Here is a 144,179-nt window from a genome sequence, read left to right on the forward strand (position 1 = left end):
CGAAGTTTTTTTGTGAGATTGTTATGCCAAGGTTGCCTATTGGTTCTTCGCACTGTGCCATGCATGAGAGGGACGACTGAGTCTATGGCTGATGTGAGGGTGGAGTTATAAAAAGCATTGGCGCTGTCCGTGTCATGGAGTGAAGATATGGAGGACAGAGATAGAAGAGAGTCTGAGAGTCTGTGAATGTCTAGATGTGCGAGGTTTCTGCGAGGATGTGGTAATGGCTGGACATGGGGGGCAGGTGAGGAGGACAAGGATGAGAAGGTGAGTAGATGGTGGTCAGATAGGGGGAAGGGAGAGGTTGTGAGGTTAGATAAGGAACAGAGGCGGGTGAAGATGAGGTCTAGTGTATATCCGTCTGTGTGGGTGGCTGTGGAGGACCACTGAGTGAGTCCAAAGGATGAAGTAAGGGCCAGTAGCTTGGAGGCTGCTGGCTGGAGGGTGTCAGTAGGGATATTAAAGTCACCCATGATGATGGTGGGGATGTCAGCAGAGAGAAAGTGAAGGAGCCAGGTGGAGAATTGATCGATGAAGGCAGTGGCTGAGCCTGGTGGTCGGTATATGACAGCCATCTGGAGATTGGAGGGAGCGTAGATACGGACAGAGTGAACCTCGAAAGAAGGGAGAATAAGGGAGGGTGGGGGTTGGATAGGGTTGAAGGAACAGTTTTTAGAAAGAAGGACACCCACTCCTCCACCATGTCTGTTGCCAGAGCGAGGAGTGTGGGTAAATTGGAGGCCACCGTAACTCAGTGCTGCAGGCGAGGCCGTGTCAGGGGGCGTCAGCCAGGTCTCAGTGAGGGCCAGAAAGGAAAGGTTGCGGGAAGTGAAGAGATCATGGATCACGTGGAGCTTGTTGCAGACAGAGCGGGCATTCCAAAGTGCCCCAGAGAGAGGAAGCAGGGGGGTGGGGGTCAGTGGCACAGATTTTAAGTGTGAGGGGTTGCGACAGTTTCTCATAGTGTGAGAAGGATAGGGGTGAGGATTAGTGATGAATGAGGCGGGGGGGGGGGGGCAGGATTGGGGGGGATGTGTCGCCAGCAGTGAGAATAAGCAGAGAAAGAGAAGCAGGTGGGTGAAGGAGAGTGATTGGCTTATATTATATTTTGGTAGGAGAGGTCTGAGGTTGTAGAGCAGGTCTGCAGGTGAAGCGAGGTGGGGGGTAAGAGAGAGGGGAAGATAGTTATGTGGTTTGAGGGTGCAGGGGTAAGGGGTTAGTGGAGGAGAGAGGATTAGTGGAGCAAAAACGGTGGGGGAAATGTGAGCATGGTTAAAGAGCAGGGGAGAAAAAAAAAGGCAAGTAACTTTAGAAGACAGTGATTAGTCTTACCGTCTGGCCGATTTCTGGACTATTTCTGATGATACACTTAAAATATGTCACTTGAAAGTATGTCACATCTGACTAAAGTCAAATCTGACCCGCTCCATGCAACTTATACCATTCTAATGACCAAGAAATGAAGCCAGGTGAGACAGGGAGGGGAGGAAGGAGGTGGAGGAAAGTCCACAGCAGGGGACAATTAGCAGATTGCAGTTAATACAACATTTGACTACCAAAGATGAAGACAGAGGCAGGATAAGATCAAAAGATGGGGCTAGGTGTGAGGAGCACAGACATGTCATTATGCAGACAGAAAATTTTCAGAATGATACAGGAATTAAAAGTCAGGGAAAAAGAAGCAAAGTACCACATAGAACAGAGGGAGAGAAGTACATGGGATTCAGGGGTGCAGTGGCTATTCCAGAGAAGGAGATTGTTCAGAAGTACCAGCAGTTAGGAAAGTGGGAGAGAAGTACATGAGATTCAGGGGTGCAGTGGCTATTCCAGAGAAGGAGATTGTTCAGACGTACCAGCAGTTAGGAAAGTGGGAGAGAAGTACATGAGATTCAGGGGTGCAGTGGCTATTCCAGAGAAGGAGATTGTTCAGAAGTACCAGCAGTTAGGAAAGTGGGAGAGAAGTACATGAGATTCAGGGGTGCAGTGGCTATTCCAGAGAAGGAGATTGTTCAGACGTACCAGCATATGAGCTTTTTTTTTTTAACCTTCCTTATACTATATATGCGGTCTTGATTCAGTACTCATTTGGACCTGGAGGAAGACATGTGGTGTCAAAACATGTTGTCCATAAGGGATTGAATGTATGCAATACTGTAATTGAAGAAATCTGTAACTTTTTAATGGATAAATATAAGGTATATTTTACCATTGGACTGATCGCCGAAGAAACAAAAAAATCCACTTACTTTCCCTTGCCAGGATTTTTTCGTGTAAGTTGCCCCCCCTAACGGGCTTAGACACTTTCTCTATTCCTTTGAAGGAAAAAGATTTTAGGTCCCCATTATGCTTATTGGCGAAATGTCGTGAAACTGCAGAAAAACCTGCCGGAAGCAAATTAACTGCATCGGAAAAATGTTTACGAATGCGTTTTTTCAGAGTTGATGGTACAACCCACATATTGAAGTTGACAAATATTCCACTGAATTAGGTAAATAACATTGTCCGTATTGCAATTTATATATTTAATATATGTGTGTGTGTCACTGACATATTTATCTATGTATTCTATATGTATATATCTCTTCTAACCAGTCACTGTGATTTTACTGTAAGCGGCACATGAATTGCTGGATTTTATCTTTTACCAAATGTTACTGACTTTTTCCGATTTTAAGAAAAATGCTTGTGTTACTGATCACGAATCCGAATGTACCATATTCGTGCCAAATCTATGTCTGGGGATCGTTTTCCGAACATATTTGCTCATCTCTACATAATAGTCTCATCTCATCTTCCCCGGCTCCATAGTGCAGCCCCTCAGTCCTTTCAGGATCCTTCACACCAGTCTCATCCCATCTCCTCTGGCTCCATAATGTGGTCCCTCATTCCTCTCAGGATCCCCAACACCAGTCTCATCTCATCTCCCCGGCTCCATAGTGCGGCCCCTCCATCCTCTCTTGGTTCCTCACACCAGTCTGATATCCCCTATCTCCATAGTGCAGCCCTCAGTCCTTTCAGGATCCTCCACACCAGTCTCATCCCATCTCCTCTGGCTCCATAATGTGGACCCTCATTCCTCTCAGGATCCCCCACACCAGTCTCATCTCCCCCGGCTCCATGGTGCAGCCCCTCACTCCTTTCAGAATACCCCACACAGCCTCATCTCATCTCCCCTAGCTCCATAGTGCGGCCCCTCCATCCTCTCTTGGTTCCTCACACCAGTCTGATATCCCCTAGCTCCATAGTGCAGCCCCTCAGTCCTTTCAGGATCCTCCACACCAGTCTCATCCCATCTCCCTCCGCTCCATAGTGCAGCCCCTCAGTCCTTTCAGGATCCTCCACACCAGTCTCATCCCATCTCCTCTGGCTCCATAGTGCGGTCCCTCACTCCTCTCAGAATTCCCCACACCAGTCTCATGTCATATCCTCGGCTCTATTGTGCGGCCAGTCAGTGCCAGAGTCAGTGCCCTAAGGATCCTCCACACAAGTCTCATCTCATCTCCCCCGGCTCCATAGTGCGGTCCCTCTGTTCTCTCATGATTCCTCACAGCAGTCTCATTTCCCCCAGCTCCATAGTGCAGCCCCTCAGGATCCCCCACACCAGTCTCATCTCATCTCCCTGGGCTCCATAGTGTAGTTCCTCAGTCCTCTCAGAATTCCCCACACCAGTCTCATGTCATATCCTAGACTCTATTGTGCAGCCCGTCAGTGCTCTAAGGATCCTCCACACAAGTCTCATCTCATCTCCCCGGCTCCATAGTGCAGTCCCTCTGTTCTCTCATGATTCCTCACAGCAGTCTCATTTCCCCCAGCTCCATAGTGCAGCCCCTCAGGATCCCCCACACCAGTCTCATCTCATCTCCCCCGGCTCCATAGTGCAGTCCCTCTGTTCTCTCATGATTCCTCACAGCAGTCTCATTTCCCCCGGCTCCATAGTGCAGCCCCTCAGGATCCCCAACACCAGTCTCATCTCATCTCCCCGGCTCCATAGTGCGGCCCCTCCATCCTCTCTTGGTTCCTCACACCAGTCTGATATCCCCTAGCTCCATAGTGCAGCCCCTCAGTCCTTTCAGGATCCTCCACACCAGTCTCATCCCATCTCCTCTGGCTCCATAGTGCGGTCCCTCACTCCTCTCAGAATTCCCCACACCAGTCTCATGTCATATCCTTGGCTCTATTGTGCGGCCAGTCAGTGCTCTAAGGATCCTCCACACAAGTCTCATCTCATCTCCCCCGGCTCCATAGTGCGGTCCCTCTGTTCTCTCATTTTTGGTTTTATTTTATATGTTTCAGGTTGCCCAATGACAGTCGGTGGCTGGATGGATTGGTCGGTTTTTGATCATGTTTGTTCTATAATGATAACAAATGGATATTTGTACATTCGATTCCCTTTTTATACGGGCCGACTGTCTTATGGTAATGTGATATTGCATATTTCTTAAGGTGGTGGATATGCTTCCAATACCCTAGAGTGCTTTTGCTTAGTTTGTTCTTTAACCCCCTCCCCCCCTTTTCCCCCCCCCCTCCCCCTCCCTTTTTCTTGGTTTGTGCAAGGGGCATTGATGCCTCTGACGGAGGGATGTAACCTCTGAGGTGCTGTGTTCGGGTTGCTACGCGCTTGCGCGGTTCGGTTTCCTAAATTCAGGGCTTTACGTGCAGGCACCTTAGCTTCCTTTACATTGATGGGAGAGACGTCCCAGGGTCCTTCGGCGTGACATGAGCGCCTGCGCGGATGGAGAGGGCGGGCTAGCACTGTGGTCGTACGATGCGGCTTCGGCCATGCGCTGTGCGCATGCGCTCTGTTCCGGCGCCCTGACAGGGGAGGTTCGGTGGTTGGCGCATGCGCACTTTGTCGGGGTCCGAGCGGCGTCTGCGATCACGTGGTGTGGGTTCGCCGTTTTCCTCCTGCGATGGCGCTCTGTTATGACGCTGTATGGGGAGTCCCAGGAGACCCGGTAGTATAATCCTCGTATGGTGTTCTGCATTTATGTGAGTGTCTCTGTGATTGGTACCGATTGGGGTGTTTGCAATATCGGATACAGTGATTGGTTGCTGGCTTTTTTGGCGCCATGAGTATACATTGGATGGCGTGGTATACTTGAGAATTGCTGGGGGACGGTCAGTCACCATGGGGATGGTGTAAACAGAATATGACAACTGACCGATCATGAACAAATATGGGAAGATCAATGCACAACTTTAATAGGGTTTGGTAAGTTTTACACACTATATGGGTATTTCTTGTGATGGATTATATATATGTACCACTGATGTCTGTTTTTTACATGTTATTTGTTAATTGTATAGTATGGGAGGTACTGAGTGGTGACTGGTGCACCATGTGGCACCTACACTACTTAAGACAGCCCTGTGTATTTTGGTGTATGCTTGATAAAGACCATGTAGTGGTCGAAACGTCGCTGTTTTACTATGGCTTAAATAAAGTTTGTATTGAAGACTTTTACACCTGGATGGAGCGCTGTTCAATATATACTTTTTGATTCCTCACAGCAGTCTCATTTCCCCCGGCTCCATAGTGCAGCCCCTCAGGATCCCCCACACCAGTCTCATCTCATCTCCCCCGGTTCCATAGTGCGGTCCCTCTGTTCTCTCATGATTCCTCACAGCAGTCTCATTTCCCCCGGCTCCATAGTGCAGCCCCTCAGGATCCCCCACACCAGTCTCATCTCATCTCCCCCGGCTCCATAGTGCGGTCCCTCTGTTCTCTCATGATTCCTCACAGCAGTCTCATTTCCCCCGGCTCCATAGTGCAGCCCCTCAGGATCCCCCACACCAGTCTCATCTCATCTCCCCCGGCTCCATAGTGCGGTCCCTCTGTTCTCTCATGATTCCTCACAGCAGTCTCATTTCCCCCGGCTCCATAGTGCAGCCCCTCAGGATTCCCCACACCAGTCCCATCTCCAGCAGCTGCAGCACAATGCTGTTTCCTGGTGACAGGTCTGCTCTGGAGTTCCCGCCTTTTCCTGTGACGTTATCACTCACAACAAGCAGTTGCTCCATTCTGCACATCACGCAGGGAGAAGCCACAGTCTTCTGTTTTATTCCAGGTCAGGAAAGATATGAGCGATGTATGTGGGGTGTGCGATATATGAGCTGCGATACGGTCTGTGCAATGCTGGGGGTGCAATTTGGGATATACAATGTGCGATGCCTGATGCATCTCTGCATAAGTCTACATTCACACAGCAGTATGTGGTCAGTATTTTTCATCACTATTGAGAAAAATATTTAGATTTTGAGAGTCCTCAGTGGTTGATACCGTTTAATGGCTAAGGCTAAGTTCACATTAGTATATCTGTGCGCAGCGTATCATCTGCATTCACATCCGCATCAGCTTATGCATGAAAACAGCTGCGTGTGAATGTGTTAGTATGCGTTTGCGTTGTTTATGCGCATGGGTTCAATATTTCCAAGAGGGCGTGTCTCAATCGGTTCTTGGACATGCGCAGTCCGAAGTATGCAAGCACATCGAACGCATGCGTACGCATGTCCTTGTGTACCAATGGATTCCCATAGACAGTAATGCGTTGTTTATATACACTCATCCGTAAGCGTATGCCTACGCATATATGACGCCTGCATGTTGCGTTCGCCAGACACCGTGAAATGACTCATGCATACACATCCACATGCGAACTGATGCCACCACATGTTCCTGCATACACAATGTTAAATATATGTACGCAAGACGCATGTGGATCGGTATGCAGGTATACGCTGCGCACACATACGCTAATGTGAACCCGGCCTCACTGAAAAGATGGTAATAAATTGCAAGCTTTCGAGACTACTCAGGTCTCTACATCAGGCATAGTCTAATACAAAATCTGAAGAATCACATTTATACACAACAGGACACAGAAATAATGCAATAGATAAGACAAGTGACGTGAAGCAGAACTATCATTATGGGAGAGGGATAAACAGTGTTGGCTGTAAATATTGGAGCAGTTCATAGAGTGAAAGTTTTATTGTCCTGTGATTGGAGTCTGGTTTGGTGTTGTGATGCCCACAAATGGTCAGAGGTGCAAATTCCATAGTTGATGTAGAAAGACATAAATCCATGCAACACATTCATTCCTGCACTGAGTGTGTCAAAGGTTGTCATGAGTTTAGACTCCCAGACCCTTCTGTCCCTATGAGATTTGAAGTTACCTTTTAAACACAAGTATTTTCATGTCCATGAGGTTGTAATCAGGGATACAAATTGTTTGGCCACAGGCAAATCTATTATTTCTTCTTTTATTGTGTGGCGTGAGAATTCATCCTATTTTTAAGCTTATGCCCTGTCTCCCCTACATACAGACCCCCAGTTGGATATTTGGTACAAATAATTAAGTACACCGCATTAGAAGTGATGCAACTAGTACCTGGGATCTTGTAGTCCTGATGTGAGCTGGGGATCTTTATCTTGTTCGTGGTCATTATAAATGGACAGGCTTTACATTTTTTTCTGGTTGCAGGGAAAGGTTCATGTAGCTGATGGAGAGGGCAGGGAGCTTCTGACAATGATGCTTCTGAGATTTGGGGGCGGCCTAAAACACAGTAGTAGGGGGTCTGGAAAAATGGATTTTAATCAAGCATCTTTGCAGTAAAGGTTGTGATTTCCATGCTGCTCCCCTTAGCACTTCCAGATTTGGATTGTTAGTGACTACAAAGCTAAAGAAGAAAATAACCGGGTGCCTCTAGTAATGTAGAAAGTGATTCCTTGATATTATGGTGGCTCTTGTAATCTGGTTTTCAGTTGTTCTTGGATGGTATCCCTGATTCAGAAAGGTCTTTCTGAGGCGACCAAAGTGTTTTTCTCGATCCATGGTGTTGGAACTTTTCCGACTGTATCTGATGGCTTGGCTGTAGACAATATAAAAAACCTGTTTTGGATGGAAACTGTCCCATTTAAGGTATGTTGGATGGTCGATTGGCTTCTGATACAGGGATGTCTATATTTCATTGTTTTGTAGCTTAATGATGGTGTCCAAAAAGTTAATTTCATTGCTGGAGTAGTTGAGTGTTAAGTTGATGGTGGTATTAAATTGATTAAACTGTCCATGGAACATCTGTATCTTTTGCTCAGACTCTGTCCATATGGTTAAAATATCATGAATGTAATGGTAGTAGGCCAGAGGCCTGATGGGACATGAGAACAAAAAGTCGCTTTCAAGCTTGGCCATGTAAAGATTTACATACTGTGGAGCCATACTTGTTATCAAATTCAAAGTAATTGTGGGTGAGGATGAATTTTGTAAGTTTCACCATGAATCAGTATTAATTCGTGTATTTTCCATGAAGACTTTGCAGGCATTTAATCCATCCTGGTGTGGGATATTAGAGTACAAAGATTCCACATCCATGGTGGTCAGGATGGTTCCTTCTGGTAGAGGACCTATTGCTGATAGTTTATTCAATAGGTCAGTTGTATCCTGAACGTAGCTGGGTGTATCTTTTACTAGTGGTTTAAGAATACCCTCTACCCATCCACATACCTGCTCAGTAAGGGTGCTCACACATGAAATAATTGGTCTTCCTGGATTTCCAGATTTGTGGATTTTGGGAAGCATGTAAAATGTCCCTATTCTTGGACTCTCTGGTGTCAGGTGATCGGCTCTTATGCGTTTGTCAGGCATGCAAGATACCGACTTGTTTACTTCCTTGTAATAGTCCTGTGTAGGGTCCGACTCCAATTTTTTGGAGCAGCGTGCCCATAAATTATCTGTTTGCTTCCTTCATGTAGTCTGACGTATTCATCATGACCATTCCACTTCCCTTGTCAGCAGGTTTAATGATGATTTCTTTGTTGGTTTTCAGAGACTGCATGGCCTTTCTCTCCTGGCACTGATGTTGGATGCTTGTCTCCTGTTAGTGTCTACAGTGGTGGATTTATTATTATTATTATTATTATAGTCTATATATTTATCCAAATGAGGGTTGCGTCCAGGTGGAGGTGTCCAGTCTGACCTCTTCTTGGTTGTCAGGATCCCTCTTCCTTCAGTCTGAGTGTTTTCTGAATCTTCTGTACCATTGGAATATTCCCTCCTGAAATAATATTCCACTGCAGAGTTCAGTTTTATCTAGGGCCTTAGTAGGACAAAATGAGATTCCTCTAGAAAGCCCGGCCAGCTCCACTTTGTTGGGTTTATAATATGAGAAATTGATGACACAGTTAGATGCTTTTGTGTCTGGAATGGAGTGGCTGTCCAAGTTGTCAGGTTTTGACTTTGTTTTGTAACTGTTTGAGTCCTGAATTGAGGCGCAATCTACTGTATGTAGCTTTTTTTCTTGTTATGTATCAGAAGGGTCTGTAGTTTGTTGTAGTATTGTTGTAATTTTTGCTTTGTGTTTTCTGTGTTTTCCTCAGTGTTTCAAATTGCCTTTGGACCTTACTCTTTATGCTGTAGAGTGTAAGGGGGACTACAGCACCGTGGGTACCTGCGTGCTGGGTCCGGAACTGAAAAGTTGCATCCCCTGTTCCCGGGGGAAAGTTTTAGTGAGGTGGACCTTCCACCTGACAAAGGGGGGCGGGGATATAAAAGGAGAAAGTGCATGCAGCAGAGCAGTTTGCCACCAACCAAGGGCAGCGCGCAGTCTGGCGAGTGGCACGCTTTGCTCCTCCACCCCACCGAGAACCGAGGCTGCGACAGGCCCCACCATTTGCAGAGGTACCACTGCACTGAGGGGAGCCGTGCGCTCAGCATCAGCTCAGAGAGAGATTTGGCGGGAACAGATAGTGCACAGCAGGGACCAGTGAGTGCTCCGGCCCCGGAGGATCGATTCAGCGCAGGCCCACGCCACAGTACCGCTACCAGAGACTGTGAGGAGAGACGTGCAGGGTGCCCGTTGTTCCACACCTCGCTCTGTGGTGACTGTTCTGGGCTAGTGAGTACTGTGTGCGTGCTGCCGGAGAGAGATCGGGTGCAGCACCCTGCCGGAGAAGCAGTACACCAGTGGTTGTCGGCGCTTCAGTCTTGGCAGGAGCAGGCAGCGCACAGCACAGAGAGTAGAGTGCAGCGTGCCTAGTAGCTGACAGAGATCAAGGTGCTGTGTGCTTCATGACCGTGAGTACAATGCACGTGCCGCAAACAGAGAGAACCGAGTACTGGATTGACTTTTGTGACCCACCTTACCAGCATATACATTCCTGCTCCTGGGGGGCCCTGCCTTTGCCAGTGTATATTTGCAGAGCCACATTGGGCTCGCACAGGACTGTGGCCCGTACCCTTGTCAGACACTGCAGCATATGGACTAGGGGTAGCGGAAGGTACCGGAAACCGACCATTGCCGTCAGAAGACGAGGCAATGTTCTTTACAAGATACTACTGGAAAAGACACCGCGCCTGCCGTTGTCAGCGCTATTGACTTCTTATTCTGCAGAGCTACTGATGTTCTAGCCAGAATTCAACAGAACTGCCATTACTCTGTTGCTCTTTATCCCTGAATATCAGGATCATGGGGTGCATTAAAAGAGGTCTGGATACACATGATGAGAGCATTATACTGCCTCTGTACAAATCCCTAGTTAGACCGCACATGGAGTACTGTGTCCAGTTTTGGGCACCGGTGCTCAGGAAGGATATAATGGAACTAGAGAGAGTACAAAGGAGGGCAACAAAGTTAATAAAGGGGATGGGAGAACTACAATACCCAGATAGATTAGCAAAATTAGGATTATTTAGTCTAGAAAAAAGACGACTGAGGGGTGATCTAATAACCATGTATAAGTATATAAGGGGACAATACAAATATCTCGCTGAGGATCTGTTTATACCAAGGAAGGTGACGGGCACAAGGGGGCATTCTTTGTGTCTGGAGGAGAGAAGGTTTTTCCACCAACATAGAAGAGGATTCTTTACTGTTAGGGCAGTGAGAATCTGGAATTGCTTGCCTGAGGAGGTGGTGATGGCGAACTCAGTCGAGGGGTTCAAGAGAGGCCTGGATGTCTTCCTGGAGCAGAACAATATTGTATCATACAATTATTAGGTTCTGTAGAAGGACGTAGATCTGGGGATTTATTATGATGGAATATAGGAATATAGGCTGAACTGGATGGACAAATGTCTTTTTTCGGCCTTAATAACTATGTTACTATGTTACTATGTTACTATTTACAAAGTGAACTGTTTAATCCCCTGTTTAATCCTTTACCTCCCTGCGTGGAGTATTCCCCTGTTATTAAACTAGTTAACCCTTGCTCTGCCTCCTGTCCGTCACTGCATCTCGCAATCTGCTTACAAGAGGACTCTCAAATCTAAAATATTTTTCTATCTACTCACTAACACGTACCGTGATATATTTTGTTTATGTATCATCACTATTTATAAACCCAAGCCAGTGCAATATTCAGATGAAAGTAAAATAGCAGCACGTCAGCACTTCTGTATTCATCACCCACCCCTGGTTACAAATACTGATGTTAAGTACTGACCAAATACTAAACGTGTGAATGTAGTCTATGGCGCACACTGGTCTCCACATGTATCTGCCTATGGCGCACACCAGTTACTACAAGTCTTTGCTTATGGCGCACACGGGTCTCCACACGTCTCTGCATAAGGGCTTGTTTCCATTTGCGAGAAACACGTCCGTGTCTCGCATGTGGAAACCAAGCTCTGGTGCCGGCACTTGGGAGCGGAGCGTGCGGCCGCATAGGAACACATGGAGCCGCACGCTCCGCTCTGGAGTGCCGGCTCCACAGCTTGGTTTCCACATGCGAGATACGGACGTGTGCCTCGCATGTGGAAATGAGCCCTATAGTGCACACCGGTCTCCAGACGTCTCTGCCTGTGGTGCACACCGGTCTCCAGACGTCTCTGCCTATGGCGCACACCGGTCTCCACACGTCTCTGCATATGGCACACAATGGTCTCCACAAGTCTTTGCATATAGTGCACACCGGTCTCCAGACGTCTCTGCCTATAGCGCACACCAGTCTCCACACGTCTCTGCCTATGGCGCACACCGGTCTCCACAAGTCTCTGCATATGGCACACAATGGTCTCCACAAGTCTCTGCATATAGTGCACACCGGTCTCCAGACGTCTCTGCCTGTGGTGCACACCGGCCTCCACTCGTCTCTGCCTATGGTGCACACTGGTCTTCACGCATCTCTGCGTATATCTCGCACACCGGTCTCCACACGTCTCTGCCTATGGCGCACACCAGACTCCACGCGTCTCTGCCTATGGCACACACCGGTTTCCATGCATCTTTGCGTATCTCGCACAACAGTCTCCACGCGTCTCTACATATGCCACACATCGGTCTCCACGCGTCTCTGCAAAGGACACACACCGATCTCCACACGTCTCTACATATCCTGCACACCAGCTGTGGAGACACGAGGGGGGGAGGTGGACTCCCCGATCTGCTAGCCGAAAACCACATGGACCAGGGATCATCCTGCCGAACACCCGCTCTCCCTTTAACATGAGTGTAATACTACTCAGACAACACAGGGTGAGGGTAAAACAATGTGGCAATGCTTTATTGAACCACAAAACAGGCAGATAACACGTAGAACAGTCACAGCAAAATACCCCAAGATGGTGCACATTAGAGTCTCACCCTTCCGCTCACTCACCGGGATAATGACAGCTGTTACTTCAGAGCTCTCAGGGTTGTCTGCCTCACCTATGGCATGCACACAGACAGGAGGTAACAACAAGTGTAGGGACATGACAGACCATTCATGTACAAGGCCAGGTGACTTGATTGTCCCAACCTGGATTCTCTAAACATGCTTGAGGGCTCAGTGATAGTCAATGAGGCAGCTTTGTATTTCTTCAGTTGGAGTGATGATGTCATGACTTCTGTAATGTAGACTCCCTGAACACAGGCGGCAGATCCTCCTTTTTATTGATCACAACTACTCATTCAGTCATTCCACCACAGGCTTGTGGGAAGGTGGTAAGAGGCCATATATCACTGCTGGACTGTTCAAAAAACATGCATAGATTGTCTTTCATATTGCAGCACCAATGGGTCATCAACATATTAACAAATATTCAAAAATTGTGCCTTTGTTTCCCAAAGATAGTAGAACAATACTAGTACAGATGCAATAGCTAATTAGCAGCCAGTCAACAAATGGCAGCCAGTGATCAATAATTCAGTGACAATAAGGGTCAACAGTCATTCTCACATGGACGCTAGCTCATGTCCCTGGGCCTACTAAAATAATATATCTGGATAATTCAGATTAAATGCGGTGTCACCTCACCAGTCTCCATGCTTGTCTGCATATCCGCACACTGGTCTCCACACGTCTCTGCCTATCCCGCACACTGGTCTCCACACGCCTCTGCGTATGTCGCACACCGGTCCTCACTAGTGATGAGCGAGCATGCTCACCACTGCTCGATCCTCAATCAAGCATCTGGGTAATCAAATATGCTCAATCGAGTATCGCAGGAGGTCGAATCCCCTCTCTGCATGTTTGTACCAGTAGACAGCCAGTGAACATGCGGGGATTGCCTGACATACGCAGTAATGCCACAGCTATATTGGTTGCTTGCATTACTGAGATTGGCCTGCCGAATTGCATCTTTCAGTTTTATATAAGACCCGGAGGCATTATGATCCACACACTGTTCAGGAAGCAGTTCAGGGAGAGTTGATATAGGAGAGAGTCAGGGTTTAAAGGGAATCCATCACTCCCCGAGACCTATATTACCTATTAATATGGGAATACAGGTAATAGTAATGTTAAACTAGTCCTGCCTATATGCCTCATATTAGTGGTCTTGTTTTTGAGAAATGTTACATTCTTTGCTTAGGCTAATGATTTCTTCCAGGTTCTGGGGCATACGGTGCTTGGAAGAAATCCCTGCCTCCTGTCTTCATTATAATATTATCGCCCTCACATACACATTAGTTCTGGTGCTGGAATCCCGCACCTGCACCCTGCAATCCCTTCACAATACGTACCTTTCCCTCCCTTCTATGGGAACTGTCCTGTCTCGTTCTGGTTATCGGGGCACTCTGCAGTCAGGGCGGTATATACACTTCTCAAAAAAATAAAGGGAACACTAAAATACCACATCCTAGATATCACTGAATGAAATGTTTCAGTTGCAAATTTTTATTCATTACATAGTGGAATGTGTTGAGAACAATAAAACATAAAAATGATCAATTTACATCAAAATTAATATCCCATGGAGATCTGGAGTTGGTATGATGCTCAAAATCAAAGTGGAAGATCAAATTACAGGCTGGTCCAACTTCAGTGGAAATGCCTCAAGACAAGGAAATTATGTTCTGTTGTGTGTGTGTGTGTGTGTGTGTGTGTGTGTGTGTGTGTGTGTGTGTGTGGCCTCCACGTGCCTGTATGACCTCCCTACAACGTCTGGGCATGCTCCTGATGAGGCAGCAGATGGACTCCTGAGGGATCTCCTCCCAGACCTGGACTAAAGCATCTGCCAACTCCTGGACATTCTGTGATGCAATATGATGCATGGCATGTGGTGGATGGAGCGAGACATGATGTCCCAGATGTGTTCAATCGGATTCAGGTCTGGCGAACGGGCTGGCCAGTCCATAGCTTCAATGCCTTCATCTTGCAGGAACTGCTGACGCACTCCAGCCACATGAGGTCTGACATTGTCCTGCATTAGGAGGAACCCAGGGCTAACCACATAAGCATATGGTCTCACAAGGGGTCTGAAGATCTCATCTCTGTACCTAATGACAGTCAGGCTACTTCACATGGAGGACTGTGCGACCCTCCAAAGAAATGCCACCCCTCACCATTACTGACCCACTGCCAAACCGGTCATGCTGAAGGATGTTGCAGGCAGCAGATCGCTCTCCACGGCATCTCCAGACTCTGTCACGTCTGTCACATGTGCTCAGTGTAAACCTGCTTTCATCTGTGAAGAGCACAGGGCGCCAGTGGTGAATTTGTCAATCCTGGTGTTCTGTGTCAAATGCCAAGCGCCCTGCACAGTGATGGCTGTGAGCACAACCCCCATCTGTGGATGTCGGGCACTCAGACCATCCTCATGGAGTCGGTTTCTAACTGTTTGTGCAGACACATGCACATTTGTGGCCTGCTGGAGGTCATTTTGCAGGGCTCTGGCAGTGCTCCTCCTGTTCCTCCTTGCACAAAGGCTGAGGTAGCAGTCCTGCTGCTGGGTTGTTGCCCTCCTACAGACCCCTCCACATCTCCTGGTGTACTGGCCTGTCTATTGGTAGCACCTCCAGCCTCTGGACACTATGCTGACAGACACAGCAAACCTTCTTGCCACAGCTCGCATTGATGTGCCATTCTGGATGAGCTGCACTACCTGAGCCACTTGTGTGCATTGTAGAGTCCGTCTCATGCTACCACGAGTGTGAAAGCACAACCAACATTCAAAAGTGACCAAAACATCAGCCAGAAAGCATTGTTACTGAGATGTGGTCTGTGGTCCCCACCTGCAGAACCACTCCTTTATTGAGTGTGTCTTGATAATTGCCAATAAGTTCCACCTGTTGTCTATTCCATTTGCACAACAGCATGTGAAATTGATTGTCAAACAGTGTTGCTTCCTAAGTGGACAGTTTGTTTTCACAGAAGTTTGATTTACTTGGAGTTATATTCTGTTTAAGTGTTCCTTTTATTTTTTTGAGCAGTGTATATCCCCAGTCCCAAGCAGGGAATATATATATAAACCTCCGATCCGTCACTGCCAGGATCCCCCAATAACACCAGAATAGTATGCTGCCACCAGTTCCTCGTTAGATACAAGCTCGGTCCATTAATAAGTTTATATCAGGTCAGAAACCAACCCCAGGTAGCGTATAAGTGCTAGCTTTACTCACAGTTGTGGGAAATCGGGTTTCGAGATAAAAGAGCAGCCCAAAAGTAATTGATATTTTAATTGCCGAAAGGCGCACTAGAATCTACAAATATATACAGAGAAATATACAGAATATACAGCCAGGGGTACAAATAAAAATTAGAGTTCGTGTTGGGATAGCAGTTAGCTGTATGCGTCAAGTTACTATGTCTTATAGCATGTGGGCCCCAGAGATGAGCTCGAGTCCACAGGTATTTCCTTAGTTTCTGGTCCATCTCCACCCGTGACGTGACTTCCATGGCACAATAAAGACGGGGCTGAAAGTGTGTAGCTAGCTTTTAACCCTTAGCGTGCCCCCTCCCATATTTGTCACTGCCCCTCTGGGTTGGGCTGAACTCTCCTCCCTTGACCTCCTAGCCGAAACAATTCCCAATATCTAGGATGGGTTATAACTTCCTAGCGGGATGTTCAAACTGGACCGATACAGAGAGTCCAAACTTGGGTCGGCTAAGTGGTTCTGTAGAGCCCGTCTCGATAGCTCGGTATCTGGGACTACTAGAGCAATGAGATGCAGGGGTGCGTACAGAGGGCTCCCAGGGTTCTGGTGGTATATCCAGGGCCGTATTTAGAGTTTATGCTGCCCTAGGCACTTTTAGTGCTGCCTCCCCCTTTGATGAGTATGACACTATCGGCAGTGACTTTGTCAAAAATCGCTGATCCGGCAGTTTTTCTGCACCTGCCGTTTAACGGATCACTTACAGCAACACTGCGTTCGGCCTCATTCATTCTCTATGGGATTTGCGGCACTTGCGGTATGATACCTCCTAACTATTGAAGAAGGGAAAGAGGGACAAAGTTTGCGGCGCGCATAGCGCGGCGCGACAAATTATAGGCCATGCATCTGATCACACCCATTTCACAACTAGTCACACCCATATCCACGCCCCAACCACACCCATTTAGTACTGCTGATCACACTGTTCCATAAACAATAATTATAAACAAAAAAATATGGCCACACAGTGCTCCATACTGTATAACGACCCCACATGATGCTCAATACTGTATAATGGCCCCACATGATGCTGCGTACAGTATAATGGCCACACAGTGCTCTATACTGTATAATGACCACACAGTGCACCATACTGTATAATGACCACACAGTGCTCCATACTGTATAATGGCCACACATGATGCTCCATACTGTATAATGGCCACACAGTGCACCATACTGTATAATGACCACACAGTGCACCATACTGTATAATGACCACACAGTGCTCTATACTGTATAATGGCCACACATGATGCCTCATACTGTATAATGGCCACACAGTGCTCCATACTATATAATGGCCCCATATGATGCTCAATACTTCCTCCTTCATCCCCCCCCATCCTCCCTGGCTGTCATACTCACCTTTCCCACACCGCGCCAAACATCCTTCCATCTCTGTTCCAGCGCAGCACCTTCTTCCTGTGTGAGTGCATCCATATTCATCACCTTAATAAGCAGTACCACATGACCGTTCACACAGAACAAGCTGCCGGCGCTGAGACCAGGCATCGCTGGAGTAGGGTGAGTATGACATCTTCAGGGAGGGAGGCAGGCAGGCGGGCGGCCACGGGGGCAGTCGGGAGGTGACCTCGGACTGTAATTAAGAAAAAAAAACTGAAAAAAAAACTTTCTCAGGCGCCGCCCCCCCGCATCGTCCCGCCCTAGGCATGTGCCCTCAAGTGCCTAGAGGCAAATACGGCCCTGGGTATATCATACATAACCCTGAGATGCATGGCACTTTCATAATTCATCTCTAGATGTTGGTGATGGAGTTTTAGATGTTGGTGATGGAGTTTTCCCTTGAGGTAGGCAGACTTGCACAAAGGACAGCAGAGGGTCTCAGCTCTGCTCCCCCCTGCCTTCATTAACACGTGGCCTCTAATTCTCTGGCCAAATGGTAGAGTTCTGCTTTTGTGGGGATCTGTGTACTTTTTCCAAGGGTGGGGGGCCACTTCAGGAGTGGACAAAGATCTCTGGATAATCTATGGGGCCTGAATTCATAAATCCAAAATGGTGTCTCCCTTGTCCCTCACAGGGATCTTCTGCTCCAGTGACCTCTGGTGTGAGCAAAGATAAGGAGCTCTCTCTGCATAGTTATCGATAGGAACCATGTGTACATAGCGATAATTATTTAGAGATTTCATTAGCATATCGAAAGAATATAACATTTCTCAACAACTAGACCGCTAATATGAGCCATACAGGTAGGACTAGTTTAATATTTCTATTACCTGTATGCCCATATTAATAGGTCAGATATGTCTTGGGGGTGACAAATTCCAATTAATATTGCTATTGCAGTGCTTGTATACCAATGCAGCACCATTAAGACAACAGTCTTTGTCGGGGATAAATATTTTGTTTTCCCTATTAATACCGGAAATTTTGCAGGCATATAAATATATATCTAACTAGCTGTACTACCCGGTTTCGCCCGGGTTAATAACTGCTGTTAGCAAAATAGAATGTGTTAATAAAACTTTATTCTGCACACAAAAAACACAAAACAGATAGAATTGTAATTATTAAAAGGCAAAAACTAAGCTAATAGAAGCATTTCACAACATATATTTCAACACCTCAGAAAGTTCACTGGCTCTTGAGGAAGCAGTTCTTGTTCTCTTGTCTGCAAGTCTCGCTTCCCTCTCCTCAGAAAGTTCATGGGCCCTTGAGGAAGCAGCTCTTGTTTTCATGTCTGCAAGCCTCAACTCCCTCTCCTCAGAAAGTTCATTGGCTCTCGAGGAAGCAGCTCTTGTTTTCATGTCTGCAAGTTTCGCTTCCCTCTCCTCAGAAAGTTCATTGGCTCTCGAGGAAGCAACTCTTGTTTTCATGTCTAGAAGCCTCACTTCCCTCTCCTCAGAAAGTTCATTGGCTCTTGAGGAATCAGCTGCTGTTCTCATGTGTGTCAGCCTTGTTTCTCGGTCTTCACATTTTTCATTGGCCCGTAATGCAGCTTTTCTTTTCGCATCAGCTGACATTCATGCCATGGAATTCCTTTTCTTATGAGGCATTATTGTGGTAAAAATAGTCTGTAACTGACAGTTTCTATATCCTCTCACATAGAGGTAATGTGACTGACATCAGCCTTTCCAACAACACACCCTAACTGACATGCTATTACCTCACACAAGCTTTGTTATACTGAGAATGTCCTTTGTTGCCTATATTAACCAATCAGAGCTCAGATTAATTAACTGTAGCAAAATGGAAGCTGAGCTGTGATTGGTTGCTATTGGCAGCCTGATAAATCCCCAGCCAACAGGAAGCCCTCCCCTCTGGCAGTATATATTAGCTCACACATACACATAATAGACAGGTCATGTGACTGACAGCTGCCGTATTTCCTATATGGTACATTTGTTGCTCTTGTATTTTTTTCTGCTTATTAATCAGACTTTTATTTTTGAAGGATAATACCAGACTTGTGTGTGTTTTAGGGCGAGTTTCATGTGTCAAGTTGTGTGTTGAGTTGCGTGTGGTGACATGTATGTAGCGACTTTTGTGAGATGAGTTTTGTGTGGCGACATGCGTGTAGCAACTTTTTGTGTGTCGAGTTGCATGTGACAGGTTAGTGTAGCAAGTTGTGTGCAGCAAGTTTTGTGCATGGCGAGTTTTGCGCGTGGCGAGTTATGTGTGGTGCGTTTTGAGTATGTGCAAGTTTTGTGTGAGGCAACTTTTGCATGTGTTGCAACTTTTGTGCATGTGGCAATTTTTCCGCATGTGCAAGGTTTTGCGTGTGGCGAGTTTTCCATGAGGTGAGTTTTGCACGTGTGGCGAGTTTTGCGTGAGCCTAGTTTTGCATGTGGCGAGTTTTGCGCGTGGCGAGTTTTGAGCGGCGACTTTTGTGTTTCGACTTTTATGTGGCGAGGTTGGTGTATGTGTGGTGAAATGTGTGCTGAGGGTGGTATATGTGTTCAAGCACGTGGTAGTGTGTGGCGCATTTTGTGTGTGTGTTCATATCCCCGTGTGTGGTGAGTATCCCATGTTGGGGCCCCACCTTAGCAACTGTACGGTATATACTCTTTGGCGCCATCGCTCTCATTCTTTAAGTCCCCCTTGTTCACATCTGGCAGCTGTCAATTTGCCTCCAACACTTTTCCTTTCACTTTTTCCCCATTATGTAGATAGGGGCATAATTGTTTGGTGAATTGGAACGCGCGGGGTTAAAATTTAGCCTCACAACATAGCCTATGATGCTCTCGGGGTCCAGATGTGTGACTGTGCAAAAATTTTGTGGCTGTAGCTGCAACGGTGCAGATGCCAATCCGGTACATACACACATATATACATATATATGCAGCGCCCCAGAGTCCTGGTCGTTGCAGTACTGTGGCTCCGCCGCTAAGGGGAGCTATGGTACGTCTGATGGCACTGAAGGAGTTCATCTGACCAGGTATCACAGACACCAATACATTTCACAGTCGGGCCTCCAGGGGGAGCTAAGGGTTCTATTCACTAGGCCACTCCCCACCATTGTGGGTAAACTGGGGGTCAGGCAGGAAGTTAGATCAGAAAGCTGACTGGGTTGGAACCAGGCAACACCTTGTGGCAGAGGGTGTTGTGGGGGAAGATTTAGTAGGGTCTCTGTCAGGGGTGGGATCCTGACAGAGACTTGGCAACTTGAGCGAACGTAACGGGACCGTGCCTGCTCAGGATAGCGGCGGTGCCCAAGGAAGGATCAGAAGCGAGATAGATTGTGCTGAGTGAGAAACGAGATCAAAGCAATAAGGAGAATACCAGTAGGGGTCGTGCTGTAAGACCGAGGCAACATCCTACTGAGGCGCACAACCGGCGGCCGGAACGCCGAGGGAGTATTACAATAATCAGCTTCAAGCAATACTCTAAACAGCGGCAGGACAGTCAGTCTAAGGCGGGCTGTCTTGTCATGGATCCCAATGGCTGGGGATCGCACTGGACAAGCAAAATAACATAAATAACGGACGAGCTCTAGGGTGATGGAACCTGGGCTGACCGCTGCCCTACTCCTGACAAACACAACTAGAAATAGCCAGGGAGCGTGCCTACGTTGATTCTAGACGCCACGCGCCAGCCTAAGAGCTAACTAGCACTGCAGAGGAAATAAAGACCTAGCTTGCCTCCAGAGGAATGAACCCCAAAAGATATAGTTGCCCCCCACATGTATTGATGGTGAAATGAGAGGAAGGCACGCACATAGAGATGAAAATAGAGTTAGCAAAATGAGGCCCGCTATAACTAGAAAGCAGAATGATACAAAAGGGGTCTGAGCGGTCAGCGAAAAACCCTAATCAAAAACCATCCTGAGATTACAAGAACCCATGTGCCAACTCATGGCACATGGGGAGAACCTCAGCCCACTAGAGCTACCAGCTAGCATAGAGTCATAATTAGCAAGCTGGACAAAAAACCAAACAACTGAAAAACAAAACTTAGCTTATCCTGAGAGATCTGGGAGCAGGTAGTCAGGAACCAAACTGAGCACATCTGAGTACATTGATAGCCGGCAAGGGAATGACAGGAAAGCCAGGTTAAATAGGAAACACCCAGCCTCTGATGGACAGGTGGAAACCAGAGACCGCAACCCACCAAAGTCACCCAGTACCAGCTGTAACCACCAGAGGGAGCCCAAAAACAGAATCCACAACAGTACCCCCCCCTTGAGGAGGGGTCACCGAACCCTCACGAGAACCCCCAGGGCGATCAGGATGAGCTCTATGGAAGGCGCGGACCAAATCAGGCGCATGAACATCAGAGGCGACCACCCAGGAATTATCCTCCTGACCATAACCCTTCCACTTAACAAAATACTGGAGTTTACGTCTGGAAACACGAGAATCCAAGATCTTCTCAACAACATACTCCAATTCTCCCTCCACCAGCACCGGAGCAGGAGGCTAAACCGAAGGAGCAACGGGCACCTCATACCTCCGCAATAACGACCGATGGAACACATTATGAATAGCAAACGATGCTGGGAGATCCAAACGAAAAGACACAGGGTTAAGAATCTCCAAGATCTTATAAGGACCGATGAACCGAGGCTTGAACTTAGGAGAAGAGACCTTCATAGGGACAAAACGAGAAGACAACCACACCAAGTCCCCAACAAGAAGTCGGGGACCCACGCGGCGACGGCGATTAGCAAACTGCTGAGTCTTCTCCTGAGACAACTTCAAATTGTCCACCACCTGATTCCAAATCTGATGTAGCCTGTCCACCACCACGTCCACTCCAGGACAATCCGAAGGCTCCACCTGACCAGAGGAAAAACGAGGATGAAACCCCAAATTACAAAAGAAAGGAGAGACCAAAGTAGCAGAACTAGCCCGATTATTAAGGGCAAATTCGGCCAGTGGCAAAAAGGCAACCCAGTCATCTTGATCAGCAGAAACAAAACACCTTAAATAAGTTTCCAAGGTCTGATTAGTTCGCTCCGTCTGGCCATTCGTCTGAGGATGGAATGCAGACGAGAAAGACAAATCAATGCCCATCTTAGCACAAAACGTCCGCCAAAATCTAGACACAAACTGGGATCCCCTGTCAGAAACGATATTCTCCGGAATCCCATGCAAACGAACCACGTTCTGAAAAAATAAAGGGACCAACTCAGAGGAGGAAGGCAACTTAGGCAAGGGTACCAAATGAACCATCTTAGAAAAGCGGTCACACACAACCCAGATAACGGACATTTTCTGTGAGACAGGGAGATCTGAAATAAAATCCATGGAAATGTGCGTCCAAGGCCTCTTCGGGATAGGCAAGGACAACAACAACCCACTGGCCCGAGAACAGCAAGGCTTAGCCCGAGCACACACTTCACAAGACTGCACAAAGGTGCGCACATCCCTTGACAAGGAAGGCCACCAAAAAGACCTGGCCACCAAGTCTCTAGTACCAAATTTTCCAGGATGACCAGCCAACACAGAAGAATGGACCTCGGAGATGACTCTATTGGTCCAATCATCCGGAACAAACAGTCTTTCTGATGGACAACGATCAGGTTTATCCGCCTGAACCTCCTGCAATGCACGTCGCAAGTCTGGGGAGACGGCGGACAATATTACCCCATCCCTAAGGATACCAGTAGGCCCAGAGTCTCCAGGAGAGTCAGGCACAAAACTCCTGGAAAGAGCATCTGCCTTCACATTCTTTGAACCTGGCAGGTATGAAACCACAAAATTGAAACGAGAAAAAAACAACGACCAACGAGCCTGTCTAGGATTCAGACGCCTGGCAGACTCAAGGTAAATCAGATTTTTGTGATCAGTCAAGACCACCACACGATGTATAGCACCCTCAAGCCAATGACGCCACTCTTCAAATGCCCACTTCATGGCCAAAAGCTCCCGATTACCCACATCATAATTGCGCTCGGCGGGCGAGAATTTTCTAGAAAAGAACGCACATGGCTTCATCACCGAGCCATTGGAACTTCTCTGTGACAAAACCGCCCCCGCTCCAATCTCGGAAGCATCAACCTCAACCTGAAAAGGAAGTGAAACATCTGGTTGACATAACACAGGAGCAGAAGAAAACCGGCGCTTAAGTTCCTGAAAGGCCTCCACAGCCGTAGGAGACCAATTAGCAACATCAGCACCCTTTTTAGTCAAATCAGTCAAAGGTTTAACAACACTGGAAAAATTAGTAATGAACCGACGATAAAAATTAGCAAAACCCAAGAACTTCTGAAGACTCTTAACAGATGTAGGTTGTGTCCAGTCACAAATCGCCTGAACCTTGACGGGATCCATCTCAATAGTAGAAGGAGAAAACATGTACCCCAAAAAAGAAATTTTCTGGACTCCGAAGAGACATTTTGAGCCCTTCACAAACAGAGAATTGGCCCGCAGGACTTGAAACACCTTCCTGACCTGTAGAACATGAGACTCCCAGTCATCAGAAAACACCAAAATATCATCCAAATACACAGTCATAAACTTATCCAGATATTCACGGAAAATATTGTGCATAAAGGACTGAAAGACTGAAGGAGCATTAGAAAGTCCAAAAGGCATTACCAAATACTCAAAATGGCCCTCAGGCGTATTAAATGCGGTTTTCCACTCATCACCCTGTTTTATCCGCACAAGATTATACGCACCGCGAAGATCTATCTTAGTGAACCACCTAGCCCCCTTAATGCGAGCAAACAAATCAGTCAATAATGGCAATGGATACTGATATTTGACTGTAATCTTATTCAAAAGGCGATAATCTATACAAGGCCTCAGGGAACCATCTTTTTTTGCCACGAAAAAAAAAAACCCTGCTCCCAGAGGGGACGAAGATGGACGAATATGTCCCTTTTCCAAGGACTCCTTAATATAATTCCGCATAGCAGTATGCTCTGGCACTGACAGATTAAATAAACGACCCTTAGGGAACTTACTGCCAGGAATTAATTCTATAGCACAGTCACAATCCCTATGAGGAGGGAGCGAATTGAGCTTAGGCTCCTCAAAAACATCCCGATAGACAAAAACGCAGGGACCTCAGGAGTAGATGAAGCTATTGAAATCAGAGGTGCATCATCATGAACCCCCTGACATCCCCAGCTTAACACAAACATTGTTTTCCAATCCAGGACTGGATTATGAGTTTGTAACCATGGCAGACCAAGCACTAGTACATCATGTAAATTATACAGTACAAGGAAGCGAATCACCTCCTGATGAACGGGAGTCATGCGCATGGTCACTTGTGTCCAGTACTGCGGTTTATTCATAGCCAATGGTGTAGAGTCAATTCCCTTCAAAGGAATAGGAACTTCCAGAGGCTCCAGACTAAAACCGCAGCGTTTGGCAAATGACCAATCCATAAGACTCAGGGCAGCACCCGAATCCACATAGGCATCGACGGAAATGGAAGACAGTGAACAAATCAGAGTTACAGACAAAATGAACTTAGACTGCAGAGTACTAATGGCAAAAGATTTATCAACCTTTTTTGTGCGTTTAGAGCATGCTGATATAACATGAGCTGAATCACCACAATAAAAACACAATCCATTTTTCCGCCTATAATTTTGCCGTTCACTTCTGGACTGAATTCTATCACATTGCATAGTCTCAGGTGCCTGTTCAGAAGACACCGCCAACTGGTGCACAGGTTTGCGCTCCCGTAAACGCCGATCAATCTGAATGGCCATAGCCATAGACTCATTCAGACCTGTAGGCGCAGGGAACCCCACCATAATATCCTTAATGGCCTCAGAAAGACCATCTCTGAAGTTTGCAGCCAGGGCGCACTCATTCCACTGAGTAAGCACCGACCATTTCCAAAATTTTTGACAATATACTTCCGCTTCATCATGCCCCTGAGAGAGGGCTAATAAAGCCTTTTCAGCCTGAATCTCCAGGTTAGGTTCCTCATAGAGCAATCCCAGTGCCAGAAAAAACGCATCCACACTGAGCAATGCAGGATCCCCTGGTGCCAACGCAAATGCCCAATTCTGAGGGTCGCCCCGCAGGAAAGATATTACAATCTTAACCTGCTGAGCAGGGTCTCCAGAGGAGCGAGATTTCAAAGAAAGAAACAATTTGCAATTGTTCCTGAAATTCAGGAAGGTAGATCTATCTCCAGAAAAAAACTCTGGAATAGGAATTCTAGGTTCAGACATAGGAGTATGAACAACAAAATCCTGTATGTTTTGAACTTTTGCAGCAAGATTACTCAGGCTGGAAGCCAAACTCTGGACATCCATGTTAAACAGCTAAGGTCAGAGCCATTCAAGGGTTAAGAGGAGGTAAGAAGCAGCTAGACAGCAATTAAGGGCTAGGCAGCAAAACTCTGAGGGGAAAAAAAAAAAAATTCCCTTAAACACTTCTTTTTCTCCTGCTTCAGCCCAAACAATTAACACTTTGTGGGCCGGCTATACTGTCAACGATCCCAATGGCTGGGGATCGCACTGGACAAGCAAAATAACATAAATAACGGACGAGCTCTAGGGTGATGGAACCTGGGCTGACCGCTGCCCTACTCCTGACAAACACAACTAGAAATAGCCAGGGAGCGTGCCTACGTTGATTCTAGACGCCACGCGCCAGCCTAAGAGCTAACTAGCACTGCAGAGGAAATAAAGACCTAGCTTGCCTCCAGAGGAATAAACCCCAAAAGGTATAGTTGCCCCCCACATGTATTGACGGTGAAATGAGAGGAAGGCACGCACATAGAGATGAAAATAGAGTTAGCAAAATGAGGCCCGCTATAACTAGAAAGCAGAATGATACAAAAGGGGTCTGAGCGGTCAGCGAAAAACCCTAATCAAAAACCATCCTGAGATTACAAGAACCCATGTGCCAACTCATGGCACATGGGGAGAACCTCAGCCCACTAGAGCTACCAGCTAGCATAGAGTCATAATTAGCAAGCTGGACAAAAAACCAAACAACTGAAAAACAAAACTTAGCTTATCCTGAGAGATCTGGGAGCAGGTAGTCAGGAACCAAACTGAGCACATCTGAGTACATTGATAGCCGGCAAGGGAATGACAGGAAAGCCAGGTTAAATAGGAAACACCCAGCCTCTGATGGACAGGTGGAAACCAGAGACCGCAACCCACCAAAGTCACCCAGTACCAGCCGTAACCACGAGAGGGAGCCCAAAAACAGAATCCACAACACTGTCTCACCTAAATCACCTATGCAGTCTTGGGGGGCAACTTGTGGAGAGGGGCGACTCTAGGGTCCCGGAAGAGCTCCGAGCCTACCCGTCAAACGGGTGCCGTCCCAACCGTAACATCAGGGAGGGACGGAGGATTAGCAGAACATCATCTAATCGAGTTGTGAGGGAACTTAAGAAACGGACACAACAGTTGTGGGGACTTTCCGTAAGCACAGCAGGGAAGGACCGCAACACATAGCGCTAGAAGGAAGGCACAGATTTCCACCTGTTAAGAGAACTCTGGAGGTGCCATTGGACCGGCCGGACTTGCGCAGCCTGGTTATCCGGATTCCGGACTGAGGACCCAGAGATCTTCATTAAAGAGGTAAAGAGACTGCAACCTGGTGTCCTCGTTATTTACTGCACTGCATCACTACAGCCTCACACCTCCATCATCTACCCATTAGTTATCATATCCCTTCACTGCGCGCCCCTCGGCAGGGCCACGGACCGGGGCCTAGCCACCGTGACAACCCCAGAGCAGAGACTCACAGGCCCGGTACCGGGTGCCCCTCGGCCCTGCGGCAGTGGGGGCGCTACATATACATACACACATATTCAGCTTTATATACTGTATTAGATGTCAAATGCGCATGGTGTGCTGTAAAGGAAGGGGAAGAAGACTTTCTTCTGATGGTGCATTCCAAGGCCGTGGGCTAGGTGAAACTGTGCCACAGCAAACACTCTTATCCATGAGACCTAGCTTCCTGTATTACTTTGCAGGGGGGTGTGAGACACCACTCTTGAAGCGAGAACAGTGTGAACAGGTGGTCAGTTGCATGGTAGATAATGCTTCCTGTCTGTTTCCCAGCTTCCACACGGTCCTGTCTCACTAGCCAAGAGTCTGAACCACATAATCCTCACCCTGATCTTGCAACTGTTCCCCAGAGCACCCACACGCGGCAAGTTCCCAAGCAAAGGGTTAGGTGTTCCCCAGTCTGGCACTTTTTTAAATAAATTGCGGATGATAAAAGAACATTCATATGCGACCTGTGCCCTACCAAGATCAACTGGGGCCAGACCACTAGCATGCACAGGCACATGTCATCAAAGCACCCAACTAGGTGGGCCGAACACCTGGGTCCACAATCAGTGTCTGAGGGAGACACCACTGCGTCTTCCTCTGTGCTACGTGCTTGCCAATCCCTGTCCAGTAAGCTGGTGCAGATGCCTCATGCCCTGTACCTGTCGTTGTACATTCGCAATCATCATCAGCAACCACATCCAATTCCTTCTCTCAGCGGTGTTCAGCTGTCCCTACTCCAGGCCTTGGAACGCAAAAGAAAATACCCACCCACCATCCCAAACACTGAAAGGGCACATTGCCAGACTGCTTGCCACAGAAATGTTGCTGTTTATACTTGTGGACACTGAGGCTTTACACAACTTCATGGCATCCCTCGGTACCCTGCCCCCAGCCACCATTATTCTTCCATGTGTGTCGTCCCCACTTTACATCAGCAGGTGTCCCTTGACATCACCCGTGCTCTGACCATTCCAGATACTGGGAAGGTCCACGTTAATGACCGACTTGTGGAAAAGTGCTTGTGGCCAGGTACGGTATATTTTCCTGACGACAAACTGAGTGAAACTTGTGGAGGACGACGGCAAGTCCCACCTTGGGAAAGCCACGTGCTACCGATACCAAGGATTGCGGCCCCTAGTTATATTAGGGTTTCTTCCACCTTGTCCACAAGTTCCTGCACCCCCTCCTCCTAATCCTCCATCTCTGAATTGTCATCTGTGAGCACGTCGTCCATATTAGTCACAAGCTGGAAGCTCTGCAGCTTGGTGAAGCGACAACAGGCTTTGCTGAAACTAATTTGTTTAGGTGGCAAACAGCAAACCGCCTCACATTTGTTAAAAGGTATAGCAGACCAGACAGATCTGTGGCTCTCGCCGCTGAACCTACAACCAGGCATGGTCGAGTGTGATAATGGCCATAACCTGGTAGCAGCTCTGAAGCTTGTGAGCAGGGCTGCCACTAGAAATTTCGGGGCCCCATACTGCCAAAATTTCCTGGGCCCCCTTGAGACTCCGCCCAGGCTCCACCGCAGCCCTGCCTCCACGCTCCACCCCTCAAACTGTCCACAGTCCCACCGCTCTCTCTTGGAAAAACTCCACTTCTCACCTATCACACATTGACAGTTCCCACCACCAGATCACACATATAGCCGGCAGCTTTTGTTTTGGCCAAAAGATTTTTTAAGCCACCAAAATGACAAGGTAGACACTTTCGGCCAGGCCCTACTCTACTGAAACCTATTAAATATTTGTTAAAATATGCAATACAATTTAGGTATAATTTTATTTATTTTTCAATTTTTAAAATGACCTATAATACCACATACAAGGAAGAAATACCACAGCACCATGACCAGACACCATATCACCACAGTGACCTATAATACTATCTACAAGGCACAAATACCGCCACACCATGACCAGATGACATATTACCACCACAGTGATCGGATAATATCAAATACAAGGAACAAATACCGCTACACCATGACCAGACCGCATATTACCACCACATAGTGACTGAATACTACAATACTGATCAGTAATAAAAAAAAACACAATACTATCACCCCAGTGTCCAGCTTTCTGCCCCAGTGTCCAGCTTTCTGCCCCAGTGTCCAGCTTTCTGCCCCAGTGTCCAGCTTTCTGCCCCAGTGTCCAGCTTTCTGCATCAGTGTCCAGCATTCTGCCCCAATGTCCAGCGTTCTGCCCATGTCCAGCTTTCTGCTTCTGTGTGCAGCATTCTGCCCCAATGTCCAGCTTTCTGCCCCAGTGTCCAGCTTTCTGCATCAGTGTCCAGCATTCTGCCCCAATGTCCAGCTTTCTGCCCCTGTGTGCAGCATTCTGCCCCAATGTCCAGCTTTCTGCCCGTGTCCAGCGTTCTGCCCCAATGTCCAGCATTCTGCCCCTGTGTCCAGCGTTCTGCCCCAATGTCCAGCTTTCTGCATCAGTGTCCAGCATTCTGCCCCAATGTCCAGCGTTCTGCCCGTGTCCAGCTTTCTGCCCCTGTGTGCAGCATTCTGCCCCAATGTCCAACTTTCTGCCCCTGTGTGCAGCATTCTGCCCCAATGTCCAGCTTTCTGCCCCTGTGTCCAGCTTTCTGCCCCTGTGTCCAGCTTTCTGCACCCCGTGTCCAGCTTTCTGCCCCCGTGTCCAGCTTTCTGCCCCCCTGTGTCCAGCTTTCTGCCCCCCCTGTGTCCAGCTTTCTGCCCCCCCTGTGTCCAGCTTTCTGCCCCCCCTGTGTCCAGCTTTCTGCCCCCCCCCCCTGTGTCCAGCTTTCTGCCCCCCCTGTGTCCAGCTTTCAGCCCCCCCCCTGTGTCCTGCTTTCTGCCCCCCCGTGTCCAGCTTTCTGCCCCCGTGTCCAGCTTTCTGCCCCCCTGTGTCCAGCTTTCTGCCCTGGGCCCCTCGGATCGCCGCTCTCAATAAAAAAAAAAAAGTTCTGCTTACCTGCTGCGCTCCTGCTCTCTCCACGCAGCTGAAGGGTGCACTCGCCGGCGACTGACAATGACGTCAGATGCCGGCGACATGCACGCTGCGGCTGATGTCAGCCCGCACGTCAATAGTGTTAAACAGCTGCAGCGCCGGCCGCCGCTAAGGGCCCGGTGAGCAGATGAGACGGAGCCCGATGCGGGCCCCCTCTGCCCACCGGGCCCCATACGCCAGTCACGGCTGTAATGCCCTGATGGCGGCCCTGTTTGTGAGCAGTAGAGGGCAGTAGTTGATTACCAGCTAAACATTCCAGTCGGTATTCCACAAGTGTGGTGATCTCCTGAGGAAGAAAGTCATATAGACTTTGAAACGCGTAGAGAATAAACCACCATCTCTTTTCTTCAAGACATTTGGTTTCTAATTCAGCAGCGCAGATTATATCCACAAACTGCCAAAATGTAATACTCCTGTGAAAACAGGAAAGTGTTGCCTGTTTGGAGTCTGGCACACTTGGCGGACTTTATGTCCCGTTGCCTTTCCCGTGACCCTCGCATTGTATGCATTTTGGTCAACACTGATTACTGGTTGTTCATTCTTCTCGATTCACGCTACCTGGAGAACTTTCTATCTCTCCTTCTGGCTGTAGAGAGGACTAGTAAAATGGTTCAGTACCAAAAGGCCCTAGTTGAACAATTAGTACAAAAATTCCCATCTGACAATGCTGGTGCAGAGGTTATAGCTCCTTTTACAACCAAGGAGGAGATATGAGGGGTCACATACCAATACAACAGAGACAAGGAACACTATCACCGATCTGTGACGTTTTCAGTAGATCCTCCCAGCGCCCAGGCGTCGATACGTGGGGTAGTCTGACAAGGATGCAAAAGTTTTGGAAGATGGAGCAGTACCTAGCTGACTGTACTAGCGTCCTCCATGATTCCTCTGTGCCATACTACTATTAGGTGTCCAAACTGGATACTTGGCATGAACTGTTCCTGGCAGGCGGACTCTAATCAAAATGATTGTCCCAGACATTTCTACTCCACCGGATGATGGCAGCGGAACTTTCTGTCTATTCCCATGCTCCCTTTCCCACCCAAAAAAAGGGTATATGGTTCGTGGTTTCTTCTTTTTCTTGTCCTCCTCCTCCTTCACCATATCAACTGGGTCATCATGCGGTCCTCGCTTCAAAGTTTTATAGGGTCATCAGGTGACACTCACATAGTCCTTCGTTCTAAGTTTTTACAGCCTTGGGACTTAGGGTTAGGCTTTACCAGTCTAGGAGTCCCACTATTTAAAAAAGGCAACAACAAAAAAACAATTCTGAGACCCTCCTCTACGTTTCTTCCTGGGTATATTGCAGTCCTTCCTTCTAATTTTTGGCAGCCTTTGCACTGAGTGCATAGGCTTTATGAGTCTAGGATTCCCACTACATAGACTCACTTGTATACCGCTGCTTCATCGTTAAAAGAAAAGTCTTTTTTAGGGCTAACTATATTCCTTTCTATTGTAAAACCGCTGTTACCTTCATTAAGTGGAGGGATAGTTTTAGATTACAAGCATATAGCCCAAGTTTAATATTGCTATATTGCAATATTGCTGTACACATTTTCTAGCTCTCTGACCCTGTCCATTCTCACAATAGACGGTTTTCCTACTTCTCTTCACCAGAGCCATTGTCATCTAAGAATCCATATTTCTGGCCGCCATTTTAGGCCACATTTATCTTTGTGCTCGCTCTTCTGTGCCACAGGTATCCTCTTTCCCGATTTCTTCATGCTAGGAACCTGAATCATTTGAACGAAAATGCCCAGCCACCCCCCCATGGGCATATTTCGAGACTTCTTACCCTGAAAATGTTGCTGTTTAGACTTGTGGGCACTCAGGCTTTCTGCAACCTCATGGCGGCGGCTGTCCCTTGGTATTCCAGTGTGAATTGTAATTTTTATTCGATCACCCATGACAGCACCACCGAGAGGGGATCTGCCCTTCACGAACAGGAAACCTACAGATACAAAAAGGCGGCACTAGTGATGAGCGAGTGTACTCTATCATACCGCTGCTGCCACCTCCCCAGTCCTGTCTAACCTGTCTTCAGCGTCCCGGCACGCCTCTCCTTCTGCAGCGTCTCTCCCTCCGCGCTCGCTCCCGGCCTCTGCTTCTCGTGCGCGCGCGCATACCAGGTTCAATGCTGCGTGTGTGCACTTCTGATCTTCTGTCGGCGCTCCTCTTCATCTCCTCTATGGTTCTGGAGGACTAGTACTCGGGAGTCGGTCCTCCCTATTGTCCTCTCTATGGTTCTGGAGGTCTGTTACCCAGAAGTGCTACCCTGCCTTTAGGTATTTAAACTGCTTCCTGCCATTCCTCTGTGCCTGGTTATCATTTGTTCCTTCAGGTGTTCCTGGCCGCTCTTAGTCTCTGTGTAGTTTGTTTTCCCTCTGACTTTGGGTTTATCCTGTCTTTCCTGCATCCTGCTAGCCTCTGCATTCCCTCAGTTCCTCCGCCAGTCCCTGCACTGCTGCAGTTTACCCATCAGTCCTGTGTCTCTGCAGTACTCACCTATCATGTGGTCCTACTATCTCCGCCTCTTCTTTGTCTTCTCCCGTCCTGGTCCTCCAGCTTCCATGGCGATAGTCCCTCACGGGCCTGCCCCTAACTCTCCCTGTATAGGGGGCGGTCTATCTGGTCAGCTCGTCCGTGAGGGGTTCATCGTCGCGGTCTAGAGGGTCCACTTCCCGTTTTTCCCTCTTTGAATCGTCACTCACAATAGGACTGCACTCGGATGACATCTGAGTGCAGCCTGATTCTTCGAGCATAACATACTCGTTGCTCGGGTTTTCCCCAGCACGCTCGGGTGACCTCCGAGGATTTATGACTGCTCAGACATTTAGTTTTCATCACGGCAGCTGAATGATTTACAGCTACTAGCCAGGCTGAGTACACGTGGGGGTTGCCTGGTTGCTAGGGAATCCCCACATGAAATCAAGCAGGCTGGTAGCTGTAAATCATTCAGCTGCCACGATGAAAACTAAATCTCCGAGCAGTCATAAACACTCGGAGGTCACCCGAGCATGCTCGGGAAAACCCAAGCAACGAGTACACTCGTTCATCACAAGGCGGCACCTCTCCCATGCGTCGGGGGGCCGGATGATGGGGCAGGCCAGGGTCTCGCCGGTGACGTTCCTGGGACATCCTCTTGTGCAGTCCTGCAGCCTCATTGGAGGTCACGGTGATGACGCGGCGGGGGGCGGGGCCTAGGAGGCCATTCCGGAAGCTGGGTCCCTCTGCGGATGCCCCCTGCCAGAGGCTTACCCTTAAAAATTATGTCAGTCTTGTGTACCACTAACAGTAGCAGAAGAAACCTCTGACATTTAAACGTAGATACCCTTTTGAGGATTCCTTGGTAGATAAATGGGATAAGGCCCCAAAGCTCGATGCGGCTGTGGCTAAGGCCTCTAAAAAATCTTCCATACTTTTTGAGTACCTGGGCTCCTTGAAGGATCCGTTAGACAAAAAAGCGGACACCTTCCTTAAAGGGACGTGGGAAATGATAGCGGCTCCCTGAGACCAGCGGTAGCTTCTACCTGTACAGCCAGATCCATGATGGTCTGGCTGGATCAATTGGAGTCCCAGTTAAGAGACACAACTTCGAGGGAGTCCATCCTGAATGCCTTGCCGATAATTCAAGGGGCTGCAGCTTTTCTGGCTGATGCTTCGCCAGATTTTGTAACGATGGCTGCCAGGGCCGTAGGACTGTCCAGCGCAGCTCGAAGGGCGCCGTGGTTGAAATGTTGGCCTGGGGATATTCAGGCCAGATCCTGTCTCTGCTCCATCCTATGTGAAGGTGAGTACCTGTTTGGTCCAGTCTTAAACAAACTTTTAGAAAAAGCAGGGGATAATAAGAAAAAGTTCCCCAGCTTGCCGAACCCTTCCTACAGACGCCCTTTCAGCATCCCAGCGGTCCGGTGGGCACAGTTTCATACAAGATCACTACAAGCGGATGTTTTGTTAAATGACAGTTCTTGGGGGTCATTTAGAAGGTCAGCTGACTTTATCCGAGACCATTGCAAGATCCTTTGAGTGGTGGATCGACCAGAGAAATCTATCCAGAGGGGTGCCCTGGGAGTATAATATAACCATAGTAGTCACCACGGATGCAAGCCCTACGGGTTGGGGGGCTCATATGGGTAAGGTTATGGTCCAGGGCCTATGGGAACATCATGAGGTAGAGGCGTCTACTATCTTGAGGGAATTAACAGCAGTAGAGCGGGCAGTCAAAAAACTTATTTTATATCTGCAGGGTCATCACGTGCTAGTTCTCTCCGACAAGCAGGTCATAGTGGCTTATATCAGGGCGGGACTCATTCCAAATCTCTGATGGAAGTAACAGAATGCCTGTTCCAACTTGCAGAACAACATTTTCTATCTCTAACAGCTCTGTATATAAGAGGGAAAGACAATGCCGCAGCAGACGTTTAAGCCGCAACCTTCTGAAACAAGGGGAATGGTCTCTAAAAACTGCCATTTTCAACCTGATTGTGCGAAAGTGGCGCCAGCCGGACGTGGATCTCTTCGCCACCAAGAAGAACAGGAAAGTGAGGCAGTTCTTTTCACTGGATCCCAGAGAAAACCCGCTAGCAGTGGATGCCTTCTTTATAAAATGGGACTTCAGTCTAGCCTACGCCTTCCCTCCCTTATCTCTGCAACCCTTAGTAGTGAAGAAAATCAGGAAGGACAAAGCAAGGGTAATAGTAATCGCTCCTTTTTGGCCCAGGAGGGCATGGTTCTCATGCCTCAGGACCATGTCTGTGTCCGACCCTTGGGTGTTGCCAGACATTCCAGATCTCCTATCCCAGGGCCCAGTCTACCTTCCTCAGGTGGCTGGCCTTCATCTGACGGTGTGGAGTTTGAACAGTCGTTACTAAAAAAATAAAGGTTTTTCTCCGAACTTAATAAATATCCTTCTTAAAAGTAGAAAAGAAATTACAACCAGGATCTATGCCAGGACCTGGAAAAAATTCTTACAGAACTCAGGAGTTGAAGCTGGAGAAGGGGTGTCAATAGCCCAGATCCTAGAGTTTCTTCAGAAGGGTCTAGACATGGGTCTTTCCACCACTACCCTGAAGGTTCAGATATCAGCCCTGTTGGCCCTTTTTAGCTACGACGTTGCCGGTAACTACTGGCTTAGTAGATTTATTAAGGCAGCAGGTAGGTCCAGGCCCATAGTTAGGGATAGGTTTATGCCATGGGATTTAAACCTAGCTCTAACGGCCATGACGGAAGCCCCGTTTGAGCCCATTTCATCGGCCTTGGTGAAAATACTCTCCCTCAAAGTAGCCTTCTTGATAGCACTCCTCCCTATGGGAGGTGGAGCTGCATATTCATCACTGTTATGAGCGGTTCTACGTGAACGCTCACACAGGACAAGCTGCCGGCACTGAGAGGAGGCATCGCGGGAGCTGGGTGAGTATTTCTCTGCAAGCGCGCGGGTGCACGGGGGGTGGGAGGCGGGAGGTGGCCCCCAAACTTTATTTTTAACAAAAAAAAATGATATTTCATCTCTTCTCTCCTGCGAGTGCTGCAGGGGACAAGAGATGAATGCCGCCTTCAGCACCAAAAGCCGTGTGCAGCGCTTAACCGTAGCACTGTTTCTCCTGCGGCGGTACGTGCACACAGAGGAGAGTGCACACTGTTCTCCGTGTGCACGTGTGCGGGACGCTTTGCGGACCGTGCTGCCGGAGAAAAACGGACATGTCTCCGTGTTTTGCACACGGACACACGGTCCATGAAAACACGCAGGCATGTGCATAGACCCATTCATTTGAATGGGTCAACGTGTGTCAGTGTCTCCGGTACGTGAGAAAACTGTCACTACACGTACCGGAGCCACTGACGTGTGAAACCGGCTTAAAAGTTGGTAGGTATGCTGGTGACTAGTCTGTGTGTGCATCTGTGCGTGCGTGTGTCTGTGTGCATGCCCATGTGTGCCCCATATAGTCTGTGTGTGTGTGTGTCTGTGCGTGCGTTTGTCTGTGTGCGTGCCCCATATATTCTAGTGGCTGGTCCGTCTGTGTGTGTGCATCTGTGTGTGTGCCCCATGTACTCTGGTGTGGGTGTACGTCTATGCGTGTGTCTGTGTGTGCGCCTGTGTGTGTTGCCAGTGTACTCTGGTGGCTTGTCTGTGTGTGTGCATGCGGGTGTGTCTGTGTGCCCCATGTACTCTTGTGGTTGGTCTGTGTGTGTGCATGTGTGTGTGCGTGCCCCATGAACTCTGGTGGCTAGTCTGTGTGCGTGTATGTCTGTGTGCGTGTTTGTCTGTGTGTGTGCCCCATATACTCTGGTGGCTGGTCTGTGCCTGTGTGTCTGTGTGTGCACGCGTGTGTCTGTCTCTTCTCCACTCCATGGACTGAAAGGAAGACTACTTACCGGGACTGAAAGGAAGACTACTTACCGATTGTCACTTTGTCCCCACATATGAGTGGTGAGCAATTAATTTTTTGAATGCCCTCAATTTTTTCCAGATTCAGAAAACCCACTGTTCCCCAAATGTAATTAAAAAAACAAAACAACTAACTGCTTTAGGGCTTAATCATACATCAGTTTTTACGTAAAAGTTCTATCCTTGTTTTTCACAGACAGCACTCATACTTAGGCTACTTTCACACATCAGGTTTTCGCTGTCAGGCTCAATCCGGCTAAATAAAAAAAAAACAGATCCAGCGAATGTTGCCGCTGGATCCAGTTTTTTTCCTATACACTTGTATTAGTGCCGGATTGCGCCGAATGACATTGTGTTTCGTCCGTTTTTTGCCGGATCCAGAAAATCTGCCGTTTCCGGTTTCTGGAAAAAAAGTCCATAGCAACGTTTTTTGTCTCCGGCGAGAAAGCCGGAAGTGCCGCATCCGGCGCTTCCGGTTGTTTTCTAGAATGGAAGCCTATGGGAGCCGGATCCGGAAAATGAGGGATTCCGGCGCCGGATTCCATTTTTTTAAACTGAGCAAGCTCCAATTTTTTTGTATCCAATAATCTAGATATGCTAGCCGGATCCGTCGAAAAAAATGGATCCGTTGCATCAGTTTTTCACAATGTGCGCCGGATCCGTTTTTTCCAACATTTGGCGGATTGTGCCTGATGCAAAAAACCTGATGTGTGAAAGTAGCCTTAGTATCATCTGTGGGGGGCTGTTCACATGTCCAATTTTTATTTTTGCAGACTGAGTGGTCTTTGCAAAATCACAGACTTATGTCTAGTATTGATCTGAGTGTCTTATCAATATCAGCAATACAAGTCTTTGAAAAAAAATTGGTCAGCACTCAGATGTCATCGGCTGCTAGATAGAAACCTCCGGAGACTAGACGGAGGAGTACCTAACTTGGGGATGGGTGGACCTTTAACTCCTGCAGCTTTGTTAGTATTTCCGTGTAGATTTTAAACAAGAGTGATGTTGCTTTTAGAGGAAGGAGCTTAGTATGTTTGTGCCTGGTGTATTACTGTGAGGAGGGTGGGGCTTATATAGGGGAGGTAACTCTGGCTCTCTCTCCCTCTTTCTCTCACAGGATGAACTGGAGGAAACATTACCCACCCTCCTGCCCTGTTTATAATCTCTGTCCTAAAATATTTTCATTATTTCTTGTATAATGATGAATGCTTTATTGTATTTTTGAATTTGCCATTGGATATCTTGTACCAGGTTCAATTTTATATTGGCTATAAAGAGTTATCATTTGCATTAACCTTCTAAGCCCAAGGGATGTGCAATCCTTCAGCCATGGTTCCCTAGAGGTTTCCTCCACAGGTTTTTTTTTCCTTTCCTGAGTGCTGAGAGTCAGAGGTTTTGCAAGTTTAGTCCCCTTAATGCACGGACTTCTCTAATATAACAGCAAGCAAATCTCTAATAAAACACAACAATTAGAAATGCGCCTTTTCTGGGGCAGCTGAGAGCTGATATTTTTAGCCTGGGGGGAGCTGTCTGCATAGCCTTTGCTGGTTATTAATTATAGGGGAACCCCACGTCATTTTTTGGGGGGTCCCCATTTTAATAGCCAGTAAAGGCTAATTATATAGCTGTGAGCTGATGTTAATAGCCTTGGAAGCTCCATTGGTAATACCCCCTTCCCAGGCTATAAACATCTGCCCCAGCCGTCGGCTTTCCCTCTGCTGGTTAACAAAATAACTCGGGAACCCACACCAGTTTTTTCAGAAAAATAATCTTTTAGGAATTAAATACATGTACAGTAAGCTGCACACACTGTACTAATTGTATTTGTCACAGACATCTGCATATTTACCTATTTTATGTGCATTTACTACAGTATACTGTATGTAATCCATCTCTTCTATCCTGTCGGCTCCAGCTGTGATTTTACACTACAAGGCTGCTGAATTGCCGTCTTTTCTTCTTTCTATCTATCTATCTATCTATCTATCTATCTATCTATCTAATATATATATATACATATATATGTTACAACATACTAATCTCACGGTTAATCAGACTGTGGTCAAAGAAGAGCCACATGAAAATATTAAAATACTAAATATCTTTATTGCAAATGTTTTAAAATACATATAAATACGTAAATAAACAGTAAACAAGGTGCCTCAAACAAACCAAAAGAACCAAAAGAATACAAATGAGGTCAACTAGAGCAGGACACGTAGTCAATATACAGGGAATAATTTATCTAAATATTGCACATGCAGTGGTGTTGGAATATAATCAGAATTGAAATACTGCTATTGCCAATAGGCCATAAAGACAAATAGAATCATAAAAATTCAATAATCCTATTGTGCAATGAAAGGGCAAAAACATGTATGTTGGGCCAGATCTATCAAAATGAATGCATATAATTCAATGCAGTTTTGCCAATAAAGTGATAAGGCTAATGCAAGACATGAACCATAGATCTATCATAGTTTAAACGCCCTCAGTGTTTCATACCATTGTAACAATGAACACATTTAATTTCCAACCACCCTCCGCCATGTGCATTTTACCTGGGTCTGTGTCGCTCTCAAAAGTGATCTGCCGAGTGGCACGCTGAACCTCCTAGCACCGACGCTCGTTTTGCGTGTCCTTCTTCCTGGGGGTGTGTCTATACGGTGAGCATCATACAATTTATACAATCGACTGGCCACTGGGACTTAAGGGGTGGGATAATAATATATGTGTCATCGGGTAACCACCCACTCAGTCGGAAACCTGCTGGGAGCTGTACGCCCAATTATGCCGAGGTATTATATATGCCAGTGCAAAGGATGGAATCATGCGGGTGCGTATGTGCTGTAAAAAGACCAGACCGCCATTGAGATCCCCAAGATGGAGTCATATTAGTATCTATAGGTCTCATAATGACTGGACCATCATGACCGCCCACCCAAGTAAAATCATACACGATAGCAGAGACGCTAGACAAACCCACCGAGCAGCGTTAGTCTGTGATGACTACATGCAATAAGGTTGCAAAAAACGCTATATGTAGTTTAAGAGCAATAAGCAAACAGTTAAAACATATTAAAATAATTGGAGGGACAGACTAACAATCACAAAGTTGTAAAATATATAACCATATGAATGAAATCACATTAATTTCTATATCACACCACCTGACATGAAAGCCCTGCACATCAGCCAAAAGCAACTGATAATCGTCCACAATGTGCACCTATAGAGATATACTTGATCAATATATATAGAGACAAACTGAGATCTTGTGACGTGCTAACTATAATGAATCATAAAATCATAATGAAATGATAAACATTTGAAACAAGATAATGATGTAACATGACCGTGTCTTGCCAAAATAGCACTGAATTCTACTGCTGACTATATAGACAACAGACTATAGTACAGTGCAGACAGAAAAATAGTGCCTATTAATTGGTGCTATATGTCAAGTTTAATGTGAAAACAAAAAATGGAATTGTGATAAATTTATCGTAGATGAAGCACAATAGTGTATTATCGCCTGCATAAGAGATCTTAAAGCAACTTGAAACAGTGAAAATATTTATACTAAATTGATAAAGTGTCAATATTACCGTGAACGTCTGGTACGCAAAATCATCATGAGGATATATTGATTCAGGATGAAATAAGGGTGATGACCACCACCCCTGCAGGCCGAGGGCAAGTAAAACACCACTATCATTCAGCACTAGATCTAACCTCATGTGTCCATCAGACATATGCTAAACGGTATTTAAACTCAATGAAGGTGCTGAAAAGTGTTTGATGAATTAGTGAAAAGACAGAAATGACAATAGAAAATATATAAGTGAGTGTAACTAATTCTTTAATAAACATATAAGTGCCCGAGTGATGAGTACAAGGTATGACATGACTGTGGAAAACAATAATCCAAATGCAGTGAAACCTATGCCACAATTGTGCAAAATGTAAAATATATTCAATCTAAAACACATGTATCATACCAATATACAGTATATATACACAATTCAGTCAACATTTGCAAAAAATAAATAAAAAAATAAAAAAAATTTCCAGTGATGCTAAAATATTTGCTAGCAATGCAAATCCCTCCAGTCTTTAAACTATAAAAAATACTAAAAATATGACTTCATTCCAGTAGTATACAAATTTGAATGCAATATACATTTTTCTACCCAAGTGTCCATTAATCCGATTCTCTCCAAAAAATTTTGTTAGATGAAATAGTGGTTAGGTCCAACATCTAGGTCAGTAGTGGCGATTTTCCCAGCCCGAAGATTTTTTTCAGCTCAGTTCGTTGTTATCATTCTGCTGACACAATCAGTGAAATCCCGAAATCCCTTTTATGAGTGTAGAAGGAGAGTAAAATTTTTAACCCATGGCCATCAATTCCATACAGATGTAGATAAACGTGCCTAAATAAACACAAAATCATTAAAATATGCACCACAAAACAAAAAACATAAAACAAACTATGGGAAAACCCACCGTAAGAAAAGCTAATGCTAACAAATACTTTTTATGAGGGAGAACAGATGATCACAAAAACGCCCCGAAACCCAAGTTTTCTTTAAGGCCCTGGGGAGTCAAGGTACCTAATCTATAAATCCAACGACTTTCGACCTGGGCAAGAATCTTGCCTCGCCAGTCGCCACCCCTTGGACCTAGTGTAACCAGATCAATACCTTTCACCTTCATGAGGTGAGGATTACATCCATGGAATTTTTTATAGTGTCAAAGGTTAGTCTTCAAAGTTGAAATGTCATCCACAGTCTTAGCCTTCACAATGTCCAAATGGTGTTCCCGAACACGGATTTTTAACTCTCTAGTCATGAGGCCTATATATATTTTCCCACATGGACAAGTTGAATGGTATATAACCCCTTTTGTTGTACACGTAATAAATTTCCTAATTTCAAAGTTTTTGGACCCAAAAAAATTGGTGAAGCTTTTGGCTTTAACACAGTTCGAACATCTACCACAGGGAAAAAAGCCTGCATTTCCTGAGTCCCATTTTTTTATTTTTTTACCACACTCATAGTGACTATGTATCAAAATGTCTGGAAGGTTCCTAGACCTTCTAGCCACCAGGGATGGAGCGGACGGTAGCACGAGTTTCAAAACCAGGTCTGAATGTAGAATAGGCCAATGTATATGTGTGTGTCGATGACATCTATATACCTATGTATTCTATTCTATGTGTATACAGTTGTGCTAAAAAAGTTTACATACCCCAGCAGAATGTTTGTTTTTTTGGCCTTTTTTCAGAGAATATGAATGATAACACCAATACTTTTTCTCCACTCATGGTTAGTGGTTGCGTAAAGTCATTTATTGTCAAAATACTGTGTTTTCACTTTTTAAATCGTAATGACAACCCAAAACATCCAAATGGCCCTGATCAAAAGTTCACATACCCCATTTCTTAATACCTTGTATTGCCCTCTTTAACATCAATGACAGCTTGAAGTCTTTTGTGGTAGTTGTGGATGAGGTTCTGTATTTTATGAGATGGTAAAGTTGCCCACTCTTTTTGGCAAAAAACCTCCAGTTCCTGTAAATTCCTGGGCTGTCTAGCATGAACTGCGCGCTTTACATCTCCAACAGAGTGGCTCAATGATATTGAGGTCAGGAGACTGAGATGGCCACTCCAGAACCTGCACTTTGTTCTGCTGTAGCCCATGACAGGTCAACTTGGCCTTGTGTTTTGGATTGTTGTCATGTTGGAAAGTCCAAGTACGTCCCATGCACAGCTTCCGGGCTGATAATTGCAAATTTGCCTCCAGTATTTGCTGATAACATGCTGCATTCATCTTTTCTTCAACTTTGGCCAAGTTTCCTGTGCCTTTTTAGCTCACACATCCCCAAAACATCAGTGATCCACCTCCATGCTTTACAGTAGGAAAGGTGTTCCTTTCATCATAGGCCTTGTTGACCTCTCTCCAAATGTAACGTTTATGGTTGTGGCCAAAAAATTCAATTTTGGTCTCATCACTCCAAATTACCTTGTTCCAGAAGAACTGAGGCTTGACTCTGTGCTGTTTTGCATATTGTAGGTGAGATACTTTGTGGCATTTGTGCAGTAATGGCTTTCTTCTTGCGACTCGACCATGCAGCCCTTTTTTTGTGCCTCCTTATTGTGCATCTATTGTGTTTGCGTGGGTTTCCTCCAGGTACTCCAGTTTCCTCCCACATTCCAAAGATATACTGATAGGGAATTTAGATTGTGAGCCCCATTGGGGACAGAGATGATAATGTGTGCAAACTGTAAAGCGCTGCAGAATATGTTAGCGCTATATAAAAATAAAGATTATTTTTTTTAATTATTATTATTATTATTATTATTACTATTATTATCATTAAGATTCTGGATCCCAGAAAATCACTTAGCTTTTATGCACACACACTGATTACAAGCAAACAGGTCACAGGTGAGGATGTTACCTTTAGTAGCCATTCAACCCCATTTGTGTCAACTTCTGTGCATGTTATCAGGCCAAAATGACCAGGTTACGGGAACTTTTGATCAGAGTCATTTGGATGTTTTGGGTTGTCATTATGATTTAGAAAGAGAAAACACAGTAGTCTGACAATAAATGGCTTCACCCAATCACTAACAATGAGTGGAGAAAAGGTTTTGGTGTTGTCATTCATATTCTCTGAAAAAAGACCAAGAAAGCAAAAACGCTGCCGGAGTATGTAAACCTTTGAGCACAACTGTATTTCTATTCTATCTATTCTATTCTAACCTGTGACGTTATGATTTTACTGTGCACGACACATGAATTGTAGGCTTTTCCAAGGAGATTGGTGTGCAAAAATCGGACAGCACTCGCAAGGTCAGAGTGCTGTGTGATTTTTTTTCCTCGCACCCATTGACTTCTATTGCAGGATGTGATCCGATTTCTGATTACAATTGCAGCATGCTGCAAGTTTTTTCCAGTCCGATCGTGATCTGATCTGAGCTGGAACATAAAACGCAGATGAGCACACAATGTTAGGGCTAGCGGAACGCACCGAGAAAATATAGTTATAGTTTTATTGTTATTGGTGCGTTCGCAGCCCGGGGTCCACCGTGCAGGAAAACCTGCTGCTAGCAAATGGCAGCACTATATGGCGGTAATGGCTAGCTCTGTTAACTCACAGAACAGCCGTTAAAGCAAAGCACTGCGCCCTGTTAGACTTCACAGGAGCACAGGCTAACTGCCCAACAGAGAGCAGTCAGTGGTCATACATGCACACAAAACTCCTCGCCGGAGGTGCCAGCATTCTAGGGGCTTATTTCAGCCAGGTCCCTGAATACACACAAACTCCTCGCCAGAGGTGCCAGCATTCTAGGGGCTTATTTCAGCCGGGTCCCTGAACACAATCTTACATGATCACACTGGCACAAAGCACATAACTTAGAAAGATACTAGCGCATGGCTGTGCGGCCATGCAAGCCTTTTATAGCTGCAGCCAGAGCAAGACCTTCCTAGAAGGACCAGTGAGAAGCAGCCACAAAGCCTGAGCACCTTCAGGACGTTCCTGGAGGACCAATGGGCTTTGCTTCAGTATCCAAGCATGTGACCCTCGATCTCCAATGAGAGATCTTACACTGGGCATGCTCAGAAGGAGAAAAGCAGGACTTAGTCCCAAAAGCGTCTGCTCGCCGCTGCTCAGCACTGACTTCAATGGCAGAAGCTGGAAAAGCAGCAGTAACCCTTTGCACAGAGTCAGACTGAGCGAGACGCTGAGACCGACGTCTCCGCTGAGCAGCCTCCACTGCGGCAGGAGAAGAATGGAAGACCGCAGCGGAGATGGCGCGAGATTCCCCCTGTGCAGAGGTGGGAACTCGACCCCTAACATTACCCCCCCCTCCTTGGACCTTGCTACACTCGAAGGCAGCAATGAGCTGCGGAGCCCGAATGTGCTCAGCAGGCTCCCAAGACCTGTCCTCAGGACCATAACCCTTCCAGTCCACCAAATAAAAATTTTTGCCACGTACCACCTTGCACCCCAAAATAGCGTTCACCTCGTAATCGTCCGTAGACGAACCCGATGTCCCAGCAGATGACTCGGAAAACCGGGACATGTATACGGGTTTCAAGAGTGACACATGAAAGGTGTCGGTGATACCCAGGCGTGGCGGAAGGGCTAAACGATAGACCACAGGGTTAACCTGTTCGAGGACCTTGAAAGGACCCAAGTAGCGAGGTGCAAACTTAGTGGACTCAACTCGCAGCCTGATGTTACGGGCGGAGAGCCACACCAAGTCACCAGGAGCAAAGGTCGGAGCGGGGCGCCGATGTGCATCGGCGGAGGACCTCATTCTCTCCTTGGAGGCCTGAATGGCATCCTGAGTGCGGTCCCAAATATCCCGTGCTTCCACAGCCCAGTCTGCCACCCTGGAGTCGGTGGAAGACACGGGCATAGGCACAGGTACCCGCGGATGCTGACCATAGTTGAGGAGGAATGGGGTTTGTCCAGTGGAGTCGGCTACAGCGTTGTTCAGCGCAAACTCCGCCCACAGTAGCAAGGATGCCCAGTCATCCTGCCTGGCTGAGACAAAATGTCGCAGATATGTGACCAAGGTCTGGTTGGGCCTCTCTACCAACCCATTCGTCTCGGGATGATATGCGGAAGAGAGATTTAACTCAATGCTGAGAAGACGACAAAGCTCTCTCCAGAACCGAGACGCAAACTGGGGACCCCAGTCACTGACAATTTTGTCTGGCATACCGTGTAGGCGGAAGATGTGTTTTATGAACAACGCTGCCAAGGCCTGTGCAGAAGGTAACCTTGGAAGCGGCACCAAATGCACCATTTTGGAAAAATGATAAGTGATAACCCAAATGATGGTACAGCCACGAGACTTGGGCAAACCCACCTCAAAGTCCATCCCGACCATTTCCCAGGGCCTGTCTGCCACCGGCAAGGGATAGAGTAACCCAGCTGGCCGTTGTCAAGAAGACTTATTTTTGTCGCAGGAGACACACGCCTGAATATATCTGACATCACGGACCATATGTGGCCACCAGCACGTCCTCGCCAACAGCTCAGATGTCCTCTTTGTCCCAAAGTGTCCACCCACCCTGGACGAATGAGCCCAAGAGAGAACCTCCGGTCGCAAATTAATGGGTACAAAAGTCTTGCCCGGAGGCACAGACTCTAGCGAAACCGGAGCTACGGTTCTCAGACTCTCGGAAGGGACAATAAGCCGAGGCTCTCCTTCCTCCTCCCCAGATGACACAACAGAGCAAGAGAGGGCGTCAGCACAAATGTTCTTCTCCCCAGTGAGATAATGGAGGGTGAAATGGAACCGGGAGAAGAACAAGGACCATCTGGCCTGGCGAGAATTTAGCCGCTGAGCTGTTTGCAAATATAATAAATTTTTGTGGTCCGTGAAGACTTGAAAGGGAAAACGATCGCCTCCAAGAGATGTCTCCACTCAGAGAAAGCCAACTTCATCGCTAGCAACTCTCTGTCCCCGATGGAATAATTCCTCTCCGCTGGTGTGAAGGTCTTGGAGAGAAAGAAGCAAGGATGCTTCCGACCATGAGCATCCTTTTGGAAGAGGACTGCTCCTGCACCAACGGATGAGGCATCCACCTCCATTATAAACGGCTTATCTACATCGGGGCGATGTAGAATGGGAGCGCTAGCAAAATGAGACTTAATAGAAGAGAAGGCCCTGGAGACCTCTTCAGACCACAATTTGGGATTTGCTCCCTTCTTGGTGAGGGCTTCCAAGGGAGCCACCAAAGTTGAGAAGTGGGGAATGAACTGGCGGTAATAATTAATGAACCCCATAAGGCGCTGCACCGCTTTAAGAGAATGGGGTTCTTGCCAATCCATCACAGCCTGTAGTTTGGCAGGATCCATAGCCAATCCCTGGGCTGAGATGATATAGCCCAGGAAAGGTAAAGACTCCTGCTCAAACATACACTTCTCCAACTTTGCGTAGAGAGAATTTGCCCGTAAGAGGTCGAAGACTCTGCCAACATCTCTCCGGTGGGAGTCAATATCTGGAGAAAACATGAGAATATCATCCAAATAGACTACGACCGAGGTGGAGAGCATATCCCAGAAGATGTCGTTGACAAAGTCTTGGAAAACGGCTGGATCATTACAGAACCCGAAGGGCATCACCAGATACTCATAGTGCCCATCTCTGGTGTTAAACGCCGTCTTCCATTCGTCCCCCTCACGGATGCGAATCAGGTTATACGCACCCCGCAGATCTAATTTGGTAAATACCCTTGCTCCCCGTAGCCTATCAAAAAGCTCAGAAATCAGGGGCAGCGGGTACTTATTCTTAACGGTGATGGCGTTAAGACCCCTGTAATCTATGCAAGGACGTAACTCTCCGTTCTTTTTCTGAACGAAAAAGAACCCCGCCCCTGCAGGTGACACTGACTTCCTAATGAACCCTCTTGCCAAATTCTCCTGGATATATTGGGACATAGCCTCCGTTTCCGGGAGAGAGAAGGGATACACACGTCCCCGAGGAGGTTCTGCTCCAGGCAAGAGATCTATAGGACAGTCATAGGGACGGTGAGGCGGAAGGGTCTCCGCAGCCTTTTTGGAGAAAACGTCTGCATAGGACGTATAGCATTCGGGAAGAGAAGAGAGATCTGCGGGTATCTCTGTGGTAGAAACCTGAACGCACTCTTTCACACATCTGCCCTTACAAGATTCACTCCAACCCAATATTCTCCCTGAGGTCCACTCAATATGTGGGGAGTGGAAACGGAGCCAGGGTATTCCCAGCAGAATCTCATCCATTCCCTCGGGAAGGACAAGAAGGGAAATAATCTCCTGGTGGGATGGGGACATGGCTAATGTGAAAGGGACAGTCTGGTGTGTGATTTGTAATGGAAGTGTCGACCCATTCACCACTCTAACAGTTACTGGTTTGGTGAGCATCACCAGAGGTACTGCGTGGCGCAGAGCAAAAGCAGAGGACATGAAATTTCCCTCTGCACCTGAATCCACACAAAGCTCAACTGCAAGAGTGGATGAGCCCAATAGAATTGTCCCTTTAAAGGACCGCCGCCGCCGCCTCACCCCTACCTTCTGTCTCTTCCCCACTATCCCATAGAATGTAAGTCCGCAAGGACAGGGTCCTCTCCCCTCTGTACCAGTGTGTCACTGTAAACCTGTTTACTGTAAATGATATCTATAACTCTGTATGTAACCCCTTTCTCATGTACAGCACCATGGAATTAATGGTGCTATATAAATAAATAATAATAATAATAATAAAGGACAGCTTGGAGGAAAAGGCCGCTGTGTCTAGTGAACATCCTCCTATGGTTACTAGACGCGATCGTTTTCCCGACCGCTGTGGACACTTATTAGCGTAATGTCCCAGTTGTTGACAATTTTTACACACCACAGGTACTCGAGCGGTCTGAGACTTAGGTCCCGCTCGAGAAACCTCCATGGCCTCATGGGAGTCGGACGCCAGAACAGAAGATTCTAGAGGTTTGGCGAAGGTGGGAGCCAGCCGAAACCTCTGCCTACACTGGGTCCGCTCCAACCTCCGCTCGTTAAAACGGAGGTCGATGCGGGTAGATACTGAAATGAGCTCCTCCAGTGTGGCGGAAATCTCCCTGGTGGCCAAGGCGTCCTTTACATGATCTGCCAGTCCTTTCCAGAACACCGGAATAAGGACTTTATCTGGCCATTCTAGCTCAGAGGCTAGAGTCCGGAATTGAACGGCAAACTGGCTGACCATGGACGAACCCTGAGTAATTGCCAACAATTGGAGCGCGGTATCATGAGTGACACGATGTCCCAAAAAGACCTGCCTCAGAGCGTCCAGGAAGAGAGGAGCACTCTGCACCACACGATCATTGCGCTCCCAAAGAGGCGTTGCCTGTTGTGAATTCTGCTCTTGGGCTCCCTCCGGTGGTTGTTGGTGGTAGTGCAGTTGTCTTGGGGTTGTAATCCGGGCAGGTGTTTCTGCTGATTGCAGCTCTATTAGGTATTTAGGTCTGCAGGATCCATTAGTCCATGCCAGTTGTCCATTGTACTTGGAGGGATTGCATCTCTCTCTGGCTCCTCATGCCCTGCTGCCAATTCATCTAAGATAAGTGTCTGGGTTTTTGTCTCTGTGCACACATGCAGTGTGCTTTGCAATTCAGTGCAATTCATTGTGTTTTTGTCCAGCTTAGACTTTGTTTGGATTTTTCAGTCATGCTGGATTCTTAGGAGATGCAGATATACTTTCTATGTCTTTAGTTAGATGTAGAATATTTGTATTATCTGCTGTGGATATTTTTAGGATTTTAATACTGACCGCTTAGAATTCTGTCCTATCCTTTTCTATTTAGCTAGAAGTGCCTCTTTTGCTAAATCCTGTTTATCTACCTGCATGTGTTTTTCCTCTTATACTCACAGTCAATATTTGTGGGGGGCTGCCTATCCTTTGGGGTTCTGCTCTGAGGCAAGATAGAATTCCCATTTCCATCTATAGGGGTATTTAGTCCTCCGGCTGTGTCGAGGTGTCTAGGACGTGTTAGTTGCCAGGCATTGAACTGAAGGTCCAGGGAGCTTAAATAGCAACACCCTTAACTAACGACCCAGGTGCGGATAAAAGGAATGACAGAAAAACCAGAGTCAAAAAACTAGTAACCACTAGAGGGAGCAAAAAGTAAATTCACAACAGTACCCCCCCCTTAGTGAGGGGTCACCGAACCCTCACCACGACCACCAGGGCGATCAGGATGAGCGGCATGAAAGGCACGAACTAAATCGGCCGCATGAACATCAGAGGCGACCACCCAGGAATTATCCTCCTGACCATAGCCCTTCCACTTGACCAGGTACTGAAGCCTCCGCCTGGAGAGGCGAGAATCGAAGATCTTCTCCACCACGTACTCCAACTCGCCCTCAACCAACACCGGAGCAGGAGGCTCAGCAGAAGGAACTATAGGCACAATGTACCGCCGCAACAAGGACCTATGAAATACATTGTGAATAGCAAACGACACAGGAAGATCCAGACGAAAAGATACAGGATTAAGGATTTCCAATATCTTGTAAGGCCCAATAAAACGAGGTTTAAATTTGGGAGAGGAGACCTTCATAGGAACAAAGCGGGAAGAAAGCCATACCAAATCCCCAACGCGTAGTCGGGGACCCACACCGCGGCGGCGGTTGGCAAAGCGCTGAGCCCTCTCCTGTGACAACTTCAAGTTGTCCACCACATGATTCCAGATCCGCTGCAACCTATCCACCACAGAATCCACCCCAGGACAGTCAGAAGGCTCCACATGACCCGAAGAAAAGCGAGGATGGAAACCAGAGTTGCAGAAAAAAGGCGAAACCAAGGTGGCGGAACTAGCCCGATTATTAAGGGCAAACTCAGCCAACGGCAAGAATGTCACCCAATCGTCCTGATCAGCAGAGACAAAACACCTCAAATAAGCCTCCAAAGTCTGATTGGTTCGCTCCGTCTGTCCATTAGTCTGAGGATGGAAAGCAGACGAAAACGACAAATCAATGCCCATCCTACTACAAAAGGATCGCCAGAATCTGGAAACGAACTGGGATCCTCTGTCTGACACAATATTCTCAGGGATGCCGTGCAAACGAACCACGTTCTGGAAAAACACAGGAACCAGATCGGAAGAGGAAGGCAGCTTAGGCAAAGGAACCAAATGGACCATCTTTGAGAAGCGATCACATATCACCCAGATAACGGACATGCCCTGGGATAGCGGAAGATCAGAAATGAAATCCATGGAGATATGTGTCCAAGGTCTCTTCGGGACAGGCAAGGGCAAGAGCAAACCGCTGGCACGAGAACAGCAAGGCTTAGCTCGAGCACAAGTCCCACAGGACTGCACAAATGACCGCACATCCCTTGACAAGGAAGGCCACCAAAAGGACCTGGCCACCAGATCTCTGGTGCCAAAAATTCCCGGGTGACCTGCCAACACCGAGGAATGAACCTCGGAAATGACTCTGCTGGTCCACTTATCCGGGACAAACAGTCTGTCAGGTGGACAAGACTCAGGCCTATCAGCCTGAAATCTCTGCAACACACGTCGCAGATCCGGAGAAATAGCTGACAAGATAACTCCATCTTTAAGAATACCAACAGGATCAGCGACTCCAGGAGCATCAGGCACAAAGCTCCTAGAAAGAGCATCGGCCTTCACATTCTTTGAACCTGGTAAATACGAGACAACAAAATCAAAGCGGGAGAAAAACAATGACCAGCGGGCCTGTCTCGGATTAAGGCGTTTAGCAGACTCGAGATACATCAGATTTTTGTGATCAGTCAAGACCACCACACGATGCTTAGCACCCTCGAGCCAATGACGCCACTCCTCAAATGCCCATTTCATGGCCAACAACTCCCGATTGCCCACATCATAATTTCGCTCGGCAGGCGAAAACTTCCTAGAGAAAAAGGCACAAGGTTTCATAACAGAGCAACCAGGGCCTCTCTGCGACAAAACGGCCCCTGCTCCAATCTCTGAAGCATCCACCTCAACCTGAAAGGGAAGTGAGACATCGGGCTGGCACAAAACAGGCGCCGAAGTAAACCGGCGTTTCAACTCCTGGAAAGCCTCCACGGCAGCAGGAGCCCAGTTAGCTACATCGGAGCCCTTCTTGGTCATATCCGTCAAAGGTTTCACAATGCTAGAAAAATTAGCGATAAAACGACGGTAGAAGTTAGCGAAACCCAAGAACTTCTGTAGACTCTTAACTGACGAGGGCTGAGTCCAGTGCACACTCGTTCCAATGTGTCAGCACGGACCATTTCCGAAATTTTTGGCAGTACACTTCAGCCTCGTCCTGCCCCTGAGACATAGCCAGCAAGGCCTTTTCTGCCTGAATCTCAAGATTGGGTTCCTCATAAAGTAAACCGAGCGCCAGAAAAAACGCATTAATATCAGCCAATGCCGGATCTCCTGGCGCCAGCGAAAAAGCCCAATCCTGAGGGTCGCCCCGTAAGAACGAAATAACAATTTTTACTTGCTGAGCAGAGTCTCCAGATGAACAGGGTCTCAGGGACAAAAACAATTTACAATTATTCACAAAATTCCTAAACTTAAACCTGTCTCCGGAAAACAGTTCAGGAATCGGTATTTTAGGTTCTGACCTAGGATTACTGATAACATAGTCTTGTATGCCCTGCACACGAGTAGCCAGCTGGTCCACACTTGTAATCAAGGTCTGGACATTCATGTCTGCAGCAAGCATAGCCACTCTGAGGTAAAGGGGAAGAAGAAAAAAAAAAAAAAAAACTCAGAATCTTCTTTCTTATAATCCCTCTTCTGCAATGCATTAAACATTTAATACTGGCCTGGCAAACTGTTATGACCCCAATGGCGAGGGTCTCAGAGGAACGTGGAAGTCTGCAGAATACAAAAATCCAGCTCATAGGGCAGTGGTAGCTGGGTTGACCATATATCTACTCCTAACGCCAACACTAGAAGTAGCCGGGGATCATTCCTACGTTGATTCTAGATGACACGCTCCAGCCGGAGAATCTAGCTACCCCTAGTAGAGGAAAACAAAAGACCTTTCTTGCCTCCAGAGAAGGGGACCCCAAAGCTGGATAGAAGCCCCCCACAAATAATAACGGTGAGGTAAGAGGAAATGACAAACACAGAAATGAACCAGGTTTAGCACAGAGAGGCCCGCTTACTGATAGCAGAATAAAGAAAGGTAACTTATATGGTCAACAAAAACCCTATCAAAATCCACACTGGAAATTCAAGAACCCCCGAACCGTCTAACGGTCCGGGGGGAGAACACCAGCCCCCTAGAGCTTCCAGCAAAGGTCAGGATATATATTTGGAACAAGCTGGACAAAAATACAAAACCAAAACAAAATAGCAAAAAGCAAAAAGCGGACTTAGCTGATATAACTGGAACCAGGATCAGTAGACAAGAGCACAGCAGACTAGCTCTGATAACTACGTTGCCAGGCATTGAACTGAAGGTCCAGGGAGCTTAAATAGCAACACCCTTAACTAACGACCCAGGTGCGGATAAAAGGAATGACAGAAAAACCAGAGTCAAAAAACTAGTAACCACTAGAGGGAGCAAAAAGTAAATTCACAACAGCTGTCTCTGCCTTTCAGGAGCTTAAACGCCGATTTACTTCTGCCCCGGTGTTGCGTCAGCCAGATGTTTCTCTTCCGTTTCAGGTTGAGGTTGACGCTTCTGAGATTGGGGCAGGGGCCGTTTTGTCTCAGAGGAATTCTGATGGTTCCTTGATAAAACCGTGTGCCTTCTTTTCCCGTAAGTTTTCGCCTGCTGAACGCAATTATGATGTCGGCAATCGGGAGTTGTTGGCTATGAAGTGGGCGTTTGAGGAATGGCGACATTGGCTTGAGGGAGCTAAGCACCGTATTGTGGTCTTGACCGATCATAAAAATCTGATTTACCTCGAATCTGCCAAGCGGCTGAATCCTAGACAGGCTCGATGGTCCCTGTTTTTCTCCCGTTTTGATTTCGTGGTCTCGTATCTTCCGGGTTCTAAGAATGTTAAGGCTGATGCCCTCTCTAGGAGTTTTTTGCCTGATTCTCCTGAGGTATTTGAGCCGGTCGGCATTCTGAAGGAAGGGGTGGTCCTTTCTGCCATTTCCCCTGATTTGCGACGGGTTCTGCAGGAATTTCAGGCTGACAAACCTGACCTCTGTCCTGTGGGGAAACTGTTTGTTCCTGATAGATGGACTAGTAGAGTGATTTCTGAGGTTCACTGTTCTGTGTTGGCTGGTCATCCTGGTATTTTTGGTACCAGAGATTTGGTTGGTAGGTCCTTTTGGTGGCCTTCTTTGTCGCGTGATGTGCGTTCTTTTGTGCAGTCCTGTGGGACTTGTGCGCGGGCCAAGCCTTGTTGTTCCCGTGCTAGTGGGTTGCTTTTGCCGGTCCCTGAGAGGCCCTGGACGCATATTTCTATGGATTTTATTTCAGATCTTCCGGTTTCCCAGAGGATGTCGGTTATCTGGGTGGTTTGTGACCGGTTTTCTAAGATGGTTCATTTGGTGCCTTTGCCTAAATTACCTTCCTCTTCTGATTTGGTTCCATTGTTTTTTCAGCATGTGGTTCGTTTGCATGGTATTCCGGAGAATATTGTGTCCGACAGAGGTTCCCAGTTTGTTTCTAGATTTTGGCGGGCCTTTTGTGCTAGGCTGGGCATTGATTTGTCTTTTTCTTCCGCATTTCATCCTCAGACAAATGGCCAGACCGAGCGAACTAATCAGACTTTGGAAACTTATTTGAGATGCTTTGTGTCTGCTGATCAGGATGATTGGGTGGCTTTCTTGCCTTTGGTCGAGTTTGCCCTTAATAATCGGGCTAGTTCGGCTACCTTGGTTTCGCCCTTCTTTTGTAATTTTGGTTTTCATCCTCGTTTTTCTTCGGGGCAAGTTGAACCTTCTGATTGTCCTGGTGTAGATTCTGTGGTTGACAGGTTGCAGCATATTTGGGCTCATGTGGTGGACAATTTGGTGTTGTCTCAGGAAGAGGCTCAGCGTTTTGCTAACCGTCGTCGGTGTGTTGGTTCCCGGCTTCGGGTTGGGGATTTGGTCTGGTTGTCTTCCCGTCATGTTCCTATGAAGGTTTCTTCCCCTAAGTTTAAGCCTCGGTTTATTAGTCCTTATAGGATTTCTGAGATTATCAATCCGGTGTCTTTTCGTTTGGCCCTTCCGGCCTCTTTTGCCATCCATAATGTTTTCCATAGATGTTTATTGCGGAAATATGTGGTGCCCGTTGTTCCCTCGGTTGATCCTTCTGCTCCTGTGTTGGTTGATGGGGAGTTGGAGTATGTGGTTGAGAAGATTTTGGATTCTCGCTTTTTGAGGCGGAGGCTTCAGTACCTTGTCAAATGGAAGGGTTATGGCCAGGAGGATAATTCTTGGGTTTTTGCCTCTGATGTCCATGCTGCTGATTTGGTCCGTGCCTTTCATCTGGCTCGTCCTGATCGGCCTGGGGGCTCTGGTGAGGGTTCGGTGACCTCTCTTCAAGGGGGGAGGGGTACTGTTGTGAATTCTGCTCTTGGGCTCCCTCTGGTGGTTGTTGGTGGTAGTGCAGTTGTCTTGGGGTTGTAATCTGGGCAGGTGTTTCTGCTGATTGCAGCTCTATTAGGTATTTAGGTCTGCAGGATCCATGAGTCCATCCCAGTTGTCCATTGTACTTGGAGGGATTGCATCTCTCTCTGGCTCCTCATGCCCTGCTGCCAATTCATCTAAGATAAGTGTCTGGGTTTTTGTCTCTGTGCAAACATGCAGTGTGCTTTGCAATTCAGTGCAATTCAATGGGTTTTTGTCCAGCTTAGACTTTGTTTGGATTTTTCAGTCATGCTGGATTCTCAGGAGATGCAGATATACTTTCTATGTCTTTAGTCAGATGTAAAATATTTGTATTATCTGCTGTGGATATTTTTAGGAGTTTAATACTGACCGCTTAGAATTCTGTCCTATCCTTTTCTATTTAGCTAGAAGTGCCTCTTTTGCTAAATCCTGTTTTTCTGCCTGCGTGTGCTTTTCCTCTTATACTCACAGTCAATATTTGTGGGGGGCTGCCTTTCCTTTGGGGTTCTGCTCTGAGGCAAGATAGAATTCCCATTTCCATCTATAGGGTATTTAGTCCTCCGGCTGTGTCGAGGTGTCTAGGACGTGTTAGGTACATCCCACGGCTACTTCTAGTTGCGGTGTTAGTTTAGGGGTTGCGGTCAGTACAGGTTCCACCTACTCCTGAGAAAGTCTCTCATGCGGCTCCAAGGTCACCGGATCATAACAGTTGCCCACTCCAACGCCCTGTCCGACAAAAGAGATAAAATAAATCCCACTTTCGCCCGTTCCGTAGGAAAACGTGTAGCCAGGAGCTCGAGATGTATGGAGCACTGGCTCACAAATCCCCGACATGGCTTACTGTCACCAGCAAACTTGTCTGGAAGCGGGAGACGGGATATAGTCGGAGCAGGGGTGGTTGCGAACAAACTGGCTGCAGCTGCACTTGCAGCCTGAACAGCGACAGCAGTGACGTCCACAGCTGAGGTTGTACGCTCTAGAGCCGCCAACCTACCCTCCAGCTGCTGGATGTACCGCTGTAGACGCTGATCATCCGCCATTTACTAGCCAGACCCTGGCGCTAGTATACTGTTAGGGCTAGCGGAACGCACCGAGAAAATATAGTTTTTTATTGTTGTTATTGGTGCGTTCGCAGCCCGGGGTCCACCGTGCAGGAAAACCTGCTGTTAGCAAATGGCAGCACTATATGGCGGTATTGGCTAGCTCTGTTAAATCACAGAACAGCCGTGAAAGCAAAGCACTGCACCCTGTTAGACTTCACAGGAGCACAGGCTAACTGCCCAACAGAGAGCAGTCAGTGGTCATGCATGCACACAAAACTCCTCGCTGGAGGTGCCAGCATTCTAGGGGCTTATTTCAGCCAGGTCCCTGTATACACACAAACACACAAACTCCTCGCCGAAGGTGCCAGCATTCTAGGGGCTTATTTCAGCTGGGTCCCTGAACACAATCTTACATGACCACACTGGCGTAAAGCTCATAACTTAGAAAGATACTAGCGCATGGCCGTGCGGCCATGCGAGTCTTTTATAGCTGCAGCCAGAACAAGACCTTCCTAGAAGGACCAATGAGAAGCTGCCACAAAGCCTGAGTGGAGCGCTCCCAGACGCAGGGCCGTGGAGACACTCAGCACCGGGCCTCTCTGTCTCAGTTCTAGGGTTGTCACGGTGGCTAGACCCGGTTCGTGACACTGCTAAGGGGCGTCCAATGAAAGTTGTAAGTGGTGGTGCGTGGTGCAGGTTGCGATGAATAACGAGGACACAGGGTTGCAGTCTCTTTACCTCTTTACTGAAGGCTTCACGGTCCTCAATCCAGAGTACGGTTAACAGTGCTGTCTGAGACCGGCCGGTCCGATGGCACCTCCAGAGTTCCCTTTGCAGGTGGAAATCTGTGCCTACCTTCTAGCGCCTGTGTGTTGTAGTACTTCCCTGCTGAGCACCACGGGATAGTCCTCACAACTGTTGTGTTTGTTTCCGATGTTCTTTCCCACAACTTATGTCTGTTCTGATGTTCTTCTCCGTCCCCCAGATGATATGGATAGGACGCACCCGTATGACGGGAAGGCCTGGAGTTCTTCCGTGACCCTAGCGTCGCCCCTCTCCCACAGTTGCCCCCTATGTCTTCTTAGGTGATTTTGGTGAGACAGCCAACCTAAAATCAACTGTCCTGCCTCTGTTTGAAGTATTGCTTGGAGCCTAATACTTCCTCGGCGTTCTGGCCACCGGCTACGCGCCTCAATAGGATGTTGCCTCGATCTTACAGCACGACTCCTACTGGTGTTATCTCCTTTCTGCTTTGATCTCGTTTCTCACTCTCCACAATAAACCTCGCTTCTTGTCCTTTCTTGAGATACCGCCGCGATGTAGTGCAGGTGCGGTTCCTTAACGTTCTTTCCTGTTCGCTAGGCCTCTGTCAGGATCCCACCCCTGACAGGGACCCCCTGAATCTTCCCCTGCAACACCCTCTGCCACAGGATGCTGCCTTGTTCCAACCCAGTCAGCTTTCTGTCTAACTTTCTATCTAACCCCCAGTTTTACCAGATTGTGAGGAGTGGCCTAATACATAGCGCCCTTAGCTCCCCCTGGAGGCCAGACTATGAAGTGTATTGGTGTCTGTGATACCTGGTCAGGTGAACTCCTTCAGTGCCATCAGATGAACCATCACTCCCCTTAGCGGCGGAGCATCAGTACTGCAACGACCAGGACTCTGGGGCGCTGCACTCCCCCCGGTTAAATCCAGTACTCCCGGACTGGGAAGAAAACAACAATACATGTCAGCAAAAGACATACAAATTTTGAAATGCAGTAAACAAATAACAAGTGAAAGTAACAATGCTTCCCTTTATGGGAGGTGAGGACTCTTGAACGTTACAAACATGGTTTATTATTTTTTTTAAATAACAGTCTATAAATAACTTCTATTACCCAGCCGGGTATTCTACTGAGTGCAAATTCTGAACAATAATTTAACTTTGCCTCTAAGGACGTGTAAGCTGAATCCACTAAAGGCCTATGATAAAACTTCTAAAATATAAATTAACTTTTCTTCATTTTTCTTTCCTAAGTGCAATATTCTCTTTTTACTCTCTGATTGTCTCATGCAGGACCGCCTGTCTATCTGCCCAGGCCTACTGCCTCTTTTCTTAGTACAGTATCATCGAGCCATCTCTCTATGGCTCCTAGGAGGACTCACTCACTAACCCCTACGGGTTCACTTTCCTGTCCTCATTCTCTAACACATTATTAAACATTTTCTATAATCAACTAACTAATTACATATAACTTTTCTATGTAAAACATTATTTCTATCTATTCTCTTTCAAGGCGACATTGTATCTTAAATACAACTAACAAACATTCCCTTTAAGAGGGAGCCAAGTCTCTTTAAGGTGGTGCAGCTACTCATGCTGCAAGTCCGGGTAGGTAGGAACACCAATGCTGTTCCCAGGAACAGTTTCTTCGCAAAGAGTTCTCTTTGTTGTAAAACCAGTAGAAGGCACCCTTAAGAGGGTGCAAACTATTTACAAAACAGTTTGTGAATCATTCACCGTCCATGATTCGGTAGTCTTTAAAACAGTGATGAACCAATCAAAAAGGCAAAATAGGGATCCCTGGTCAACTAAGGGATCCCTTTAAGAGATATTCCTTGGTCGGGTTATAGCAGCAAAGAAACACAAAAAGACGAACAGTTAACTATATACATTCTGTAAAGCATTTATGCTTACTCAGGTTCTGGCTGATCCGGAGGTGGCCTCCTTGTCCCAGATAGGGGTCTGGGTAGCCACCGTTCGAGTCCCGACGCCAGCTTGGGCACCAGCTACCACCGCGGCCAGGCTTCCGGCCACCACAGTGGTGGTGGTAGCAACGGTGCAGGTTGTGGTCTTTACCACGGTGCAAGTGGGAGTAACCACCGTGGTCTTGGTAGTAATGGTGGATCGGTCACAGGAGGGCGTCTTCACCGCAGGGGGCTGTTTTGCTGGCACCTTGGTTGGGAATGTCATGGGGTCTTGCTTCTTGTGGACATTCAAAGCGAACCACCCCTTCTCCCCAAAGTGCTGGGTGTAGGTGACTTGGTCCCCCGGGTAGAGGTCCCGGCCCGGATGACCCTCCCTCAGGTGGGACTCGACATCCCTCCGGTTAGCAAACACCTCGGCGTACAAGTCCGGTTCTTTAATAAAGCCCCAGCCTCCGCGGAGCTTAAAGGTGATTACGATGCCCTGCCTGCGCGGGGCCTGATGAGCGCTGGGGTCCTTGCGGGCCCGGTCCTTCATTGCCAAGTCTTTCTGGTGAAGGGCCTCCAGCCCGGCCTGGTACGCCTTCTCTTTCTTTTTCCACTGCTGTTCTAGCTGGGCCTGGTATTCCTCCCAGCTGAGGGCCTGCACCATCTCTCCTTCCTGGGTCGCCACCCTGGGGAACCCCATAAAGTCAGACCTGGGGTTCACCCAGCGGCACACCATGCGCTCGGAATAAACTGCGCCCGGCAGGGTGACTGGTACGATCGGGACCTTTAGAAGGTGCTCCATGCCAGTGGCCTGGTCCCAGGGAAGGAGGTGCTGGAGTCGGTAGGTCCCAGGGGGAGGTGGCGCTGCAACTGGGCCTATCAGCAGGTCCTCTGCTAATGGGGCAGGGTTGGCGAGCTTACCGGCCGGTGCAACATCCTCCCGCGCGGCTGGCTCCGCTGGTGGTGACATCGGCAGCAACCTGAGCAGCGGTGCAGGGACCGAGGTCAAGGGATCCTCCACTGGAGTTCCCTGGGATGCAGTCTTGGCCTACACCCGCAGCTGGAGAAGTTGTTCAATCAGGTCCTCCATCTCGAGTTGCAGGAGATCCGCACCGGCGGTAGAGACGGGGCCGCTACGCTCCTCCGGGTAATTGGGGGAGTTCTCCACTTCAACCCCACATTCTGAGTCCGAGCGGTCAGCCATCTCATCCTCCACGTGGGTCACTTCCTGGTCTTTCTCCCGCTCTCTCCTTCATGGGCGGTTTCGTTTTCTCTGCCTCCGCCCACCATTGAGAATCAGGAGGCGGATCTCGGCTGCTGTCGGACACGTCCTCACGGTGCAATAATATTTAGACTGGGCAGCAATAATCGTCTTTCGCGCCCTTCAGCTTGTCTACGCCCACTTCCACGCCCTTCTTCTCCTGCGCTCTCCTTAGCGCTGTAATGGCGGCAGTTTTGGCGGGAACTTTTGGCGACGAGTGGCAATACACAGTCTTTGCAATAAGTCACAGTTCAAGCACAGTAAATCACAGTTCCAAGGCACACATGACCTGATTCTTCAGGCTTAAGTAGATCCTGTTCGTGACGCCAAGTTTGGAGCGCCACCAGACACAGGGCCGCGGAGACACTCGGCACCGGGCCTCTCTGTCTCAGTTCTGGGGTTGTCACGGTGGCTAGACCTGGTCCGTGACCCTGCTAAGGGGCGTCCAATGAAAGTTGTAAGTGGTGGTGCGTGGTGCAGATTGCGATGAATAACGAGGACACAGGGTTGCAATCTCTTTACCTCTTTACTGAAGGCTTCACGGTCCTCAATCCAGAGTACGGTTAACAGGGCTGTCTGAGACCGGCCGGTCCGATGGCACCTCCAGAGTTCCCTTTGCAGGTGGAAATCTGTGCCTACCTTCTAGCGCCTGTGTGTTGTAGTACTTCCCTGCTGAGCACCACGGGATAGTCCTCACAACTGTTGTGTCTGTTTCTGATGTTTTTTCCCACAATTTATGTCTGTTCTGATGTTCTTCTCCGTCCCCCAGATGATATGGATAGGATGCACCCGTATGACGGGAAGGCCTGGAGTTCTTCCAGGACCCTAGCGTCGCCCCTCTCCCACAGTTGCCCCCTATGTCTTCTTAGGTGATTTTGGCGAGACAGCCAACCTAAAATCAACTGTCCTGCCTCTGTTTGAAGTATTGCTTGGAGCCTAATACTTCCTCGGCGTTCTGGCCACCGGCTACGTGCCTCAATAGGATGTTGCCTCGATCTTACAGCACGACTCCTACTGGTGTTATCTCCTTTCTGCTTTGATCTCGTTTCTCACTCTCCACAATAAACCTCGCTTCTTGTCCTTTCTTGAGATACCGCCGCGATGTAGTGCAGGCGCGGTTCCTTAACATTCTTTCCTGTTCGCTAGGCCTCTGTCAGGATCCCACCCCTGACAGGGACCCCCCTTAATCTTCCCCTGCAACACCCTCTGCCACAGGATGTTGCCTGGTTCCAACCCAGTCAGCTTTCTGTCTAACTTTCTATCTAACCCCCAGTTTTACCAGATTGTGAGGAGTGGCCTAATACATAGCGCCCTTAGCTCCCCCTGGAGGCCAGACTATGAAGTGTATTGGTGTCTGTGATACCTGGTCAGGTGAACTCCTTCAGTGCCATCAGACGTACCATCACTCCCCTTAGCGGCGGAGCATCAGTACTGGAACGACCAGGACTCTGGGGCGCTGCATGAGCATCTTCAGGACCTTCATGGAGGACCAATGGGCTTTGCTACAGTATCGAAGCATGTGACCCTCGATCTCCAATGAGAGATCTTACCCTGGGCATGCTCAGAATGAGAAAAGCAGGACTTAGTCCCAAAAGCGTCTGCTCGCCGCTGCCCAGCACTGACTTCAATGGCAGAAGCTGGAAAAGCAGCAGTAATCCTCTTCACAGAGTCAGATTGAGCGAGACACTGAGACCAATGTCTCCGCTGAGCAGCCTCCACTGCGGCAGTGGGAGACTGCAGCGGAGATGGCCTGAGATTCCCCCTGTGCAGAGGTGGGAACTCGACCCCTAACACACAATGATAGAATAACATTGGTTCGAATGCAATCTGATTTTTATTGGATTGCATTTGTCCAATTTCATCGCTAATGGGAATGAGCCCAAAGACCCACATTGGTGTTAGGGCTGGTGGAACGCACCAAATAAATATAATAATAACAAGGTGCATTTGCAGCCCGGGGTCCACCGTGCAGAGATGGCAACTGCTGCTCGGTAATGGCGGACACTAAACGGCGATATCGCACTGGACACACGTGGGTTAACAGATACCTGGTGTGTACTTGCGGCGAACTCTGTTACCTCACAGAGCTGCAGTACCGCCGAATACAAATGCCGTACCCTGTTAAGCCTCACAGAGCACAGCAGAATGAGTGCTAGGGTTCGGTCACAGGACTCAGCCCCAAGGACACGGGGTTAGGGCCCCTCTAGACCCACTATGCGCACAGCGTCGCCTGTTATGATCTGGTGGCCTAAGAGCAGCTTGAGACGTACTCTGGAGAAGGTGGTACCTGTACTGACCGCAGACCCTGAACTTAACACCACAACTAGAAGTAGCCGTGGAATGTACCTAGCACTCCCTGGACATCTCGACACAGCCGGAGGACTAATTACCCCTAGAGATAGAAAAGGGAAAACTATCTTGCCTCAGAGAAAATTCCCAAAGGACAGACAGCCCCCCACAAATATTGACTGTGAGAGGAGAGGGAAAAAACATACACAGACTGAAATCAGAATTTAGCAAAGGAGGCCACTTCTAGCTAAATAGAAAGGATAGGACAGAGTACTATGCGGTCAGTATTAAAACACTAGAAAATATCCACCACAGAAAATACAAAAACTCCACAGCTAACTAAAGATATGGAGGGTATATCTGCATCTCCAGAGATACCAGCTTGGCTAAACAAATCCTTATACAGACCAAGCTGGACAAGACAAAAAACATGGAAAAGAACTGAACAATAAGGCCACAGCATGTGGACAGCAAACAATCAAGGCCAGAACTTATCTTTGTTGAAAAGAACTGCAAAGCAGGAGAGACCAGGCAGAGATGTGAATCCTCCAGGAAACAATGGACAACTGGCACTGACTAAAGAGTGAAGCAAGACTAAATAGCCCAGTCAGATTTGCAGAAAGTGAACACACCTGATAAATGCTGCGATTCAGAGACAGCAGCTCTACCACTTACAACCACCGGAGGGAGCCCAAGAGCAGAATTCACAACAGTACCCCCCCCTTGAGGAGGGGTCACCGAACCCTCACCAGAGCCTACAGGCCGATCCGGACGAGCCAAATGAAAGGCACAAACCAAATCATCAGCATGAACATCGGAGGCAACAACCCAAGAATTATCCTCCTGGCCATAACCCTTCCATTTGACAAGATACTGAAGCTTCCACCTCGAAAAACGAGAATCCAAAATCTTCTCAACCACATACTCCAACTCCCCATCAATCAACACCGGGGCAGGAGGATCAACAGAGGGAACAACGGGCAGCACATATTTCCGCAACAAAGATCTATGAAAAACATTATGGATGGAAAAAGAGGCTGGAAGGGCCAAACGAAAAGACACTGGATTGATAATCTCAGAAATCCTATAAGGGCCAATAAACCGAGGCTTAAACTTAGGGGAAGAAACCTTCATAGGGACATGATGGGAAGACAACCAGACCAAATCCCCAACCCGAAGCCGGGAACCAACACACCGACGACGGTTAGCAAAACGCTGAGCCCCCTCCTGAGACAACACCAAATTGTCAACAACATGAGCCCAAATTTGCTGCAACCTGTCAACCACAGAGTCCACCCCAGGACAATCAGAAGGCTCAACCCGCCCCGAAGAAAAACAAGGATGAAAACCAGAGTTACAAAAGAAGGGTGAAACCAAGGTAGCAGAACTAGCCCGATTATTAAGGGCAAACTCGGCCAATGGCAAGAAAGCCACCCAATCATCCTGATCAGCAGACACAAAGCATCTCAAATAAGTTTCCAAAGTCTGATTAGTTCGCTCGGTTTGGCCATTTGTCTGAGGATGAAATGCGGAAGAAAAAGACAAATCAATGCCCAGCCTAGCACAAAAGGCCCGCCAAAACCTAGAAACAAACTGGGAACCTCTATCGGACACAATATTCTCCAGAATGCCATGCAAACGAACCACATGCTGAAAAAACAACGGAACCAAATCAGAAGAGGAAGGCAACTTAGGCAAAGGTACCAAATGAACCATCTTAGAAAACCGGTCACAAACAACTCAAATAACTGACATCCTCTGGGAAACCGGAAGATCCGAAATAAAATCCATAGAAATATGCGTCCAAGGCCTCTCAGGGACCGGCAAAGGCAAAAGCAACCCACTAGCGCGGGAACAGCAAGGCTTGGCCCGCGCACAAGTCCCACAGGACTGCACGAAAGAACGCACATCCCGCGACAAGGAAGGCCACCAAAAGGACCTACCAACCAAATCTCTAATACCAAAAATCCCCGGATGACCAGCTAACACAGAACAATGAACCTCCCAAATCAATTTACTGGTCCATCTGTCAGGAACAAACAATTTCCCCACTGGACAGCGGTCAGGTTTATCAGCCTGAAATTCCTGAAGAACCCGTCGTAAATCAGGGGAGATGGCAGAAAGAATCACCCCTTCCTTCAGAATACCGACCGGCTCAAGGACCCCAGGAGAATCAGGCAAAAAGCTCCTAGAGAGGGCATCAGCCTTAACATTCTTAGAACCCGGAAGATACGAGACCACAAAATCAAAAAGGGAGAAAAACAGGGACCATCGGGCCTGTCTAGGATTCAGCCGTTTGGCAGACTCGAGATAAATCAGATTCTTATGATCGGTCAAGACCACAATACGGTGCTTGGCCCCCACAAGCCAATGTCGCCACTCCTCAAATGCCCACTTCATAGCCAACAACTCACGATTGCCGACATCATAATTGCGTTCCGCAGGCGAAAACTTTCGAGAAAAGAAGGCACACGGTTTCATCAAGGAACCATCAGAATTCCTCTGAGACAAAACATCCCCTGCCCCAATCTCAGAAGCGTCAACCTCAACCTGAAAAGGAAGAGAAACATCCGGCTGACGCAACACAGGGGCAGAAGTAAATCGGCGTTTAAGCTCCTGAAAGGCAGAAACAGCCGCAGAGGACCAATTCGTCACATCAGCGCCTTTCTTCGTCAAATCGGTCAGGGGTTTAACCACACTGGAGAAGTTGGCAATGAAACGGCGATAAAAATTAGCAAAGCCCAAAAATTTCTGAAGGCTCTTCACGGATGTGGGCTGGATCCAATCGTGAATGGCCTGAACCTTAACCGGATCCATTTCTATAGATGAGGGAGAAAAAATGAAGCCCAAGAAAGAAATCTTCTGTACTCCAAAGAGGCACTTAGACCCCTTCACAAACAAGGCATTATCTCGAAGGATCTGAAATACTATCCTGATTTGTTTCACATGAGACTCCCAATCATCTGAAAAAATCAAAATATCATCCAAATATACAATCATGAATTTATCAAGATAATTCCGAAATATATCATGCATGAAGGACTGAAACACAGATGGAGCATTAGAGAGTCCGAATGGCATCACCAGGTATTCAAAATGGCCTTCGGGCGTATTAAACGCAGTTTTCCATTCGTCACCCTGCTTAATACGAACAAGATTATATGCCCCTCGAAGGTCAATCTTAGTAAACCAACTAGCCCCCTTAATCCTAGCAAACAGATCAGAAAGCAAAGGCAAAGGGTATTGGAATTTGACCGTGATCTTATTCAAGAGGCGATAATCAATACAGGGTCTCAAGGAGCCATCTTTTTTGGCAACAAAAAAAAAACCTGCTCCCAATGGTGAAGAAGATGGCCGAATATGCCCCTTCTCCAAGGACTCCTTAACATAGCTCCACATGGCGGTATGTTCTGGCACAGACAGGTTGAAAAGTCGGCCCTTAGGGAACTTACAGCCTGGAATCAAGTCAATAGCACAATCACAGTCCCTATGCGGTGGAAGGGAACTGGACTTGGGCTCATTGAATACATCCTGGAAATCTGACAAAAACTCAGGAATTTCAGAAGAGGGGGAGGAGGCAATTGACATCAAAGGAACGTCACCATGAACCCCCTGACAACCCCAACTAGTCACAGACATAGATTTCCAATCTAATACCGTATTATGCACCTGTAACCATGGGAAACCCAGCACAATAGCATCATGCAAATTATGCAACACCAGAAAACGACAATCTTCCTGATGGGCTGGCGCCATGCACATGGTCAGCTGTGTCCAAAACTGAGGTTTGTTTTTAGCCAACGGTGTAGCATCAATGCCCCTCAAAGGAATAGGACTCTGCAAAGGCTGCAAGGGGAAACCACAACAGCTGACAAATTCTAAGTCCATTAAGTTTAGAGCGGCGCCTGAATCCACAAATGCCATGACAGAAAATGATGATAATGAGCAGATCAGGGTCACAGATAACAGAAATTTAGGTTGTACAGTACTGATGGTAACAGAACTAGCGATTCTCTTGGTACGCTTAGGGCAATCAGAAATAACATGAACAGATTCGCCGCAGTAAAAACACAACCTATTCTGACGTCTGAATCCTTGTCGTTCAGCTCTAGACACAATCCTATCACACAGCATAGGCTCAGGACTCCGCTCGGAAGACAATGCCATAGTGTGCACAACTCTGCGCTCGCGCAAGCGCCGATCAATCTGAATGGCCAGAGACATAGAATCACTCAGACCAGCAGGCGTGGGGAACCCCACCATAACATCTTTAACGGATTCAGAAAGACCCTTTCTGAAGATTGCCGCCAAGGCATCCTCATTCCATTTAGTCAGTACAGACCATTTTCTAAACTTCTGGCAATATGATTCTACCGCTTCTTGACCCTGAGACAGGACCAACAAGGTCTTCTCAGCATGATCCACTGAATTAGGTTCGTCATACAATAACCCAAGCGCCTGAAAAAAGGTGTCTACATTAAGCAACGCCGGATTCCCAGGTTCCAGGGCAAATGCCCAATCCTGGGGGTCACCACGCAGCAGAGATATAACAATTTTAACCTGCTGGATGGGATCACCAGAGGAACGGGGTTTCAGAGCAAAAAACAGTTTACAGTTATTTTTAAAGCTCAGAAATTTGGACCTATCCCCAAAAAATAAATCAGGAGTTGGAATTCTAGGCTCTAAAACCAGAGTCTGAACGATATAATCGGAAATACCCTGTACTCTAGCAGCAAGTTGATCCACACGAGAAGCCAATCCCTGAACATCCATACCAGCGCCGAACTCTTGAGCCACCCAGATGTAAAGAGGGAAAAAAAAAACACAACAGACTACAGAAAAAAAAATGGCTCAGCACTTTCCTTCCCTTCTTCTGAGATGCGGTTAACTCATTGTTGGCCAGTTGTACTGTTATGATCTGGTGGCCTAAGAGCAGCATGAGACCTACTCTGGAGAAGGTGGTACCTGTACTGACCGCAGACCCTGAACTTAACACCGCAACTAGAAGTAGCCGTGGAATGTACCTAGCACTCCCTGGACATCTCGACACAGCCGGAGGACTAATTACCCCTAGAGATAGAAAAGGGAAAACTATCTTGCCTCAGAGAAAATTCCCAAAGGACAGACAGCCCCCCACAAATATTGACTGTGAGAGGAGAGGGAAAAAACATGCACAGACTGAAATCAGAATTTAGCAAAGGAGGCCACTTCTAGCTAAATAGAAAGGATAGGACAGAGTACTATGCGGTCAGTATTAAAACACTAGAAAATATCCACCACAGAAAATACAAAAACTCCACAGCTAACTAAAGATATGGAGGGTATATTTGCATCTCCAGAGATACCAGCTTGGCTAAACAAATCCTTATACAGACCAAGCTGGACAAGACAAAAAACATGGAAAAGAACTGAACAATAAGGCCACAGCATGTGGACAGCAAAAAATCAAGGCCAGAACTTATCTTTGTTGCAAAGAACTGCAAAGCAGGAGAGACCAGGCAGAGATGTGAATCCTCCAGGAAACAATGGACAACTGGCACTGACTAAAGGGTGAAGCAAGACTAAATAGCCCAGTCAGATTTGCAGAAAGTGAACACACCTGATAAATGCTGCGATTCAGAGACAGCAGCGCTACCACTTAAAACCACCGGAGGGAGCCCAAGAGCAGAATTCACAACAGTCGCCCTTGCGATACCTCAACAACCACTAACTAAAGATTTAGCTCACTGAGTGCACGCAGCGTCGCTCTGGCGAACGCCACTGACCACCCTGTCTAGGGAATTTAGCGCACTGCTTGCTCACGGCACCGCACAGGCAAACCACTAATAGATGCTGGTATCGTGCTCAGTGCTGGCAGTGCACTACTTGGCACTGTACTTGCTCCAATCACCCTGACTCAAACACAACACGAGGGTAGGGGATAATTAAGAGCTTGCACCTGTTACGTACATGCATCCACACACACCACGATTACGGATATACTAGCGTGCGGCCGTGCGATCCTTTTATAGCCACAGCCTTCCGGGACCTTGCTGATGGCCCAATCCAAGCTGCTTGAGGACCTGGGCATGAGACCTCCGTCCACCAATGAGCGGTCATCTCACGGGCATGCTCAGATAGAGAAAAGCAGGACAAGTCCCAGGAGCGTCTGCTCGCCGCTGACTTATGCTGGTTGCTGTAACTGAACCTGGGACAGCAACAGCAACCAAATGCACAGCATTAACCTGAGCAAGACGCTGGGACCGACGTCTCTGCTGAGCAGGATCCTCTGCAGCTGAAGAAGAATGGGAGACCGCAAACTGCAGGAGACCGCAGAGGACATAGCACGAGATTCCACCTGTGCAGCGACGGGATCTTGACACCTAACTATTGGTCTCCACAGATCTGCATATGGTGCACACATGTCTCCACAGATCTGTGTCTGGCACATACCTGTCTCTGCATATGGCTTACCCTAGTCTCCAGAGGTCTCTGCAAATCCCAAAAACCTATCTCAACTGATCTGCATATGGTTCACACCTGTCTCCATGTATGTGTTCTCATCATGCTTTTCTTTGTTAGTCAGGCCGCACTATGGTATAGTACCTGGTCGGTATTTTCATCCATCACTACTTCATGTCGTTCTCCAAATACTTACCATTGTCCTCCATTGCACTGGCAGACATCCATCCCTGATAATGTGTCAAGGAATAGTTGTACACTCCCAGTCGTCTTCTTGTGCCTAGTAAACTCTCAACTGCTCATGTAGCTGGTGCAGTCCCCAAGGGACCATTTTGTGTAGTACGCAGAGTTTCAAGAAATGATGACATGCTCAACCTCAATTATAGATACTCAGCTGCCTATATCTCTCACAGAAAGGATGGCTGCTTTTGTGTTCGACGTGCTGGAGAATATTATTATTTTTTTTTTATTATTATTATTTTTAGAGAACATTTGTTCCATGGTGCTGCATGTGTCAGGAGGTTACATACAGAATACAGATATAAATTACAGAGAGCTAACTAACGATGACAGATGTGTACAGAGGGGAGAGTGCCCGGCTGCCATGGGCTTTCAGTCTATTTGGGCTTCTCTCTGGACTTCTGTCTTCTACACTTGCATCTCCGACATCGCATAGTGACTGAATTACCTAGCTGCACAGTAGGCTAACTGACTACGAAGCTGGATTTTCCTTTTTGTCAACATACCCCATCACCAAAAGCCACAATTGGAGTCTGCTCTGTAATGACATTCACTCTGATTTATTTGCTGAAAATCAAATTTTATCTGGTAAATTCAGCAAAGCTGGCAAATGAGAATTTCACAAGTATCTTTTTCATCTTTAGTAAATGGTCTCAGGCTGACCATGTACTTCATGTAATTGTGACCTTGTGCTCAGTCCACCTTTTACACCCTCTGGTTTCTCACATCCAGGACATTTCACAGGTGACATCTCTTCTTTAAGATGATGGTCCTTGCCATCAATGAACAGACAAGGACAGACAAGGACAGACGACACATGGCTGCAGGGATAGTAACCCTCGCCCTGAAGATAATCGACCTGATTATGGGAAAGGTGAGAGATTCATGTGACATCTCTAGTAATACAGCAGAGAATGACTAGAAAGATGAAGGATTATGAGACTCCATGTAGTGATCAGCGTCTCTCACCGTACACAGGAGCACACGGTGGTGAAGAAGACGTCCCGTGACTGTGTGACCCCCCATGTGTCCGGAGGAAGGAGGAGGAGCAAGAGCAGCAACACAGAAACCCCGCACTCCACCATACCTGAAAAGGAGATCCTAGAACTCGCCGACAAGATCACTGAGCTGCTGACCGGAGAGGTGACTGCTGGGAGATTATACAGTATACACTGGAGGATTCTGGGTGATGAGAGGAGACTGCTGGGAGATTATACAGTAGACACTGGAGGATTCTGGGTGATGAGAGGAGACTGCTGGGAGATTATACAGTAGACACTGGACCATTCTGGGTGATGAGAGGAGACTGCTGGGAGATTATACAGTAGACACTGGAGGATTCTGGGTGATGAGAGGAGACTGCTGGGAGATTATACAGTAGACACTGGAGGATTCTGGGTGATGAGAGGAGACTGCTGGGAGATTATACAGTATACACTGGAGGATTCAGGGTGTTGAGAGGAGACTGCTGGGTGATTATACAGTATACACTGAAGGATTCTGGGTGATGAGAGGAGACTGCTGGGTGATTATACAGTATACACTGGAGGATTCTGGGTGATGAGAGGAGACTGCTGGGAGATTATACAGTAGACACTGGAGGATTCTGGGTGATGAGAGGAGACTGCTTGGAGATTATACAGTAGACACTGGAGGATTCTGGGTGATGAGAGGAGAGGAGACTGCTGGGAGATTCCTCAGTATACTCTGAAGGATTCTGGGAGATGAGAGGAGACTGCTGGGAGATTATAAAGTATACACTGGAGGATTCTGGGTGATGAGAGGAGATTGCTGGGAGATTACACAGTATACACTGAAGGATTCTGGGTGATAAGAGGAGAGGAAACTGCTGGGAGATTATACAGTAGACACTGGAGGATTCAGGGTGTTGAGAGGAGACTGCTGGGAGATTATACAGTATACTCTGAAGGATTCTGGGTGATGAGAGGAGACTGCTGGGTGATTATACAGTATACACTGAAGGATTCTGGGTGATAAGAGGAGAGGAAACTGCTGGGAGATAATACTGTACACTGGAGGATTCTGGGCAATGAGAGGAGACTGCTGGGAGATTATACAGTATACAATGGAGGATTCTGGGTGATGAGAGGAGACTGCTGGGAGATTATACAGTATACAACTTCCAAAAATATCAAAATTTATTGAAGATAAAATCCAAAATCCAAAAACATGGTTCACAGGAGAAGAAATGGCAGCATGCTACATGTTTCGAACAATAAGTTCTTTTTCAAAGCTGCTCACCATGCACCAGAATGAGGTTTAAATAACAGCTGTGACACATCCCAGTGAATCGATCTACCACCTGATGCAACAGTGATTATATACAATAAAAACGCAAAAGTATCACAAAAAGCAAAACACAAAAAATATATAATGTGCACATATAAAAAACATACAGTATACTTGAACAATGTAAATCTCTCAGTAATGAAACATAATTTCCTTGCGAGCATTTAAACCCATGGGATAGCAAGTGTTAAGGCAGAACATCCAGTAAGTTTCACGCGTCATTAGCCGTCTTTTCAGATCTCCTCCTCTAGGTGTCATTCCAAGCTTCTCAATACCAACAACCCGAAGGAATGCAGTGTTTCTTTGATGACTGGTGATAAAATGCTTAGAGGCATAAGACACAGCGATTATTATTAGTGAGAACAGCAATATCAGTGATATGTTCTGAAATACGCGTCTTTAACATGCGAGTGGTGCAGCCTATATAGCTTAATTTACATTTAATGCATGTTATCATATAAACTACATTCTTGCTATTGCAGTTAATAAATTGCTGGATTTTATGTTCTTGTTTATCACTGCTATCAGAAAAAGAGTGCGTGACAGCAGAATGGGCACATGTGCGACATTTAGACGCGCCACAATGAAAGAAACCTCTATGATGTAGCCATGTGTGGGAGACTTTACTAGATTTAAATAGGCTGGGTGAAAGAATGTCAGACAAAGTGGTAGCCTTTTTTGCAATCACCTGACAGCCAGAAGACAAAATTTCGGAAAGAATTTCATCCTCATACAAAATGGGAATGTTTTTCAAAATAAGAGACTTTATATCATTGTATTGAGGGCTATATTTAATAGAGCAAAAAGTTTTTTGATTTTGATATAATTTATTCTCCTTATTTTTTGGTAACAGCATATCGCTGCGTTTTTTTTGTTGTACTATGTTTTTAGCTCTATCAAGAGACCACTTAGAATAGCCTCTTTTGTCTAATTTTTTGCAACATAGGTCAGTCTCTTGCATTAGGATACTAGTATCATTGCAGTTTCTAGTTATTCTGGTGAGCTCACCCACTGGTATGGACTTTATTGTATGTCCAGGATGGCTACTGGACGCATGTAAGATGCTGTTACCAGATAATGGTTTATGAAATGTAGAGGTGGTAATAATATGGCCCACAGTGCTGCGCAATGTCAAGTCCAAAAAAGAAATCACATGTGGATTATGACTGCATGTAAAGCGAAGATTAAAGTCATTAGAATTAAGATGGGTGAGGAGCTCTGGTATGGCAGATACATCGCCACTCCATATGATGAGTAAATCGTCGATGTATCTACCATACCAGAATATGTCCATGAGGAATGGGTTACAGTCCGAATAAAAAAACAACTCCTCCCAATATGACATAACCAAGTTTGCAACGGATGGTGAATGTTTACCTCCCATAGAAACTCCTTTGCATTGGAGAAAAAACTGCTGATCAAAGGAAAAGTAATTATGAGTCATTAAGAAAAAGATAACCTGTATAATATAATTGCACAAATCACTAGTATAATTACTATACTTATGCAGATGAAATTCAAGTGCTTGAATAACAATATTTTGTGGAATACAGGTGTACAATGAGATGACATCACAACTTATCCATTGAAATCCATCACGCCATACAGTATTGGAGAGCTGATGTAAAACATCTCTTGAGTCTCTCAGGAAACCTGGAACTCTCACAACCAATGGCTGTAACAGGGAGTCCACCCATTGACTTAGGTGTTCTGTTAAAGAGCCCATCCCTGATAGTATAGGGTGCATAGGTGGAGGTGTAATACCTTTGTGTACCTTGGGTAAACCATATATTGTAGGTATAGTGGGGCAATCAACCTTTAGGTACTCGATATGTGTTCTGGTTAGAACACCCAAAGCTGCACCATCATCAATCAAGCTGAACAGTTCCTTTTTATAAACCGATGTGGGATCTGAAGGCAGTTTTCTATACGTTGTGCTGTCGTTCAAAAGATTATTCATTTGATCTTTATAAGTCAGTGTGTCCATGACAACGATCAGGCCACCTTTGTCTGCCTTCTTTATAGTGATCTCATCCATCTTTTTAATTTCTTGGAGAGCCTTACGCTGTTTCCAATTTAAATTACCTTTATATGTTTTTTGTTGGACATATGTGTCTAAAGATCTCAAATCTCGTTCAATGACAGCTTGAAATCTGTCCATACAGTCCACTCTTGATTGAATGGGGTAAAATGATGGATTTTTTGTAATAAATTGGTCAGCTTGATTTACATCTCGAATTAAAGATACATTGGAACCATTCAGGTCATTCAGATTTCTCAAAAGGCATTGTTCATTAAACATAAGGTCACAAAATTCATTCCTGACAACAGAGGTATCCACAGCGGCAGTTGATTCCTGTTTAAAAAAATGTCTTTTGACTGTCAAATTACGAATAAATCTGTTGATATCCATCAGTGTATGAAATAAATCAAACCGTTGATCCGGTGCATATTTGAGTCCCAAGGACAACACTTGCAATTGTTCAACTGAGAGATCACAACTGGAAATATTTAAAATATTAGAAAAATCACCTGAAAAAGATGTTACTTCCTGTTGCGGGTAGCCATGCGAGAGTTTCCTGCGGTGTTTGCGGCCCCCGCGCCTCTTGCGTTTTTTGAATGAAATCTTCTTGGTCTACGGTAGTAAGTATTGGTATTGTCCATACTTTGATTGATATTCTCATTACCACCAGTTTCAATCGACCCATTATCCATAGAATCCATGTCTGAGGAGCTGAAAGAAACTCGACGCTCAGATATATCAGAGGAGTTAGTACGTTTCAGGATTGGGCGAGGGCTTTTATGTACTTTTTGCCATCTGCCCCATTCATATACCTGATTTGTTTGATAATCTCTTAAGTCACGTTGAAATTTATTTTTCTTGCGACTCATGATTAAATCTTCTGAGTTTCTATGGGAGGTAAACATTCACCATCCGTTGCAAACTTGGTTATGTCATATTGGGAGGAGTTGTTTTTTTATTCGGACTGTAACCCATTCCTCATGGACATATTCTGGTATGGTAGATACATCGACGATTTACTCATCATATGGAGTGGCGATGTATCTGCCATACCAGAGCTCCTCACCCATCTTAATTCTAATGACTTTAATCTTCGCTTTACATGCAGTCATAATCCACATGTGATTTCTTTTTTGGACTTGACATTGCGCAGCACTGTGGGCCATATTATTACCACCTCTACATTTCATAAACCATTATCTGGTAACAGCATCTTACATGCGTCCAGTAGCCATCCTGGACATACAATAAAGTCCATACCAGTGGGTGAGCTCACCAGAATAACTAGAAACTGCAATGATACTAGTATCCTAATGCAAGAGACTGACCTATGTTGCAAAAAATTAGACAAAAGAGGCTATTCTAAGTGGTCTCTTGATAGAGCTAAAAACATAGTACAACAAAAAAAACGCAGCGATATGCTGTTACCAAAAAATAAGGAGAATAAATTATATCAAAATCAAAAAACTTTTTGCTCTATTAAATATAGCCCTCAATACAATGATATAAAGTCTCTTATTTTGAAAAACATTCCCATTTTGTATGAGGATGAGATTCTTTCCGAAATTTTGTCTTCTGGCTGTCAGGTGATTGCAAAAAAGGCTACTACTTTGTCTGACATTCTTTCACCCAGCCTATTCAAATCTAGTAAAGTCTCCCACACATGGCTACATCATAGAGGTTTCTTTCATTGTGGCGCGTCTAAATGTCGCACATGTGCCCATTCTGCTGTCACGCACTCTTTTTCTGATAGCAGTGATAAACAAGAACATAAAATCCAGCAATTTATTAACTGCAATAGCAAGAATGTAGTTTATATGATAACATGCATTAAATGTAAATTAAGCTATATAGGCTGCACCACTCGCATGTTAAAGACGCGTATTTCAGAACATATCACTGATATTGCTGTTCTCACTAATAATAATCGCTGTGTCTTATGCCTCTAAGCATTTTATCACCAGTCATCAAAGAAACACTGCATTCCTTCGGGTTGTTGGTATTGAGAAGCTTGGAATGACACCTAGAGGAGGAGATCTGAAAAGACGGCTAATGACGCGTGAAACTTACTGGATGTTCTGCCTTAACACTTGCTATCCCATGGGTTTAAATGCTCGCAAGGAAATTATGTTTCATTACTGAGAGATTTACATTGTTCAAGTATACTGTATGTTTTTTATATGTGCACATTATATATTTTTTGTGTTTTGCTTTTTGTGATACTTTTGCGTTTTTATTGTATATAATCACTGTTGCATCAGGTGGTAGATCGATTCACTGTGATGTGTCACAGCTGTTATTTAAACCTCATTCTGGTGCATGGTGAGCAGCTTTGAAAAAGAACTTATTGTTCGAAACATGTAGCATGCTGCCATTTCTTCTCCTGTGAACCATGTTTTTGGATTTTGGATTTTATCTTCAATAAATTTTGATATTTTTGGAAGCTGGATTTTCTCCTCCATTTGTTCCATTGCCTTACGTGAAGACTGCACGTTATCCGGGCTTCCCCACAACAAATTCCTAGTAGGTGAGCTGGTTTTGTCACATTTTTTTTTTCTTAGATTATACAGTATACAATGGAGGATTCTGGGTGATGAGAGGAGACGAAACTGCTGGGAGAAAATACAGTGTACACTGGAGGATTCTGGGTGATGAGAGGAGACTGCTGGGAGATTATAAAGTATACACTGGAGGATTCTGGGTGATGAGAGGAGAGGAGACTGCTGGGAGATTATAAAGTATACACTGGAGGATTCTGGGTGATGCGAGGAGACTGCTGGGAGATTATACATTATACACTGGAGGATTCTGGGTGATGAGAGGAGAACTGCTGGGAGATTATACAGTATACACTGGAGGATTCTGGGTGATGAGAGGAGACTGCTGGGAGATTATACAGTACTAGATTGTGGCCCGATTCTAATGCATCGGGTATTCTAGAATATGCATGTCCCCGTAGTATATGGACAATGATGATTCCAGAATTCGCGGCAGACTGTGCCCGTCGCTGATTGGTCGAGGCAACCTTTATGACATCATCGTCGCCATGGCAACCATTATGACATCTACGTCGATACTGTGCCCGTCGCTGATTGGTCAAGGCGAATTCGCGGCAGACTGTGCCCGTCGCTGATTGGTCGAGGCAACCTTTATGACATCATCGTCGCCATGCTGTGCCCGTCGCTGATTGGTCGAGGCCTGGCGGCCTCGACCAATCAGAGACGCGGGATTTCCATTATGACATCTATGTCGATACTGTGCCCGTCGCTGATTGGTCGAGGCCTGGCCTCGGGCCCGACCTGGGCCTCGACCAATCAGCGACGCGGGATTTCCAGGACAGACGGACAGACAGACAGACAGAAAAACCCTTAGACAGTTATATATATAGATACAGTGGAGGATTCTGAGTGATGAGAGGTGACTACTGGGAGATTATACAGTATACCCTGGAGGATTCTGGGTGATGATCAGAGAAGTGACTACTGGGAGATTATACAGTATACACTGGAGGATTCTGGGTGATAAGAGGTGACTGCTGGGAGATTATACAGTATGCACTGGAGGATTCTGGATGATCAGAGGAGACTGCTGGGAGATTATACAGTATACACTGGAGGATTCTGGGTGATGGGAGGAGACTGCTGGGAGATTATACAGTGTACACTGGAGGATTCTGGGTGATGGGAGGAGACTGCTGGGAGATTATACAGTGTATACTGGAGGATTCTGTGTGATGTCTGCCTTGTTGGTTGTCAGGTTCTTCTCAGGATTCAGATTCTGGATGATCAGAGGAGACTGCTGGGAGATTATACAGTATACACTGGAGGATTCTGGGTGATGAGAGGAGACTGCTGGGAAATTATACAGTATGCACTGGAGGATTCTGGGTGATGAGAGGAGACTGCTGGGAGATTATTCAGTATACAGTGGAGAATTCTGGATGATCAGAGGAGAGGAGACTGCTGGGAGATTATACAGTATACACTGGAGGATTCTGGGTGATGAGAGGAGAGGAGACTGCTAGGAGATTATACAGTACTAGACGGTGGCCCGATTCTAACGTATCGGGTATTCTAGAATATGCATGTCCACATAGTATATTGCACAGCCCACGTAATATATTGCCCAGCCCACGTATATTATTGCCCAGCCACGTAGTATATTGCCCAGTGACGTAGTATTTTGCCCAGTGACGTAGTATATTGCCCAGCCACGTAGTATATTGCCCAGTAACGTAGTATATTGCCCAGTGAAGTAGTATATTGCCCAGTCACGTAGTATATTGCCCAGTAACGTAGTATATTGCCCAGTCACGTAGTATAATATGTTGTGAATTCCGTCTGGGCTCCCTCTGGTGGCTCTTAGCGATACTGCGGGTCTGGAGCTGGGCTCAGCTGCCTCATTTCCTGCTATGCTGGTTCCTATTTAAAACAGAAAAATTAAAGCGGCGCTTAATATGTGATAACTCGCTGGGCTGCAAATTAGGACAAAAAACCACTCTTTTGTCAATTATAACACATGAAGATGATCAAAATAAATTTGAAAAATGAGGAAATGTCAAGAGTACCCATGATGTAGTGTTCTTCCCACTTAATATCATTCAATATATTAAGTATGTGGGTACTATCTTTAAGATGGGTTGGGAGGAAAGGTACTAATACTTGTAGATGTTGATCTACAAACCTTGACATATTTGCCGTTAAGCATTCTATGCCCGATATGATAGGGCGCCCTGGAGGATTTGTTACGTTTTTATGGATCTTCGGTAAGTAGTAAAATGTAGCTAGTCTCGGAAAGGGAGTATTAATAAACTCAAATTCCTGCTTATTCAGGAACCCTTTGTTTAACCCGCTAGTCAGTAACTTCTTCATATCCCGTATATATCGCTCTGTAGGATCCGTTTTCAGAGTCTTATATGTACGTGTATCATTTAATAGGCGGAGTGCTTCCATTTGATAGTCTTCCTGGTTTAAAATCACAATACCACCGCCTTTGTCTGCGGGGCGGATTGTGATTTCTTTGTTTTTTTGCAGTTTGATAAGTGCTTGCCTTTCACCAAATGTGAGGTTATATTTCATTTTGGAGCATCTGTTGTCGCTTATCTTTTTTATCTCGTCTATAACGTTTTTTTGAAAGGTGTCCATAGATTCTGAGTATTCATTGTAAGGATGAAAAAAAGATTTCTTTTTTAAGGTGGTATGAGTATAGGGATCTGTTGTGATACTAGTCTGAAGGCTGGTAGAGGTTGTTTTCATAAAGTGTCTCTTTATGGCTAGTTTCCTCATAAACAGACGTATACCTATAAAAGCCTGGAATTTGTCCATTTTGCTGGAGGGGGCATACTTAAGTCCTTTATTTAATAGGGTCATTTCGTTTTTGTCTAATAGATGTTTACTCAGGTTAAAGATCCCTGAATTATGGTTATTTTTATTTTTTAATTTTGATAGTTTCTTTTTTTGGGTGAGTTTCCCCCCCCTGCAGCCCCTCCTACACTTTTTTTGGCCTAATTGAAAAAAAGGCTTTATGGATTGTTTATTACGTGTTTGTGGGTTTGTGTGTTTGAGTTTATTTGACTTTTTCCTTTTGTTTAAAAAAGATGGTTCACCTTGATTAGGATTAGGATTAGTTATTGGTTCTTCTTGATTAGATTGCAGGATCTCAAACCTGTTTTGGTTAGATAATGGTGTAGAGGATGGACTGACATCTATAATTGGTTGACTTAAATTTGTTTCTTCGTTCACACTGGGCCTTTTATTAATATCCTCAGAAGGATCCAAAGCAAGGTCAACATCAGGTGATGGGGTAGGATGTATGGAAAATTCGTCATCAGAGATGAAGGAAGCAGTAATATTGCTTCCTGTTTCATCTATGACTTCGAACATTTGTTCATCCTGGGGAGGATTTTTAAATGCGCATTCAGGGATGGCATCCCGTCCGAATTTTTTTCTTTTTCGGTCTATAATTTCTCTTTCTTTGTTCTTAATTCTAATATTTATATTTGTAGAAATTTTTATAATGTCGGGGTGATTTTTATATGGTTTAATAGTCTCAAAAAGGAATGCTATTTTCTGTTTACTTTCCATAAGCTGTTTGCGCCTTTTTTCGATAATAAAACTAACTGCCTGTTTAGAGAATTCTTTAAACATAAGATCCCACTCTACCAAAGTATGGGGGTCTCCAATGTCTCCGGATAGGGACTTCTGGACTATCAGTCCCTTAGGGATGCAATCATACGCCAGATAACGTTCCAGTGTTGCAACCTCCCAGAGGTCCCTCATTTCCTTAATTAAGAGTTGTTCTAGTTTGCTCAGAGATTCTTTAATAAGAGTCAATTTTTCTTTGCTATTGTTTTTAGGGGCTTGTTTTTGTGCATGATTGAAAAACTTGTAGATGTTATCAATGCGGTTTTTACGATCTAACAACAAATCTCCCATAGTGATATTGAATACAAAAAACGTCTGGTGTACTGTTAGTTATATTATGCGGCCAGCTATAAGCGTGGTTCAATGTGAATAAGCAAAACAGAAAAATTAAAGCGGCGCTTAATATGTGATAACTCGCTGGGCTGCAAATTAGGACAAAAAACCACTCTTTTGTCAATTATAACACATGAAGATGATCAAAATAAATTTGCGCACACTGCGAGAGTTTGAACAGAACCAGAAACTGTATACAATAAAATGGTAGTGCAATGATATGATTCTAAATCCAAAGAACAACTTGCAATAGTATCAATGAAATTTATATGCAGTTGCCCAACCTAATGACAATACATATAGATATAAATACCCACGAATATGAAATAAAAAACATATATTATAGTAACCACCCACCAGTGTTGATAGATGAAACCAAATAATGAGATTGTATCCAGGAATGGCAACCTGTGCAGGGAAATAGCTGGACTTATTTGCATAGAATGCTAGTCACTGGAAGATCGGAGTCTGATTAGTCGAGAAGTATATATATGATTCCCACTTATAGAAAAGTCTCCACTAGTGTTGAGCATTCCGATACTGCAAGTATCGGGTATCGGCCGATACTTGCTGTATCGGAATTCCGATACCGAGATCCGATATTTTTGTGATATCGGGTATCGGTATCGAAACAACATTAATGTAAAAATGTGTAAAAGAGAGAATTAAAATAAAAAATATTGCTATACTCACCTCTCCGACGCAGCCTGCACCTTACCGAGGGAAGCGGCAGCGTTCTTTGTTTAAAATTCGCGCTTTTCTTTCCTTTACGTGAGTCCCGGCTTGTGATTGGTTGCGTGCCGCCCATGTGACCGGGACGCAACCAATCACAGCAAGCCGTGACGTAATTTCAGGTCCTTCAGGATTTTAAAATTACGTTCCGGCGTTGTGATTGGTTGCGTCGCAGTCACATGGGAGACGCAACCAATCACAGCAAGCCGTGACGTAATTTCAGGTCCTTAAGGATTTTAAAATTACGTCCCGGCTTTGTGATTGGTCCGCGTCCCGGCAACATGGCCGCCATTAACCAATCACAAGCCGTGACGTCACGGGAGGCTGGACACGCGCGCTTTTTAAAATGGGCGCGTGTCCAGCCTACCGTGACGTCCCGGCTTGTGATTGGTTGCGCCGCGGTCAACCAATCACAAGCCGGGAGGCTGGACACGCGCCCATTTTAAAAAGCGCGCGTGTCCAGCCTCCCGTGACGCCACGGCTTGTGATTGGTTAATGGCGGCCATGTTGCCGGGACGCGGACCAATCACAGCAAGCCGTGACGTAATTTCGTCACGGCTTGCTGTGATTGGCCCGCTTCCCGGCAACATGGCGCCGTGACCAATCATAAGCCGGGACGTCACTGGAGGCTGGACACGCGCGCTTTTTAAAATGGGCGCGTGTCCAGCCTCCCGTGACGTCCCGGCTTGTGATTGGTTAATGGCGGCCATGTTGCCGGGACGCGGGCCAATCACAGCAAGCCGTGACGTAATTTCGTCACGGCTTGCTGTGATTGGTCCGCGTCCCGGCAACATGGCCGCCCTGACCAATCACAAGCCGGGACTTCACGTAACCAAGTAAAAGCGCAAATTTTAAACAAACAACGCTGCCGGTTCCCTCGCTGAGGTCCAGGCTGCGTCGGAGAGGTGAGTATAGCGATATTTTTTATTTTAATTCTTTCTTTTACACATTTATATGGATCCCAGGGCCTGAAGGAGAGTTTCCTCTCCTTCAGACCCTGGGAACCATCAGGAATACCGTCCGATACTTGAGTCCCATTGACTTGTATTGGTATCGGGTATCGGTATCGGATTGGATCCGATACTTTGCCGGTATCGGCCGATACTTTCCGATACCGATACTTTCAAGTATCGGACGGTATCGCTCAACACTAGTCTCCACGATAGGATGGGAAGCTTATAATTCTCGTTTTCTAGAACATGCATGAAAAAAGTAAAAAATGCTGTGAAAGAACTACGATACGTGAAGCAGCCCCGGCCGGTGGCAATGCTTCAATACCAGAAGACAGAGCTGCGTGCTGCAGACGGATTAAGCCTAGTCATAAATCTGCTGTGTGCACGCAGCCTGTTATCTTAAGTTGGAGCTCACGTGTTAAGGAGAAGAGACGATGTTCCTTCTTCGGTGCTGAAGATCTCCGGCGTCCTGTAGTTATGACTCCTAAGCCTAAGATTTTTTTCCTTGTCGGAAATGCACTATGTGTATGAAGACACAATGTAAAAAATATCTATCCTTTTCCAGTAATGGTAAAAATTATGATCTTAAGCAGTTCATAACATGTAACACAGAGGGGGTCATATATGGCATAAAATGCCCATGTGATAAAATATACGTGGGCCGAACAAAGCGCCCACTAAAAGTAAGGATAAGTGAGCACATGCGCAATACCAAACAAAAATTCATGGGCCACCCTCTGTCAAAACATTTTGTGGAAATGCATGATGGCAATCTGAAATCCATGGAAATAATGGGGTTAGAGAAAATACCACTTCCATGGAGAAAAGGCAATTACATTGCCATTATGTCCCGAGCAGAGAGCAAGTGGATCTTCACTTTGGACACACTTGCTCCAAAAGGGTTAAACAGCGAGCTAGAACTGTTTGGGTTTATGTAACATTACTCACTTCTCTCTATAAAAGGGTTCATCCAGGCACTTAGGACCATCCCTGATGAAGGAAAGCGTTCTTTCCGAAACGCGTAGGATTTGGTCCTCTATGCTAGCCGTATCTCTTCACCGCTATGTTTCCAGTCTGTCCTGAGGCTCCACGTGACTAGTGACGTCACATTAGGTCCTGCTCCATTCACCGCAAGGTGCACACACTGTGAGGAAGCAAGTGACCAGGCTTAGGAGTCATAACTACAGGACGCCGGAGATCTTCAGCACCGAAGAAGGAACATCGTCTCTTCTCCTTAACACGTGAGCTCCAACTTAAGATAACAGGCTGCGTGCACACAGCAGATTTATGACTAGGCTTAATCCGTCTGCAGCACGCAGCTCTGTCTTCTGGTATTGAAGCATTGCCACCGGCCAGGGCTGCTTCACGTATCGTAGTTCTTTCACAGCATTTTTTACTTTTTTCATGCATGTTCTAGAAAACGAGAATTATAAGCTTCCCATCCTATCGTGGAGACTTTTCTATAAGTGGGAATCATATATATACTTCTCGACTAATCAGACTCCGATCTTCCAGTGACTAGCATTCTATGCAAATAAGTCCAGCTATTTCCCTGCACAGGTTGCCATTCCTGGATACAATCTCATTATTTGGTTTCATCTATCAACACTGGTGGGTGGTTACTATAATATATGTTTTTTATTTCATATTCGTGGGTATTTATATCTATATGTATTGTCATTAGGTTGGGCAACTGCATATAAATTTCATTGATACTATTGCAAGTTGTTCTTTGGATTTAGAATCATATCATTGCACTACCATTTTATTGTATACAGTTTCTGGTTCCTATTTAACTCCACCTGGACCTTTACTTGTTGCCTGCTGTCGTTGTATTCAGTACTGGTTCTGACCTCTCCTGGATTTTCCTGGTGACCTGTCTATTTCTGAGAAGCTAAGTCTTGCTAGTTCTTTTTGCTCATTGTTTCCTTGAAAATGTTTCTCAGTATATGATGTGTTCAGTCCAGCTTGCTTATATGTGATTTTTCGCTTGCTGGAAGCTCTGGGGAGCAGAGTGCGCCCCTCACATCATGAGTCGGTGTGGGGGTTCTTGTACTTTCTGCGTGGATAGTTTTTGATAGTTTTTGTACCGACCGCACAGATCCCTGCTATCTTCTGTCTATTTAGTGTTAGCGATCCTCATTTGCTTAAACCTGTTTTTCATTCCTACGTTTGTATTTTCCCCTTAACTCACCGTTATTATTTGTGGGGAGCTGCCTAAACTTTGGGGTTATTTCTCTGAGGCAAGTGAGGCTTGCTTTCGCTCTAGGGGTAGCCAGTTTCTCAGGCTGTGAAGAGGCGTCTAGGTTTTTAGGTAACGCTCCACGGCTGCCTTTAGTGTGTGTGGATAGGATCAGGATTGCGGTCGGTATAGTTCCCACATCCCAGGAGCTTGTCCTATTATTCAGGTTTACCTATCAGGTCAGTTTGGTGATCCTACCACCAGATCATAACAATAATATTGCCCAGCTACGTGGTATATTGCCCAGCCACGTATGTCACAGGTTAAAAAATAAAAAATATACTCACCTTCCGAGGGCCCCTTGTAGTCCTGTCGCCTCCTTCTCGCACAGGCACGCAGGACCTGTGATGACGTCGCGGTCACATGACCGTGTCACGGTCACATGACCGTGACATCACGGCAGGTCCTTCTCGCGCAGGCGCACAGGACCTGTGATGATGTCGCGGTCACATGACCATGACGTCATGGCAGGTCCTTCTCACAGACCATCCTTGCCACCGGAACCTGCCGCTTGCATGGAGCAGTCACCGTAGCGTCGCGAGGAGTGGGAAAGGTGGTGGAAGGTGAGCATATAATGATTTTTTTTAAAATTATTTTTAACATTAGATGTTTTTACTATTGACGCTGCATAGGCAGCATCAATAGTAAAAACTTGGTCACACAGGGTTAATAGCGGCGGTAACTGTTGTGAATTCCGTTCTTGGACTCCCTCCTGTGGTCATGAATGATACTTCGGCGAGTTCTGTCTATGGACTCCCTCTGGTGGCTGTGAGTGGAACTGCTAGTTCTGAGGTTGCTTCCTCAGCTGCCCTTGTTTGCGGCTGGGTTGGCTTCTCTATTTAACTCCACTCAGATCGTTACTCCATGCCAGCTGTCAATGTATTAGCACTGGTTCAGATCTCTCTCTCGGATCTTTCTGATGACCTGTCTACTCCAGCAGAAGCTAAGTCCCTGCTAGTTAATTTGTCGTTCATTGTGTACTGAATATATTTCTTAGTACTTGCTAAGTTCTAGTCCAGCTTGCTAACATGATATTGCCTTGCTAGCTGGAAGCTCTGAGTTGCAGAGTGGCACCTCCGCACCGTGAGTCGGTGCGGGGATCTTTTTGCACACTCTGCGTGGCTTTTGTATTTTTTTTTGTGCTGACCGCATAGATCCCTTTCCTATCCTCAGTCTATCTAGTAAGTCTGGCCTCCTTTGCTGAAACCTGTTTCATCCCTGTGTTTGTGACTTTCCTCTTAACTCACAGTTAATATATGTGGGGGGCTGCCTTTACCTTTGGGGAATTTTCTCTGAGGCAAGGTAAGGCTTATTTTCCTATCTTTAGGGGTAGTTAGCTCTTAGGCTGTGAAGAGGCGTCTAGGGAGAGTTAGGTACGCTCCACAGCTATTTCTAGTGTGTGTGTTATAGGATTAGGATTTGCGGTCAGCAGAGTTCCCACTTCCCAGAGCTCGTCCTGTCTTCTAGTTTAACCATCAGGTCATTCCAGGTGCACCTAACCACCAGGTCCATAACAGTACAGCTGGCCCACAAAGTGTTAATGCATCTCAATAGAGGGATAAGAGAAGTTCTGAGACCATTTTTTTTTCTCTGCAGTGTGTTTTGTCTTTCTTTTCCCCTTAACCTCTGGGTGGTTCAGGACTCAGGTGTAGATATGGACATTCAAGGTCTGTCCTCTTGTGTTGATCACCTCACTGCGAGGGTACAAAGCATTCAAGATTATGTAGTTCAGAATCCTATGTTAGAGCCTAGAATTCCAATTCCTGATTTGTTTTTTGGAGATAGATCTACATTTCTGAATTTCAAAAATAATTGTAAACTGTTTCTTGCTTTGAAACCCCACTCCTCTGGTGACCCCATTCAGCAAGTAAAAATCATTATTTCTTTGTTACGTGGCGACCCACAAGACTGGGCATTCTCCCTTGCGCCAGGAGATCCTGCATTGCTTAATGTAGATGCGTTTTTTCTGGCGCTTGGATTGCTTTATGACGAACCTAACTCTGTGGATCAGGCAGAGAAAATCTTGCTAGCTTTGTGTCAAGGTCAGGATGAAGCGGAGGTATATTGCCAGAAGTTTAGAAAGTTGTCTGTGCTTACTCAATGGAATGAGTGTGCCCTTGCAGCAATTTTCAGAAAAGGTCTTTCTGAAGCCCTTAAGGATGTTATGGTGGGGTTTCCCACGCCTGCTGGTCTGAATGAATCAATGTCCTTGGCCATTCAGATCGATCGGCGCTTGCGTGAACGCAAGGTTGTGCGCCATTTGGCGGTGTCCTCTGAGCAGAGGCCTGAGCCTATGCAATGTGATAGGACTTTGACCAGAGCTGAACGGCAAGAACACAGACGTCAGAATGGGCTGTGTTTTTACTGTGGTGACCCCACTCATGCTATCTCTGATTGTCCTAAGCGCACTAAGCGGTTCACTAGGTCCGTCACCATTGGTACTGTACAGCCTAAATTTCTTTTGTCCGTTACTCTGATTTGCTCTTTGTCGTCCTACTCTGTTATGGCATTTGTGGACTCAGGCGCTGCCCTGAATTTGATGGACTTAGAGTTTGCCAGGCGCTGTGGTTTTTTCTTGGAGCCCTTGCAGTATCCTATTCCATTAAGGGGAATTGATGCTACGCCTTTGGCCAAGAATAAGCCTCAGTACTGGACTCAGTTGACCATGTGCATGGCTCCTGCACATCAGGAAGATGTTCGCTTTTTCGTGTTGCATAATTTGCATGATGTGGTCGTGTTGGGTTTGCCATGGCTACAGGTCCATAATCCAGTATTGGATTGGAAATCAATGTCTGTGTCCAGTTGGGGTTGTCAAGGGGTACATGGTGACGTTCCGTTGTTGTCAATTTCTCCTTCTACTCCTTCTGAAGTCCCTGAGTTTTTGTCGGATTACCGAGATGTATTCGATGAGCCCAAATCCAGTGCCCTACCTCCTCATAGGGATTGTGATTGTGCTATTAATTTGATTCCTGGTAGTAAATTTCCTAAGGGACGACTTTTCAATTTATCTGTGCCGGAACATGCCGCTATGCGGAGTTATATAAAGGAGTCCTTGGAGAAAGGGCATATTCGCCCGTCGTCGTCACCGTTGGGAGCAGGGTTCTTTTTTGTGGCCAAGAAGCATGGTTCTCTGAGACCTTGTATAGATTACCGCCTTCTCAATAAAATCACGGTCAAATGTCAGTACCCTTTGCCTCTACTGTCTGATTTGTTTTCTCGGATTAAGGGGGCTAGTTGGTTCACCAAGATAGATCTTCGAGGGGCGTATAATCTGGTGCGTATTAAACAGGGCGATGAATGGAAAACAGCATTTAATACGCCCAAGGGCCATTTTGAGTACCTGGTGATGCCATTCGGGCTTTCTAATGCTCCATCTGTGTTTCAGTCTTTTATGCATGACATCTTCCGAAAGTATTTGAATAGATTCATTATTGTATATTTGGATGATATTTTGGTCTTTTCGGATGATTGGGAGTCTCATGTGAAGCAGGTCAGAATGGTGTTCCTGGTTCTTCGTGCTAATTCTTTGTTTGTGAAGGGGTCTAAATGTCTCTTCGGAGTTCAGAAGGTTTCCTTTTTGGGTTTCATTTTTTCCCCTTCTACTATCGAGATGGATCCTGTTAAAGTTCAGACCATTTATGATTGGACTCAGCCTACATCTGTGAAGAGCCTTCAGAAATTCTTGGGCTTTGCTAATTTTTACTGTCGCTTCATCGCTAATTTTTCTAGTGTTGTTAAACCGTTGACTGATTTGACCAAGAAAGGTGCTGATGTGGTGAATTGGTCCTCTGCGGCCGTTGAGGCTTTTCGGGAGTTGAAACACCGTTTCTCTTCGGCCCCCGTGTTGTGTCAGCCAGATGTTTCGCTCCCTTTTCAGGTCGAGGTTGATGCTTCTGAGATTGGAGCAGGGGCTGTTTTGTCTCAAAGATCTGATGGCTCTGTGATGAAGCCATGTGCTTTCTTTTCTAGAAAGTTTTCGCCTGCTGAGCGTAATTATGATGTTGGCAATCGGGAGTTGTTGGCTATGAAGTGGGCGTTCGAGGAGTGGCGACATTGGCTTGAGGGAGCCAAGCATCGCGTAGTGGTCTTAACGGATCACAAAAATCTGACTTATCTCGAGTCTGCTAAGCGGTTGAATCCTAGACAGGCTCAATGGTCGCTGTTTTTCTCCCGTTTCAATTTTGTGGTTTCATACCTTCCAGGTTCTAAGAATGTGAAGGCCGATGCCCTTTCAAGGAGTTTTGTGCCTGATTCCCCAGGAGTTCCTGAGCCGGCTGGTATTCTCCAAGAGGGGGTAATTCTGTCTGCCATCTCACCTGATTTGCGGCGGGCGCTGCAGGTGTTTCAGGCTGATAGACCTGACCGTTGTCCAGCGGAAAAACTGTTTGTCCCTGATAGATGGACTAGTAGAGTTATCTCTGAGGTTCATTGTTCGGTGTTGGCTGGTCATCCTGGGATTTTTGGTACCAGAGATTTGGTGGCTAGGTCTTTTTGGTGGCCTTCCTTGTCACGGGATGTGCGTTCTTTTGTGCAGTCTTGTGGGACTTGTGCTCGGGCCAAGACCTGCTGTTCTCATGCCAGTGGGTTACTTTTGCCCTTGCCAGTCCCGAAAAGGCCTTGGACGCATGTTTCCATGGATTTTATTTCAGATCTCCCTGTCTCTCAAAGGATGTCGGTCATATGGGTGGTTTGTGATCGCTTCTCTAAGATGGTCCATTTGGTACCCTTGCCTAAATTACCTTCCTCCTCTGATTTGGTTCCACTATTTTTCCAGCATGTGGTTCGTTTGCATGGCATTCCGGAGAACATTGTGTCGGACAGAGGTTCCCAGTTTGTTTCAAGGTTTTGGCGGTCCTTTTGTGCTAAGATGGACATTGATTTGTCTTTCTCTTCGGCTTTCCATCCTCAGACAAATGGCCAAACCGAACGAACTAATCAGACTTTGGAGACCTATCTGAGATGCTTTGTTTCTGCTGATCAGGATGATTGGGTGACCTTCTTGCCATTGGCTGAGTTCGCCCTTAATAATCGTGCCAGTTCGGCTACCTTGGTTTCGCCTTTTTTTTGTAACTCTGGTTTTCATCCTCGTTTTTCTTCAGGGCAGGTTGAGCCTTCGGACTGTCCTGGTGTGGATTCTGTGGTGGACAGGTTGCAGCAAATTTGGACTCATGTAGTGGACAATTTGACATTGTCCCAGGAGAAGGCTCAACGTTTCGCCAACCGCCGTCGCTGTGTTGGTCCCCGACTTCGCGTTGGGGATTTGGTTTGGTTGTCGTCTCGTCATGTCCCTATGAAGGTTTCTTCTCCTAAGTTTAAGCCTCGTTTCATTGGTCCTTATAAGATTTCTGAAATTCTCAATCCTGTGTCATTTCGTTTGGCCCTTCCAGCTTCTTTTGCCATTCATAATGTGTTCCATAGGTCGTTGTTGCGGAGATATGTGGCGCCTATGGTTCCCTCCGTTGACCCTCCTGCTCCGGTGTTGGTCGAGGGGGAGTTGGAGTATGTGGTGGAGAAGATTTTGGATTCTCGTGTTTTGAGACGGAAACTTCAGTACCTGGTCAAATGGAAGGGCTATGGTCAGGAGGATAATTCCTGGGTTTTTGCCTCCGATGTCCATGCGGCCGAGTTGGTTCGTGCCTTTCATTTGGCTCGTCCTGATCGGCCTGGGGGCTCTGGTGAGGGTTCGGTGACCCCTCCTCAAGGGGGGGTACTGTTGTGAATTCCGTTCTTGATCTCCCTCCTGTGGTCATGAATGATACTTCGGCAAGTTCTGTCCATGGACTCCCTCTGGTGGCTGTGAGTGGAACTGCTGGTTCTGAGGTTGCTTCCTCAGCTGCCCTCGTTTGCGGCTGGGTTGGCTTCTCTATTTAACTCCACTCAGATCATTACTCCATGCCAGCTGTCAATGTATTAGCACTGGTTCAGATCTCTCTCTCGGATCTTTCTGATGACCTGTCTACTCCAGCAGAAGCTAAGTCCCTGCTAGTTCATTTGTTGTTCATTGTGTACTGAATATATTTCTTAGTACTTGCTAAGTTCTAGTCCAGCTTGCTAACATGATATTGCCTTGCTAGCTGGAAGCTCTGGGTTGCAGAGTGGCACGTCCGCACCGTGAGTCGGTGCGGGGGTCTTTTTGCACACTCTGCGTGGCTTTTTGTAGTTTTTTTGTGCTGACCGCATAGATCCCTTTCCTATCCTCAGTCTATCTAGTAAGTCTGGCCTCCTTTGCTGAAACCTGTTTCATCCCTGTGTTTGTGACTTTCCTCTTAACTCACAGTTAATATATGTGGGGGGCTGCCTTTACCTTTGGGGAATTTTCTCTGAGGCAAGGTAAGGCTTATTTTCCTATCTTTAGGGGTAGTTAGCTCTTAGGCTGTGAAGAGGCGTCTAGGGAGAGTTAGGTACGCTCCACAGCTATTTCTAGTGTGTGTGTTATAGGATTAGGATTTGCGGTCAGCAGAGTTCCCACTTCCCAGAGCTCGTCCTGTCTTCTAGTTTAACCATCAGGTCATTCCAGGTGCACCTAACCACCAGGTCCATAACAGGTAACGGAGTGAGTTACCGCCGGCATTAACTCTGTGTGAGCGGTGACTGGAGGGAAGTATGGAGCAGGCGCCGGGCACTGACTGCAGGGGAGTAGGGAGGGACTAATCGGACTGTGGCCGTCGCTGATTGGTCACGGCAGCCATGACAGGCAGCTGGCGAGACCAATCAGCGACTTGGATTCCATGACAGACAGAGGCCGCGACCAATGAATATCCGTGACAGACAGACAGAAGGACAGACAGAAAGGCGGAAGTGACCCTTAGACAATTATATAGTAGATACACTGGAGGATTCTGGATGATGAGAGGAGAGGAGACTGCTGGGAGATTATACAGTGTACACTGGAGGATTCTGGGTGATGAGAGGAGACTGCTGGGAGATTATACAGTACAAGATTGTGGCCCGATTCTAACGCATCGGGTATTCTAGAATATGCATGTCCCCGTAGTATATGGACAATGATGATTCCAGAATTCGCGGCAGACCGTGTTATGATCCTTAGTGGCTGAGGATCACGACTAGACCAGCAAGTGAATAAACTAAGGACAAGCTCTAGGGAGATGGTAACTGGACTGATCGCAAATCTGAACCTATCCAACACAACTAGAGGTAGCCAGCGAACGTGCCTAAAAAATTCCTAGACGTCTCGAGCCAGCCTGAGGAACTAGCTACCCCTAAAGAGAATGAAAGACCTCGCTTGCCTCCAGAGAAATAATCCCCAAAGATATAGAAGCCCCCAACAAATATTAACGGTGAAGTAAGAAGAAGGCACATACGTAGGGATGAAATCAGATTCAGCAAAAGAGGCCCACTAGTACTAGAAAGCAGAAAATAGAGCAGGGGTCTATGCGATCAATAAAAAACCCTTACAAAATATCCATCCTGAGATTTCAAGAACCCACGCACCAACTAATGGTGTGTGGGGAGAAACTCAGTCCACTAGAGCATCCAGCAAGCGAGGGAATCACATTTTAGCAAGCTGGACAAGAAAACATGATAAACACTGCTGATCAAAAAATGAGCAAACAAAACTTAGCTTGTCCTGGATGGACTGGGAGCGAGGTAGTCAGAAGGAATCTGAGTAGCACTGATTACATCGACAGCCGGCAACAAGTGGTAGTAAAACAGAGCTATATAGGAACCTCCCAGAGGATAACGAACCAGCTGATAGCCAGAGACCAGCAGGATAACAAACAAAGCCACCAGGGGGAGCCCAAAGCAAAAGTCACACCATACCACCAGTGACCACAAGAGGGAGCCTGAAAACAGAGTTCACAACAGTACCCCCCCCCCCTTAAGGAGGGGTCACCGAACCCTCATGAAAACCCCCAGGGCGATCAGGATGAGCCACATGGAAGGCACGAACCAAATCGGCCGCATGAACATCAGAGGCGACAACCCAAGAATTATCCTCCTGACCATAGCCCTTCCACTTGACCAAATACTGGAGCCTCCATCTAGAAACACGAGAATCCAAGATCTTCTCCACCACGTACTCCAATTCTCCCTCAACCAGCACCGGGGCAGGAGGCTCAACCGGAGGAACCACAGGTACCACATACCTCCGCAACAACGAGCGATGGAACACATTATGAATAGCAAATGATGCCGGGAGGTCCAGACGGAATGACACAGGGCCAAGGACTTCCAGAATCTTATAAGGACCGATAAACCGAGGCTTGAACTTAGGAGAGGAGACCTTCATAGGAACGAAGCGAGAAGACAACCACACCAAGTCCCCAACGCAAAGTCGGGGACCCACACAGCGACGGCGGTTGGCAAAGAGCTGAGCCTTCTCTTGTGACAACTTCAAATTGTCCACCACATGATTCCAAATCTTATGCAACCTATCCACCACAACATCCACTCCAGGACAGTCAGAAGGCTCCACCTGACCCGAGGAAAAACGAGGATGAAACCCCGAATTACAAAAAAAAGGAGAAACCAAAGTAGCAGAACTAGCCCGATTATTAAGGGCAAACTCGGCCAACGGCAAAAAAGTAACCCAGTCATCCTGGTCAGCAGAAACAAAACATCTTAAATAAGTCTCCAAGGTCTGATTAGTTCGCTCGGTTTGGCCATTCGTCTGAGGATGGAAGGCCGACGAAAAAGACAATTCAATGCCCAACTTAGCACAAAAGGTCCGCCAAAATCTAGACACAAACTGGGATCCTCTGTCAGAAACAATGTTCTCAGGAATCCCGTGCAAACGAACCACATTTTGAAAAAACAGTGGCACCAAATGGACCATCTTAGAAAAACGATCACACACCACCCAGATGACAGACATTCTCTGAGAGACAGGGAGATCTGAAATAAAATCCATGGAAATGTGCGTCCAAGGCCTCTTCGGGACAGACAAAGGTAACAGCAAACCACTGGCACGAGAACAGCAAGGCTTAGCCCGAGCACAAATTCCACAAGACTGCACAAAGGAACGCACATCCCGCGACAAGGAAGGCCACCAAAAAGACCTGGCCACCAAGTCTCTGGTACCAAATATTCCAGGATGGCTCGCCAACACCGAAGAATGAACCTCAGAGATGACTCTGTTGGTCCATCTATCCGGGACAAACAGTCTCTCTGGTGGACAGCGGTCAGGTCTATCCGCCTGAAACTCTTGCAGCACACGTCGCAAATCTGGGGAGATGGCAGACAAAATCACCCCTTCTCTAAGGATACCAGCCGGCTCTGAATCTCCAGGAGAGTCAGGCACAAAACTCCTAGAAAGAGCATCAGCCTTCACATTCTTCGAACCCGGCAGGTACGAGACCATGAAATCAAAACGAGAGAAAAACAACGACCAACGAGCCTGTCTGGGATTTAGTCGCTTGGCCGACTCGAGATAAATCAAATTCTTGTGATCAGTCAAGACCACCACACGATGTTTAGCTCCCTCGAGCCAATGTCGCCACTCCTCAAATGCCCACTTCATAGCCAACAGCTCCCGATTACCGACATCATAATTCCGCTCGGCAGGTGAAAACTTTCTTGAAAAGAAAGCACATGGCTTCATCACAGTGCCATCGGGGCTTCTCTGCGACAAAACAGCCCCCGCTCCAATCTCGGAAGCATCAACCTCCACCTGGAAGGGAAGTGAGACATCTGGCTGACATAAGACCGGAGCCGAAGAAAACCGACGCTTCAGCTCCCGAAAGGCCTCCACAGCCGCAGAAGACCAATTAGTCACATCAGAACCCTTCTTGGTCAAATCCGTCAAAGGCTTAACAACGCCAGAAAAATTAGCTATGAAGCGACGGTAAAAATTAGCAAAACCCAAGAACTTCTGAAGACTCTTAACAGATGTAGGCTGCGTCCAGTCATGAATAGCCTGAACCTTGACTGGGTCCATCTCAATAGTAGAAGGAGAAAAAATGAAACCCAAAAAAGAAATCTTCTGGACTCCAAAAAGACATTTTGAGCCCTTCACAAATAAAGCATTGTCACGCAGGACCTGAAAGACCATCCTGACCTGCTTAACATGAGACTCCCAATCATCCGAAAAAAACAGAATATCATCCAGATACACAATCATAAACTTATCCAGATATTCACGGAAGATGTCATGCATAAAGGACTGAAAGACTGAAGGAGCATTAGAAAGTCCAAAAGGCATCACCAAGTACTCAAAATGGCCTTCAGGCGTATTAAATGCAGTTTTCCATTCATCACCCTGTTTTATACGCACAAGGTTATACGCACCACGAAGATCTATCTTGGTGAACCAACTAGACCCCCTAATGCGAGCAAACAAATCAGTTAACAATGGCAAAGGATACTGAAATTTGACCGTGATTTTATTCAAAAGGCGATAATCAATACAGGGTCTCAGTGAACCATCCTTTTTAGCCACAAAAAAGAATCCTGCACCAAGAGGGGATGAGGACGGGCGAATATGTCCCTTCTCTAAAGACTCCTTTATATAACTCCGCATGGCAGCATGCTGCGGCACAGATAAATTGAAAAGTCGTCCCTTAGGAAACTTACTACCAGGAATCAAATTTATAGCACAATCACAGTCCCTATGAGGAGGTAGAGAATTGAGTTTGGGCTCCTCAAATACATCCTGGTAGTCTGACAAAAACGTAGGGACTTCAGAAGGAGTGGACGAAGCAATTGACACCACAGGAGCGTCACCATGAATTCCCTGACAACCCCAACTTGACACCGACATAGCTTTCCAATCCAAGACTGGATTATGAGTCTGCAACCATGGTAGACCCAACACGACGACATCATGCAAATTATGCAGTACAAGAAAACGAATCACCTCCTGATGAACAGGAGTCATGCACATGGTCACTTGTGTCCAGTACTGAGGTCTATTCGTAGCCAATGGTGTAGAATCAATTCCCCTTAGTGGAATAGGGAATTTTAAAGGCTCCAAATCAAAACCACAGCGCCTGGCAAATGACCAATCCATCAGACTCAGGGCGGCACCTGAATCTACAAAAGCATTAACCGGGTAAGATGACAGGGAACAAATCAGGGTAACAGACAAAATGAACTTAGGCTGTAAAGTACCAATGGTGACAGATGTATCAACCTTTTTTTTGCGCTTAAAGCATGCTGAGATAACATGAGCTGAGTCACCACAGTAAAAGCACAACCCATTTTGCCGTCTATAATTTTGCCGTTCACTTCTGGTCAGAATTCTGTCACATTGCATAGATTCAGGTGTCTGTTCAGAAGACACCGCCAAATGGTGCACAGGTTTGCGCTCCCGCAAACGCCGATCAATCTGAATGGCCAGAGTCATTGACTCATTCAGACCTGCAGGCGTAGGGAACCCCACCATGACATTCTTAATGGCTTCAGAAAGACCTTCTCTGAAATTTGCAGCCAGGGCACACTCATTCCACTGAGTAAGCACCGACCATTTCCGAAATTTCTGGCAGTACACCTCTGCTTCATCTTGCCCCTGCGAGAGGGCCAATAACGTTTTTTCAGCCTGGTTCTCAAGATTAGGTTCCTCATAGAGCAATCCAATGGCTAGAAAAAACGCATCTACACTAAGCAATGCAGGATCCCCTGGCGCCAATGCGAAGGCCAAATCTTGAGGGTCACCACGCAAAAAGGAAATGATAATCTTAACTTGCTGAACGGCATCACCAGAGGAACGAGGTTTCAAAGAAAGAAACAACTTACAATTGTTCCTAAAATTCAGGAACCTAGATCTATCTCCAGAAAACAACTCCGGAATAGGTATTCTAGGCTCTGACATAGGACTGTGAACAACAAAATCCTGAATACTTTGAACCCTAGCAGCAAGATGATCCAGACTGGAAGCCAAGCTCTGGACATCCATGTCAGCAGCTGAACTCAGAGCCACACCAAGATTAAGAGGAGGAGAGAAGCTAGCCACAGCAGCTAGACACAAGGCAAAAAAAAAAAAAAAAAATTCTCAAGGCTTCTTTTCTCCTGCTTCTGCCATGCAATTAACACTTTACAGGCCGGCTGTACTGTTATGATCCTTAGTGGCTGAGGATCACGAATAGACCAGCAAGTGAATAATCTATGGACAAGCTCTAGGGAGATGGTAACTGGACTGATCGCAAATCTGAACCTATCCAACACAACTAGAGGTAGCCAGCGAACGTGCCTAAAAAATTCCTAGACGTCTCGAGCCAGCCTGAGGAACTAGCTACCCCTAAAGAGAACGAAAGACCTCGCTTGCCTCCAGAGAAATAATCCCCAAAGATATAGAAGCCCCCAACAAATATTAACGGTGAAGTAAGAAGAAGGCACATACGTAGGGATGAAATCAGATTCAGCAAAAGAGGCCCACTAGTACTAGAAAGCAGAAAATAGAGCAGGGGTCTATGCGATCAATAAAAAACCCTTACAAAATATCCATCCTGAGATTTCAAGAACCCACGCACCAACTAATGGTGTGTGGGGAGAAACTCAGTCCACTAGAGCATCCAGCAAGTGAGGGAATCACATTTTAGCAAGCTGGACAAGAAAACATGATAAACACTGCTGATCAAAAAATGAGCAAACAAAACTTAGCTTGTCCTGGATGGACTGGGAGTGAGGTAGTCAGAAGGAATCTGAGTAGCACTGATTACATCGACAGCCGGCAACAAGTGGTAGTAAAACAGAGCTATATAGGAACCTCCCAGAGGATAACGAACCAGCTGATAGCCAGAGACCAGCAGGATAACAAACAAAGCCACCAGGGGGAGCCCAAAGCAAAAGTCACACCATACCACCAGTGACCACAAGAGGGAGCATGAAAACAGAGTTCACAACAAGACCGTGCCTGTCGCTGATTGGTCGAGGCAACCTTTATGACATCATCGTCGCCATGGCAACCATTATGATATCTACGTCGATACTGTGCCCGTCGCTGATTGGTCGAGGCAAATTTGCGGCAGACTGTGCCCGTTGCTGATTGGTCGAGGCAACCTTTATGACATCATCCTCGCCATGCTGTGCCCGTCACTGATTGGTCGAGGCCTGGCGGCCTCGACCAATCAGAGACGCGGGATTTCCAAGACAGACAGACAGACAGACAGACAGACAGACGGAAAAACCCTTAGACAATTATATATATAGATAGATACACTGGAGGATTCTGGGTGATTAGAGGAGATTGCTGGGAGATTATACAGTTAACACTGGAGGATTCTGGGTGATGAGAGGAGACTGCTGGGAGATTATACAGTATACACTGGAGGATTCTGGGTGATGAGAGGAGACTGCTGGGAGATTATATAGTACTAGATTGTGGCCCGATTCTAACGCATCGGGTATTCTAGAATATGCATGTCCCCGTAGTATATGGACAATGATGATTCCAGAATTCGCAGACTGTGCCCGTCGCTGATTGGTCGAGGCAACCTTTATGACATCATCGTCGCCATGGCAACCATTATGACATCTACGTCGATACTGTGCCTGATTGGTCAAGGCGAATTCGTGGCAGACTGTGCCCGTCGCTGATTGGTCGAGGCAACCTTTATGACATCATCGTCGCCATGCTGTGCCCGTCGCTGATTGGTCGAGGCAACCTTTATGACATCATCGTCGCCATGGCAACCATTATGACATCTACGTCGATACTGTGCCCGTCGCTGATTGGTCGAGGCGAATTCGCGGCAGACTGTGCCCGTTGCTGATTGGTCGAGGCAACCTTTATGACATCATCCTTGCCATGCTGTGCCCGTCACTGATTGGATGAGAGGAGACTGCTGGGAGATTATACAGTATACGCTGGAGGATTCTGGGTGATGAGAGGAGACTGCTGGGAGATTATATAGTACTAGATTGTGGCCCGATTCTAACGCATCGGGTATTCTAGAATATGCATGTCCCCGTAGTATATGGACACTGATGATTCCAGAATTCGCAGACTGTGCCCGTCGCTGATTGGTCGAGGCAACCTTTATGACATCATCGTCGCCATGGCAACCATTATGACATCTACGTCGATACTGTGCCCGTCGCTGATTGGTCAAGGCGAATTCGCGACAGACTGTGCCCGTCGCTGATTGGTCGAGGCCTGGCGGCCTCGACCAATCAGAGACGCGGGATTTCCATTATGACATCTACGTCGATACTGTGCCCGTCGCTGATTGGTCAAGGCCCAGGCGGCCTCGACCAATCAGAGTCGCGGGATTTCCAGGACAGACAGACAGACAGACAGAAAAACCCTTAGACAGTTATATATATAGATACACTGGAGGATGAGAGGAGACTGCTGGGAGATTATACAGTATACACTGGAGGATGAAAGGAGACTGCTGGGAGATTATACAGGGTACACTGGAGGATTCCGGGTGATGACAGGAGACTGCTGGGAGATTATACAGTATACACTGGAGGATTCTGGGTGATGAGAGGAGAGGTGACTGCTGGGAGATCATACAGTATACACTGGAGGATTCTGGGTGATGAGAGGAGACTGCTGGGAGATTATACAGGATACACTGGAGGATTCTGGGTGATGAGAGGAGACTGCTGAGAGATTATACAGGATACACTGGAGGATTCTGGGTGATGAGAAGAGACTGCTTGGAGATTATACAGTGTATACTGGAGGATTCTGTGTGATGTCTGCCTTGTTGGTTGTCAGGTTCTTCTCAGGTGTCAGGATGTTGCTATTTATTTCTCCCTGGAGGAGTGGGATTATATAACTGGACACAAGGATCAGTACAAGAACTTTATGGTGGAGGACCATCAGCTGCTCTCATCTCCAGGTAATAGGAGACTATCCTGATAATAGGGGAGATCTGGGCTGAGGTTCTCCTAGATGCCCCATTTTCTGATGATCACCTATAGATGATGCATTCCGACTTTATCTCCTATAGATCGTTGCTGTCAGAGAGATTCAGCAGAGAGATGGCCACGTCCTTTATACTGCCTGGATGAGAAGGAAAAGAGAAATGTCCTGCAGGACGATGAGGTGGGTGAAGCTGAGATTTCTGGAAGTCCTCTAAGGCCGGTTTCACACGTCAGTGGCTCCGGTATGTGAGGTGACAGTTTCCTCACGTACCGGAGCCACTGACACACGTAGACACATTAAAATCAATGCATCTGTGCAGATGTCATTGATTTTTTGCGGACCGTGTCTCCGTTTACCAAACACGGAGACATCAGTGTTCGTGGGAGCGCACGTATTACACGGACCCATTAAAGTCAATGGATCCGTGTAAAACACGTACCTCACACGGACTTTCTCCGTGTGGCGTGCAGGAGACAGCGCTACAGTAAGCGCTGTCCCCCCCACATGGTGCTGAAGCCGCGATTCATATCTTCTGTGCAGCAGCGTTTGCTGCATAGAAGATATGAATAATAGTGTTTAAAAGAAAGATCTATCTGTCCGCCGCCCTCCCACCCCCTGTGCGCCCCCCCGCTGTTCTGAAAATACCCGCTTCCCTCGTTGGCTGTCGCTGCTTCCTGTCCTGGCTGCACCGTCTACTGTATGCGGTCATGTGGGGCCGCCGATTACAGTCATGAATATGCGGCTCCACCTCCCATAGGGGTGGAGCCGCCTATTCATGACTGTAAATGAGCGGCCCCACGTGACCGCATACAGGAGAAGGTACAGCCAGGACAGGAAGCAGCGACAGCCAACGAGGGAGGCGGGTGAGTATTTTCAGAACAGCGGGGGGGCGCACAGGGGGTGGGAGGGCGGCGGACAGATAGATCTTTCTTTTAAACACTATTATTCATATCTTCTATGCAGCAAACGCTGCTGCACAGAAGATATGACTCGCGGCATCAGCACGATGCAGGGGACAGCGCTAAACTTTAGCGCTGTCTCCAGCACGCTCCGTGTGGTACCCACTTGGCACACGGGCGGCACACGTGTGCCGCACGTATGGCCTACGTGAGCTCACGGGCACACGGACACGGATAACTCCGGTACTGATTTTTTCCGGTACCGGAATTATCTGGACGTGTGAGACTGCCCTAACATGTAGATATCTGTGCATTGGTTCTGATATACTAATGAGATAAGCAGTGAACAGCTGTTCATAGTAAGACCTCCACAAGGATAGAAGATTTTTCTGAACGTTAGAGGGTTCAGTTACCAGCATTGAGATGAGGCGTCGCTCCTGTAAAAACTGTCATTCTCAATTTAGGTCAGATTGTTTCATGATGTCTATGGACATTTCACCTTCATTCTGATACAGTATAAATTAAGATCAATTTTTTCCTAATTTTTCATATATTCTGTTCTCTTCTGTTTTTTTGCAGGAAAGTGATGGTGGAATGAGTAATAGACTGGAAGATCCAATAACGTTGTCAGTGAATGGTAAGAACTTTTCTTAAATCTTTTTTATTCCCACCCTATACCTATATATTTCCAATGAGAATTATTCACTCCACTCCCTTTGCAAATTAGGTGTATTAGAAAGATTTACAAACTAGCTGGTGTTTGCAACAAACCAATGAAACAATCTAAATTGCTCAACACAACACTATTCGAAATTCACCACAAAATGACACTATTACTGACTCTTGCAGTCTCAAGACTATTCTTCTCTTCATGAATAGTATCTTTATTGCTTAGCAGTACCACTCTGGCTGCTATAACCCGCTGCAGATGTGACGCATCTCGAGACAACAGCTCCTCGTGACATTCCTGATAAATCTTAGCCCATTCCTTGTGGTCTCCATTCACCAATATACACTGCTCAAAAAAATAAAGAGAACACTAAAATACCACATCCTAGATATCACTGAATTAAATATTTCAGTTGCAAATCTTTATTCACTGCATAGTGGAATGTGTTGAGAAAAAAAATACATAAAAATGATCAACGTAAATCAAAATGAATATCCCATGGAGGTCTGGATTTGGAATGATGCTCAAAATCAAAGTGGAAATCCAAATTACAGGCTGATCCAACTTCAGTGGAAATGCCTCAAGACAAGGAAATGATGTTCTGTTGTGTGTGTGTGGCCTCCACGTGCCTGTATGACCTCCCTTCAACGCCTGGGCATGCTCCTGATGAGGCAGCGGATGGTCTCCTGAGGGATCTCCTCTCAGACCTGGACTAAAGCATCCGCCGACTACTGGACAGTCTGTGGTGCAGCGTGACGTTGGTGGATGGTGCGAGACATGATGTCCCAGATGTGTTCAATCAGATTCAGGTCTGGGGAACGGGCGGGCCAGTCCATAGCTTCAATGCCTTCATCTTGCAGGAACTGCTGACACACTCCAACCACATGAGGTCTGGCATTGTCCTGCATTAGGAGGAACCTAGGATCAACCGCACCAGCATATGGTCTCACAAGGGGTCTGAGAATCTCATTTCGGTAGCTAATGGTAGTCAGGCTACCTCTGGCGACCACATGGAGGGCTGTGCGGCCCTCCAAAAAAATGCCACTTCACACCATTACTGACCCACTGCCAAACCGGTCATGCAGAAGGATGTTGCAGGCAGCAGATCGCTCTCCATGGCGTCTCCAGACTCTGTCACGTCTGTCACATTGCTCAGTGTGAACCTGCTTTCATCTGTGAAGAGCACAGGGTGCCAGTGGCGAATTTGCCAATCCTGGTGTTCTGTGGCAAATGCCAAGTGTCCTGCACGGTGTTGGGCTGTGAGCACAACCCCATCTGTGGACATCGGGCGCTCATACCATAGTCATGGAGTCGGTTTCCAACCGTTTGTGCAGACACATGCACATTTGTGGCCTGCTGGAGGTCATTTTTCAGGGCTCTGTCAGTCCTCCTCCTGTTCCTCCTTGCACAAAGGCTGATGTAGCGGTCCTGCTGCTGGGTTGTTGCCCTCCTATGGCCCCCTCCACGTCTCCTGGTGTACTGGCCTGTCTCCTGGTAGCGCCTCCAGCCTCTGGACACTACGCTGACAGAAATAGCAAACCTTCTTGCCACAGCTCGCATTGATGTGCCATCCTGCATGAGCTGCACTACCTGAGCCACTTGTGTGGGTTGTAGAGTCTGTCTCATGGTACCACGAGTGTGAAAGCACAACCAACATTCAAAAGTGACCAAAACATCAGCCAGAAAGCATTGGTACTGAGATGTGGTCTGTGGTCCCCACCTGCAGAACTGTTGTGAATTCTGCTCTTGGGCTCCCTCCGGTGGTTGTTTGTGGTAGTGCAGTTGTCTCTGGGTTGTAATCCAGGGCAGGTGTTTCTGCTGATTGCAGCTCTACTAGGTATTTAGGTGTGCAGGATCCATTAGTCCTTGCCAGTTGTCCATTGTTCTTGGAGGGATTGCATCTCTGTCTGGCTCCTCATGCCCTGCTGTCAATTCAGCTAAGATAAGTGTCTGGTTTTTTGTCTCTGCAGCACACATGCAGTGTGCTTTATAATTCAGTGCAATTCATTTTGTTTTTGTCCAGCTTAGACTTTGTTTGGATTTTTCAGTCATGCTGGATTCTCTGGAGATGCAGATATACATTCTATGTCTTTAGTTAGATGTCGAATATTTGTATTATCTGCTGTGGATATTTTTAGGGTTTTAATACTGACCGCTTAGAATTCTATCCTATCCTTTTCTATTTAGCTAGAAGTGCCTCTTTTGCTAAATCCTGTTTTCTGCCTGCGTGTGTCTTTCCTCTTATACTCACAGTCAATATTTGTGGGGGGCTGCCTATCCTTTGGGGTTCTGCTCTGAGGCAAGATAGAATTCCCATTTCCATCTCTAGGGGTATTTAGTCCTCCGGCTGTGTCGAGGTGTCTAGGACGTGTTAGGTACGCCCCACGGCTACTTCTAGTTGCGGTGTCAGTTTAGGGTTTGCGGTCAGTACAGGTACCACCTACTCCAGAGAAAGTCTCATGTGGCTCCAAGGTCACCGGATCATAACACAGAACCACTCCTTTATTGAGGGGGTCTTGATAATTGCCAATAATTTCCATCTGTTCTCTATTCCATTTGCACAACTGCATGTGAAATTGATTGTCAATCAGTGTTGCTTCCTAAGTGGACAGTTTGATTTCACAGAAGTTTGATTTACTTGGAGTTATATTCTGTTGTTTAAGTGTTCCCTTTATTTTTTTGAGCAGTGTACTTAGGCTGTAAAGAAAGTTGTCCAAAAAGGTAATAGATAAATCATTACTTTGCAGAAGGAGTGAAAAGTTTTACAAAAAGATACAGCACCAATGAGTATGCCTACAGATACACGTAGAAGTAGAGTTCTCAGTTTCAAGCTACAAGTATCACACCCCAGCTGCACTGCCTGGACATGGCAGAGAGAGCAAGATACAAAAAAATAGGGCCCGCACACCTTTAGTATCAAAGTAATGCACAGGTGCATGAATCCGCTATATGGCCAATATACAGACCTACATACACGATGCGTCAGCACACTGCGATTAATGATACATGAACTCCAATATTGCTGTAAACGTCAAAAACAAGATGCTTAGCGTTTTTTGCTAAAAGAGTGTAAAAGCTATCCAACCATGTCAAGGTGTACCTAAATATGGATGGTCCCTAAACACTAATGTCACAACTCTCCATGAGCCAAACCAGCCTCATCTGAGTGAGGAGTGAAAGGAAACCAAGTATAGCTCCCAATTAAAATCTTGTGTGGGAAATATGGCTGTGTGGGACCTATTTTATCTATATTTTTCTGTTTTCAATTTTTTCTTTTTGTTGTACATATTGCGGGATTTGGTCACTTTCAGGGCTTAGCACCCTTTTCTGCCCATCTTTTCCACACAAGGTTGAATTGCATGCTATACTTGGTTTCTTTTTACTCCTCATTCAGATGAGGCATAGTTTGGCACATGGAGAGGTATGAGATTAGTTTTTAGGTACCACCCTTATTTAAGCACACCTTGACTTGATTGAATGGCTTTGGCGCTCTTTGATCAATAAATGCTAACTTAGTACCTTACTTTTTTGACGTTTACCGCATAATTGGATTTCAATGTACACCATGTTCCAAATTATTATGCAAATGACATTTTTCTCGGATTTTCCTAAATGGTCAGTGAAAATGACAGTCAGTCTAATAAAAGTCATCACCCGTTAGAGTATACATCGAATTTTATTGAAGAAACCTCCTAATGATAACAGTATAATCTCCAAAATGAATAAAACCCCACAATGCACTGTTCCAGATTATTAGGCACAGTAGAATTTCTAAACATTTGATATGTTTTAAAGAACTACAAATGCTCATTTGTGGAATTTGCAGCATTAGCAGGTCACATTCACTGAACAAAAAGCTATTTAACTCCAAAACCTCCTAACAGGCCAAGTTACATGTAACATAGGACCCTTCTTTGATATCACCTTCACAATTCCTGCATCCATTGAACTTGTGAGTTTTTGGAGAGTTTCTGCTTGTATTTCTTTGCATGAAGTCAGAATAGCCTCCCAGAGCTGCTGTTTTGATGTGAACCCTAACCCTAACCCTCATAGATCTTTTGCTTGATGATCCTCCAAAGGTTCTCTATAGGGTTGAGGACAGGGGAAGATGGTGGCCACACCAGGAGTTTATCTCCTTTTATGCCCATAGCAGCCAATGACTCAGAGGTATTCTTTGCAGCATGAGATGGTGCATTGTCAGCATGAAGATGATTTTGCTTCTGAAGGCACGTTTCTGCTTTTTATACCATGGAAGAAAGTTGTCAGTCAGAAACTATATACTTTGCAGAGGTCATTTTCACACCTTCATGAACCTTAAAGGGCCCTACCAGCTGTTTCCCCATGATTCCGGCCCACAACATGATTCCTCCACCTCCTTGCTGACGTCGCAGCCTTGTTGGGACATGGTGGCCATCCACCAACCATCCACTACTTCATTTATATGTACCATCCAGGGTTGCTCGACACTCATCAGTAAACAAGACTGTTTTGAAAATTAGTCTTCGTGTATGTCTGGGCCCACTGCAACCGTTTCTGCTTGTGGCAAAATAGTAGGTTTATGCACCTCAGCAAGCCTTTGAAGGATCCTACACCTTGAGGTTCTCCAGAGGTACCAGCAGCTTCAAATAGCTGTTTGCTGCTTTGTAATGTTATTTTGGCAGCTGCTCTCTTAATCCAATGAATTTGTCTGGCAAAAACCTTCCTCATTATGCCTTTATCTGCATGAACTCTGTGTTCTGTTTCAGTCACAAATCTCTTCACAGTATGATGATCACTCTTAAGTTTTTGTGAAATATCTAATGTTTTCATACCTCGGTCAGATGTGACATCATTTGAAGTGACATATTTTAAGTGTATCATCAGAAATAGTCCAGAAATCAGCCAGACGGTAAGACTAATCACTGTCTTCTAAATTTACTTGCCTTTCTTTTCCTCCCCAGCTCTTTAACGATGCTCACATTTTCCCCCACCGTTTTTGCTCCACTAATCCTCACTCTCCTCCACTAACCACATTCCCGCGCACCCTCAAACCACATAACTATCTCCCCCTCTCTCTTACCCCGCCACCTTGCTTCATCTGCAGACCTGCTCTTTAACCTCAGACCTCTCCTACCAAAATATAATATAAGCCGATCACTCTCCTTTACCCACCTGCTTTCCCTTTCTCTGCTCATTCTCACTGCTGGCGACATATTCCCAATCCTGCCCCCCACCTCATACATCCCACTAATCCTCACCCCTATCCTTCTCACACTAAAAAAAAACCTACCGCAATCCCTCACACATAAATATGTGTCACTGACCCCCACCCCCCTGCTTCCTCTCTCTGGGGCACTTTGGAATGCCCGCTCCGTCTGCAACAAGCTCCACATGATCCACGATCTCTTTACTTCCAGCAACCTTTCCTTCCTGGCCCTCACTGAGACCTGGCTGACGCCCCCTGACATGGCCTCCCCTGCTGCACTGAGTTACGGTGGCCTCCAATTTACCCACACTCCTCACTCAGGCAACAGACATGGCGGAAGAGTGGGTTTCCTTCTTGGAATTGGACCTATGTGCTAAATATTCTTTCTCTGTTTAGAGCTGTCACCCCGCTCAGGACACCTTCACTTTCCACATTTATAGAAATATACAGGCCATTAACACCCAAAACCATAAGAAGAATTTGCAGCCATCATTGGCTCCAATCTCCTCCCTCTCATGTTCTAAAACATTATAATGAATCACTGCAAAATGCCCTGGATAAAGCTGCACCTCCTATACATAGAACAACCCGGCACAGACAGCGACAACCCTGGCACGCACTGCAAACAAGTTTCCTACAGCGGTTCTCCAGGTGTGCCGAAAAGTTGTGGACAAAATCCAATCTGCCAGAAGATTTTATCCATTAAAAGTTTATGCTTAAAACATACAACTCTTCTCTTCACCTCTCCAAGAAAACCTAATTCAACACCCTCATCACCTGACTATCCAATAATCCTAAACCTCTCTTTGACACTTTTGATTCCTTACTAAATCCAAGAGTGCAGGCCCTAACCATGGATCTCTGCCCTGACGATCTGGCCAATTATTTCATAGAAAAAAATTGACCATATCCGACAGGAAATTTTCTCCCAATCCCCTCATACCATGCACTGTCCTCCCACCCCCACCGCATCTAGCTCACTCTCTGTCTTAAAACCAGTCATTGAAGAAGAAGTGATTAGGCTCTTTGCATCTTCTCGCCCTACTACTACTTGCACCAGTGACCCTATTGCTTCACATCTCCTCCACTCCCATTTCCCTGCTGTCACAACTCACCTGACAAAGCTATTCAACCTCTCTCTTTCTGGTATCTTTCCCATTCAAACATGCCATTATACATCCATTACTTAAAAAAACCATCCCTCGACCAAAACTGCTTCTTAATGTACCGTCACATTAAGCGACGCTGCAGCGATATAGACAACGATGCCGATCGGTGCAGCGTCGCTGTTTCGTCGTTGTGTGGTCGCTGGAGAGCTGTCACACAGACAGCTCTCCAGCGACCAATGATGCCGAAGTCCCCGGGTAACCAGGGTAAACATCGGGTTACTAAGCGCAGGGCCGCGCTTAGTAACCCGATGTTTACCCTGGTTACCAGTGTAAATGTAAAAAAAATCAAACACTACATACTTACATTCCGGTGTCTGACGCGTTCCCCGGCGTCCGCTTCCCTGCACTGTGTAAGCGCCGGCCGTAAAGCAGAGCGGTGACGTCACCGCTGTGCTCTGCTTTACGGCCAGCCGGCGCTTTCCCAGTGCAGGGAAGCGGACGCCGGGGGACGCGACAGACACCGGAATGTAAGTATGTAGTGTTTTTTTTTTTTTTAAATTTACACTGGTAACCAGGGTAAACATCGGGTTACTAAGCGCGGCCCTGCGCTTAGTAACCCGATGTTTACCCTGGTTACCAGTGAAGACATCGCTGAATCAGCGTCACACACGCCGACTCAGCGATGTCAGCGGGTGATCCAGCGACGAAATAAGGTGCTGGCCTTCTAGCTCCGACCAACGATGTCACAGCAGGATCCTGATCACTGCAGCATGTCAAACACAACGATATCGCTATCCAGGACGCTGCAACGTCACGGATCGCTATCGTTATCGTTGTTAAATTGTTCAGTGTGAAGGTACCTTAACTATAGATCCGTCTCTAATCTTCCTTTCATCTCTAAACTCCTGGAAGGCTTGGTCCACTCCAATCTAATCTGCTTTCTTTCAGATCACTCTTTTCTTGACCCTCTAAAATTCGGTTTTCGCTCTTTACACTCTACTGAAACTGCCCTCACTAAAGTCTCTAATGATCTACTAACAGCTAAATCTGTATCTTTTGCTGGCTCCTCCTCCTCATCTTCCCCTTACTGTTGCGGTTCCTCAAGGATCAGTGCTAGGCCCCCTCCTATTCTCCTTGTACATTTCCCCTATTGGACAATCAATAGATTTGGTTTCCAGTACCATCTCTATGCTGATGACACCCAATTATACACCTCTACTCCTGACATCATGCCTGTATTATTACAAAACACCAGTGATTGTCTTACCACCATCTCCAACATCATGTCCTCCCTCTATCTGAAACTGAACCTGTCAAAAACTGAACTTGTTGCGTTTCCTCCCTCCACTAACCTACCTTTGCCCAACATTTCCATTTCTTTGTGTGGTTCTACCATTAATCCCCAGCAACATGCCCGCTGTCTTGAGGTCATACTTGATTCAGAACTTTCATTCACCCTCCACATCCGATCACTGGCTCGCTCTTGTTATCTACACCTCAAAAACATTTCTAGAATTCAACCTTTTCTTACTTTCGACTTTGCAAAAACTCTTACTGTTGCATTCTCCTCTGGACTATTGTAACTCTCTACTAATCGGTCTCCCTCTTACTAAACCTTTTCTTCTCCAATCTGTCTTGAATGCTGCAGCCAGAATCATATTCTTCGCCAACCGTTACACTGGAGCCTCTACCTTGTGCCAGTCATTGCACTGGTTACCCATCCACTCAAGAGTTCAATATAAACTTATCACTCTCACCCATATCCAAGAAGTATCGTTTCTGGACACCTCTCATATAGCCAAACCAGATCTCCACTTTGCACTGACAAGGGGCAGTACCCCGAAACACAGTGTCTGCAAATTGAGATTCTGGTTTGGCTATTATCCTAAGTCATGTGACAAGGCTCGTTAAAGGGTCGACATTGACTTGTAGGATTGCTACCTTCCAATAGGTGGCACTAGAGTTCTAGTTCTCTTCCTCTCTGAAGAGACAATTTGCATAATTAGCACTCTCACCCACAAAGCGCTCCACGGTTCAGCACCACCCTACATCTCTTCCCTCGTCTCAGTCTGCCACCCTACCCATGCCCCCCGTTTTGCTAATGACCTAAGGTTAAGATCCTCAATAATCAAAACCTCCCACTCCCGTCTCCAAAACTTCTTGCGTGCTGCGCCAATTCTTTGGAATGCACTACCCAGGACAATTCGATTAATCACCAATACCCACAGTTTTAAGCGAGCCCTAAAAATGCATTTCTTCAGACTGGTCTACCACCTCAACACATTTATCTAATTATCTCTGTGTTGCCCAATCAACATTTTTCTTCATAACCAGGACCCTGATATCATGTTCTCACACGTTTTATGCTTTTAATAGCCCTCTGTGTCTGTACTTTTACACATTCTGGTTGGTTACCGGTACATGCAGCATTACATTGGCCAGAACAAAGAAAGCAATTATTACCATCCACCTCTCGTGTCTCCACTATTTCCTCATAGATTGCAGCTTGCGAGCAGCAGGGCCCTCATGCTTCTTGGTATCTGTTGTTTTATGTGATTATTGTTATTCTGTAATTTGTTTATTGTCTGTCCAAGTCCATTCTAAAATATAAAGTGCTGCGGAATATGTTGGCGCTATAGAAATAAAATTACTATTAAATTATTATTGTAGGAGTATTTAATCCATGTGCCAGTTTCTAGAGGTTTGGACATCCATGCATCAGTTTTAAGCACTTTCAGGTTACACACTAAGAATTTGATTGGCCGCAAAATACTTGATCACAGCTTTGTGGGGGTGAATTGATGTAATTTGAGAAGAGGATACACATTAGAACTATGAGATATAGGTTCCCTGTTGTTATCTGATGGACAGATTGTGGTAGGGACATTAAAGCATTAAAGGGACACAGTAAAGTTCATGCAGGGAGAGTGTAAAGTAGACTCGTTTATCTGCAAGTGTCACACTTAAGAACATAGTGCTGATTTCTGGAAGGTGTTTTCACCAGTGTTCTAAATGCTATAATTTTTTGGTGCAACTCAGAGTTGCTCAATAATTTTTGTCTTTTGGCATTTTTAGACCAGCTCTAGCCAGCTCCACCAAGGTGCATTGTGCATGGGATTTACAGGGTGTGGCTAAGTCTACCAGTCTGCTTTATGAATCTTATCTCACTTTAGTGGTATAAATTTCATGAGAAATATGCTCCCGTCCATTTCTGGCTATGACGCACAACAGTTGTAAGGTGCGCGTAATTTATTAAGTGGCGAACGATCCCGTTCATTAAAACTGGTGTGCACAATGCCCCTCGTAATGAATCGGGCCCATTGCCATTAAGAATTATGAACCATATTGGAACAGTAATTGACAGCAGGTAATGAGGATGAGAAAAAATGTTTGGACAAACAGGAATAGGGAATGATAATATGTGCAAAAAAGTGTAATTGCTAATTTACAGTATATGTATTCTGTAAAAGAAATGTATAAAAGCAGCAAATTAATACATGTTCTACAGTAAGGCTATGGGAAATTTCCACGGCAAATCCGCAACTTCCTGCTGCGGGAAATACGCATGCGGAATTGACCTAGCGTTTTGCAAGTGTAATTAGCTTGCAGAATGCTAGCGTTTTCCAAGCGATCTGTAGCATCACTTGGAAAACTGACTGACAGGTTGGTCACACTTGTCAAACATAGTGTTTGACAAGTGTGACCAACTTTTTACTATTGATGCTGCCTATGCAGCTTCAATAATAAAAGATAGAATGTTAAAAATGATTAAAAAAAATTAAAAATCGTGACATTCTCACCTTCCGACAGCCCCCGCAGCCATCCTGATCCTCGCGATGCTCCCGGGAACTCCCATTCCCAGCGATGCCTTGCGACAATGACCCCAGATGATGTAGCATCACACCGCTACGTCATCACAGGTCATTGTCCCAAGGCATTGCTGGGAACGGGAGCTGCCAGGAGCATCGCTAAGGCCTGGGCTGGATCCGGGGGCCGCCAGAAGGTGAATATTAAAACTTTTTTATTCCCAGGGCATGGAGGACAGTCTCCTCTCCTCCACACCCGGGTAACATCCGCACATGATCCGCTTACTTTGCGCATGGTGGGTATAGCCTAATAACTACAAAACCTGAAAGTATTGTACCATTAAGAAACATTGGCTCTGAATTTGGACATAGCACAGCAATACATAAGTAATTACCACCAGATTTGTACTGACCTGCAGAATAAACTTTTCATTTTTACCACATGGTGAATGCTGTTAAATAAAATCCCAAAACAGATGCAGTATTTCTGTTATTTTTATATTTCCCTCCGTTCCAAATCAAAATTATGAGCTATATTAGAAGTGGCATACATGCACATAAGATTTTTATTATTCGTAGCTGGCCTTTTCTGTTTATTGTGAAGTAGGTTAAGATCCCTTATGCACTGCCCTATATACCTCTATGTGCTGTAGTTTCATGCATATTTTGTTCACTCTGTGTTTTTTTAAATAAAAAGGATAAAATATACATTATTTAATTTTTTTTTCAGGTGAAGACTGGGTGCTAAAGTCTGGAGATAAACCATTTTCATGCATGGAATGTGGGAAGTGGTTTAAGCTTAAACATCTTCTTGAGAGATATCGAAGAATTCACACAGAGGATAAGGCATTTTCATGTTTAGAATGTGGAAAATATTTTAGACAGAAATCAGATCTAGTTAAACATCAGAAAACTCACACAGGGGAGAAGCCGTTTTCATGTCTGGATTGCGGAAAATATTTTATGCGTAAAGATTCTCTTGAGAGACATCAGAGAATTCACACAGGAGAAAAACCATATTCATGCTCTGAATGTGGAAGATGTTTTACCAATAAATCAAATCTTGTTGAACATCAGAGAATTCACACGGGAGAAAAGCCATATTCATGTTCTGAATGTGGAAGATGTTTTATCCATAAAACAAGACTTGTGGAACATCTGAGAAGCCATACAGGTGAGAAGCCTTTTTCATGTTCAGAATGTGGGAAAGATTTTAGACAAAAATCAGATCTTGTAAAACACAAGAAAATTCACACAGGGGAGAAGCCGTATTCATGTACAGAATGTGGAAAATGCTTCACACAGAAATTATCTCTTGTGGAACATCTGAGAACTCACACTCAGGAGAAACCATTTTCATGTCCTGAATGTGGGAAGTGTTTTACTCATAAATCAAGTTTTTTGCAACATCTAAGGAGTCACACAGGGGAAAAACCTTTCTCATGCTCCGAATGTGATAAATGTTTTACTAAGAATTCATATCTTGTTAAACATTTGAGAATTCACACAGGAGAGAAACCATTTTCATGTTCAGAATGTGGGAAATGTTTTATTACCAAAACAAAACTTAAATATCATCTAAGAAGTCACACAGGGGAGAAGCCATTTTCATGTTTGGAATGTGAGAAATGTTTCAGCCAGAAATCAGGTCTTGTTATGCATGTAAGAAGTCACACGGGGAAGAAGACATTTTCATGTTTGGATTGTGGAAAATGCTTTATTCACAAAGATTTTCTTGTGGAACATCTAAGAACTCACACAGGAGAGAAAACCTTTTCCTGTTCGGATTGTGGAAAATCATTTATGCTTCAAGGTCATCTTGAGCGACATCAGAGAAGTCACATTGAGGAGAAGCCATTTTAATGTAGAACATGTTTTTACCAACTCGGAAAAGTCATAAATGGGATTTTTGCTAAAATTCAAGGCAGTCACACAGGGGATAAAACATTTAAAAGAAGCACTCCCATGAACTTTTTTTTCCCCCCTAAACCTTTGTATATATGTATGTACTGTAATGTCAGTGTGTTAATACATTCAACTATCGCTGTTTCTCTTGTATCCAGCGCCGTTCTGATCTTTTTCTGAGTACCGTGACTTCAAATTAGATTAACCGGATCACTCTACATATGATTCGAAAGTCACTTTTAGGCCGGTGTCACACTGGCGAGTTTTACAGACGTATGAGCGCAGAAAATACACCCGTAAAATACGCATTACACACGGCCCAATGATTCTCTATGGCCCAGCTCCTATCAGCCGTATTTTACGGATCCGTATTATACGGTCTTCTACGGCCGTACAAAATCGCTGCGTTTGTCACCGTATTGCGCAAAAAAAATCGCCAATGAAAGTCTATGGGGGCGAGAAAAATACGGATTACACACGGACCAGCAGTGTGACTTGCGAGAAATATGCAGCAGTGTTCTATAGAAAACCCGGTAATTCAATTGCCGGCTTTTCATTTCTCCTTCACAAACCCGACATGATATGAGACATGGTTTACATACAGTAAACCATCTCATATCCCTTTTTTTTTGCACATTCCACACTACTAATGTTAGTAGTGTGTATGTGCAAAATTTGGGCGCTGTAGCTTGTAAAATAAAGGGTTAAATCGCGAAAAAAATTGGCGTGGGCTCCCGCGCAATTTTCTCCGCCAGAGTGGTAAAGCCAGTGACTGAGGGCAGATATTAATAGCCTAGAGAGGGTCTATAGTTATTGGCCCCCCCGGCTGCAAACATCTGCCCCCAGCCACCCCAGAAAAGGCACATCTGGAAGATGCGCCTATTCTGGCACTTGGCCTCTCTCTTCCCATTCCCGTGTAACAATGGGATATGGGGTAATGAAGGGTTAATGTCACCTTGCTATTGTAAGGTGACATTAAGCCAGATTAATAATGGAGAGGTGTCAATTATGACACCTATCCATTATTAATCCAATAGTACGAAATGGTTAATAAAACACACATACATTATTTAGAAGTATTTTAATTAAATAAAGACACAGGTTGTTGTAATATTTTATTATACTGGTAATCCACCTGAAGACTCTCGTTCTGTAACAAAGAAAAAAACAACAATATCTCATACCTTCCGTCGCTCAGGTCAAGTCCCACGAAGTAAATCCATCTGAAGGGGTTAAATCATTTTACAGCCAGGAGCTCTGCTAAAGCAGTGCTTGTGCCTGTAAAAACCCCATGGAATGAATGGAAACCCAATGGAATGGAATGAATGATGCAGAGGGTGCATCACCGCAACTCAAGGTAACTACAGGTCATTCCCCTGCAATCCATTCATTCCCGGGGGTTTTACAGCCACGAGCACTGCTTTAGCAGAGGTCCTGGCTGTAAAATGATTTAACCCCTTCAGATGGATTTACTTCGTGGGACTTGGCCTGAGCGACGGAAGGTATGAGATATTGTTGAGTTTTTATTTTTCCTTTGTTACAGGACGAGGGTCATCAGATGGGTTACCAGTATAATAAAATATTACAACAACCTGTGTCTTTATTTCATTAAAATACTTTTAAAAAATGTGTGTGTGTTTTATTAACCATTTCGTACTATTGGATTAATAATGGATAGGTGTCATAATTGACGCCTCTCCATTATTAATCTGGCTTAATGTCACCTTACAATAGCAAGGTGACATTAACCCTTCATTACCCCATATCCCACCGCTACTCGGGAGTCGGAAGAGAGTGGCCAAGTGCCAGAATAGGCGCATCTTCCAGATGTGCCTTTTCTGGGGTGGCTGGGGGCAGGGGTTGGTAGCCGGGGGGGGGGGGGCAATAACCATGAACCCTCTCTAGGCTATTAATATCTGCCCTCAGTCACTGGCTTTACCACTCTGGTGGAGAAAATTGCGCAATAGCCCACGCCAATTTTTTCCGCCATTTAACCCTTTATTTTACAAGCTAGAGTGCCCACATTTTGCACATACACACTACTAACTAACATTAGTAGTGTGGAATATGCAAAAAAAAAAGGGATATGAGATGGTTTACTGTATGTAAACCATGTCTCATATCCTGTCGGGTTTGGGAAGGAGAAATGAAAAGCCGGCAATTGAATTACCGGCTTTTCACATATCTTGCGCTGAATTAAATATAAATACAGAATATATATATATGTGTCTCAATGACATATATATATATATATATATACTGTATATATGTTTTAACGAACATTTGAGCACAAAAATCCATTAGATGTCGGTTTTGCAAGCCTGCGAGAAAATATCGCAGTACGGATGCCATACGGATTACATACGGAGGATGCCATGCGCAAAATACGCTGACACACCCTGCCTACGGATGACATACGGATCACTATTTTTGGAACATTTCTGCGTATTACGGCCGTAAAATACGGACCGTATTTTCATACGCTGAGTGTGACGCCGGCCTTACAGTGTAAATCTTAAGAGCTTTTCACTTTGCTAAATGAAGAAGCAAAATCTTATAGAGTTGTCCAAAAGCTATCCCTTTACTTAGGAAGAGAAAACAGGTGTATTATACTGTTTTGAATGTTAATGTTATGCTAGTGTACCAACTCATTCCGAATAATTGGCAAAGCTAAAAACTGCAACTGAACCTACTGGTTCCTGTACAGACTAGAGATCCTGACCCAGCAGTCCCTAGTGGTTCCTGTGTGAGCAGAGATGGCCCTAACCACAGACTAGAAGATGGCAACTCAGACCTAAACTTCCTGAAGGCTGTCAATTTTCTTCACATTCCTCCTAAAGAACCGGAGGGCAGAGCAGTGTGTGAATTGTTGTGAACTCTGTTTTTGGGCTCCCTCTTGTGGTCACAACTGGTACTGTGTGAGTGCTGTCTTTGGGCTCCCTCTGGTGGCTCTTTTTGTCATTCTGCAGGTCTGAGGCTTGATCAGCTGTCTTGTTATCTGTTAGCTGGTTTCCTATTTAGTTCACCTGGACTCTCAGTTGTTGCCTGCTGTCAATGTCTTCAGTGCTATTTTGGAGCTCTCCTGCAGTCCTTCGTTATGTCTCTTCAAGAGAAGCTAAGTTTTGCTTGGTTCATTTTTTGACCATCAGTGGTCATATGTTTCTTGGTTTATTTTTGTTTCTTGTCCAGCTTGCTAATATGTGATTTCCTTGCTTGCTGGTAGCTCTAGGGGGCTGAGTTTCTCCCCTCACACCGTTAGTTGGTGTGGGGGTTCTTGTATTCTCAGCGTGGATATTTTGCATAGGGTTTTTTACTGACCGCACAGTTCCCTATCTGTCTTCTGCTATCTAGTATTAGCGGGCCTCATTTGCTGTATCTGTTTTCATTTCTACGTTTGTGTTTTCCCCTTACTTCACCGTTATTATTTGTTGGGGGCTTCCTATATCTTTGGGGTGATTTCTCTTGAGGCAAGTGAGGTCTTACTTTCCCTCCAGGAGTAGATAGTTTCTCAGGCTGCGTCGAGACGTCCAGGATTTTAGGCACGTTCACCGGCTACCTTTAGTGTGTTGGTTAGGATCAGGTTTGCGGTCAGTCCAGTTACCACCTCCCTAGAGCTCGTGTCTATGTTCATAAACTTAGCTAGTCCGTTTTGTGATCCTCAGCCACTAGGATCATAACAGTACAGCAGGCCGAAAAGTGTTTAATGCATCGCAGAAGTGGGATAAGAGAAGCCCTGAGTACAATTTTTTTTTTTCCTCTCTATCTTTGCTGCAGTCTGTCCAGCTTCTCTCATCCCCTTAATCTCTGGGTGGTTTTGTGTTCAGCTGCAGACATGGATATTCAGAGTCTGACTTCTAGTGTGGATCATCTTGCTGCAAGGGTGCAAAGCATTCAGGATTTTGTTGTTCATAGCCCTATGTCAGAGCCTAAAATACCTATTCCTGAGTTGTTTTCTCGAGATAGATCTAGGTTTCTGAATTTTAAGAATAATTGTAAATTATTTCTATCTTTGAGACCTCGTTCCTCTGGTGATTCCGCTCAGCAAGTTAAAATTGTTATCTCCTTGTTACGTGGCGACCCTCAAGATTGGGCTTTCTCTCTGGTGCCAGGAGATCCTGCATTGCTGAATGTGGATGCGTTTTTTCTGGCGCTTGGACTGCTTTATGAGGAACCTAATCTTGAGAACCAGGCAGAAAAGGCCTTGCTGGCTCTTTCTCAGGGCCAGGATGAAGCTGAGGTGTATTGTCAAAAATTTCGGAAATGGTCGGTGCTTACTCAATGGAATGAGTGTGCCCTGGCTGCAAATTTCAGAGAAGGTCTTTCTGAAGCCATTAAGAATGTTATGGTGGGGTTCCCCACACCTGCAAGTCTGAATGACTCAATGGCTTTGGCCATTCAGATTGATCGGCGTTTGCGGGAGCGCAAATCTGCGCACCATCTGGCGGTGTTTTCTGAACAGAGACCTGAGTCTATGCAATGTGACCGAGTTCTGACCAGAATTGAGCGGCAAAATCATAGACGTCAAAATGGGTTGTGCTTTTACTGTGGTGATTCAACTCATGTTATCTCAGCATGCTCTAAGCGCGTTAAAAAAATCGCTAAACCTGTCACCATTGGTACTATACAGCCTAAATTCATTTTGTCTGTTACTTTTATTCTTTGTCATCCTACTCAGTTATGGCTTTTGTGGATTCAGGTGCTGCCCTGAATCTGATGGATTTGTCGTTTGCCAGGCGCTGTGGTTTTGTCCTGGAGCCTTTGGAATTCCCTAAACCACTGAGGGGAATTGATGCTACACCATTGGCTGAGAATAAGCCTCAATATTGGACTCAAGTGACCATGTGCATGACTCCTGTGCATCAGGAGGTGATTCGCTTTCTTGTGCTGCATAATTTGCATGATGTTGTCGTGTTGGGTCTGCCATGGCTGCAGGCCCATAATCCAGTTCTGGATTGGAAAGCTATGTCTGTGTCAAGTTGGGGTTGCCAGGGGATTCATGGCGATGCTCCTTTGGTATCAATTGCTTCTTCCACTCCTTCTGAGGTCCCTGAGTTTTTGTCGGATTACCAGGATGTATTTGATGAGCCCAGATCCGGTGCCCTGCCTCCTCACAGGGATTGTGATTGTGCTATAAATTTGATTCCTGGTAGTAAGTTCCCTAAGGGACGACTTTTTAATTTGTCTGTACCAGAACATGCCGCAATGCGGAGCTATATAAAGGAGTCTTTAGAGAAGGGACATATTCGCCCGTCCTCCTCCCCTCTTGGTGCAGGATTCTTTTTTGTGGCCAAGAAGGATGGTTCTCTGAGACCTTGTATAGATTATCGTCTTCTAAATAAAATCACGGTCAAATTTCAGTATCCTTTGCCATTGTTGTCTGATCTGTTTGCTCGGATTAAGGGGTCCAGTTGGTTCACCAAGATAGATCTTCGTGGTGCGTATAACCTTGTGCATATAAAACAGGGTGATGAATGGAAAACTGCATTTAATACGCCTGAAGGCCATTTTGAGTACTTGGTGATGCCTTTTGGACTTTCTAATGCTCCTTCTGTGTTCCAGTCCTTTATGCATGACATCTTCCGTGAATATCTGGATAAGTTTATGATTGTGTATCTGGATGATATTCTGTTTTTTTCGGATGATTGGGAGTCTCATGTTAAGCAGGTCAGGATGGTCTTTCAGGTCCTGCGTGACAATGCTTTATTTGTGAAGGGCTCAAAATGTCTTTTTGGAGTCCAGAAGATTTCTTTTTTGGGTTTTATTTTTTTCCCCTTCTACTATTGAGATGGACCCAGTCAAGGTCCAGGCTATTCATGACTGGACTCAGCCTACATCTGTTAAGAGTCTTCAGAAGTTCTTGGGTTTTGCTAATTTTTACCGTCGCTTCATTGCTAATTTTTCTGGCGTGGTTAAACCCTTGACGGATTTGACCAAGAAGGGTTCTGATGTGACTAATTGGTCTCCTGCGGCCGTGGAAGCCTTTCGGGAGCTGAAGCGTCGGTTTTCTTCGGCTCCAGTTTTGTGTCAGCCTGATGTCTCTCTTCCTTTTCAGGTCGAGGTTGATGTTTCTGAGATTGGAGCAGGGGCTGTTTTGTCACAGAGAAGCTCTGATTGCTCTGTGATGAAGCCTTGTGCTTTCTTTTCAAGAAAGTTTTCGCCTGCCGAGCGGAATTATGATGTTGGTAATCGGGAGTTGTTGGCTATGAAGTGGGCATTTGAGGAGTGGCGACATTGGCTCGAGGGAGCTAAGCATCGTGTATTGGTCTTAACTGATCACAAAAATCTGTTTTATCTCGAGTCTGCCAAGCGGCTGAATCCTAGACAGGCTCGTTGGTCGTTGTTTTTCTCCCGTTTCGATTTCGTGGTCTCGTACCTGCCTGGTTCGAAGAACGTGAAGGCTGATGCTCTTTCTAGGAGTTTTGTTCCTGACTCTCTGGGAGTTTCAGAGCCGGCTGGTATCCTCAGAGAGGGAGTGATTTTGTCTGCCATTTCCCCTGATTTGCGACGAGTGCTGCAGAAATTTCAGGCGGATAGACCTGACCGTTGCCCACCAGAGAGACTGTTTGTCCCAGATAGATGGACCAGCAGAGTTATTTCCGAGGTTCATTCTTTGGTGTTGGCAGGCCATCCTGGGATTTTTGGTACCAGAGATTTGGTGGCTAGGTCCTTCTGGTGGCCTTCCTTGTCGCGGGATGTGCGTTCCTTTGTGCAGTCCTGTGGGATTTGTGCTCGGGCTAAGCCTTGCTGTTCTCGTGCCAGCGGTTTGCTTTTGCCTTTGCCTGTCCCGAAGAGGCCTTGGACGCACATTTCCATGGATTTTATTTCGGATCTTCCAGTCTCTCAGAGAATGTCTGTCATCTGGGTGGTGTGTGATCGTTTTTCCAAAATGGTCCATTTGGTGCCCTTGCCTAAGTTGCCTTCCTCCTCCGATTTGGTTCCTCTATTTTTTCAGAATGTGGTTCGCTTGCACGGCATCCCTGAAAATATTGTGTCTGACAGAGGATCCCAGTTTGTGTCCAGATTTTGGCGGATCTTTTGTGCTAAGATGGGCATTGATTTGTCTTTTTCGTCGGCCTTCCATCCTCAGATGAATGGCCAAACCGAGCGAACTAATCAGACCTTGGAAACTTATTTAAGATGTTTTGTTTCTGCTGATCAGGATGATTGGGTGACTTTTTTGCCATTGGCCGAGTTTGCCCTTAATAATCGGGCTAGTTCTGCTACTTTGGTTTCGCCTTTTTTCTGCAATTCTGGTTTTCATCCTCGTTTTTCCTCGGGTCAGGTTGAGCCTTCTGACTGTCCTGGGGTGGATTCTGTGGTAGATAGGTTGCAACAGATTTGGAACCATGTGGTGGACAATTTGAAGTTGTCACAGGAGAAGGCTCAGCGCTTTGCCAACCGCCATCGCGGTGTGGGTCCCCGACTTCTTGTTGGGGATTTGGTATGGCTGTCTTCTCAGTATGTTCCTATGAAGGTTTCCTCTCCTAAATTCAAGCCTCGCTTCATCGGTCCTTATAAGATTTTGGAAATCCTTAACCCGGTGTCATTTCGTTTGGACCTCCCAGCGTCGTTTGCCATTCATGACGTGTTCCATAGGTCTTTGTTGCGGAGGTATGTGGTGCCTGTGGTTCCTTCTGTTGAACCCCCTGCCCCGGTGCTGGTTGAGGGCGAATTGGAGTACGTGGTGGAGAAGATCTTGGATTCTCGTATTTCTAGACGGAGGCTTCAGTATTTGGTTAAGTGGAAGGGCTATGGTCAGGAGGATAATTCCTGGGTTGTCGCCTCTGATGTTCATGCGGATGATTTGGTTCATGCCTTCCATGTGGCTCATCCTGATCGCCCTGGGGGTTTTGATGAGGGTTCGGTGACCCCTCCTCAAGGGGGGGGGGGTACTGTTGTGAACTCTGTTTTTGGGCTCCCTCTTGTGGTCACAACTGGTACTGTGTGAGTGCTGTCTTTGGGCTCCCTCTGGTGGCTCTTTTTGTCATTCTGCAGGTCTGAGGCTTGATCAGCTGTCTTGTTATCTGTTAGCTGGTTTCCTATTTAGTTCACCTGGACTCTCAGTTGTTGCCTGCTGTCAATGTCTTCAGTGCTATTTTGGAGCTCTCCTGCAGTCCTTCGTTATCAGTCTCTTCAAGAGAAGCTAAGTTTTGCTTGGTTCATTTTTTGACCATCAATGGTCATATGTTTCTTGGTTTATTTTTGTTTCTTGTCCAGCTTGCTAATATGTGATTTCCTTGCTTGCTGGTAGCTCTAGGGGGCTGAGTTTCTCCCCTCACACCGTTAGTTGGTGTGGGGGTTCTTGTATTCTCAGCGTGGATATTTTGCATAGGGTTTTTTACTGACCGCACAGTTCCCTATCTGTCTTCTGCTATCTAGTATTAGCGGGCCTCATTTGCTGTATCTGTTTTCATTTCTACGTTTGTGTTTTCCCCTTACCTCACCGTTATTATTTGTTGGGGGCTTCCTATATCTTTGGGGTGATTTCTCTTGAGGCAAGTGAGGTCTTACTTTCCCTCCAGGAGTAGATAGTTTCTCAGGCTGCGTCGAGACATCCAGGATTTTAGGCACGTTCACCGGCTACCTTTAGTGTGTTGGTTAGGATCAGGTTTGCAGTCAGTCCAGTTACCACCTCCCTAGAGCTCGTGTCTATGTTCATAAACTTAGCTAGTCCGTTTTGTGATCCTCAGCCACTAGGATCATAACAGTGAATTACCTACAAAGGGGAAAGTGTGCTGAAAAAAGGAAAGATCCCAGAGTGAGTAGAATAAGCTATAAAATACTAAATAAAGTATAAAGTACATACAGTTATATAATTTGTAACCTACTTCCTAAAAAGCAACAGAATATAGGTGCAAAGTGATGTACAGAAACAGCAAAGAGAAAAACCTTAGCTGGAATTTCACTGACTAGCTTTAAACAACAGCAGAATGTCTTAACATCCAAATGAAACTGTCACAAGCAGAGAAAAAGAATATAAAGCCGCATCCAAATGGTGATAGGGCAGACAAATGAAAACACCTGTTTTATACTAAATAGACTGCAGCCAGAATAACAGAATTAAAACAACCAGTTAAAATGTGTTTCTGCAGTGGCTCAGCAGATAGAGAAGCCAACAACCAGACACATACACACGGGTTTGAACCCTAGAGCATGTCAGCTAATAAGTAATGGACTCTCAAACTAGCAGTGAAAAAATACTCCTTTTTGGGGGTCTGCAACTGATTTGCTTTTCTTAAAATGATAAGGCAATTACAACAGCTTTTTATCAAGCTGTCCAAAAATCATTCCCTTTTGTCTGCAGACCAAACTGTTGCTTTGTGATGAACATAAAGAAGTTATGTTGTCAACAAGCCTTTAAAAAAAATAATTATTTTGAGAAATGTTTCTTGAGGGTAAAATAAACATGATGGCATGTTTCCCAGCATCAGTAGTACTGTCTAGCACTATAAAACACAGTGGACAGCCAGGAGGTGTCTAGTTGCGCAGTGACTGCGGCACCAGCATCACAGTAGAGATTTAGTATGGGTCAGGCAAGGAGATTTGTGGCAATATAGGGCTAGCAACAGCATGCCTGGCAGCAGCAGATAGTCTACCCCTCTGAAGCACAGTAAACAGCCAGAAGATGCATGGCCGTAGCAGAACAGTGTAGAAGACAGATGTCTGACAAGCAGATAACATGGTCGATGTAATAATTGGTATCTAATGAAAGTTGACACTTTTTTCCCACTGGTCCTATTTCCTGAGCCAAAAATCCATGGGAACAGAGCTAAAAGAATCTGAAGAAATGATATGGTGTAGGTAAGACAGAAACTGGCTGCCCAAGCGTTGCCCCTCTGTTTGCTGATGTGCATCAGTTTGTTGCACAGTCAGATAAACCATCTGGTCCACCCTGTGATATGTTTTATATTTGGAGGTAGTGATTTTAGTTATTTGTAAAAAAAAAAATAATAATAATAACATTTTGTGGAAAAATTTGCACTTATGGAATTAGAAACATGTTTGAATTGATAATTTTCAACAATTTATCCCTTTTGACATTTTTTTCTTGTTTGAACTTACCTGCATAGCGGCCACACAATCAGGAAGGTGATAATTAGCTGGTCCTACATGTGGTTGTCACCCGACTGCTTTTCCATAGGTTCACTGATTAGGGAACACAGATTTTGAAGAATTTTAATTTGATAATTTTAACCTCTCAAACGAAAATTGCTTGCGCACATATACATCGGGGGAGTCGCTGCCTTATCTCACTCCACCGTACATGAAATCACACTCTGTCTAAGACATACTGCTGTCCCAGACCCCGAAGACAGGCAGCTAGGCGGCCACGCACCAGTCAGATTTGGTCCGTCCCGATGATTGCTGTGATTGGAATGCAGGTACAGTCTGACCAGTCATGGTGAAGAAGGTTGCCTTAAGCCCCCGTCACACTAAGCAAGGTCGCTAGCGAGATCGCTGCTGAGTCACAAGTTTTGTGACGCAACAGCGACCTCAGTAGCGATCTCGCTATGTTTGACACGTAGCAGCGACCAGGCCCCTGCTGTGAGATCGCTGGTCGTGTCGGAATGGCCTGGACCTTTTTTTGATCGTTGAGGTCCCGCTGACATCGCTGAATCGGTGTGTGTGACACGGATTCAGCGATGTCTTCACTGGTAACCAGGGTAAACATCGGGTTATTAAGCGCAGGGCCGCGCTTAGTAACCCGATGTTTACCCTGGTTACCATCGTAAATGTAAAAAAAAAAAACCACTACATACTCACATTCCGGTGTCCGTCAGGTCCCTTGCCGTCTGCTTCCCGCACTGACTGACTGCCGGCCGTAAAGTGAAAGCACAGCACAGCGGTGACGTCCACCGCTCTGCTGTTAGGGCCGGCGCTCAGTCAGTGCAGGAAGCGGACGCCGGGGGATGCGAAGGTGAGTATGTACTGTTTGTTTTTTTACATTTTACACTGGTAACCAGGGTAAACATCGGGTTACTAAGCGCGGCCCTGCGCTTAGCAACCCGATGTTTACCCTGGTTACCCGGGGACCTCGGCATCATTGGTCGCTGGAGAGCTGTCTGTGTGACAGCTCTCCAGCGACCACACAGCGACTAAACAGCGACGCTGCAGCGATCGGCATCGTTGTCTGTATCGCTGCAGCGTCGCTAAGTGTGACGGGGCCTTTAGCCTCCTCTTCCTTCTTAGTACTGATACAGAAAAGATTGGAGCCAGCTGTCAGATACTGCAGGATGGTGTTACACAGCTTATTGCCCGACCACCATTGGTATTATTAATGATCTTTACCTTTTAACATCCTTAATGCTGTCATCAGTAGTAATAGTAGTAATAGTGGCATCTAGATAGCTAACTCCATCACTAGCCCACAATCGCTGATCCTGATGGTTACCATGGCAACACTTAGGCCAGCTAATAACCTCAGGGACTGATAGCTATAGTGGCCTTCAGCAGCAGAGTGTTAACAGCCTAAATGTCAGTAGAACCCCCCCAAAAAAGCACATCAAAATGTTATGCCATTAATAGCACAGGTTCTATTTAAAATATACAAAAAATGTACACAACATTTGTATTGCTGCATTTTGGACAATCTGAGCTATAAAAATTTCACAATTATCCAAAATAGTGAACACTGCAAAATAAAAAAAACACATAAAAAATGTTACTTTTTCATACTTATATGCAAAAATTAGAATAAAAATAGCTAAAAAACTCATATTTAAAAAAATGGTGTAACACAAAATGTGTAGTTGTATAAAAAAACACAAGCAGTCATATAGCTGTCGGTAGAAAAATATATATAGGTATAGTGCTTGACGGAAGGTATATTTCTCCCAGCAGGATAAAGTTTGGCAAGGATTTTCCCTAAGTTTAAGGACCTGCAGTGATGTCACTATCACGTGATCAGCCAATGTGATAGATACCTCACCTGTGGGTATAGTTATGGGCTATGTAATGGAGTTTTTTGATTGCCACATGGTCTGTGTGCAGTGTGTGTGAAGAGCTAGGCTGAAGTTTTTTTGTTGGATTACACATGCTGCAAAGTTCCTGACCAGGCTCATAGCAACCGTGGGAATGGCACCTGGCGGATGCCTCTGACCAGGCAGACGTTTAGTTAAGCCCGTCCCTTGCAAGGGTGAGTCTGAGACAGAACCGTAGGTCATAGGACTGTATGTCAATTGCCCACATCAAGTCTGAGGTGAAGCAGTAAACTGAGAGCCCGGGTCATGATAGAGACCCTATATACCGGCTCGCACAGCCTATCGTACAGACATCTGTCTTAGGACAGGAGAGAGGGGACTTTGCAACCAAGCTTCAAGCGGCAGGGACCTCGCCAACTAAAGTAGCGCAAGTAGGAAAGGCTTACAGACTTCACTTGGGAGAGGGATCCTCTATTGCCTCCAAGCCGGCCGGACCACAGCTACCCTGCACTTGGTACCCTGGACTGAGGACTGCTATTATCAGTAAACCAGGTAAAGACTGCAAACCCATGTCCTCGTTCTTTGCCATACCATCCATCACACAATTGGTGCCCTACACCTTGAAGCCCTGGGGACCCCGCTCCAGCTGTGGGAAGCGTCACCATCTTGCTGCATAACATCACCCCAGAGGACCCCTTTGTTAAATATGCTTATTTTTTGCACATTTCTTTAATCAAGACTATTCACCAGGTGCATTACTCTTAAAGAAAAATGTCATGATATTCTCATGAAAAAGGTGGTGGTTTATTGAATTGTCCACAGAAAAACCACATTGCAGTGAAACATAAAAATAGATGAAATAGTTATGAACAGATTGTCCATGTGTAGATATCAGCACTTGATACTCATCTTTCCCAAAGTTTGGATGGTAAAAGCCGTCTGTCTGTGTGTCTGAAGGTCATCATGGCTACCAGCTATCAGCTGTTGCTTTCTTGTCTGATGTCCATGGAGAGTGATGGTGTAGGCAGGAGGTGGCAGTCCCACGTGACCAAAAAGCCCCCACCCTCCTAAGAGCTGTGTTTATATATGTTTCCTACAGACCACGTGTTCCCTGTATATGGTGTTGACTTATACATACACAGAAATAGCTTTTGGTAATGTCAGCAAGAAGCCATGTGCTCACTACTGAATTGAGATTAAGAATAATTAAATTAATTAATATTTAACAATTCCCCCTTTTGAGGGTGACAGACATTGATTGGAACCCTCAAATTAAATATATTAATAAGATCTTCTTTGGCAAAATAATTTAATGTTCATAATATCAATAATAATGATATTGTTATACGTACTCAATATTATAATGATATGTAAATTCATGTTATGGTAAGCCGTGACTAATATTCATATAAAATATATAATTATACTTCCCTATATCTACTTGAAGCATCTCAGGTCTGATCATCATCTGATGTCATCTGGTCTTAATCTTGATGTCTTCTTCTTGGTTCTTTTAAAACAATCTTTATTATAATTCTTTTGAAATAGATGATAGCATGTAGATATTGTAGAGACTGTGTGTCATGTGTCAAAGTCCATAAATTCAAATGTTGATAAGAAAACAAAGTTCATAGATGAGATGTAGCTGTAATATCTGTGCAGTGTCACCTTTAGAGACCTGGACTTACATTGGCTCGCCTTGAAAATCATCTGAAATTCTTCCATATCATCCGCAGTGGTCTTGGAACAGGTGTGACATCTTTGGTCGGCACAGCAAGGGTTACATCGACTCTTCCCTGCTAAACATAGCACCATAACCAGTCTTTAGTGCACAGGACACATGTCAGGGTTGTAGCGTCCTGACAATTACCTGATTGTTCACCAGCTTTCATGGAAGTCTTACAGGTGATAGGAAACCACTGGAACATGATAAAAATGTAATAACAGTTCATCTTAGCATCATTGGATCATTGTCCTCTTCGTGGTTGTCAGTTTAGATACTGTACTCATACTTGTCAGTGATGGATGCTGTAGTTGTGAGTGGTGACATGAATTGTATTTGACACAGTCTATTATTATTCAGAAATCATAGCATTGTTACCTTGTGGAACTTCTGGATAGCGGCTTTTTCTTCTTGCAACTTTTAAGAATGAATTGAATTTAGAAATATGAAAAGACTTTATTAACGTAATTTCAATATCTTGATTGAAGTCTTCATTCCCTGTTCTATACCAAATCTGGTGATTTTCCTAACCTATAATATCACAGCGTACCATAACAAATCAATAATATCCATAGAATTATTATCAAAATATTAATATGGAATTCATATTTGGAAAAATAAAATAATAATAATAATAATAATGATAATATATTATTAACCATATTCTTCATGTGATAGGACATTTTTATGTCGTAGGTGTAATTTCTTTTTTGAACCCATAGATGTCAGTGTGTTTTATTATGTAACAAGTGTTTTATTACTAAAACTTTATTAATAGACCAATAATATGTAAGAATGTGTAGCCATGAACCAAAATAAGAATATATATATATGAATAAGTGAATGAATGAGTGAAAGAATTGTTGTATTTAACTCAGAATTGAAACATTTCTTATATAATGAAGCCATATGATTATTATATTCAATAAAGCAATATTCTTGTATTAGACATTACTTTATTAAATATAGATTTTTTTTTTTCTTGAGATAAAAAATAAAAATTAAGAATAAAAATTGAAGAAAAGTGAAAAATGAAAAATAAAAATGAGAATAAAAATAAGAATAAAAATTGAAGAAAAAATGAAAAATAAAAATAAAAAATAAGAATAAGGCCTTTATATGTTGACTAGATGGCAGCCCGATTCTAAAGAATCGGGAGTCTAGAATCCATATATACTTTATTTATTCAAATGTAAGAATAATACAATTAATAAATAATAGTAAGAAAGAACAAAAAATGGCTGCACTCACCAGCTCTTGACAATTCTTGACAGTACGGCACATTTCTGATTGGTCGCTCGCGGCAGGCGGCAACCAATCAGAAAAGTGCCGCGCACCACGAAGGCATATATCTTTGTCCACCCTGAGCGGGTGTAGGACGCTGGTGACGTCACTTATCTCCGGACATTATCTCCGGACAGAGCCACGGAAGTTGGCACAAATTGCCGGAAGTAGTATTCTAGGCAATTATATATTAGATTTTAATGTTATCAGTGTTTACCTTTGAACGTTTATATTGTATTGTCCTGTCACCAGCCATGTGTACGATTATCGGCCGAAAGCCTCTCTGGAACCAATAATCACCCCATGTAAAGGTATCTTTATAAGTTAAAGATTCAGAATACTATGACTTTTATCATATCCTGAACAGTCAAGTTTTTTATGAACCGTTAAGGTTTTCTGGTTGAAGTAAAAAAAACTCTGAGTGTTTACAGTTTGAAACCATAAAATGTTGAAAAATTATGTCATTCTTGAGTATATCACTCAATGGTGCTCATAAACGTGTCAAATTTGATCTATAATATACTTTAATATACGTTACTTTAATCTTTAATATACTTAAGAACAGGGCCCCAGACATCACACAGGGGGTCTGAAACACCGCACAGTGGTCCAAAATATCGCTGTGCTCTGCCTGGGGCCCCATATGCTGCCTGGGGCCCCTGTGCTCTGCCTGGGGCCCCATGTTCTGCCTGGGGCCCCTGTGCTGTGCCTGGGGCCACTGTGCTCTGCCTGGGGCCCCATATGCTGCCTGGGGCCCCTGTGCTCTGCCTGGGGCCCCATAGGCTGCCTGGGGCCCCTGTGCTCTACCTGGGACCACTGTGCTCTGCCTGGGGCCCCATATGCTGCCTGGGGCCCCTGTGCTCTGCCTGGGGCCCCTGTGCTCTGCCTGGGGCCCCATGTTCTGCCTGGGGCCACTGTGCTCTGCCTGGGTCCCCATAGGCTGTCTGGGGCCCCTGTGCTCTGCCTGGGACCACTGTGCTCTGCCTGGGGCCCCATATGCTGCCTGGGGCCCCTGTGCTCTGCCTGGGGCCACTGTGCTCTGCCTGGGGCCCCATATGCTGCCTGGGGCCCCTGTGCTCTGCCTGGGGCCCCATATGCTGCCTGGGGCCCCTGTGCTCTGCCTGGGGCCCCTGTGCTCTGCCTGGGGCCCCATGTTCTGCCTGGGGCCCCTGTGCTCTGCCTGGGGCCACTGTGCTCTGCCTGGGGCCCCATAAGCTGCCTGGGGCCCCTGTGCTCTGCCTGGGACCACTGTGCTCTGCCTGGGGCCCCATATGCTGCCTGGGGCCCCTGTGCTCTGCCTGGTGCCACTGTGCTCTGCCTGGGGCCCCATAGGCTGCCTGGGGCCACTGTGCTCTGCCTGGGGCCCCATATGCTGCCTGGGGCCCCTGTGCTCTGCCTGGGGCCCCATATGCTGCCTGGGGCCCCTGTGCTCTGCCTGGGGCCCCTGTGCTCTGCCTGGGGCCCCATGTTCTGCCTGGGGCCCCTGTGCTCTGCCTGGGGCCACTGTGCTCTGCCTGGGGCCCCATATGCTGCCTGGGGCCCCTGTGCTCTGCCTGGGGCCCCATATGCTGCCTGGGGCCCCTGTGCTCTGCCTGGGGCCCCTGTGCTCTGCCTGGGGCCCCATATGCTGCCTGGGGCCCCTGTGCTCTGCCTGGGGCCCCTGTGCTCTGCCTGGGGCCCCATGTTCTGCCTGGGGCCACTGTGCTCTGCCTGGGGCCCCATATGCTGCCTGGGGCCCCTGTGCTCTGCCTGGGGCCCCATATGCTGCCTGGGGCCCCTGTGCTCTGCCTGGGGCCACTGTGCTCTGCCTGGGGCCCCATAGGCTGCCTGGGGCCCCTGTGCTCTGCCTGGGACCACTGTGCTCTGCCTGGGGCCCCATATGCTGCCTGGGGCCCCTGTGCTCTGCCTGGGGCCACTGTGCTCTGCCTGGGGCCCCATATGCTGCCTGGGGCCCCTGTGCTCTGCCTGGGTGTAGGACACTGGTGACGTCACTTATCTCCGGACATTAGCTCCGGACATTAGCTCCGGACATTATCTCCGGACATTAGCTCCGGGCAAAGCCACGGAAGTTGGCACAAATTGCAGGAAGTTGTATTCTAGGCAATTATATATTAGATGGGCATTTCCTGAAGGAAATACATGGTGCTTGAACAGCGCTACCAGCTTTACAGCAGCACTTTTCATACACGGGACTGGGGGGCGCGCTTACTTTTGCACCCGGGGCCGGGGGCGCGCTTACTTTTGCACCCGGGGGCGCACTTACTTTTGCACCCGGAGGCGCACTTTTGCACCCGGGGGCGCACTTACTTTTGCACCCAGAGGCGCACTTACTTTTGCACCCGGGGGCGCACTTACTTTTGCACCCGCGGGCGCACTTACTTTTGCACCCGGGGGCGCACTTACTTTTGCACCCGGGGGCGCACTTACTTTTGCACCCGGGGGCGCACTTACTTTTGCACCCGGGGGCGCACTTACTTTTGGGGCCGCACTTACTTTTGGTGGGCGGGGCTCCTCGGCCTCCGATTTGGTTGGTGGGGCCCCTCGTCCTCCGATTTGGTGGGTGGGGACCCTCGGCCTCCGATTTGGTGGGCGGGGACCCTCGGCCTCCGATTTGGTGGGCGGGGACCCTCGGCCTCCAATTTGGTGGGCGGGGACCCTCGGCCTCCGATTTGGTGGGCGGGGACCCTCGGCCTCCGATTTGGTGGGCGGGGACCTTCGGCCTCCGATGTGGTGGGCGGGGCCCCTCGGCCTCCGCTTTGGTGGGCGGAGCCGGGCCCCTCGGCCTCCGCTTTGGTGGGCGGGGCCGCTCCGCCTTCGATTTGGTGGGCGGGGCTCCTCAGCCTCCGATTTGGTTGGCGGGGCCCCTCGGCCTCCGATTTGGTGTGTGCTCTGCCTGGGGCCACTGTGCTCTGCCTGGGGCCCCATATGCTGCCTGGGGCCCCTGTTCTCTGCCTGGGGCCCCATATGCTGCCTGGGGCCCCTGTGCTCTGCCTGGGGCCCCTGTGCTCTGCCTGGGGCCCCATGTTCTGCCTGGGGCCCCTGTGCTCTGCCTGGGGCCACTGTGCTCTGCCTGGGTGTAGGACACTGGTGACGTCACTTATCTCCGGACATTAGCTCCGGACATTAGCTACGGACATTAGCTCCGGACAATAGCTCCGGACAATAGCTCCGGACAAAGCCACGGAAGTTGGCACAAATTGCAGGAAGTAGTATTCTAGGCAATTATATATTAGATGATAAATGCAGAGGTTATGTCTCAATAACACATTCCCTTAATATTTTCATCATTTAGATGTTGTCATAACCTTGGATTACTGCAATATTGATATTATGCAGCTTTGCATGTAATATCCTTCATTCGAGAAAAAATGACTTTTATAACACTTAATGTTATTATACCCAATAGTACCTTATTAATATTTCTTCTTTATTAAAATGTGTGAAAAAGAGGTATTGATGAAATGTGATGATGTAATCTGGATCAAAAACACATTTCCCCCTTAATACCAAAAAATAATATTTTATGAAAAAATTAATTTATAAAAACCAAAATTAAAAATAATTAATTATTTTATAACTGTCATATCAGCTTGTGCCATTTATTTTTTAAAGATGTGTACCCATCTATGTAACAAAAAACTAGATATCATAAAATTATAATTTGGAAAAATTATTCTAAATGTAGATTTTCTTGATAAACCATATTGATGTGTGATTGCACTTATTCACTATTAACTAAATCAAGAAATAATAATTACTAAAGAAATATAGAACTATATGTTGAGTAGATAATATTTAAATATATCTTAATATTCTAATAATCTAACTGAATCTTATTTTCTCATAAACACAAGGTTTTTTCTTTTTCAACATACCATAAATCAGAGGTGTCAAACTGCATTCCTCGAGGGCCGCCAACAGGTCATGTTTTCAGGATTTCCTTGTATTGCACAGGTGATAATTTAATCACCTGCACAGAATGATTCCAGCACCTTGTGGAATGCTAAGGAAATCCTGAAAACATGACCTGTTGGCGGCCCTCGAGGAATGCAGTTTGACACCTCTGCCATAAATCATGAGGCCTCTTACATACTTGCACATTCCACGCTAGTCTTACGTTACACTTCACTCTTAGCAGCTGCTCATACACTCATCTGTCATCTGTCACTTAGACTGTGACACACATATAAGTTGAGACTACATATTTCACATACAAAGAATAAGAATACATGTATATTAACCCAAAATATTGTATCCTAATTATCAATGCGCATTGTAATCTATTAAATTTAGTATTCTAATATTTATTTGAATATTCCCCAAATATTATCTAACACTATCTACAATTACACTATGTTCTAACCTATAGATAAGACTCATCCATTTGAATGTAAAGGCTGAAGAGCTTTCTAAATTCTTCTTACACTAAAACAAGGGTATATGATATCTTTATTTTTAACTCACAGCTGTCACGTCATGCACCATGCAATGGAGGAAAAAACAAGTTTTAGATTATGTTAGAGAACAAAAATTACAATACACAAATTTTAGATTGTTAGTTATATATTATTTATTTTTAAGTATTAAATATATACAATCATGCAGTTATTATAACTTCCTGTGTAAAGAAAGACATAAATTTAAGAAGTTTTTTTTTGTTCAATTCCTGCTTTGAAATGAAAGCTCTAAGGAAAAATAAAAGATAAGGTTACTTTCATATTTATTTAAAAACAAAATTATTTAAATATGTTATACATATGTATATATTTAATAAATATAATTAATGTAATTCTAAGTATTATTACTGGAGTAAATTTTAATTATTTCACTATATATATAAATACAGTTAATATAGTCTCTACTTATACAAATATGCTACAGTATTTACTGTATACTATATTAATATATATAACTGCATAAATATATTGTATAAAATAATTACATATTAATAAATAATACATTGTATAACTCATCTACACATCATATAATTAAATTTTTAGCCAATTCCTAAACCAAATCTCAACTCCCTGTCAATAATTTGTTGAAAAGCTCTATTTAATAAGGTCATTTTTAACCCTATGGACTCTTTGAAGAGCTGTGATAATGGAGTGTTCAGTTCACCCCCTGGGATACTCACCTGTTTCTGTCTGTCAATTTCCGCCATCTTTACAGACAGATCTGGCCCGTCAGCTTTTAACCCATTCAGAGCAGCTTCTCTAATGGACTCATAGGGTTTGTAGCAAATATGTAATTTTCTTCGTACTTCATAGGTTAGATTTTGGGTCAGTTTTGGAGATTTTAATTTTGGTTTCTCATAAGATATAATTCTGCCTGGTTTAAAAAACTTAGTATGAATTGTTTTCCTTTCAAGATTCTCATGTTTTCTAGAAAAATCAAGGGATTGCACACATTCAAATAAAGAATCTTTTTGTGACGCAATAACACGAGATACAGGATTTAGGAATCTAAATTTGTTTACAGAACAATTTATCATTGATTTTTTATTGAAATTCGTACTGACCATCCTGTACACCCTTTCAAAAATGGACATGAATGTAAAAGTACATTCTTTCCGGCCAATCCTCAATTTTAGAAGAATATCAAGATCTGGATAATTTTCTTTTAATCCACAAAATATCAAAATTTTTAATCTTTCTACATCAGTCATTTCTTCATGGAACTCATCATTCTGCATTTTTAATGAGAACTGCCTGGAAAAAGTTACTGGAAGCCAACTTTTAAACAATTGATTTTTTTCCTCATTAGTCAAATCAAACTTATCAGCAAAACTCTCAAATACCTCTGAATTTCTGCACACATGGATTTTGTCATCATATGCAGGAATGATTTTGCATAATTTTAACAAGATTTTCCTAGATTTAGTTTGGGGTTGGGCTGCCGAGTCGTCTTCTATTTTTAGTGACCCTACATCTGTCCCTCGTACATCATCTTTGTCAGTTGTCATGTCTCCTACGTGTCCTCCATCTTGTTTTTCATCATGAGACACAAAGTCACCTTGGGTGGCCATTACAGACACGTGCATCACATCTTCCTCACTCTTCACATTACAGTCAATCTTGGGAACATCATTAATTTCCATTTCCTTAGAAATTCTTTCTACACAGTCTTTTTTGGACTTCTCTGTAACAAACTCGTTAAATACATAAACCATATATAATATATTTTTCAGTTGCTCTTTTTCTTTTTTCCTAGCTATTAGCTTAGAATCTAACTTTAGATTTGCTATCTTGCATTCTGCAAATAAACTAAGCCAAAATATTTCTAAGCTAGATTTATACAAACTTACAAATTCTATCTGACTTGATTTAGCATATGAATTAATCAAATCCATTGTTCTTACCTTGAGTTCCTTTGAAATATCTCAGCTTGTAGTTCCTTTGCTTTTACAACGCTGGGCTCCGATCTTCAGTACGTCTATTTTCAGCATGTCTGTCTTCAGCACTTCCAATGCTAGTGCTTGTCAATCCCTTTGACACCTGTTAAAGTCTCCGTAATTCGTAGGTTCTTGTATGAGATCTTTGTGACTTGAAGTTTTGAAGTGGAATTCCTGAAAACTTGCACAATATCTAGTGAACTCTTCTCTCTTCCCCCGTGTGCAAGAATGAAGGAAATTCACACAAAAATAGCACAAAAAATCAAAACTGGCTGGCTTGGCCAATGTTAAATATGCTTATTTTTCGCACATTTCTTTAATCAAGACTATTCACCAGGTGCATTACTCTTAAAGAAAAATGTCATGATATTCTCATGAAAAAGGTGGTGGTTTATTGAATTGTCCACAGAAAAAAACACATTGCAATAAAACATAAAAATAGATGAAATAGTTACGAACAGATTGTCCATGTGTAGATATCAGCACTTGATACTCATCTTTCCCAAAGTTTGGATGGTAAAAGCCGTCTGTCTGTGTGTCTGAAGGTCATCATGGCTACCAGCTAACAGCTGTTGCTTTCTTCTTGTCTGATGTCCATGGAGAGTGATGGTGTAGGCAGGAGGTGGCAGTCCCACGTGACCAAAAATCCCCCACCCTCCTAAGAGCTGTGTTTATATATGTTTCCTACAGACCACGTGTTCCCTGTATATGGTGTTGACTCATACATACACAGAAATAGCTTTTGGTAATGTCAGCAAGAAGCCATGAGCTCACTACTGAATTGAGATTAAGAATAATTAAATTAATTAATATTTAACACCCTTTAAGCAGCGTTGGTCCCTACTGACCGAAAACCACAGGTGGCGTCACGAACATAGACATTACAAATCCCCTTAAAAACCTTCACCTTTGATTGGGCGCCCAGGGCCACGGACCGGGTTGCAGCCATCTTGACATCCCCTTTAAGTACCGGTACCAAGTGCTCCACGGCCCTGGCGGGCGTTCCACTTTGCAATTTATGAGGTGCATGTCTAAAGAAACTAAGATGGCAAATTTGCAATTTTCATTCTGAAACATCCATTTCAAGCTTTTTTCTGAAAAACAAAGTAGGGATGAGCAAACCTGAATTGTAAAGTTCGGGGTTCGTACTTAACTCCTAGTGTCCGTGCATGGTCCCCAAACACTGACTTTTTCCCAGTCTGTCATAATGTTCACGTTCTCCAGCCAAATAAAAGCTTGTTAAAAGCTGCTTGCTGAGATTTCAGAATGTGGGCACTTCCAGCTATCACATCCTTGCCAACTACTGGCATGGCTAAGATTGGCCAGTGCACCATGTGACCCTGCTTGTATACTGTAGAGTCCGGGTCACTGGTTACGCCACTATTGTTTTCCTCGTGTGCTGTCAGTGTGGTTGTCTGCAATTTCAGCATCGAGTTGTGTGCCATGTAAGCCTCGTGCTCTGTGGCCTAAAAGTCAGTTCCTGTGTGCCATACCAGTGTTGTTTAGACTGCCCTGACACCCTGTGGCTCTGTGCCATAAAGCCTTGTGGTTTGTGCCATGAAAGTCTGTTGCTCTGTGGCACAAATCCTATTGCTCCGTGCCATATAAGCTTTGTACTCTGAGGCATAAAATTCTATTGCTCTGTTGCATAAAAACCTTTTTCTCTGGCAAAAAATATTACTCTGTCCCATATAAACCTTGTAAAAAAAAAGGAGCCAAATGTGGTTTATCCGCGCTGCTGGTAAGCTATGAAGATCCAAATGGAAGTATAATAAAGGATTTTTTATTTCAGGATTTTTAGTTTTAATTCTATTATGTAAAGGCTGATTGGTGCGTCACATATACTGTTTATTACAAGGACATTCTATCATATACAGCTCTGGCAAAAATTAAGAGACCACCACATCAAATCCCTGTCATGGCCTCCCAATCTCCAGACCTGAACCCCATTGAAAACCTCTGGAATGCAAGCAAGAGGAAGATGGATAGTCACAGACTCACAAGCCATCAAACAGAGATGAACTGCTGACATTATTGTACCAGGAGTGGCATAAGGTCACCCAGGAGCAGTGTGAGAGACTGGTGGAAATCTGCCAAGACCCAGGAAAGCTGTGGTTATTGAAATCATGGTTATTCCACAACATATTGATTTCTGAACTCTTCCTGAGGTAAAACATTAGTATTGTTGTTTCTAAATGATTATTAACTTGTTTTCTTTGCATTATTTGAGGTCTGAAAGCAATGTGTTTTTTTTAATTTTGACCATTTTTCTTTGGCAGAAAAAATACAAAATTTATTGCTTGGAAATTCAGAGACATGTTGTCAGAAGTTTATAGAATAAAAGAACAATTTACATTTTATTCAAAAATATACCTATAAAGAGAAAAATCAGACAAACTGAACATTTTGCAGTGGTCTCATTTTGCCAGAGCTGTATGTTACAAATTGTAATGTGCATGTGAGATATTGATGAATTGGGAAAAGTGCTGTCACTAGGAATTTCAGGGCCCCATACTGGCAACATTTTTGGTGCCCCTTTGAGACTCCGCCCGGGCTCCAACCCCTCAAACTGTCCACAGTTCCACCGCCCTCTTTTGGAAAAACTCAATTTCTGCCCCACATCCTCACCAATCACACGTTAACAGTTCCCATCACCAGATCACATACATAGCCAGCAGCTTTTGTTTTGGCCAAAAGATTTTTTTAATCCACCACCACAACAAGGTCGACTCTTTTGGCCGAGCCCTACTCTACTCTATCATAGTAATCATTTGTTAAAATACAATTTAGGCATATTTTTATTTATTTTTCAATGTTTATAATGACCAATAATACCACAATAATATCACATACAAGAGACAAATACCACTGCACCATGACCAGACAACATATTACCACCACAGTGAGTGAATAATAGCACATGTCGGGGTCGTCACGACAATATCCCTCATTCACCAGTCATTCCAAATTAAAGTGTGTGTGCAGAGCATCTGGTACCGAGTAAAAATGATTCAGACACGCAGCTGACTCAATCTTAGCTGATGTCCCTGCATCCACACGTGTCTGCAGCGGTACAGCAACTAACTTTATTTCCAAATACACAATACTATATTGAGTGTTAGGGGAAGGCGTGCATTAGGCGGGGTTAAGCAGTATACGTCTAGTGTCCAGTTTTGATTTGTCCGGTGTCTCCTGGTGGTTCCTCCTTTTCTTCTCATTCCAGAAGTTTCAATTTCAGAAGAAACAATACTTTTTCCTTCAGAGACGAAAACTAGGGTAAAGGTGAATACTGGTAGCCATCTTAAATACAGTTATATCTGCAAGCATAGGAAAAACTTATTGTTTCACAGTATAAGAGTATAGCAGTACAAAAAGAGTATAAAGATATATATTTTCACCTTGACAATCCCCCCTAAACACTAAGTTTTTCCCTTAAAGAAAGATCCTTTGAGACTGTCCATGTGATGGGAAAAGGGGAGGTGGATTTCTTCATTCAGACACCTCAGAAGCTCTCCCCTTGCGAGAGGCCTCCAGGCAGCTGAACCCTTCACTAACCTCACATGGAGTTCTCCCACTGTCCCTAAACTAGGTCTTTTAGCATCACCTGAGAATAGGGGGTTTTGTCTACTCTCTTGAGAGGGACATACTTAGGGATCTCCCCTGGATCAGTACCATCGTACTCTAGTGGATCTACTTCTTGATTGAGGAAGGTGCCAGTCGGAATTGCTTTGGCAATAACCTTTTTGTACGAGGGAATAACACAACAGAGAATTATCGATCCAATTATAAGGAGGGCAATCAGTACCAGACAGGCCTGTTGAAGGAATCCCTTGAGCCCACCCAACCAGCCAGAAAAGAAAAATGTGTCTACTCCAGCATTAGTTTTCAATTCTGCTGCTAACCCAGTTATCTTTTTAAGGGCTATCATGTTTTTTCCATTCACTCCAGAGTTCTGAGGGATATAGGTACAACATTCTTCTCCTACCATCCCACAAACTCCTCCTTTCTCAGCTAAAATCATATCAAGGGCTAGTCGGTTTTGGAGAGTCATTCTAGTGTTAGGGCCCAATTCCTCAACTATACCCTGAAAGGCATCTTGGCTAAAATTGACAAACCTTTGTTCACTATAGTATATGTAATTGATCCAATCAACATTTTTATTAATCTGCACCTGTGGGATTATAGAAGCAAAGCCAGCATAAATCTGATTCTGAGCTTTAAACTGGTCAGGCACCCCCCTTGGCACTCCAATGGCATCAATATATACTAGTGGATCTTCTTCATAACTCATGTGGAGCTGATCAAGGCTTCTCCTCTTTCTGGTAGGTTCATCAGGTGCTTCTGGATCCCAAGGTACAATCTTGAACTGCATAGCTAGTTTAACAAGGGTGCATTGGCCTGTCCAGGTATTAGGCAACCTAAGACGGAGCTTACCATCTCCACATAACCAATAAATGTCATACATATATTGTGTATGTTTAATTAGCAAATCAGTATCTAGAGAACGGTTCTCTTTGCAGAAACCTGTCTCGAAGATCCCTACTGGTGTACCTGTGGTGTCATGGGATTTATAGCAGGTGTAATTGTCAGCTGTTACGGTTACTTCTCCTGGGACCTTTAGTTTAGGTTCCCTATGAATTAGTGGGACGTAGTCTGGGCAATCACTGGGCTTCAAACCTTTCAACAAATTCATGACACAGGCAGTGGTGTTGTCATCGGGAAAAAGCAATGCATGTGTGTAGAGATAAATATTCGCAGCAGCACAAGCAATACATCCTACAGAGATATTCTGGACTCTTACATTGTATCTCACCCATCCTAACCACAGGTTTTTCCTTGGGGCTGTTTGTTTTTCTATGGAGAAAACCTCTTGCCAACTGAGACCTGGAATGGGGATTACTTCATTAACTACATTTTGCAAACGCCCATCTAGGCCTGTTTTAGGTGTACTGGTTACGGGGGCCTTGGTTGGTCTGAAGCTAATATCCTGGAGCTGTATATGGCCTAAATTCCCATGATATCCACTACTAAATACATAATGATAATGTCTTCCCAGTACAAACGTCTGCAGGTCAGTAGATTGGGGGCTTTCAAGATTTAGGAGGAGGGGGGTGACAACTTCTACCCCATTTACAGCCCCTAAGTGGTTGCAGAAGGGCTGTTAGATGCATTCTTTCACGAAGACTCCTACCCGTCCCATCCTTAGGGAACGTGGCTTCGCTAGGTTTATATCCCCAATCATCCCCCGTATTCCAGGCAGCATCTGTCCAATAATGACAATTATTGTTGTCATGTCTGGTAACACACATATAAAACTGGATGGTTCCCTCTACCACCCGTCCAGTCTCGGGGCACTTGACTACATCGCAGAAATCAAATCGCCAGATATTTACCGGGGCTGTCAGGTTTACCCAGAGAATAGTGGGACCAGAATTCTTATTTACAATAGGGGCCGAAGAGGTAGGGGCGAGGATGGCCCCCAGCCCCAAGATCAAAAACAACAGCAACATTTCCCTTCAGTCACTACTGTGACTAAACACTGGTTCGGTCTCTTTTACAGTGTGAGGCGTGGATCCAGGTGCTCTTTCCTTCAAGTTTTACTGCAGTGGGGGTGACCAGGATCACCGTGTGAGGTCCTTCAAATCTTGTCTGGAGACAATCTCTGCGCACAAACTTTTTCACATACACCAGGTCTCCTGGCACAAAGGGATGGTGTCCAGGAACCTTGTCTGGGTCTGGAAGAGAACTGAAGACAGTTAAATGCACTTTGGCAAGGTGTCCATGTAAGGCCTGCACATAGCTAGTCAAGTCCTGATACTGAGTTGCAACTGTTGTGGAAAGAAACATTCAAGATTGGGGCTCCTGCCAAACAGAATCTCATACAGTGACAGTCTTGTCTTCCTGTTTGGGGTATATCTTACTGAAAACAAAGCTAGAGGAAGGCATTCTGTCCATGGTTTACCAGTCTCTGCCATTGCCTCCTGGATTTTAAGCTTAAGAGTTCCATTTAGTCTCTCCACTTTCCCACTGCTCTGCGGATAATATGGAGTATGCAATGCTTGACTTACCCCCAGTGCTGCCATTACCTCTGACATGATCTCTCCAGTAAAATGGGAACCCCGATCGCTTTCAATGACTTCAGGAACTCCATACCTGCATATGATCTCAGCCATCAGTTTCTTCGCCTTTGTCTCAGCCGTAGCTTTGGCAACTGGGTAGGCTTCTGGCCAACCTGAAAATAAATCAATGCAGACCAACACATACTCATACGTCCCTACCCTGGGCAACTGAATATAATCAATCTGCAGTCTCTGGAATTGGTAAAGGGGCCGGGGAGTGTGTTTGGATGGGGTTTTCACTGTCCTACCCTGATTATGTGTGGCACATATCATGCAGCTCTGTACCTGCCTTTCTGCGCAGGTGGAAAACCCGGGGGCAATCCATTGTTTCTGTAGGGTGCCAAACAGGGCCGTCTTCGAGTTGTGCACATTCCCGTGCAGAACCTGTGCCATCATTGGGTACAGTACCTGTGGTAGGCAGACCTTTTCACCCCTCCCCCATAGTCCAGTGACGGTATCAGAGCAAGCCCCTATCTTTTGCCACCTATTTTTCTCCTCCTTACTTGCCTGTTCTTGTAACCGGACTAAGATGTCTTTCAACACAAGTGGAGATGGTGGGGTGTCTAGGTGATGTACTTTAGAGGCTACAGGAGTGCTTGCTGCTTTCTTGGCAGCTTGGTCTGCCAGTGCGTTACCCTTTGTCCGTCCATCAGTACCTTTGGTATGTGCCTTTACCTTTATGATGCCTGCTTGGGTGGGAAGCTGTAGTGCATTCATAAGTTGCTGGACTGCCTCAGCATGTTTAATGGGGTGGCCATTTGCTGTCAGGAAAGCCCTGGCTCTCCAGATAGGCCCATAATCGTGTGCAATGCCAAAGGCATACCTGGAATCAGTGTAGATATTTACAGTCTTACCTTCTGCTAGTTTGCACGCTTCTATGAGCGCCTTGAGCTCTGCTTCTTGTGCAGACATATGAGCTGGCATTGACTCTTCCTTGATTACCTCATGTTCTGAGACCACAGCATATCTGGTACAGAAGCGTCCTTGGTCATCTTGTTGACGGGATCCATCTACAAAAAGCTCAAAATCAGCATTAGAATGGGCACACTAAAGACCAGCCGTTTCCTGAGACATCAATTCTAGACAATCATGTGGTTTGGAAACCTAATCTTGTTCCTCTGGATCCATGCTAGAAAGAAAAAGAGTGTCCTTGCTCATGTCACCTACTCCTCCCCCCTTTGGATCCATAGGAACTAGGAGAAAAGTAGCGGGGTTTAGGACAGTGCACCTTTTCAAAGTCACATTAGTAGGCAAGAGAATAGCACACTGAAGTCGCAGCTGTCCAGCCATGGACATGTGGCCAGGTTGTACTTGATTAAGGATACTATGTACATCGTGTGGGGTGTGGATCATCAGTGGGTAATTCAAAACAATCTCTGAAGATTTGTGTAGCAACAGCTGGACAGACAACACAGCCCAAACACAGGAGGAACTTCCTCTTGCCACCGTATCCAGGCGGCCGCTGTAATAAGCAACAGATCTCTGTTTGTCTCCATGAAGCTGAGTCAGCACACTTGTAGCATGTCCTGCATGGGTGAGCTCTGTCTACAAGGCAGTCTGCAATACTGTACGGCAGTGCTCAGGTGTCTTGTAATCATATACGGGGCCTGCGGCGTGTAACACTATATCACTGGGCAAATTCCCTCCCTGGGTGGACATAGCGTCTCCTGGATGCAAGGGGCCATAAGCGGCAAGGTAGGCCTGACACTCTTGGGCTATGACTGGGCCCCCCCTTTTTAGCTACCTGTTGGGTTAAACCACCTCTATGTGACAGGGTAGAGTTGACTGGGTTTACTATGGCTCCTACCTGATGGGTAATTATGTCCCCATACCCCACTGAGAAAAGAACCTGGGAGCCCTGAGGTGTGATGTAGTAGCGTGAATGACAAGGGAACCAAACTTCAGATTCTTGGAGAGTCTGGCCTTGTAAATGTAAAAATTTCATGGGAAGAGAAGATCTAGGGGCCTTTCCGGGCTGGGGGTCTGCCATTTACACCGATTAAAACAAGCTCTTGGTCTGAAAATTGACATGACGAGGCTGGAGAGGGAGTGAAATTCCCATACAGGGTTAAAGGCGTATTGGAATGTGAGGCTGGACTTGTGTGTAAGGTGGGGGGAGGGCAGGGGCTGAACTCTGTTACATAGACTCTGATAAAGAAACATGCAGTAGCTGTGTCCTTGCAGCTGCAGTGGTGGGGGCTAGAAAACGAGCAGAGAATCGCTGCTGATTTAACCCCTTTAATTTCCCTGTTGATACAGAATGGGCTTTTGTTACAGTGAAAACCCCTGATCTTTAAACACTACCATAAGACGCCCATAGAACTTCTCGGCAGTCCAGGATATATTGGTGCCTTGGCTTTAAGGGGCACAGGGCTTACAGTCGGGAGTAGAAGCTTAATTTCCTGGGGAGGGACCATATTATCCAACAGGGAGCCCCCCTGTTGATCTCCAATTTGCTATATATCAACCACTCAACTTGAAGCAGGTAAATCTTTTACCAATCTTTCAATTACACTGATAATCAAACAATCTCTTACAAGTTTCCTTCTAAAACCAGGCACTAGATTTCACTTTCAAATTCCATACAGTACTTATTGCTTTAAACACAAATCTCTCAGCGTGTACTAAACCAAGGACAGAGAAAACTTAGAATGCAATACATGGCCCCCCTTCCTCTGGCCCACAGCACCGAGGGGAGAAATTTCAAGCAAATCGCGCAGGGGCTCACTCACCCCTCCCATCCAGTATTCCGCGCTGATAAGAGCTTGGTGTCTCACACACACACAGAAACAGAACGCATCAGTTTTCAGACTTAATTTCTACAAAACCTTCCTATGATCCTCCGTGGTCTGGGCGGAGCCCCAAGGACGGCTTGCCCCGCACACACGGCAGGTTTCCACCCAGGTTGGATTCTACACGCCACAAACAGGACACACCCATGCTTGCAGAGACCTCGTCCCGCCGCCATTATAGGGTGGTGGCTGGGACTGCGTTTTCATCATCAGTGGCGCGGCGGCCATTTTACAATCTGTGAGATTACAGTTCAAAGACATTTTATAACCAAACACGGGTTCTGCATCCTCTGATCCTCCCTCTCCATCAACCTCTTTCCATCCTTCATTCTTCAAGCCTCGCGCAACTCGCAGATGAGCTTCTTGACTGCCTCTTGCCCTCCCGTGACTCTACTATTGTCTTGACTTCCACAGCATTCTCATCTAACTTGTGGGGCACAGACTTCTTCTGCTTTAAGAGACGCAACATGACTTTTACAGAATACTATGTCCTGCTGCAGCAGACCACTGGCAGCAATATCAACACTGTGTTCTATACCACGGAACTTCGCGTTCAACATACTAGGAAAAGAGCCTCGCGCTCAATATTTCCTGTCCCTAACCTGAACAACAGTGATTAACAGACTATCCTGCCACGATATTCCAAACCGTTGGGAGGTGGTCTCCTAATGAGAGCCCTCCACAGAAATACAGGTGGTCCCCCTCCGGGACGTCTTAAATTACCTATTTGTACTCAAAATTCTGGTGGTCCCCCACTTGGGACGTCTTAATTACCTGTTAGTACAATATCACAGAGGCTGCGTCTCCTATCCCTTTCTCTAAGCCGCCCCACAATCTACAACTTGTTCAATCTATCACTCCACTTCACTACTAGACAATAGTCACGGGTAGGGTGGTTGAACGGAGTACAATGACCGGTGGAGGAGGTGTGGTGTACACGAGGATGCGCAGGATGCGACGTCTCTCAGTTGCTGGTTCAGAGCGTGGCACGGGATCGCGCTCGGTCTCACCACTCGACCGGTCACCCCTCAGACCCAAGGAGACCACAGACAAACCAATAACGGCTGAGACACTAGCAAGTGTGACACATACAGTGTATATGATCTCCACTTACCGTGTTCGGAGGGTGATCAGTCCTCGAGGTCAGCCACTACGGGTGTCATCCACGGACATCCAAGCATGGGTCCAGGGGGTCTCGGATCGCTGGCCACGCCCCACGTTGGTCGCACCAAATTGTCGGGGTCGTCACGACAATATCCCTCATTCACCAGTCATTCCAAATTAAAGTGTGTGTGCAGAGCATCTGGTACCGAGTAAAAATGATTCAGACACGCAGCTGACTCAATCTTAGCTGATGTCCCTGCATCCACACGTGTCTGCAGCGGTACAGCAACTAACTTTATTTACAAATACAGAATACTATATTGAGTGTTAGGGGAAGGCGTGCATTAGGCGGAGTTAAGCAGTATACGTCTAGTGTCCAGTTTTGATTTGTCCGGTGTCTCCTGGTGGTTCCTCCTTATCTTCTCATTCCAGAAGTTTCAATTTCAGAAGAAACAATACTTTTTGCTTCAGAGACGAAAACTAGGGTAAAGGTGAATACTGGTAGCCATCTTAAATACAGTTACAGTTAGGTCCATATATATTTGGACAGAGACGTCATTTTTCTAATTTTGGTTATAGACATTACCACAATGAATTTTAAGCAAAACAATTCAGATGCAGTTGAAGTTCAGACTTTCAGCTTTCATTTGAGGGTATCCACATTAAAATTGGATGAAGGGTTTAGGAGCTTCCGCTCCTTAACATGTGCCACCCTGTTTTTAAAGGGACCAAAAGTAATTGGACAATTGACTCCAAGGCTATTTTATGGACAGGTGTGGGCAGTCCCTTCGTTATGCCATTCTAAATTAAGCAGATAAAAGGCCTGGAGTTGATCTGAGGTGTGGTGCTTGCATTTGGAAGGTTTTGCTGTGAAGTAAACATTTCGTCAAAGGAGCTCTCCATGCAGGTGAATCAAGCCATCCTTAAGCTGCGAAAACAGAAAAAAAAAACATCCGAGAAATTGCTACAATATTAGGAGTGGCAAAATCTACAGTTTGGTACATCCTGAGAAAGAAAGAAAGCACTGGTGAACTCATCAATGCAAAAAGACCTGGGCGCCCACGGAAGACAACAGTGGTGGATGATCGCAGAATAATCTCCATGGTGAAGAGAAACCCCTTCACAACAGCCAACCAAGTGAATAACACTCTCCAGGAGGTCGGCGTATCAATATCCAAATCTACCATAAAGAGAAGACTGCATGAGAGTAAATACAGAAGGTTCACTGCACGGTGCAGCCACTCATAAGAATCAAGAATAAAAAGGCTAGACTGGACTTTGCTAAAAAAAACAACTAAAAAAGCCAGCACAGTTCTGGAAGAACATTCTTTGGACAGATGAAACCAAGATCA

The 144,179-nt window shown here is 45.7% G+C and overlaps 1 protein-coding gene across 3 annotated transcripts; it reads left to right on the forward strand.

Annotated features, from left to right (window-relative positions):
• The first annotated feature begins 5,809 nt into the window (after positions 1-5,809).
• Positions 5,810-111,643, forward strand: LOC143801368 (uncharacterized). Of its 3 annotated transcripts, none has more exons than XM_077281243.1 (7): positions 5,934-6,068; positions 69,137-69,278; positions 69,383-69,547; positions 97,767-97,890; positions 98,002-98,096; positions 99,395-99,452; positions 110,316-111,643. In XM_077281243.1, exons 2-7 carry the CDS (start codon positions 69,168-69,170, stop codon positions 111,446-111,448), a joined length of 1,686 nt encoding a protein of 561 aa, XP_077137358.1. In that variant the 5' UTR covers positions 5,934-6,068; positions 69,137-69,167; the 3' UTR covers positions 111,449-111,643. The 3 variants fall into 3 exon arrangements, with proteins under 3 accessions (XP_077137360.1, XP_077137358.1, XP_077137359.1); XM_077281244.1 differs by having other exon boundaries at positions 6,023-6,068; positions 69,149-69,278; XM_077281245.1 differs by lacking the exons at positions 69,137-69,278; positions 69,383-69,547; positions 97,767-97,890 and having other exon boundaries at positions 5,810-6,068.
• Positions 111,644-144,179: the final 32,536 nt, after the last annotated feature.

Source organism: Ranitomeya variabilis, chromosome 1 (assembly GCF_051348905.1).
Source record: "Ranitomeya variabilis isolate aRanVar5 chromosome 1, aRanVar5.hap1, whole genome shotgun sequence".
In the NCBI taxonomy this organism is placed as follows: domain Eukaryota; kingdom Metazoa; phylum Chordata; class Amphibia; order Anura; family Dendrobatidae; genus Ranitomeya; species Ranitomeya variabilis.

Bases quoted from the DNA above. Each gene is read 5' to 3' on its own strand.
- LOC143801368 (XM_077281243.1), top strand. From the start codon at position 69,168: ATGATGGTCCTTGCCATCAATGAACAGACAAGGACAGACAAGGACAGA. The intron at 69,279-69,382 runs GTGAGAGATTCA...CACCGTACACAG, and splicing joins TCGACCTGATTATGGGAAAG to GAGCACACGGTGGTGAAGAA. The intron at 98,097-99,394 runs GTGGGTGAAGCT...GTTTTTTTGCAG, and splicing joins ATGTCCTGCAGGACGATGAG to GAAAGTGATGGTGGAATGAG.